General features: G+C 40.9%; 1 protein-coding gene and 2 long non-coding RNA genes across 5 annotated transcripts; 2 read left to right on the plus strand and 1 right to left on the minus strand.

Annotated features, from left to right (window-relative positions):
- Positions 1 to 36,376: 36,376 nt before the first annotated feature.
- On the plus strand, positions 36,377 to 94,930 carry LOC137153893 (uncharacterized). Its single transcript, XR_010919930.1, has 3 exons — positions 36,377 to 36,620; positions 93,356 to 93,471; positions 94,684 to 94,930. It is a non-coding gene; the product is annotated as an uncharacterized lncRNA (long non-coding RNA).
- Positions 94,931 to 117,146: 22,216 nt separating this feature from the next.
- Positions 117,147 to 125,557, minus strand: LOC137153065 (uncharacterized). The gene is made up of 4 exons (XR_010919684.1): positions 125,262 to 125,557; positions 124,287 to 124,502; positions 121,689 to 121,916; positions 117,147 to 118,154 (listed from the first exon to the last, which is right to left on the minus strand). It is a non-coding gene; the product is annotated as an uncharacterized lncRNA (long non-coding RNA).
- A 3-nt stretch (positions 125,558 to 125,560) lies between these two features.
- On the plus strand, positions 125,561 to 130,023 carry SLITRK2 (SLIT and NTRK like family member 2). 3 transcript variants are annotated; one of them, XM_067548093.1, is made up of 2 exons: positions 125,561 to 125,606; positions 126,552 to 130,023. In XM_067548093.1, exon 2 carries the CDS (start codon positions 126,605 to 126,607, stop codon positions 129,179 to 129,181), a length of 2,577 nt encoding a protein of 858 aa, XP_067404194.1. In that variant the 5' UTR covers positions 125,561 to 125,606; positions 126,552 to 126,604; the 3' UTR covers positions 129,182 to 130,023. The 3 variants fall into 3 exon arrangements, with proteins under 3 accessions (XP_067404194.1, XP_067404193.1, XP_067404192.1); XM_067548092.1 differs by lacking the exon at positions 125,561 to 125,606 and adding an exon at positions 126,120 to 126,148 and having other exon boundaries at positions 126,555 to 130,023; XM_067548091.1 differs by lacking the exon at positions 125,561 to 125,606 and adding an exon at positions 126,141 to 126,148.
- The last annotated feature ends 14,156 nt before the right edge of the window (positions 130,024 to 144,179 follow it).

A 144,179-nucleotide genomic window follows, 5' to 3' on the forward strand; every position in this document is an offset into this window, starting at 1 on the left:
AGCTGATGTCAAATAATCGATGGTAGGTTGCATGCTGGAGAAGCATTGATGGTGAAACCACAAGGGAGCGGTGAATGACCACAGATTATTTCAGTTCATCTTAGAATAAGAGAAATAATAGGTGGGAAAGAGCTATTAGTGTACTCTATCTAAGCAGTGCAGGGTTACTCCTCTACAGAACATTCCCAGTTGTTTTTGTTCAGCCTAGGTATAAAATGACTCAACTGATGAGGCTGCCCTTATTTCTCCTAGCAGATGACTGACAACAAGTTTAATATACTATGCTATTAGGAAATGTTTCCTGATATTCCGACCAAGTTTTTCCTTTTCTTAATCTCTTCTCACCACTCCTAGTCATGACCTTTCAGTATCTCAGATGATGGCTGGCCTGCTATCTGTGGCTACAGTCTAGTCACATCAAGAAATCTTGCTTGTAGCCAAAGAGATACAGGCACCGAGACACAAGAATCACGGTGTTCTTGGCTTCTCTCCATTTCAGGATGACACTGGATGTTACCCCTGAAAAGTTTTCATTAGCTACCAGTTCTCTCACTGTGTTGTCTACAGGCTTGTCTACACTACAGATCTCACATAGCTATGCCAGCGGAGTCCCCTTAATAAAGAAGCAGCAACAGCAGGCAGAAGGAGTTCTTCTGCTGACATAACTACACTATCTCCCTGAACGACATTAGCTATACCGATAGAGGTACTCTTCTATCAACAGTTATGTCTACACTGGGGGTTTTGCCAGCATAGTTCTGTTGGCTAGGAGATGTAATTTTTTTCTAAACTTCACGCTGACATAGGTATGTTGATTAGGCTTTGGTAGCATAACCTGAGATACAATCTTTATCTCCCTGTCCTTCTAATAGGAAATAACTAATGTCCTGGTTACTTCTGTGTAGTAGAGACTGAGGATATGTCTATCCTGAGATGTAAAAACCCACGGCACTGAATCTTAGCGCCTGGGTCAGCCGACTCACGTTCGCAAGGCTTGGGCTGTGGGGCTATAAAATTGCAGTAAAGACAATCAGGCTTGTGCTGGAGCCCAGGCTCTGAAACCTTTCCCACTCATGGGGTCTCAAATCCCAGGCTCCAGACTGAGCCCAAATGTTGACATTGCAATTTTATAACCCCGCTGTCCAAGTTCCAAAGCAGCTGGCTGGGACCAGCCATGTTTATTCCAGAGATCTTTTATTGCAGTATAGTTGTACCCTGAGTTTTTAATGATGACCACTGTACGGGTGACCTCTTCTTCCTGAGTTCTGATTATTTTATTCCGATGACTTTCTATGCAGGCACACGAAATTGCTCCTCCTTAATGGTGGCATCCATTATAGTCTTATTTGTAGTTAGAGGACTCTTTTCTTTTTTTCTTTTAATCAAAAGAAAAAGGTAAACAGAAGGAAAGATAAGCATTAGAAAGTGTCCGGGAAACATTTACTTAATTAAAATTTTGAATATTTAAGTTACTCTGCTGCTTTATAAAGCTGGGTAAAACCCATCTGTCTTTATCCAGTATTTGCATTTTAAAACCTATTTCAACTACATTTCAAGGGAAAACTCATTCGTTTTGTTCTTTATGAGAATGCCTTTTCTGAAAATGTAGAAATGTATTGATTGGTGGATAGATGGAATTTTTTTTTCAATATAATTTGTTTTTGAGGAAAAGGGGAGAAAAATATTGCATTCATGCAGAATGTGCATAGAAGATTTCATAAAATATTTGTCAACCTTGCTTTTAAGCAATTAATAAAAGGAAAAGTCACAAAATTAAGAAGCCAGTACTTATGTATGTGCATAGTCACGCTGGACTCACAATGATTTATATAAGTGTCTCAAGGATTAGAGTTCAGATTTCAAATTAGCTGGTGAGAATCTTGCTCATTTAAAATATTACACTTTTTCTTATAATAATGTTTTTGTATATGGTTTTGTCTGCATAACACACTCCTCAAATCCAACTTCTTCCACATGCTTATACCTTTCAAATATATTACTTATAATTTGTTTGCATTTTATCAATGAAAAATAGATAACTTTTTGCCTCCTGAATGGTGTCAGCTGAGTATAAAGTCTCTCCTCTCGTTTTTCTCAATACTTATAATAAAAACATTTTCAAAACAATTTAAAAATCAGATCTGTTCATTAGTCATTTGATTTCTAAGAAATGGAGGGAAAACATCAGTTAGCACTTTTGAACAAAGCATTACTGCCTGTGCATTCAAATGCATCAAGTCAGTTTAATTCAGATATACAATCAGATTAGTAATGACATGCTGAAAATTGCAACTGTCAGCTCAAATCAGTGACTGCTGCCTCTGATTATTTCTGCAATCTCATTTCGATACAATATGCAGTTGTTTCTTTATTGTAAAGTGATCCCTGTAGAAAAAAGAATATGCACACAATGGAAATGCCCCTATACATGCAAAGAGGGGCTGATACTCTTCTACTGAAGTTACTGGGAGAATTGCCATTGAATTTAATGGGAGCAGGATCACATAGTTGGTGTTACTATATTGTGCATAACCACATCATTTTGAAAAAATTTCCGTATTCATTCTACATTTTGGGCTATCAAAATATATATGAAGTTTTATTTGTTTTTCCACGATTTATGATCAAACTTCTAGATTTTATATCTCAGTATTCCTTTGTGAAAGGAGCATTAAACATGGCAAGGGATTAGAGAACTTTCTTTAGGTACAGGTTATTCCAAAAGTGCCGTCTCCAGCATTTCTGGTACTGGCCCAAATAATGTCACAAACAGGGTAACATTTTCAAAAGAACCTAGTGCAAAGTTGACATTGGTGTAATGAAAAAGTTGTCAGCTGCAGAGAACTTTTTTTACTGTTGGGAAACAAGAGCTTCTCATGAGCATCAGTTTGCTACAAATGCTTAGATTTGCTTCTATGTTGTTTGAAACACTTTGCAAAATCTCTTGGCCTTTCTCTGGCTTACATTAAATACGGTATTTTGTGCATAGCAGAGATATGAGGAAACTCTTTTTTTTTTAAATATTTGAAATTAAGCAGCTACATGGGGATAACTGAATGTTAATATGTCATGTATACTGGCTGCTTCAGAATGCGCATTCAGATAACATGCCACTTGCTGCTGAACAATGTGCTATACAAAATAGGGGTGGTTAAATATGAAACTGTAAGCACTGAGTGTGCCTGTCAGGGGCAGCCGAGAGGTTACCAGAATTTCTGGCCTGCTTTTGATGCTGGGCCTAAATGCTGCTCCAGTTTCAGATTTCATTTGCTCTATAGGGTACAGTGCACTGTGACATAAACAACAAAAGCATTTTGAATTAATCAGTTCAGCATATAGCATCCTAAATCATGAACCCCAGCTGTTACCGGCAACACAGCCACAATTTGTTGATGTTCAGCAACTTGGTTTTAGTCTTCAAAAACTGCTCTATCATATCACCAGCGATGAGGTTCAGCCTGGAGGATTTGCTTAGTTCAAGCTTATCTATTGCATCTTCTATCTCATGTATGAGAAAGATCTTTCTAAAGCCAAGGTACTCAGTTAACTCTGCGTGCATGTTTTTAAATTCTCATTGTCTTTCCTCCTGAATATTCCATCTTGCATGTTTTTTCAACGTCTCTATCCTCATGGTTAGATATGAGCCTAATATCCTTGGCATAGTTTGTTTGACCAGTATATTCACAAACTTCTATGTCTACATTCAGTTATTTTCACTGCAATCATTTCAAAATTTTGTTCTATTTTCATCTGGCTTCTTTGTCTCTGGGTTCCATTCAACCTCAAATCAAAATTGATTCCTTTCTTTAATAAGATTTTTTTATGCCAGTACCATTCCAACAATGTGGAACCCATTTCTTCCTCTTCAGATGCTCTTTTTTGCTGATTTCTGCACAGCAGATTAAAAAAACCTTAAAATCTTTCTCAAGGCTATGTTCCACAGATGTTTGAGAAACAATATTCTCAAGTGTGTCTGTGAAATAGGACCAGTGATATTTACAAAAGTTCCACCTCCTATTTATCAACTGAGAGATCATTATCTTCTTATTGCAGCAAGCGAGTGCAGGATGATGATCACTTCCAACATCCTCCAAAACATTCCATGTGCATCTCATGGACATTTTGCTGCTCACCAGAGTTACAGCTAATGCTGACTGTGTGCTATATGATCTTGGCGTATAAGTCATAGTGCCATCAGTCAAGACAACTAAATCATTTTCAGCGATTAAGTCTCCATTCAAATCAATCATTCTGTTCCCCCAAACTTCATTTTTGGCATTAAAATCTCCACAAATAATTGTTTGTCTGCAGTTTTCCCTATCCTATTGCAAGATTCTTTTTTTTATTATTTGGGCTGACATCAGAATGATAGGCATTGACAACTCCTCACACCTAAACTCAATAGTGATACGGTCCAACTCAGTATGTATGTTCATTTCATATACTTTCATATCTTTTTCATACTGTATTTGAGTGTCCCCCTAATAATAAACATCAGAGTTCCACCAACTTCCTCCCCAGATCCCTTTCTCAAGCAGTCAAAACCTGCAATAAATATGCTTTGTCAGAAAGCTTTATTTCTTGTATAGCATGAAGAAGTACACTGAGAACAAACATACTGCTCAATAGTTTGTCCAGTACTGGAATATGCCTTATCAGTCTGATCACATCCTGCTCCCAGTAATCTTGCTAAGACTGATGTTGTTCAGTCAACTGCAGTTCACAAAATAATTACAGCTGTAAAGTCCTCTCCAACAGCAATTTGTGAACAAGAGTCTGACGTTCAAAATCTTGAGAATCGTAGAAAAGAACAGCTAATTCGGTATGGAAATTGCCTTAGTTCTCTACCTTGAATGTCACCACTGTTCATGTCTGTTCAGAAACTGGAAAAGCAAATCAAGGCTGAAATGATCATCTTGTTTTAAAAAGAGTGTAAAAGTTGCTGAAAAAACATAAGCATTTGATGATGATAGGAAGGGAGAGAGTGTGAAGACGTATGTGGGACCAGTAATTCCTCAGCATGAACTTATTTTCTTTAATAAATGTCTCTCCCTTAGAACCTTGCTTGAAGGAACACACTGACTTGGCCACACCAAGACAAATTTTAGCAAAGATGACGGAACAGTATCAGTCACAAGGCAAACTGATTCATTTGTACATTATGGTTTATCAGACAAATTCTTCAGGAATGGTGGTTGTGGTGTCTTCATCCAGTGGCCTGATGGAGAGAGGACAAGGAAGAGCACTATATAGAATATATCAGCTCAAACTATATGACTGAACTGAAAGCTATTCTCATTGCACTCCAAGAAATTAACAGAGCAGAAATAGAAGCTTGTGATGTTTGTTGACTCAGAGGCACCAATCCTCAATTTCTTTCAAATAATCCAGAACTAGATCAACAATTCAATTCATTCAGAGGATCAGAAAGTGATACAATAAATTGATTTTTAAATGGATTCCATCGCATGTTCTTGTACGCAGAAGTGCAGTAGCTGATGACCAAAACTGGAATATCAGAAACTCAGGTTGGAATGATGAAGACTGAAAACACTGACCCCATATCAAGAGAAATATTCACTGAAATAATTGGACAAAACCAGTACCTGATTGATATCAAAGCATCTTGGAAAATAACATACATTATCATGAGATTGTAGACAAGGAACACTGCAGAAATGAAAATAAATAGAGATGGGACCAAGACTTATCCACTCCTCAAAATGTGTTGGGAGAAGACTTTAACACCTGCCCATGCTTTTGAATGTAATATGGTAAGGAAAGTGAAGTTTGGGGCATTGGACATCTTGGATCAAGTTGTATGAGTTGCCGAATTCATTCTCAAACTTCATGGCCTGATATGATTATTGCAGGACAAAATGACAAGAACAACAACAGTTCACCATTAATAATTGAGTGCAAATTACAACAAGCTTATCTGCTTCTGAAATCAACGACAAAGCTCTCCTTTACATCAATGGTCCAGGACTTTATCTGCATCTCTTATGAATGGAAGGGGGGGGAGGGGGGACCTCACAATTCTCTGAGTCAAACTCCAAAGTGACCTTTCCATGTCAATAAATTAGATCAGCAGGATTCAGTGGGGAGAATTGAGAGGCAGCAGAACAGGATAGTAGGTCATGGCCAGAAAATGAAACCTAGAGGGAATGGAATAGTGTGCTTGTCAGGTCACTCCATGAAGATAATTAGATTTCAATGGGGACACTGGTTCTCACTGGTCTACTCAACATAAATCTCCAGCTTTGGAAGATGATGGGGTAAGATGCATAGTTTGCTTCCTCCTCATGAGACTCTGGCAATCAGTGAGGTTAAATTTCAAATATTTTCTCATAAAATAGAGTTTTAGCCAAAATACATCTTTTCTGTATGAAATATCCATTTCAGCAGAGTTTTCTGTTGGGGAAAACTAAACAAAGTGTTTCTGTTTCAAATCTATGTTGATCTCTCTGTCCGCCCGAGTTACCATGGTACCTCAGGAAATTGGAATTTGGCCATCATAGGGAGAATAGGGTTAGGAGGGACACAGAGCAACAACTTCCAGTAAGGACCATGATGGCTCATACAGATAGAAAGATTTGTGTTGACCTAAAACAAAACATTTCATTTTGGGTCTACACAATGAAATAAAACATTTCAGCTTTCATGAAGCTTTCTCTGTGTGTGGGCGGGTGAGGGGAGAGATCATTAGTTCTGTGAAAAGTTGAGATATTTTGAGTATTATCTATTTAGCACAAAACCAGAGGTCAGAAATACCAGAAGTTTCCATGGGATGGGAATTCCATTTTTGTTTTTGTATTAGCTTTAGAGTAAATGTAAATCACTAATTGAATTGATGTTCATCCTGAATTTTTCCATAAAATATGAATCAACTTGCATCACTCACTGTTTATTTAAAAGTATAAAAGCACCCTGAAAAACATTGTGAACCTAAAAGAACATATGATATTGTCTTCCTGCTAAGGAAAAATGTTCTACTTTTAATTTTTTGTAGGTTATTAGGTATAAATTAGAAATATATTTAATAGATATGTATATATAGTTATTTTCATACTCAAAGTGTCACTAAGTGATTTACAATAATCCATTATATACTGATAGAGGGATGACTATGCAGACAACTGGAGTTAGTTTGGCAATAGCACACTCTGAGTGTCATTGAAGCCTGTTTGAGAGAGATTTTTGGCCGGAACCTTCAACTCTTTTTGAAAAGTTTTGTAGAATATCTCATTTCCACATGGCCAGTTGCCAGAGGACAGAACAGAGCTCCGTTTAATCTCCTGCCTAACAGACAATAGCATCAACATTGGAGAGGAATCAAAATCATGTTATCCATAACCTTCTGGCTCACTGAGGATTGTGCTTCTGGAATGCCCCCAAGAAGATTTACCACCACATAAAACAAGCCTTTGTGAAATTATGGGAAGAATATTGGGCAAAGAGGTGTTTCCACAGCCAAAGTTAGGAAACATCAAGGGAGTTTGCTTGAGTTAAATTCCAATAATAGGCAAAATCTTGGGCTTCTTGTTTGAACCAAACAGGTTTGACAATCCCTAATACTGACTTTAACAGTACAACCTTTAGTGTATGAGAGTATAATCTTGCACTGTAGCAGTAGGATGTATATGCTAGAATCTCTGGGTATTAAGAATTGTTGCTAAATACGTTAACCAGCAATTTTCAACCCTCAGTTCTTTTGGAGCTGGTTGGGGTCATGGGTGATAATATAACAGAAAAGTTAATTTAATTAGATGGAAGGATATGAAGCATGGTTAAATGTATAGAAATTTAATTGTTGTTACCAGTGACAAGTGTGAATCATTGGCTTATTTTGGAAGGAATTATTCTGTTCATTTTTTTTCTTGTAGATGCTTTTCTACTTGAGACTTTAGTCCAAAACTATCCATGAAAATAAGGGATACTTTCATTAATTTGATGTAGCAAAAATTAACAGGGCTAATGAAAGCCTAATCATATATCTAGATTATCATCTAATACTCAGATTATAAATTCTTTGGGGCAGGGAATGTCTCTTGTTTTATGTATATTCAGTGTTGGAACAATTGTAGTCAGAGATTTAGACCTTTCTTGTTGCGATACAAACAAATGATGATGATGACAAAAATGTATCAGTAGGCTGCCCAAAAAGTCTCTCAGTCAACGTGACCAAAGTAAATTCTTGCTTCAAATCCCTAATAAAACGTGCAGACATACAGATGATAAAGATTCATTACTCTTATGACTTCAACAATAAACTTCATGTATTATGATTTTAAATCATCCACAAGCACAAAATAGCAATGAGTAGTGACCTAAACAGAAAAACTAAGTGGTTGTTCCACCTAATCACGTCATTCTATTGTAAGAGTTGAAAGATCCATCACATTGTATTTGGCTTGTGTGGGCAGTAATATGTCAAGATTAATAGGTAATCGTTCTCCTACAACATGCCTACATGCATAATTGCACTGAGGAGTCTGACAAACACATAATTCCACTGCAAACTGAACATTTCAACAAACTAAACAAATATTTTTTCACACTCCTTATATAAATGACATTTAATGTTTTCCCCATAATTACGGATCTGATGCAGATCCAGAGCTAAATCACAGTAAATCAATGTGTTTCCATCAACTTCAAGGGAGCTACATCTATTTACCTCAGCTGAGACTCTAGCTTTGAACCTATACATTCCCTTCTATGCAGTGATTATCACGAGATGGAGTATCTGCCTTTTTGCACAGCTCGGTTATTTATATAATCATTAGGAAATATTACCCACACATGAGGGCACCCCACCTTTACCCTAATCTGTAGGGTTCAAGGCATAACGCGGTTAAGGCACTCCCATCCTTTCCCGATCCATAGAGCTTCAGAGGAAAGACACCTACCCTTACCCAATTCACACTCTAGGGCTCAGGGTCACCCATTCCCAGGCTGTAGGGCTCAGGGTGTAGCCTGATTAATTTAATTACCCAATGATTCCCAATTCATAGGGCTCCTAGCACAATCTTCTGCAGGCTTGCAGGGTCTTTTACCAGTGAAGGAGTCTTACACAGTAATATCCTTATTCTCTATTTATTAATAATTACCAAAACAGCTAAGCATACAACGCTCACCACTCCCAATAAGGCAGACAAACTTCTCCTGGTGGCCAATCAGGATTAGGTCACGTGGGGATTTTAGCTGCACAAGATGGTTGGCAGGGTGTTGAGGTCTGGAAGCTCTGATCTTGGGCTGTGTTCTGGAGTTAGGTTCTGAAGAATTTCCTTTGGGGCCTCAGTTAAAACTTAGGTCCTGCTTGGTTATACCTTAACCAATCATTTCAAGATAAAATACTACAAAACACTAATCCTAGCCCATTACAAAACGGTTCTTTAACCAATCATACCCGACCACCTTAACTGATTTAAATATTGCATGCTTAGTTATGCAATAGACAGAAACAATCAAAGAACCAGACAGAAATCATTCAGATAAACAATAGAGAAGTGGATACCATAAAGACAAAACAATAAGAAGTGTAGATTTCACAAACACAAACAATTGATAAGTGATTCTTTGCCAGACAGAATGCTATCAAACAAAGTTCTCTTTAAACATCTTAAGATCTGTTTCCCTATCTGGCGGTGGTAGGTACTATTAGGACAGTAGCACCTTCTTAACAGCCCGATATTACATTGTCTTGATGTAATTTCAGGAAAGTGAAGATGTGACTACATGCTTCTTAACTTCTTATCTGCTACTGCTTAGCCAAAAAACCCCAAGTCCTCAGACCTACCAGAAAGGGTTAGATAATAAAATAGAAAATATCATATCTCCTCTTTATAAACCCATGGTATGTCCACATCTTGAATACTGTGTGCAGCTCAGTTTCCCCATCTCAAAAAAAGATATATTGGAATTGGAATAGATAATAGGAAAAAGTACAGAAAAGGGCAACAAAAATTATTAGGGGTATGGAACAACTTCCATATGAGGATTGATTAATAAGACTGGGACTTTTCAGTTTGGAAAAGAGACAACTAAGGGGGAATATAATAAAGGTCTATAAAATCATGACTGGTGTGGAGAAAGTTAATAAGGAAGTGTTATTTACTCTGTCACATAACACAAGAACTAGAGTGTCACCAAATGAAATTAATAGGTAGCAGGTTTAAAATGGATAAAAGGAAATATTTCTTCACACAACGCACAGTCAACCCGTGGAACTCTTTACTAGAGGATGCTGTGAAGGCCAAGACTATAACAGTTAAAAAAAATAACTAGATAAGTTCATGGAGGATAGGTTCAGCAATGGCTATTAGCCAGGATGGGCAGGGATGAAAAACTATGCTCTGAAGCATCCCTAGCCTCTGTTTGCCCCCTGTTTCTCCAACAGGATGGATCACTTGATGATTACCTGTTTTATTCATTCCCTATAAAACACATGGCATTGGCCACTGTCAAAAGACTGGATGCTGGGCTAGGTGGATCATTGGTCTGATGCAATATGGCCGTTCTTGTGTTCCTATGTTCTTACATGATCACTGTTCATGTAGCCTCTGAGAACCTTATAAAATTTGATCCTCAGCCCTGTGTGGTAGAGACTATAATTATCTCTTCTTTATGTATGGGAAACAGAGGAATTAAGTGACTCCTAAAGTCACCTAAGAACCCTGTGTCAAAGTTAGGAACTGAACTCGTATATCTTGATTCCAAGTACCACATCCTAATCACAAGACCTTCCTTGTAGTAGCTTGATGTGGATGTCCAGTGTGGCTTTATCAGACATACATCCCTAGTTTGTCTTTCTTTACCTTTGTTTAGTATTTGCAGAAACACTGCATCCCTTCACTGCCACCCATTTCTCTATCACATCCAACATAAACTACTTGTCTTTATTTTCAAGGTCCTTCACGGCCTATCCCCACTTTACCTATCATCTCCCATTCACTATCAAAAATTGACTCCTGGATCCGATCAGCCCAGGATGTCAGCTTCCATCACCCACTTGTTAGATTTTCAAACAAGTACTGTTGCGTTTTCTCCCATGCTGCCTTCATGTTTGGGATGAGCTCCCCATAAATATCCACAAAGCTAGGTCATTATCTTCCTTCAGATCTCTCTTAAAACTCTCCTTTGCTGTAAGGCCTACAAAAAACTGACAACAGTTAGGCTGCTGGAATGCTGAGAGCACTGCCTCTCATGCTGACCAGTACCATCTTATTATTTCCTTCACTACCCATCTCTTTGTATCTATCAACAGTCTCTTGTCTTATCCTTCGATTGTATACTCTTTGGGAGTAGGGACTGTGTTTTTTTCTGTGTTTGTACAGCACATAGTACAGTGGGGTCCTGATTCATGATAGGTGCTCCTAGGTGCTATGATAATACAAATAAATATTAATAATAATTTAATACAAAGGGGAAAGGCAGGTAAAGGAGTTGCCTAGAGAACTGGCAAAGCAGTAACTTAATAATTGCTTCTGCAAACCAGCCTTTCAGTCGGTTTCCCTGACAGCACGTCCAATGCTGATCAAGGTTGCTTCTTTGTTGCTAAAAGAATTAAAATGTTCAGCTAGTGTAAAGACCCCAAACATTAATGCGCTTTCTAAAAGCCATCTTGATTATTTATTATACAGTTTAACATTTAAATTGAATGCTTTTTTAAGCATTAACTTGCAACAGCATAGTGTAAATTATATGTTATCAGATGTAATTTTTCACCCATCTTTATGTGCTTCATATTTGCTCGGAATCAGAGACAAGGTTATAGATTGAAGTAATGCTTTCAATTCACTGTTCAGTTTTGACCCTATGACATATTTTCTGCCAAGTAGCTATGTTTACAGTTTTCTTTCCTGATATTCATCTAACTCTGAAGTGCAATTATATTGTGTGTTTCCTTGCTGTTGGCAAGTGAAGACTTTACTGTGATCGAAACCCATCTTTGGGTTAGTAACCAATATATCTTGGAGTTGACATATGTGTGATGTAATCTTCACTGTCATCAATTAAGCTTGGAGGTTAGAACTAATAAGATAAAACTCTGATGAGTGTTTGCAGAAGTTTCTGAGCTGCCTTTGCTGAAGTATTTAGCATTAGGGTGCATCAGTGGAAGATAAAAGTTATATCCAAGCTCTAAAGTTCAGCACAATCTTAAAAAGGTGGCTAAAATACATGCTAACGTAATGCAATATTTCTGCTTCTTGGTGGAAGTTAGTTATTTATAAGTCACAAGGGTATCATTGATTTTTCAATTCACGTGGCAATTGCTATGTGCTAATTATTTAGCCTCCACAAAACTTGTTTTGTTTTTAAACAATGACTTTTAATAGGAATAATTACTTATGAATTAATCAGACACTGCTGATCAGTAGGGTGATTAGATTTCTAAACAACTGCCAAGTAGAAATAAGATCTTTAATAAGCTTTATCGACATTACTTCCATGTGACTCATGCCTTTTTGTTTTCCCCTTGTTCCTTTTCTGGAAGCCAGTTATATTGGTTACATCCTGAGCATTCATGACAGGAGCCAACCTCTGCCCCTACTCAATTATCTTGAAAAGCCTAGCCAAGATTTATCAGTCACAGGTGTAAATGAGGTACCCATTCACGCAGAGGCAGCTGAAAGGTGCAGGTAGGTACCTCATCCTTGAACCATCGGTGGCTGTTTTGCAGTCTGGCAAATGAAGGAGGTACGCACAGCATGGGCCAGACATGAGCTAGCATTCTTCTCAGGAATGATGACTCATGAATGCCAGGGATCCATGAAAGGTATCAAGCTTTCTCTTATACCCTGCTGGGGCAGGCTGCTTTCATGGGCAAACCTGTAGCAGTTCAGATTCCCTTAGCAGAGTCAGTTCAACAGGTGCCAGGCCAAGTCCTGAACTCTCTTCCCAGCAGATCTTTCACTCACTGGGAGTCCTCTGAGCCTGCTTTTGTGGCAGTGTCAATGCCCCCACTGTAAAGCGTCCCCTAAACAAGCTATGTCAACTGCTTCCCATCGCAAACACATCAGTCGTCCCCCTAGAAATGGCCATGACTGGTATTAGCATGGAATCTCCAAATGACATGCTCCCTCATGCTGCACTAGGATCACCTGGATCCAACCAAACGGTGCCAGTGTCACCCAACTCCCACTTCCAGCTTCCTAGAAGGAATGACTAGAACTCTTCCTTTCTTGCACATTCTTCTTTGCTCCTGTGCAGATTCTTTCAGGGTCTGAGCTGTATGTTTTGAAAGCCTAATCTTACTTTTCCTATTGAGCTCAGCAACGAGATTATGCCAAATAGAAAAGGTACTGGGCTGCCCCAAAACCTCTCTTGTCCCAAGATAGGAATATAAATGAGTTCATGGGTAGAACTTTTAAAATGTATTTAAGAGTTTTCATTACTGTATTTGTAAGTTTTACAGGTAAAGCATTAAATAGGAGAGACCTGTTGCGTCACAAAGTAAAGAGAAGACGGAAGGGTGAAAAGTTGGGGAATCAACTTCTGAGGTGGGAACTACAGCTAGTCAAGAGATCTTTTATAATTTATAACATTTGTATATAAATATAGCGCCATTGACACGGGATGATTTCATATATAGTGAGTGAAGGCATCTGGTGAAATGCTGGCACCTCTAATAGTCAATGGGAGTATTGACTTCATTAATGTGACTTACCTCACAGAGCGTCCAATTTAAGGCCCTGATTCTGGAAAGCTACTGAAAATGTCCTGTATATATCTGTGGTCCTCTGTAGAGTCTCATTGGAAAGTGGGAGTAACTTTGTACCCAGACACAACTCTTTGCTGGCACAGAACCCAAACTGAGACCAAGAAAGCCAGAACTTGGAAGGAAATAAACATCAGGCAAGAAGAAGCAGAGAGTTACATGAATAAGGGTTGCTGAGGTATACTGCAAACTTCATGTTATTTCTGAGGGGTGAACAGGTTTGTTTTCTGTTTTTTAGAACAAATGCCAGGGTCATTCTTAAATCTCTTCCCGATTTTGCCTTAAATAAATAGCCAAAGCTGTCTCAGTATTTGTAGTACTTATCCATAGTTACTATTGGGAATACTGCAAGTACTGAGACATACAGCTTTCAGCTTTGCTGATGAAATAACTAAAATGTCACATTTGGGACCAAATCACCATTGTAAGGTATTGTGCTCTATGCTTTTTTAGAAGGGAAGACAGCCAGGCCACTAGAGCTGGTTGGAAATTTTCCAACTGAAATTTTTTTCCAGCAGAAAATTCTCTTTTGTCAAAAGTTATACATTGTATGGAAAGTTGGTGATTTCAACTACATTTTGGTTTGAAATAAAATGGAACACCAAGGTTTTGACCTTTTAGGAACAGAACATTTTGATTTTCTGTTTTGAAATAGCTTGACATTTCAGTTGTTTTATTTTATATTATGTAGCATAATGTTTTTCTTTTTCTCACTCAGTTTTTCCACAAGCCGTGTCAATACAAACATATCATATTGTCAAACTTCCTCGCATGAAGCCATATTGAGTTGCATTGATATCTACTTCACTTTTTAGTCTTTTATTGATGACAAACTCTCGCACATGACTAAGCTTTATACCTCTATAATTTGTACAGTTGCCAGCATCACCTTTTTCCTTATATATAGGCACCAAGATACTTTTCCTCCACACATTTGGTATCTTTTCCTATCTCGTTATTTAATTGAACAAGGACATCAGCAGATAGAAGCCTTCTCTTCCAAGCTTTTTCCATGCTCAGCAGGGATTCCGTCTGGGCCTAGGACCTTTTTATTTATCATTTTGTACTGCATTTGTCACTTCATCTGGTGTGATAGACTCCACTACACCAAAGTTCATTATTTTGAAATCACATCAGTCTCTTGGGATATCTTCATTTAAAACCTGTTCAGAATATCTTTTCCAAGGATCCTTTATGCAACTAACATCACACAACACCATACTAATTTCATCTTCGATGAAGTTCACATCCTTATATCTTTGGTCCTTCTGTCCCATGCTTTTGCCAGTCTATAGACTTCTTTTTTCCCTTCTTTTGTTCCAAGTCTTGTGCAAAGCTCCTTGAAGACCTTTGCTTTCACTTTTGCAACTACATTTCTGGCCAATTTCTTTACATTTTTTTATTCCGCTAGGTCTCATTCACTCCCACTCCTTTGCCGGGGTTTAAACTTTTTTTCTCTGATCATTTTTTGTTCTTCTTCACTGCACTGCAACCTTGTTTAATAAAGAACTTCCCTTTTGATTCTGTCGCAACTTGTTTAGCACTCCCCAATATATTTTTCAGCTGAAAAATCTCCAAATTTTTCCTCTGCTTCCACCTCATCTTCTCCATAACCAACTCCCTAAAGCCCTTTTCAACATTACCCTCTAGTTTTTGCCACTTCACCTTTGGTGTCACCCTCTTTGATTTTCTCTGTACTTTCATTTTAAGAAACATAGCTAAGATGTGAGGTCTATGTTGTCTAGTAAGTTTTTCTCCTGCAGACGGTGCAGATTTTTATGTCTTGTATTTTCTGTTGCGAAACAACGACATAGTCAGTTTGGCTTCTAGTCCTTCCACTCTTGTAAGTAATAAGATGTTCATCTGTTTTCATATAGAATATGCTGGATACTACTAGGTCATGAGTTTCTGAAATTGCAGAGTAACTCACAAAATTAAAAATTCACTTTTGTCCAGCTGTATGTGCCAGGTGAGTTTTTATTCAATCATTCAAGTAACAACACATTGGAATTGAACTTATTCATCATAATATTTCTCTAAAATCTGCTTCTTTCCTTTGTGAAGTCTTGTTTTACATAAGAAAAGAGAATAATTTATCAGAAATCTCTAAGTGCCTGAGTCTATGTATTGATTTCAGTGGGCTTTGGATCAGGTGATAGTAAGCATCACAAATTGGTGATCATTTCTGGTATTCAGAAATGGGTGTGTATACTGTGCTTCAATAATTACTGGTGTTTAGGTCTGTCTCATTTCAGTACATGATTACCAAAGGCATAGAAGTAGCTGATTATTTTGCTGAAGAGACGTGTTTCCATTTACAGCTCTTTAGACATGTTTATTTCTGAGATTTTAAAACATGACCAATTTCAGATCCTCTCTAGTATCTACACCTTATGAATTATACAGCGAACATTTCAGTATACATTATTATTAATCATATGTAAGAAAAATAACAACCGATACTATGATCAAATTCCTCTGAGCTCTGATAAATTGCCCAAAGGTCTATTGCTTACCAAAACTCTGATTGTATCATCATTTGTTGTATGCAGTGTTGTTGTAGCTGTTGGGTGAAGTAATATCTTTAACTGGACCAATTTCTGTCAGTGAGAGAGACAAGCTTTTGAACTACACAGAACTCTTCTTCAGGTCTGGGAAAGGTACTCCAAGCATTGCAGCTCAATACACGGTGGAACAAATTGTTTAACATAAGTAGTGAGCACGTGTTCTAAGGGACCATTGAAGGTGGAGTGACCTGTTAATATTTCTGCAGTCATAAGACAAAAAAGAGGGAGCAGGGTTAGTGGGTTACAGATTGTTGTAATAAGCCATAAATCCAGTGTCTCTGTTCATTCCATGATTTTTATTGTGTAGCAGAGTTATGAATTCCAACTCACAGGCTGGTCTTTTGAAAGCGTTTTCAGGTTTCCTTTTGAGAATAAGAACTGACAAGTCAGATATTGAGTGATCGCTTTGAGAAAAGTGTTCTCCCACTGGTGATATGGGGTTTTTGTCTTCTAACGTTTTCCTGTGTGAGTTCATTTGCGAGCATAATGATTGTCAGGTTTCAACCACATAGTTGTTGTTGCAGCATTTATTGCACCAGGTAAGATATTATACATGCTATATTAGGCATGTGTAGGCTCCAGGGGTCTTGTTGTGGGGTGATGATCATTATAGCGGTAGAGATATGTCTGCAGGTTTTGCATCTGTTGTTCTGGCAGGGTCTGGTGCCATTATGAGTAGGTGTTTCCTGGTCTGTGGGGAGTTTACTTCTGATGATGAGCTTGGAGAAGTTGGGAGGTTATTTGAAGGCCAGAAGTGGAGGGTCAGAAGAAATTTCTTTCAGGACGGGGTCCCTATCAAATATGGGTTGTAGCTGTTTGATGATACCCAGTATGGGTTCCAATGGGGTGGTAGGCGATAACTAGGGGCGTGCAGTCGGAGGAGGTTTTATTTAGTTATTGAAGCAGGTTCTCTTGGAATATTTGGGTGGCTCATGTCATAATGTGATCTACTTCTCTGGTGAAGTGTCCTTGTTCAGTGAAGGCAGTTTTGAGTGTGTTATGATGTTTATCTCACAGTTTTCCCCCAGATCATATTCTGTGGTATCTGAGTGCCTGGCTGTAGATAACAGATTTCTTGGTGTGTTTGGGGTAGTTACTGGATCTATGAAGATAGGTGTGGTGATCTGTGGGTTTCTTGTATATGGTGTCTATAGGGTATTCTTCTTGAAGCTGATTGTGGTGTCCAGGAAGTTGATGTTAGTGTGGGAGGATTTCAGAGAGAGAGTTTAATGGACAGGTGATGTTTGTTGAAGTTGTGGTGGAAATCTATAAGGAAGGAAAATTACTTTGCTCACCCATTACTTTGCTCACCCATTCTCACCTCCTACTCAATGGTCATCATTAGGTCGTAAGTACTGGACTCCACCTCCCCCATTGTTCTCAATGCACCTGGATATCTATAAGATGCCTCTGTGTTACCTATTTTCTGTATTACTGCATCTGAAGAAGAGAGCTGAAGTCTCTCGAAAGCTTATGTCTGCAAATATTAAATTTGTTAGTCTTTAAAGTGCCACAGATCTTTTGTTGTTTTTGCTGTATACAGACTAACACGGCTACCCCTCTGGAATCTCTTTTGAAAGCTTGAAATATAGTTTCCAGTCCCACTATTGGTTGGGGCATTAGGTGACTTGTGTATCAATGACACATCACTAACTGATACAATTCAAAATGTAATTGTAGACAGGGAATCATTATCAAGCTTCTAGATAGGTCTAATACGGCTCCATAGCATTCTTATACCTTAGTTATTTAACTTTCTGTCAATAACTTGGAAGAAAACATAGTCACCACTGATAAAGTTTGCAGATGACACAAAGATGTGCAAGAAGATGGTTCAATGATACAGAGCCATCTGGATAGATTATTAAGCAGGGCTCAAGCAAACAATATGCATTTATAACCAAATGTAAAATCATACATCTAGGAAAAAGGAATGTAGGATGTACTTACAGCCTGGGGGACTCTATGTGGTAAGCAGTGACTCTGAAAAGGATTTGGGGGTCATGGCAGATAATCAGTAGAATGTGAGCTGGCACTGTGGCCAAAAGGACTAGTACAATATTTGGATGTACAAGCAGGGGAGTGTTTAATAGCAGGGATGTTATATTAGCTCTGAATTAAGCACCAGTGTGACTGCTACTGGAATCTTGTGTTCACTTCAGGTGTTCACAATTCAAGAATGATGTTGATAAATTGGAGAAGGTTCAGAGAAGAGTCAGAGAGTGATTAAAGGATTGGTAAACATATCTTTATAGTGAAGACTTAGGGAGCTCAATCTGTTTAACAAAGGGAAGGTAATGGGGTGATTTAATCAATCTATAAGCACCAACACAGGGAAAAGAAATTTGATTAATAGAGAGCTGTTCAATCTAGCAAAGGTCTAACATGATCTAATGGCTGGAAGTTGAAGACAAACAAATTTAGACTAGAAATAGAGTGCAAATTAGAAATTGTGAGGGTAATTAACCATAGGAACAACTTACTAAGAGTTGTTGTGAATTGTCCATCACTGGAAATTTTAAAATCACAGTTGGATATTTTTCTAAGCATTATTTAGAATGCTGTAGGTTCAAACAGGAATTAATTCAGGGAAGTGCTATGGCCTGTATTATACAGAAGATCAGACTAGATTATCACAATTTCTGGCTTTACAGTTCAAGAATCACATAGAAAGCAACAGTATAAAACCTAAAATAACAACAGTGATGGATTCTCAGGTTACCTAATTATCTCAAGATCAGACATGGGAGGGGGAATAGGAGAGAAGGTGCTCAGTCCAGCTATTATTTATTATTCTTACTTGCCTTTCTGGGAAAGGCAGACCAGGTTTCCGAGCAAAGCAAGCAGTTTGAAATCAATGAAACTTGGAAAACATGAATACTTAATTTATCAGGACTCTATTTCTACTGAAGAGTTATATTTTAAACATGACTATAGTTGATATGGGACTAGTAAAAGATATACGGTAAAATAAATTGTAGATTCAGGCTAACCTGTATGCCAATAGGAGATTTAATGTTTAAAGATCTCTTGCCTCATTTAGATTATAATAAGCACAATATATTTTTTTAAGTTCCTTGTGGTCAACTAGCCTTAAAAATCCCCAGATCACCTGGAAAAAAAATGTACTTTTATGTTTAAAAAAAAGGATTTATTTTATTTACATTTTTAGTGAATACTTAAAAATTAATTGACTAATTTAAAAAGAAAGTGACAATTTTCTTCTCCAAGCATTTTCATAAACTGATCCAGAAGCTGAGGGTTTGTGGAGCCTGGAAAGCCCCGTGTTCCCAAAAGATTCTCATTCTGAATCAGTAATCCTATGGTTAGCACAAGCAGTTTTCAAATTTTCTCTCAGCATTATTCTCAGCTATAAAAGAAAAGGCCCTAAGAAGAGCCCTACAACATAAAGAAGCCATTTGGGTGAAATAATAAAGATTGGAAACCTGATCATGTGATTCAGAACTGCTCTAGATGGTAGACACTCAACTATTCAATAAAATAAGGTTTAATTAAAAAAACCCTATGAAAGTTGATATAGCAAGTGATATCCTAAGGGTTCTTGCTTCTCTACTAAAGGAGGATCTATACTCCAGTAACTCCCATGGATATGAATGCAAGTTGCCTGTAGTGAAAGGAGACTAGAGACCTAAATGTGAACACAATTCATTCTTCTTTTCTTTGGTTCACCTGGTGCATTCCTGCTAAATATTTGGGGTCTGATTATTCCTACTCACTGTCCATCCATACCCCCGCCCCTGCCATCTTTTAGTCCCTCTCCAAGGCTATGTCTACACTGACAGCACAAAGTCGCCGCCGTCAGATCGACTTATCTGGATCGACTGAGTGGTCAGTGAAGACCCGCTCAGTCGATCCAGAAGTCAACGTTATTAATCCACCCCGGCAAGTGGTGTAGCGCTGTGTCGACGGGAACACGGTTCCCGTCAGCGCGGTGCAGTGAAGATGGCGCGCAGAAGAGAAGCACAGAAGTCGACAAGAGTTACACAAGTTCTTTGTGTACTTTGCGTAACTCCCGTCGACTGCCGCCCAATCACGGAGGTATGCGTAGACCAAGCCTAAGGATATGTCTGTGCTGTAGTCATGGGGTGTGATTGCAGCTCATAGTCATAGCCGAGCCAGATTTAATATAGATTTAACTAGCTCAGGTACCGGAGTGGTGAAGCCATGGTCATCCAGGCTCCACCACGGGCTAGCCACATAAGAAATTACCCAGGGTTCTGGGCAGCTTGTTCAGCCCACACTGCTATGGCTTCACTGCTCTGGTACCAGAGCTTAGCTAGAATTATGGTAACTCAGGTATGTATACATGTGCACCTCACAGTTGCAGTGTAAGCATACCTCGAGTTCTATCGCAGCCCCTTTTCTGCTAGTACTACAATGGCATCTATTCTTACACTGTGCTCATCACCATATTATCCAAGTGCCTTCCAATAGTGCATTAAGTAACATGACTACATATCTGACATACGTGCGTTCTCTCATTCTCTCCCCAGAGGGAGAGGAACATGCACTGGAGGGTCTTGTTCTGGTAAGCTTTTTAAGGATGTGTTTCTGTTTTTTAATAGACATGTTGCTCTGTGTTTGTTAGAGAAGACAGGCCAGAGGAATATTGCACTCGGAGGGGAAGGCAGTGAGGTTTCCTTAATTACGGTGGGAATTCATTCCGCAGCCTCGGGCAGGCCTCGAAGAAAGTTCTGTCTCCTGCACAGACAAACTTCACTCTGATTACTGGAAGTTACTTTGTGCCAGAGGAGCGCACCTCATTCTCATCCCACATTTTTAACATTGCCTGGACCCAGGCCATGAAGTGCTTTGGAAATAAGGACGTGAACTTGTTTAGAAATTCTACGGGAAGCCAGTGTAGATCACAGAAGGCAGATTTGACATGTTTCTGGTAGCCTGTGTTGCTGAGGGATTGTGCAGGGACAGACTGGTGGTCTGTATGGCATTTAAGATAGACAGTGATATAGAAAATTGTATCAAAAGCTTTAAAAAAAGGACCATTCATATACCTTGGTTTTTTGAGCAACTGATTGCAGATGCTGGTTTTTGACAGTGTGTTTACAAGTCAATGACTCTGCCTTTTCATTTTTGTTTTGAGGGCATTTTGATTTGGGAAAACCCCTTTAACCACTATATTGCACAGGCAGGTAAAATGTATGGAGGAGGCATGCACAAAATTAGCTTCCTTTCATACCACAGAGATACATCAAATGCTATAAATCATGTCTCAGAGATATGGGACCCTAAATGTGACGTGTGGAAGAGCCATAGGTGCTTGGGCTGTGTCATTGCTGGACGGGAAGATGGGTGGCGGCTTGGCAAAGAGGCAGGAGAAGGCATGGTGGTCACTCGACTTCTGCAAGGCCCATAAAGGCCTTAACAGTTGGAGAAAACTTAAAGTAGCCTGTACTAGGGGTTGAACTGACTACTGGGAGTCTTGGGATTAGTGAGGTGCCAGCCCTGAGTCAGCTTCAGGGCCGGTGCCTGGCTGGATTTGGCTAATATTTAAAATATGTGTGATTTCATACATCATGGTTTTGCAATATTACATTTGCTCATTTTTATTTTTTCTTATTTTTTTTTATATGGAAACTTCTTTTCATCTAGATGGCAATTTGTGAGGAAAGTTTTATTTGTGTGTAGTTGGGAGGCATGGGAGAAAAACAACCACAACAACTAGAAAAGGACCTAAGCCACGAGCCTCAGATCCAGATTTCAAAACAAACGCTGTCTCTATTTGAGTTCAGGGGGGTTCAAACTTGGGGCCTGTGTTTTGTCCATTACAAAAAGGAAGTTAATATTTGCAAAATATGGCTCTGGATCTGAATTTGGAGGTGTCTGTATCTGGTGCCTGGTCCCTCTCTAGAACCAGTTTTAATTTGGGGATCTCTCAATCTCTTGGTTCTTGTTGGTAAGTGGTGAGTAAATTAAACCATATTTGACAGTAGAGTTATTTAATGAAGCTATAGAGGACTGAGATATATTCCCGTGTAATATATTCCTCAGGGTTGTGGAATTGAGGCCTTAGCTCGTTCTGTGTGAAGGACTCATTTGAGGGAAGAGTGAAGAATATCCATTTTGCCTTTCCTTCCTCAAATAGCTCCAATTGCAGTGAAGTGAATCCAAAGTACCAGTCTGAGACTTGAGTGAGAGCAGACACTTTAAGATTTGATCCAGCTCTCAACATAAGAGCGATTTTCCCCCCACCCCCGCCCTTCTCATTTGTCAGATCTAAGGATCAACTTTTCTCTTGCTAAGCATGGCTATAACACTTTAGTTTCCTAACCAAATATGTCAACCATCTGTCAAACTCAGTGACCGGTTGTAAGGGGGAGAATCCTATTGCCCTTGGAGCTTTGTGTACTCCTATCACAACCTTTGTTGCATCTGCAGGGCTGGCACTATCTCTCCTTAAATGATTTATGCAAAACTGATGCTCCAGTATGTCGGGAGGCTTCAGTTATCTAAGAGGAAATGAATAAAGAGAAGGCATGTGTGCTATCAAACACATTCACACAAAGATTAAAAACAACCCAAAAAAACAGGTAAAACCAGAGAAAACAAACAAAAGGAGCTGAAACCAAACCTGTCATGCTCAGGTTTCTTCCCTGCCTATCCCCCTCTCATCCCATTCTTTCTTCTTAAATACTCCTAATTGATAAAACACTTTCATTTATGAAGTAAGAAAGTTAGAGCCAAGCAACAATGGATACGTCATATTTTAAGTCACTGAAGGATGATGCAGAGAGAGATGCTTCTGTTGTCTGTGAAAATTAACAGGAAAAAAAATCAAATAAAACACTTTGTAATTGTATGAAGTGCTTTGCTCAGGAGAAAAGCAGAGATAAAATGCATACAGATGGCAAGGCTGGAACAAGCCCATGGGCCATCTCATTTGGTATCCTGCCTCTAAAAATGACTAATGCTAAAAAGTTTGGAGGAATACATAAATCCCTCAGACACAGGGTGTGTGGAGAACCATTCAGGAACTGGAAAGGAGGTGGTGAACTCTCTCTAAGCACAGGAAAGGTCGCAGCTGCATGTCTTAAATTCAGGGATTGTCACAGTAGCAGGACTGACCTTGTTGTCATGCTTTGAGTCTCTTGAGCAATCACTCCCTCCTCAGTAAAAAAGGCAGGTGCTCAGAGGTGTTAGGTTCCTGGCACAAAGCATCCAACCCACCTTAGGGGGAAAGCAGAAATTATTAGCAGAGAAAAAGTCGTCTTTATTCTGTTTGTGTAAACCAGACTCAAACTTTGAATGCTCAAAGCTTTTTTGAAGTCTGAGTTTGAGCCCTGAGTATGTGAACCTCTGCTGGCTTGTTCTGACAGCAGGCTGCAAATTTAACACTTGATTGTAAGATTTTTTTTTTTTTTTCATCCTCTTCTAGCTGAATTCTGAAAAGGCCAGTTCCACTGTCAGTTGGCCTTTGCACACCCTTTGTGCATAGGTCCTCAGCTGAACCACAGCTTGTCTCACTTGTCAACTCCCGTAGTGCAACTGTTGGTACATAATACACCACAGGTGGAGTAGGCACAAATAGTGCTATTTTCTAAACACAGCTGACATTTCAAAGCTTGATATTCACTATTTTCTTTTATTCTACATAAAGACAATCTGAATAAATTCCTGGATGAATATATCAACTATGTGGTACTCTGTGTGCACACTCAGTGAATGTTGCACTACTCATCTGATTGCCCAAATGACAAATGGACACATTTCCTAATGTATTTTTATGTGATGTCATTGTAGTATATACCCATGGTACCCCAGTAACACCAAATAAATTAATGAGGGGTCTGACGACTGTCTCTCCCATGCATGACATTCTGCAACTTCTGATCTTGAATTTAAAACTATTAAGATTCTAACTCCTCCTGCTGACAAGATAGAACAATCACAAAATATACGCAGATGGGCTGCTGTTCTCTTGAAGTTTTGCGAACTCTCACAATTTTATCATAAGTGCTGCAATATTTGGCGGGTTTGTTTTCTCAATGACTTCTTTTCTTTTCATATTACTGTGTTTTACTTACCTTGTTTTTTCTCCCTGAAAGTACATATTTTTAGCGCTCTAACTTGAGGGTAAAAGCATGAAAATGTGAACTTTAAAAGCTCCAGCCCTAGAAGACACACACACACACTTTATTATTTTTAAAATCTTTTAAAAACAATTTCATGATTTTTGTGGGCCTGACTTATGATTTTTAAATGCTCAGGGTTGGCAGAGTGTGGGCTTTGCAGGAGATCATCTCATTCTGAATAGTAGGAGCAATGGAGATGCAAACTCTGCCCCCATTTACCTCAGATCAAGATCTAAGTTGCACCGTTTAAGGATTGAGAGATGCACAAATTAAAGTTCCTACAGCAACATTCACTTGTTTGTTAGTCCTGTGGGTGTTTTGTGGTGTGTATTTAAAATAAAGTTAGACATGAAACTGCATAATTTAAAAATATGAAAAACACTTATGTGCAACACGAAGCATGGCCTTGTCTACACCTGCAGTGTGGTGTGGAGTACAGGTATCTACACAACACAGTGAAAAGCAGGCTGCGTCCCACACTGTGGTGTGTAGCTACATGGAGCAGTGAAAGACTGGTTGGGGGAGGCAGTGTCACTTCTCCCCTCCCACAGTCTTTCCTCACTGCCAGAGTCTTTCATTGTGGTGGAGAAAGGCTTCAACAGCTCCCTGCGGGGAAAGGCGCCAAGAAATCACTGCAGTGTGGAAAGGCTCCGGAAGCAGAGAGTCAGTGCGACACTAAAAAATAGAAGTGTAGACATGGAGTCACTCCTGGGCATGTAGGGAGCTGTGTAGGGTGCCCAAGGTTCTGGCCTGTCTTTACTCGCCTAAGCAATGCCTCACCGTCTACTCTGCTATTCATACTTGTGCAACGTCCATACTCTACACACTGCCAGAAGTGTAGACATAGGCTGTGTGTAGGCATGTTTCCACCAGTGTACGGCTGATATGGAAAGTAAAAGCCTGCAACTCAAAAGGACAGAGCTTGTGCTTTTAGTAGTGATGGTCTTATGGCAGAGTTCTTTACACAGTGTGGCTGTGTTGATATTGCAATAAGAACCATAGCTTTTATTTTTAAACTTCACTGCATAGCCTTAACACTGCACCATTTTTTTGCATTTAATTAACAGTGACATTCTTCTCACAGCCCATGTGCTTATTTATTAATTCCTTTATTAATGCCTTATTCCCACATCTGGTCTTTGCCACATGAGTAATATTGCATGCTAGCCCTGACCCATAGAAATGAATAGACATTTTGCCATACACTTCAATGGAAACAGGAGCTACTCTTTCAAAGGGCTTGTCTACATGAACACTTAGTTCAGGGCAAGCTGGGATGTAAATCTAACCTGCAGTAGCCTACTGTATACTAAGGGTATGTCTATATCGAAGGCGGCACTGTCAGTGCTGCCAGATCGATTTTGCAGGCTCGATTGAGCGGCACTGGAGACCCGCTCAGTCGATCCTGAAGTCGATGTCATTAATCCACCCCTGCAAAAAGAGTAACACTGCATCAACGGGAGGGCATTTCCCATTGGTGCAGCGTAGTGGGGACGCCGCGGTAAGTAGAAGTTAGGAAGTTGACGGGAGATACACAAGCTACTCTGTTGCTTCCGTGTCTCCTGTTGACTGCTGCCGAATTTCACCAGCAATATAGACCAGGCCTAAGGGTATGTCTATTTTGTAGCAGGGGGCGTGACTCTGCCTGAGCTAGTGCACTACAAATAGTAGTGTGGACATTGCAGAATGGGCTAGCCCCTAAATATGGACCCCGGGGACAGGGAAGGCTTTTACATGGGTGGCTAGCCTGTGCTGCAATGTCCACATTGCTATTTTAGTGTGGCAGTTCGAGCAGGGTTAATCCAAGTCTGTCTATCTGGGCTGGGAGGCACTTTCCCAGCTGCAGTGTAGACACACTCTCAGAGTCCATGTAGACCATGCTTCTGTATACTAAAAGTTCCATAGTGTGCTTTGATCTACCTCACTGTGAAACATGAGTAGATCAAAGTAGATTGAAAAAGATGGTCTTGGGCATTGTATTTATTAAGCCAATGTTTGAAAAATTAGGCCAAAAATATGATTAAAGAAACAAATGGTTACATTATTGATTGGCACCCAACACAGATCTTCCGTCCTTTACAATGTGCCTAAATGTATAACTTATTTCATTGATTTTTCACCATAATGGGTGCCATTTAGACTTTACATAACAGTAATATAAAAGACAGTCATGTCAATCAAACCCTTTAAAATCCAGTTCTGATTTTAATGCCACTTGCTTAAATCTTACGTCTATACAGTCCCACACATCTATACACTCATTGAAATGAATAGTTGTCAAAAGAACAAAACATGTATTATGTGTGCTCTACACTGACTTACGCAACTCAGAATAAAATTACAAAGGAACCCTCTTAAATATATGACAGATTTTAAAAAATAACATCTGAAGCATTGGATGGGAGTTAAGGGGAGGGGGGAGAGGGTGAATAGACTAAACATCAAGCAAAATTAAAGTTGCTTCTTTCAAATAAAATGTTATTAGTATTTCAGAGCACATACGTCGAGGGAGGTTGCTATGATGAGGAGAGAAAAAAATATCATGGAAATTTCAAATTGTCAAAAACTTAGACACCTTCATAAACTGGTAAACAAAAAGCGAAAGAATTTTCTGAAAATCTGAGATATTTTTAATTGAAAAATAAGTATTTTTAACTAGCTCTATCATATAATGATGGATCTCAATGAGTCCCATTTCACTCAGTGCTTCTTCAGATTGTCTTTGTCATTCCTCTTGGTTTTTAAAGGTGTGATCCAATGTCTGTTGAAGTCAATGGAAATCTTCCATTGTCTTTAGTGGCTTTCTAACAAACCTATGGCCCTTAATGAAGTACATCATTACTGTATATTAAATATTCTAATCCTGATTTCATCCTAACACTGGGTGAATTTTTTCAGACAAATAGTTTGTTTGCTGAAAAATACAGCATAGGTCAACTGAAACTATTTGCAAATTTGGGTCTACATTTTCAAAGTGGAACATTTTCAGTTTTTGTTCAAAACAATGTTTCATTTTGAGAAACAAATCTAGATACATTTCTAAAGGGTAAAACAAATTAAAAAGAAAAAAAAAATTTGATTCGGGTTGACCGAAACATTTTGTCAGAGCCAAAAAAAATTGTTTTGTTTGAGAGAAACCAAACAATATCAATTTCAGGTCAATTCAAAATAAAATATGTTTTGGATTTGTTCAGTTTGTTCACAGAACCAAAAAAATCAATTAGTGGCTCTGCTTTAGTCACTTAGGTATTCTGTAGATATATATGAGGACATGATACTAAGACATCTTCTCAATGCATCAGAGGCTCAACTTCCACAAGTTTTATTGCTTTTAAATCATCTTTTTTTCAAAGCTGTGTCTACCTTGACAGCAGTGATCTTACTGTGATATTTCTCTTGTGTGTGGCTTTCCTGTGTAGTAATATTTTGTATTTAAAACTTTTAGAGGATGTTATTTTTCCTTACCCACTATAATGATTCTATGATATCATTGCATATCCCCTCAGCACCTCAATATCAGGTCACTCACCAATCTAAATATATAACTATTAATGAGACAGAGTTACGTTCTTTAAAAAGGGATGGGATAAAAAAATCTGGTGTGACGGTGACAAGTTCTTCTAGCTGCATCTCTCTCTCTCTCCCTGTGTTTCTTTGTTTTTTTCATCTCACCAACATTACCTACTGCACAGAACGCAGTCACTGCCTGCATTGCCTGGGCTGAAATGTCATTTCTCCAGATCACAAACTACCAATGTGACCTTATCATTACATTCAATTGCACTTCTGTATGTGTCGTCTTTGGTACATTCTCCCCTTCCCACCCACTTCCATAGGCTGCCAGTGACGAATGCAGTGTAGTCTGAAGGCTAATGAGAAAAGGAGAAAAAAAATCACAGAAGAATGGCTGTAGCCATTATATAATATCTTGCTCATAAGTATCTGTGAAGGGTTTTACCAACTGAAGCTCTCAGTAAGGAGTGAGTAATACAGCTGATGTTATGTTCCAGGGTCACTATGGTAAGACAAAGCTTAATGAAGAACACTATCATTTCAGTGCAAGAAAAAAAAATGCCGTTAAGAAGTCAGAATAAAGGAAAAAGTTTCTCTTACCCTTGCTTATCCGTCTGTGAGCAGACAAAAGCCTTTTGCAGATATAGCCTGAAAAATGTAAGCAAGCATTTAGTCCATCTAAATTATTGGCAAATCAATCTCCCTCTTGTTCATAGGGCAAGGTAAAGATTCTGATAAGTGACTCAGCCAGGGGAGTGGAAAGACAGTAGCTGCTCGAGCCCTCTGCTTCTAGAGGAAAATTAGTTTTTAGTTCATGTGCACAAGGCACCAGTTTGAAATGTGATAAATGCCTGACCTAATTGTCATCTAACCTCCCCCACCAGCACCCTGTTTACCAGGCCCTTGATCATAGATGGTTGGTAGTTTTAAATTCAAATTTCCCCTCCTTCCCCACCTATCTTCCTTCTCCCATCTGCCCCCGTATATACAAAGTCATAATTTCTCCCACCCACTTTATAGTGCATAGGTGGTGATTTGCATGCAGGATGTTTGTTTCAGATTTGGGGACATGTGTTTTCAGATCTAAATACCAATCAGTATCATTAGCATCAGCTCCCTAGCTCCCTGCTTCCATTCTTTTCCTACCTGTCAAGAAACCAAAACTAAGCAGACCTCATAACTTGGGAGGATTTACAAGCCTTGCAAAAGTAAATGCACTGGCTAAGTGTGTCTTTGTCCACCTCGCTTGGCTGGGTTACATAGAGGTATGGGAGTCTGTTATTTCTTCTGAACCAATAGATTTAATTCTTTGGTTCAGGCAGACAAAGCTCATGCTTTTAGATCTAGAGGTCTCAGGTTCTGTCCCTGCAGACAAACCCATCCACGGTGTTGTTACATAAGTCTGGTCTTCTTGCCTATTAGGGTAACCACCCACTGCCCTCTGACTTCGGGTTTCTCTTTAGTGTCTTAGATTTCAAAGCCAAAAGTTACGTTTAAACGTGTTTAACATAAGAACAGCCATACCGGTTCAGACCAATGGTCCATCTCGCCCAGTATCCTGTCTTCCGACAGTAGCTGGTGTCAGATGTTTTAGAGGGAATGAACAGAACAGGGCAATTCATTGAGTGATCATTCCCAGCTTCTAGCAGCCAGAGTTAGGGACATCCAGAGCGTGGGATTGCATCCCTGACCATCTTGAAATAGCCATTAATGGACCTATCCTCCATGAACCTATCTAACTCTTTTTTGAAAGCATCCCCTGGCAACAATTTCTACAGGTTGATTGTGAGTTGTGTGAAGAAGTACTTCCTTATGTTAATTTTAAACCTGCCACCTATTAATTGGGTGACTCCTGGTTTGTGTGTTATGTGAAGGGGTAAGTAACACTTCCCTAAGCACTTTCTCCATAACAGTCATGATTTTATAGACCTCTATCACGTCCCTCCGCAGTCATCTCTTTTCGAAGCTGAACAGTCCCAGGCTTTGTAACCTCTCCTCATATGAAAGCTATTCCATACACATTTGCATTTTTGTTGCCCTTGTCAGTACCTTTTCCAATTCTAATACATCTTTTTTGAGATGGGGCGACCAGATCTGCATGCAGTATTCAAGGTGGGAATGTACCAGGATTTAAATAGTGGCATTATGATCTTTTCTGTCTTTTTATCTGTCCCTTTCCTAATGATTCCTAACATTGTTAGCTTTTTAGACTGCTGCTGCACATTGAGTGGATGTTTCCAGAGAACTGTCCACAATGATTCCAAGATCTCTTTCTTGAGTGGTAACAGTTAATTTAGACCCCATCATTTTATATGTATAGTTGAGATTATGTTTTCCAATGTGCATTACTTTGCATTTATCAGCATTGAATTTCATCTGCCATTTTCTTGTCCACTTACCCAGTGGGATCCCTTTGTAACTTTTCGAAGTCTGCTTTGGTCTTAACTATCTTGAGTAGTTTTGTATCATCTGCAAATTTTGCCACCGCACTGTTTACTCCTTTTTCCAGATAATTTATGAATATGTTGAACAGTCCTGATCCCAGTACAGATTTTGGGGGACACCACTTTTTATCTCTCTACATTGTGAAAACTGACCATTTATTCCTGCCCTTTCTTTCCTAACTTTTAACCAGTTACTGCTCGATGAGAGGACCTTCCCTCTCTTCTGTCTTCTCTATGATGCCTTATCCTACACTCCTTACTAGATTACACCTTACATTTGCCCTTGCCTAAGCTATCAAATGTTTGTCTGAATACATTAGCTATTTGGAAAAGAATCTGACTACATCAGTCTCAAGAACAAGCAACTTTTGTTCAACAAGCAAGGCCTCCCATGGAAATACACTATATTTCTTCACTTAGGCTTTTCGTGATAATTTGCTTTACTGATAGACTATGGAGAAAATGTAAAAATAGCACAGGGAAAAATAAATAAGAGGTATCCGCTCTAGGATTTTAAATTATAAATGTAAATGTTTCAAACCGTGCAAGATGTGTTAGATTTTGAAGTTGATTTTCTGCCAAAATGGTCATGGAAATCTATGGGAATTTTGCCTGGTTGCAGACTGATCAAATGCCAAAGCTAACCTTTTTTAGGAGTTAAAGAGAAGTTATTTTATTTATTAAGAGTGGCAGAAGAGTTAGTAAAGCAGTTTCAAAGTAGTATAGCAAAAGATCATTCGGTATATTGGAAATAAAGGTAATAAACCCAAACATCTGACGGCTAATTACAGAGTTTACTATTTTTTTTGTGGGTAATTATATATCTCATCATCATTCTGCAATTTCATGGCTGCTGGATAGTAAGGAAGCCATTTTCCTAGGGACTGCAGCAACACATGCTTTTATTGACGTTTGTTTTTCCTAGAGAGTGTTGAGTCCCTTTGTATCCCACATGTTAAACTTTTAATCCAAAGACACAGGTGAGGATTCTTGTATTGCCTACTGATGGGGTTTTCTATGTTATTTAAGAAATGGGCTGCTGACAGGCAAAAACTTTTCTCACCTGCAAAAGTATTGCTAGAAATGCCACTATATATGTATATATATTTTTATGCTCTAGAGTGATTGGTGAAAAGCAACACACTTTCTTTCCCTATTGCATGCACATTTCTAATATCCATGTGCATGAAATGAAATAGCTGCCTAGACTGGTAGTTGGCATGCTAGTTGGATTCACAAGACAACTAAACTCAACAGTGCAAGTTCGTTCACTTGTTATTACCATGGAAGCCATGAATTAATATGCAAATTAACGGTGTTAAAAGTTTTGTTGTGCTATTTATTATTTTTTAATACTTGTAAAATTTATGTCCCCTTCCTATGATTTGCTAAGAGTAGGGAACATAGGGTCTTTCAGATGGTTTGTAGTGGAAATATGGGTCACATTTATTGCAAAGTGACCTTAGCATGCAAGGAAAGACTTCCTCTGTGCTATAGTTTCTGCCCGGTTATGAAACCGACTATGCTTGCTCCTGGCCCACCCATGCCATGATCCTAACTGAGCCTGCTATAATGCTTTCCAAGGACCCTCCTGGGTAGCAGGACTCCATGCATGGAGGGTTTGGTATTCCTCCCAAAGCCTGCTTTCTCTTGTGTTACAGAAATGCCCCACTTCCAACAGCAGAGGAGTTGCTGTAGCCATGGAGACAGTCATGATTTTGTCCTGATGTGTAAAATCTTTGTGCAGAAATCTACCTGCATATCACCCTTATTTTCTTTGCAACTTTCTTCCTCAGCTTTTGTAACATTGACATTTCTCCTGTAGGTTACTTGCTGCAAATGTCTCCAGTAGCATTTCTGCTGATTTATCCATCCCTCATGGCTTTTAGTTGTTTGAGTTTTCCAGTTGCCTTTGCTTTCCCTGGATTTATAAATAGGCACCCTCTAGTCTGAATGCAGAAGAGCAGACTTATAGTTGTGGGATATTTTAGATCTGGCGGCATCTCAGTTGTACAACTTTACTCCACACAAAATTTCTGTTGCTCCCCTCTCTCGTTGATATTAGCGCTAATATAATAAAATAACTGTAATAATAAATACATACTTCATGCCAAAGTGTGGTTTTTATCTTCTTTCCCAAGCACAAGACATCTTTCAGTCTCTTGACAAGTCTTGTACACTGTGTGCTGTAATAAACCAGAATTTGTCAAGAAAACCCCAAGTTATTGCAAAAATGCTGCTTTGAGGCTAATTCCGTTCTCACCAGCCAGGAGAGGATTAGGTCAAGGTCTTGAATCTGAAAAGGAATCCAGTCCATCAACTTCAAAGCCTCTTGCCATTTGCAAATAAATAAATATTTCTTACAAAGAGTCAGTTCAGTAAACCAAGGTGAGGATCCCAAACCTTCCTCTGGGTTAGAGAGGTTGGTACATATAAGGCCTAATTCGACACTCCTTTTACAACCAAAACTCCAAGTGACTTGCCTCCTACCTTTGAGGTAGATGATAAACTCAACCATAGGGTAGGAGAACCCGCACAGCTGCAGGAGGAACATGGGAAGAGAGCTCTGAAAGTCATGGTTCAAAGATGTCATAGAGTTTAAGGCCGAAAGGGACCCTTAGATCATCTAGTCTGACCTCCTGCATATCACAGGTTATTAAATTTCACCCTGCTGGGCCCAATGACTTCATTTGGAGTAAAGCATTTCTTCATCAGGAAACTAAATTGTTGTGTGCCACAGGCAGAGAACAGGAGAGAGAAAAGTGCCACTAAAGTGGTAGGGAATTGATTAAGTGAGACGTCCAGATGATCCTCATAGGTGATCCATGCCCCATGCTGCAGAGGAAGGTGAAAAAAGCCCTTCGAAGTCCCAGCCAAAGTGAGCTGGGAATGCTTCCTGCGAGAAAGACCCACCAACCAGCCATCTAGGAAAGGGGATTCTCTGTACTGCCTCAGAGCACTGCTCTACTCTGCCCTATGTCCTGCGTCCACATGTGGGTCTGTTGCTTCAGAAGAAGGCAAAAAATAAAAATAAAAATCTGGCCAATTGTCCCCGGAAAAAAAATTCCTCCCTGATCCCTGCAGGGAACTAGTCTAATCCCTGAAGAGAAGAACTGATTATAGTTAATATTGATGTGTTTTAATGCAGAGCTGCAAGTGTTATGAGCACATTGGGGGCAATGCAGGCAATCCTGTTCTCCCCATGGCCCATGAAAGAAGGGGATGAATGTGGGGATTCATAGATTCATCGACTCCAAGGCAATGAAGGGACCATCCAGCCTGACTCCTCAAACACACAGGCCATAGACTTTCTCCCAGAAAAGTTATTAAAGCATATTCTTTAAAAAGATATCTAATCTTGTTTTAGACTCCAAGCAATTGTGAATCCACTACTTCCAGTAAGTGGTTCCAGTGTTTAATCATCCACTCAGCTCAGAAATTGCATCTCACTTAAAGGTTGAACTTGTTTAATTTCAACTTTCAATCACTGGATTTTGTTATAACTTTGTCAGCCAGATTCAGAAGCCCCCCTTCGCACCCTAACTAACTGATATCTTTTCCATGTGTCAGTACCAATACGTAGTGACCAAGTCACCTTTTAATCTTCTCTTCGAGAAACAGCGTAAGATAAAGCTCTTTAAGCCTCACATCACAAGGCTTGTTTTTCAGCCCCCGGATCATTTTTGTGGCCTTCCTCGGAGCTCTTTGCACAACTTCCACATTGTTTATTGCCAATGTGAAGCATCCCAAAAAATCTCAGGCTTCTGAGCGCTTTTCCCCTTGCTGACAAACGCACAGGGTAAAAATGGGGTGGACTATGTGCATGTCAGAAACTTCCGCGTGATCCTCATCAAGGGAGAAAACAATTCTTTGATGAAGGATAACTTTCCCTCCTGCAGGAACAAGCTTATACTAAAGTCCCTGCACTCGCTGCCCTTAGGCACAGACTAACCTAGAGCTCATGGAGGGAGAGGCCAAGCTGTCTCCTGAGGTAGGTGAGCTGCAGGAACTATTATGCCTCCGGGTGGTCCTTCTGGGGCACTAAGGCTCTGCACGGTCCCCACTGTAGGCCTGGGCTTCACTGTTAGGGTTAGCCTGTGTGACAGTCCTCAGGGGACCCAGAACTGTGAGCCACCTTGTTGCTCTGTCTCCTGTGTGAGGGAGACCTGCCTGTGGTAGCTGGGTGTTTGTTAGGGAGTAACACCACCAGCCTGTCACTCGCTTAACCACTCTCCTCTGGGTGACGCCAGCCCTGTCTTTGCCTTGCAGATTAACAGTCGGTGCATCCAAGTCCCCTGTGAAGTGTTCCCCTGTGAGATGTATCCCAACCTGGCCGCTCACAAAAATCCCAGATCTTCTGCTTCCAAAGGAGCCCCAACGACTTGTGATTCCCTGGTGACTAACTTTTTCTCCAGAGCCCTGGGGCATAATTTTCAATAGAGCGATATAATTCCTTAAATATTACCCCCACACATCTCACAACGATGATGTGTTTTGTTAAGTTCCAAGCATCCAGCAGAGATCTCACCTGCGACCCTATACGGATTGATACAATGAAAGTGGTGTATTAGGTGCATTGAGTTGGTCAGGTCTGGGACAGGAGTGGCTGGTAAAGACCCGTGAACTCTTGGCCAATTGACCCCAGCGGGCCTTTCTGTCACAGCCTTACGCAGGGCCGTGCACTATTCAAGATTAAGCCTTCTGTAGAGTAGGGGGAAATAACAGAGAAATGGAATGACAAGAAAAATAGAGAGCGAAGGCAGGAATGAGAAAAACCTAATTCTGAAGGATCCAGTTCAGCTCACATCACCCACTGCTCTGATCACTCATCTTTCGGAGTGAGAACTGAGTGTGGCAGCCATTTTAGCACCATGGACATAAATCAGGCTTTGGACGCCGGGGACACTTTTAATTACAAATAGCAGAGCTGGATGTAACATTGCCAACTCTCTTGATTTTAATCACAAGTCTTGTGATAGTTGACTTTTTTTTTTAAAGCACCAGCTGATGGAGACAAGTGATTACGTGAGAATAGCAGCTTTCATTATTTTAAAAGAAAGAATCTCTAATCCTCATGGTCACAGAGAAAAGCCTCCAGCTGTGGCCCTGGTGTGCCCCGAAGGCTCAAAAACCAGAAAGCAAATAAAAAAAATTATTCTTTTAAAAAGATCTCATGTAATTTTGAGGCCCGTCTCATGATTTCAGGATTCTTCACATTGGCAATAAACACTGTGGAAGCTGTGCAAAGAGCTCAAAGGCAGGCCACAAAAATGATCCAGGGGCTGAAAAACAAGCCTGTGATGTGAGGCTTCCAAGGCAAAGGTCCACACCTAGCGCTGAATTGCACATACACCCTTGAATGCACTGACCCTTAACAAACAATGAAGTGCAACAGTTTTGCACATGCTGCTGCAGTACTCACTGTGGGAGGACTTATGGGATCAAGGCCATAATGTAACAACTTTTTTGGTCTGTCTCCAATGGTCTAGTCTGCATCTCCTCCTGCTGTATGGAACAGGCCAGGATTACAATGTTAAAAGGAAGGCATTTGGTACCATGCCAGATGCTGGAACAGACAGTTCATTGATCACTGAGCAGACTGATTCATTTTTTTTACTACCTATAGTTAATATTTATAAGGCTTGATTTCAGCACAAGATTTCCAATCAGTTATGTACTAAATGTGGAGTGGAAAATTCACTATGTGAGTGTGGTTGTCAGGATTTGTATGCACACATGGCTGCCTAAAAGACCAGGTTGGTGAGGACAAATGTGCACCAGCACCTACACCTGCTGTTACGTGGATTGTATTTTTGTAGCAGGGCAGATAACCATCCCCACCTGTCAATCAAGAAGGGGGTTAAAGAATGCCTATCGTCACAATCACCCCAACCCCCCTCACCTGTGTGGTTTGTCAGGCGTGGGCAGGAAGGCAGGAACTCAGCTGGAGTGGTGCTCTGAGACAAGTAGAACTGGAGCTCCCAGATCGAGCCCTTTGGGGAAAGAAAATGGGTGTGTTTGTATCTTTTGTTGACATCCTCAGGGATAGCGTCTTGGCCTGTAGCCATGCAGGGGGTGGGAAGCTGAGACTTTCTGTGGGTTCTGAAAAACTGCTTTCCTTTCCTTTCCTTTGTGTGGGGGAGGGAGCCTGGTGCTTTGTGGGACTGTTTTATCCCCTCCTGGAAGGAGGTGGACTTTTTAAAAAGTGCACCTGGAGTGCCTAAACCACAGGACTGCAGTCACCTGAGGACCAACGTACAAGGTAAGTGAGGCACCTGCCTTCACGACAAAGGGGACAACCTGCATTCACAACCTTTCATAATCTGTGATGCTGTTTGGTATTTTGCTGTTGCACATTCAAGTAAATGTGATCTAACTGACACCAGCAAACAAGGCCATAGATAGGAACTCCATGTGTTGCAACTGGTGAAAAGCGCTTTGGAGGCAATTGTCAATCCCAGTCTTTCCCAGAGGTTCTGAGTCAGCACATCTCTATCACAATCAAAGACTGGTTCAGATGGGAGATCTGTGGCATTAGTTCCCAAACACAGCTCTTCAGAGGGAAATGTTGTTCTGTCTTTTTGCAGAAGTCGGAAAGCTTTTAACTTGGAAGGCTAGATTCCTCCCTGTTTCTCTGCTCTGTTCCCAGATTCAAGCCTCTGAACAAAAAAGAAGTAGCTGTAACCATTGATGGTGAAAGTAGTAAACACAGAGACTAAGTTCTCAAAAGATTTCTTAAAGCGTAACATTGGGCTATTGAGATGTATCTCTCACTTCTATGCCAAGAGGTAGGCGGGGGCTTTTCTGGCCAGCACACAGAAAAATGCTTTCCTTTTAAAAGGAATGCATTTCCCTAGTGAAGTCTTTGCAAGAATGTGCCAAAGGGAAATCTGGATCTTCATTTTGTTTGCTTGCAATGTGCACCTATAGGAACTACGCTTTTGCAGAGGTAGATGTTAGTAAAATGTGCAACAAGACCCACAGATGGCAATAGCTCATAAAAATGAAACACTTATTATGGTATTGATAAAAGCCTTGTTATGTGGCCTTTTCCACACAGACTACACCGTGAAGCCACTGTTCTCACTTCGTCTCCACCTACTAATGACTGTTTCCTTTTAGCCATGCACTAGAATACTTTATTGGCGGAATCAGTTCTGGTGCCAGTGTCAAAAAATGGTTCCCTTTTATCATGCCCTTAGAATGATGTCGGTAGGAAATCTCAGAAAGCCGTAACACAAACTTGAGGAGAAAAGAAACAGTATGTTTTATTGTTGGGATATATCCAGTTATCTTCTGCCTTGTATTATAGGAATGGTCTACTTGGAACAAATGGTAAATAGCTTCTGTAGTTGTCAAGCACTCTCTGTTTACTCTATCTTGGTGCATAAAAGGTACGCCTTAATAGCTCTCCAGCATTTTATCTGCTAACAGTAATGGATGAGATTTTCAAAGGCTCCTCTGATGTTCATGGCATGAACACAGAGGTTTGATTAAAAACAGAACCCACTCTTGCAGTCATTTTGCTGCATGCTGTGACACTATTTTATTTCTTAGAATTCAGAACAAGAATCCAAAACAGAAGGCGACAAAGAAGGCTGCTCCCTTAAAACAGAGAGGCACAACTCACCCCCACCTTACTCTGGGATGGCTCTCTGTAGACTGACTCTGATTATATGCTTCCCTCATATGCCCCCTGCCGGCAAGCTGGGCAAGGAAACCCCTTGCACATTAAAATAATAGCTTCTTGTCATTTTAAATTAGTTTTCAACACGTCACTGAAATTCAATGGGATTTGGGCACCTAACTGACTCCCTTCGGGCCCCTTTGAAAATCCCAGCCTGTGTCTTTAGGGCGGAGCACACAAGTAAGGCATAGGGCGGAGCACACAAGTAAGGCATAGGGCAGGGGTTTCAGGAGAACGCTGAGAAGAGTTGAGTCTCAAAGAGGCACAATTGTGCTCCGGGCTTCCCCCTGTGCTTTGGAGAGAGGTACATGGCTGGGCATATTGAACTCAGGGCCAGATTTACACCTTATGCCCCTCCTAGGCACAGCATCTTCAGTCCTCCTCCCCCCACCCCCCCATCTATAGCTGACCTTTGTGTTTTCTGTGATGGGGGGGAGAGAGGGGCTGGCCGGGCCAGCTCTGCGCAGGGGGCAGGGGTGACCAGCTCGGCCATCTCTGGGTACGGGAAATATGCTAACCTCTGGGCTCTGGCTTCTGGCCCGGCCAGGGGACGGGACCTCAGGGACGAGAAGGAGCAAGGTGGCGAGACCCTGGGAGAGAGCAGGAGGAACAGTGGGCAGGGTCAGATTTTTGCCACTCCTGGGGGAGGGCCCCCAAATTGGCCGGGGCCCCTGGGCGTGGGCCCCATTGGCCTCTGCGGTAATCCACCACTGTTTAGGTGCACCTAAAATGCCAGCGCCCTATGGCACGTGCCTACAGTGCCTAATGGGAAATCTGGCCCTGATTGCACTATTCTTTAGGATGGGTCATCCTGCTTCCCTGGTCAGTCTGGCCTGTTTCTTGGGGCGATATAGAAGTTGGTTGGCCTTGCCTGGTTTAAGAGGAGGTGCGGAGTTGATCTGAAACAAATGATGAAGAGTGAAAGGAGGATGAACTGAAATGTTTGAATGGAAATGCAGAGAGCGTGGGAACCAAGAAAAACTGGGCCTTCTATTAAAGGGGAGAAGATAATGATCAACAGAAACAGGGATGGGCTGATAATTCATAACTGGAATGTCAATATTAAGGGATGCGAACCAAATAGCTGCATTCCCCCCCTTCTCTCCGTCCTCTAACAGCTAGGATTTGAAGTGAAGAGTATGATGGAGAAATTCAGGTTAGGTTGCAAGGAAAGAAAACGGAGTAGAAGGAACTGAGGGTGGCTGCTATAAAGCCCCTTTGAAGTCATTGGAAAGATTCACCAGCAGAGGAGGATGGTGTCTAGTGGTTAGAGCTGTGAGTCCAGAGACCAGACTGCTTGTCTTGCCTCTCCCTTTGGCTCTTGATGTGACTGAGGCAAGTCACTCACCACATCAGTGCCTCTGTGCCTCAGTTTCTCTTCACGTGTAAAATGGGAAGAATTATGCTTCCCTTACATTTTGTAAAGCACCTTGTGCTCAAGGTGCAAATGATTACTATGTAGTTAGGATGTTGCTAAGGGGAAGAGACTTTGCTGCAATTCAGTGTTCAAATGCGTTTGCTTTTGGCTTCCTTCACCAGTGTTTATTGCTTTGGCAAACTTTGAGTAACCTCTATTTCATTATCATGTGCAGTGTAAAATGACTTCTTCTGTTGGATTCACAGGGCCTTTTGGTTGAGGGTAGTACATTCTTTTTTTCCCTCCGGCATCTCTATATATTTATTTTTCAATTACCATTACTCTTTCATGGTGCAATTGTTCCATCTTTCTAAAATAGCCCAGCTTGAGGCAGATAGGAGTTTTGTCCGTCATTCATTTATGGAAATTAATCACTCCGTTAATATTTCTGTCTTAATGGCAGATTTAGCCATGATGTTAGTGTCCCTTGTAACTTTTTTTTATGGTCAGGGAAAGTTTGCAGTAATAAAGTGTTTCCTGCGGACACACTTGAAAAAACACTTTAAATAGTACAATAAATTAAACGCATAAAAACTTCCAAACATACTGAGGAACATAATATGCCTGTTAAGTATTGTGACCTTTTAGTTCCGCTTTTTTAAGATCTTTTTCTTTTAGGCTTAATACCCTTTAAGCCACATGGAAAGAAATTGCTCACTGTTGAAAATATCCTTGCAGCCACCATTTGTCTAAGCCCATATTTAGAATTCTCTCATGTTTCAGTCAAGTTGGTGAGCAGACTACAAATCACCTGGACAAGAGGTTGCATGCTAAGCAAAATACAGAAGAAACTCAGAAAGGATGTATCAGCCTTGCACTGAAAATTCTGCCCTGATTTATTCACAGCTAGAAGAATGTTTTGTACATGTCTTGAAGTTCTTCTTGGCTCTGTAATCCATCAGCAGAACAATTATGAAGATCATCATGTGCTTGGGTCCTTTCTTTATGTGCAAGTAGTCACGTAAAAAATGACAGATATAACTTCATCATACGGGCTCATTTGCCTCATGTGATGAATCAAGTTCACTTTTAGTTCCATTTCAGTTTTTTCCCCCCCTCTTATCTTTTGGTAAACAAAAATATAGACAGTTGCTTCTCATGGCATATTGCTCTGATTTGTGTTTAAACTCTTTTCTTTTACTTTTTCTTTATTTGAGAGAGAGACTAATACAAATGAATGTTGAGAATTGTTGTCTTTTGCTCCTTATGCTAATATTGGCTAAGATTTTTTTCAAAAGTGATGTCTAATGAGTGTAGGAGGGAGAGAATGGCCTTATGGCTAAGATACTGAGCTGGGAGTCTGGAGATCAGGCTTCATTCTTGGATTCTGCCAGAGGCTCTCTTTGTGACCTTCAGCAATCACTTAATCCCTTTGTGATTCAGATCCCCTTATGTAAACCAGGGATAATATTTCACTTGTCTGTCTTTCCTATTTGGATTGCAAACTCTTTGGGGAAGAGTGTGTCGTGATGTGTGTGTACTGGAGCTGATCGAAACTTAGAATTTCCCACACAGTGGAAATGCCAACATCCTGAATCTTTCTCTTTAATCCCTAATTGGAATGAAAAGTGGAAAATTCAAGGTTTCCCTGCGAAACAAAATTTCAGAAATGTTGTTTTGGAATTATTAAAATGACTTGATCAAAGGTTTTGAGCCTCTCTAACCCTTTCCTGTCTCAGGGTGGTATCTCATGATTCTTCCGCTCTTGGAACAGGGTGTGGCTATGCTAATCCATGTATACCTCATGTACAGCTGCAGGTCCAACTGGGCTCTGTGTTTCTTCCCTTCAAAAACCAAAGGCAGTGAGGCAGCGACTGACTGTCGTCTTAAAGCAAAGTTTTTTTTTTTGGTTTTTTTTTTTAACCCTTAGGGGAAAAGGGTGACTTTAAAACAGCAAACAGCCTAGACACATTTAGACTCATCTAATGTCATGCTCCACTACAAGCTAAATAAGGTAGGTTTTCCTGTTCAGTTATAGTTGTGGAACATTCTGTTAGGAAGCCAAGGAGCTCTTCAGACCCAGTTTAGTCAGTTTGTTTGTCAGACTGCGCCCCAGTCTGGTCCCTACTTCTTCACATAATCTGGGTTTTCTGGAAGCCCCCTATCCTCCCTCCAGTATATCTAGGCCCAGAATATTGCTCAGTGGTCTTTGTTACCAGATCAACATGTGACCTCTTCCTTCTGCTTCAGATGGTTTGTCCAGCCAGGCCATCTAAGAGACTGACCCAGGATGGTTGCTCTGTGATTCAGCATTTCGACCCATTCAGCATCAATGGCTTGCAATCATTGGTCTTTCTGAACTCTGCCTATCTGCGGGTAATGTGTTTTAAAACGGTCTTCTCCCTTCTGACAGTCTAACACAGCATTTCAGACACACAACACACAAACTACATTTTAAGATTCAACTTAATATCACTATCAAGCACTTCCCTATCCCACCAATGCCTCATTATGGATTTAGGCACTTATCTTTGGGCAATAACTTCTGAAAATTTTGGACATTGCACTTTTTCTATTCATGTATATGTGTACCATTTCTAGTCTTTCTACATAAGGTTAAAGTTTTTCACTTTAGAAATGGAACCAAATGTAATTTAGATTACATATTGTGGCAAGCAACCACATGATAATATAGGATGTGATTTCCCACACTGAAGTCAGTGGGAGTCTTTGCAGGAGCGTCGCTGAGCTATGAATTGGCCTGCTGTTGGTTATTAAGTTCTTGCTAAGACAATAGTATGATCAGCCCAAGATGAGGTTTGGGTTTTTTACACCGTATTATGAAATCATAACCCCTCATAATCATAGTACCCATAGATAGGACCCAATCCAGTGAGTTGCTGTATGTACTCTATTTCCCACCAGACTGTTCTAGAGATGCACCTCATGGATTGGTTCCCTATCTCAAAATTGTTGCACAGACACATTTTGGGGAACACAGTTTTTTCCTTAGTACAGTTTGTGATGTTCTTTCCAAAATCTCAGCATGGACAGCTTGGATTTCTTTTGAAAGATGGAAATAATGAATCATCGAATTCATGTTACGTTATATGTTCTTAATACAGACAATCTGTGTCCTAAATCTATTTTTAGAGATCTGACTCTAATCCTACCTGATGATGTTCTCCCCACCCCCCTTCCCGCCTGCTATTCTAACCACGGTTACTTCACTGTGTCTAACAGCAGTTAGCACAATGTACGTCCTCTCCAACAATGTAACCTGTACAAGAGGCACTTCCTTCTTTCCTAAGCCAAATGTTCCTCTACTTTTACAAAACAAACACCCAATTCTGTCATTTGGTATGTAACTCTAGCACCATCGTGGCCAAGATGGGGTCTACTTTGCAAGCCACTTTGGCCAAGAAAAGGTGCATCCAGGAATGCAGCAGGGAAGCCCCCTTTCACCTAAGGGTACCTGTTCCACACCCTATGTCATAAACACACACACTGGAATAGTGCACTGAATATAGGAAAGGGAAATATTTATCTAGAGGGATGAAGGGAAGATAAGGGGAGTGATAAAACAGGTTACATCCCGCCTGAGGCCCCACAGGCCTAGTGGTAGCACAATACAAGAGGGCAGACGTCGAGCAATGTGTCTGCACTCAGAGTTTATGAATCCTGGACAGCGTTCCAGTCTGGCAGTGAGTCTTGGGTGCTTGGTCATCTTCGGTGCTAGTAAACTTGCTGCAGAACCCACCCCCTGGTGCCCTCTTCTGCCACTCTCTCCCACTATAGCCTCCCTCCTTATTCCCAATACAAGGTTGTAAGCTCCTGTACTCACTGCCCCAGACAGATCTGGGCAGCAGTGATTGAGTCCAGCTCCGGTTTGCCCTTCTGGGGTGATTCCTCCTTGGCACGGAGCTCCTCCTGGCTCTTGTCCTGGGGCATCCCTGGTCGGCTGCTCTGTCCCTCCTGGGCTCTGGTCTGGTTTTCAGCTGCTTCATTATGTGAGGGCCTGCTCGCTGTAGCCCTTCTCCAGACACACGCACCCTGGTGCTCTCCCTTTCTTCACGCCCCTGGAACAGCCAGCACTTCCTCTGCCGCAGGACTAGGGTTTAAAGGGGCCTTGCTCTCTAAACCCCGAGAGTTTGACAGATGTTACTGCCGGTACCTGGATGCCCTAAATGAAAGCAGGGCCTCAGTGTGCTTCCCTGTCATGAAGAGCTTACAGCCTAAATACACAAGTTAAAAGGGAGAGTAAACACAGGTCGAGAAGGGTGAAATGAATTACCTCTATCTGTGACAGGAAAAGAACCCAAGATTCCCAACAGCTGGACTGGTAGTTGGGTTCTTTTCCCACCACAGATAGAGGTAATTCATTTCACCCTTCTCTCCCTGTATACCACATCCATTAGAGCACACTGCCTCTTGTCCGGATGTCTTGTGTCACTTGTAAAACCCCAAACAATCTACTAAACTGTAGGTCACATCGTACTTTCTCCTCCTTTCCCAACTGAGTCCATCAGTCTTTACCACTTCGTCAAACACTTTAAGTTTGTGTACATGTTTCCCCAAAATAACTTCAGTCAATTTGTCACTGAAACCACGCCGATACTTAAGATGAGATTATGACTTAGACAGCACGCTCACCCAGGGATTTAATGGAGAGTAAGAAGTCCGCAGCAAATTCTTACCATCCCCCACCAAAGCAAGGGACAGCAGGCAATTGTGCCTCTCGGGTGCAGGTTCTTTCCGATTTACACTCTTGGGATGACCCAGCTACAGCCTATGCCGAACACAAGGCTGTGGAAAAAGCTGCACCCAAACCTTGAAAAACTGAGGTGAATATCTACTAGAAAAACAGTGTTTCTGTTGCTAGTAAGATAACTCTCCCTTCAAACAAGAGACAGGCTCAGCTACCCAGTTGCATTGATACTATTTTAATTCATGCAGCATAAAAAATTGTTTTGTTTTGTTTTTTAAACAGGACTTTTTAGTTTTAGGCAGACTTCCACACATTTATTCCCTCCCCCTGAAACCGCTTTGGCTCAAAACCAAGAAAAGATGCTCTCTTCTGTCGTGTATCTTCTACCCTTTGTAAAATATAACTGCCGTGCTAGTAAAAGCTACTTTCAGGGATCTTTTTTTTTTTTCTGTAGTTTAAAATGTTATATCGTGGGGGCAGCGGAATATTCAGACACTAACAAAAATATATAGAAACATTGACTTTGAGTCTTTGCTTAGAAGTGACCCATGTCAGTCATATTTCTCATTTCAGTTTGGTGTTAAAAATGATGTATTTTATGGAGGGGTGTTTTTTCAGAGAAACTCCAAGATAAACGTGGCCATCACTCAGTAAACAGGAGGGGGGAAACTTGCCTAAGAGTAGAAGGTTGTGCAGCTTGAACTTCATCTAGTTTGTTTGATACGTCTTATCTTACTTTTCAGTATCTTATGTAAGGAGAGAAGAACTTTTGAATGTAGGTTTTTAGAGCCTCTTAAACTCCTTGAGTTCACAAAAGGGTATATATTTCCCCTCAATGCCTCAGCATAAAACACCTATTAATGCCAATGTGCGTGATATATTAGCCTTTTTTATTTTTTATTTTTAAGGCTTCCTGTGCCTCACCTGTTTCCAATCTTAGTGAACAGGAGATAGTAAATGATTACTTTCCCGGGGAGTTCAGAGGATGATAGAGAGGCATCACTTTAAACATTATATACATTCAGGCTCTTATACTATGCGCATCTGAAATCAGAAGAATCATCGCAAACACAGAATGACTACTGAATGATCTCAGGCAATCCACCAAGGTGGGCATGGTCTTATTTATGACCAGAGGCTAGGAGAGTAGGATATGTTTAAAATGCAAGCTGGTTTCTATTCTATAAGAGTGGATGGAAAAATCTGAGTAGCAGCTCTGTAGACAAATAAGAAAAACCAGTTTGAAGTGGCAGAGAAATAAGGGAAGCCAGTTTAGTTAGAGAGGGCAATATATGTGGCAAGGACTAAGGAGAACCTGAAAAATGCAGGACTGAGCTAGTTGGTAACTTCTGAATTTTCAAAATTTCAACCAATTATTTGGGGGGAAATGTTGCAAATATTTTATTTTTTTACCAGACTGGTTGGAATGTTTTGGGGTTGGGTGTTTGTTTGTTTTTGGGTTGGGTGGTTTTTTTGTGTTTTGTGTTTTTGTTTTGTTTTTAAATTTGTAACTTCAGTGAAAATGTTTTCATGGAAAACTTTGATTTTTTTTCCCCCCCCCAAAGCTTTTCTGTATTTTTGATCAGTTCAAATGAGGCATAAATCCACTTACTTTAGGGTATGTAGGAATGGATAACAAAAGGGAGTGAGATTCAGTATGTTCAAGGATAACTTTGACAACCTGTGAGGTAAACGAAAGAAAATAACTAGAGCAGATGATAACAATGGAAGGATCCCTGAGATCATCAAGGATCAGTGCAGAAGGTTGACCCTGATGGACAACTGATTGCCTAACCCAGTGTGACCCGAAGAGCCTCTCAGTGCCAACAGGAACAACAACTCCTATCAGGCCTGACAAACTCACTACACCACACAGTGCTGTCAGAGTACTTACCTTTATAGAACTTTTTAAATAGATATCAAATAAAAGCTTATACTAGTCCTCAGAAACATTGTGAGTTATATGTATGGGTGTTGTGCAAGAAGTTTCATGTAAATTTAAATGTAGTTTTGGTACAATGTAATGAGGCAGCATTGATAAACAAGTTTGTTTTTTTTCCCCCAGACAAAGAATATTGATTTACTTCTCAACCTAGATTTCAAACACAAAGTAAGTAGGATAAGCCAAACACAGTGGGAGTTGTATTGGAAGTCGCCAGGAAAAGCAAATTAACAAAAGGATGAGAAAAACAACATGGCGCCAGCACTCTGGAGAACAAACAGGAATACGTTTCCTAGGGTTAGTGGACTACAAGAAGGAGGCAAAGAGATTTTTGTTGTTGTTGTTGGTTGGTGTTGCCCATCACGGAGGGAGCAAAAAGTAGAGTGCTTTTTGCGTTAATGAAATCTAGATCCTGGCCTTGGGAGTTGGTGACACTGAGAAGTTGCTTTTATATGAGAAGCTTTTCTTAGACAAGGATTTCAGCCTGCTACATTTATGTTTAGTCTCATAGAAGCATGTTATACTTTTACTTGTAATCCTATCGGTTTCCATTATCCTTGCCTTATGTCACGTAAATCTTTCTTTGTTAATAAACTTCTCCTTGTTTTATCATAAGTACAGCTCAATGCTGTAATATTAAGCAAAGTGTGAATTCTTCATTGAATCAAAAAGTTGGTGTGCACCCTGTGTCTTTGGAGATAAAGAATTTGCTAATTTCTGTGAGTCCCACGATGGGCTGGATATTCCAAGGAACTCTCTTCTAAGGGGCTGGGGAACTGGGGGTGTGACATTCCCCTCTCTAGTCTGGACTGGTGTATAACTGTCACCCAATCCCTCACTCCTGGAGTCTGTCTTGCGCTTGTTATACTGTATGAACCCCCACTCCTGGGTCAGCCCCGCACAGCCACTTGCAAGCAAACAGATCTTACCTTAGTGAGTGAGTGCTTCTGGCCAGCCACTCGTGGGATTATGCAATAGAATAACCCAGTAACTTCCCCTGCAGCCCTAGGAACTGCCGTTTTGTATTGTTCAGTGCTGCCCACGGCCCCTTGCAAGCTTGTATTAGTTCCTCAGTTGATCAAAGAAATGGATATGCACCAACTCTGTCACTTTAAATGAGGTCTCTACACACTCAAACCACATGCACTGCTTTAGATCAAACAAACAAACAAGTTTAAGTACAGAAAGGTTTTAAGTGATTATAAGACATAGGAATAAATCAGATGTGATCAGGATGAAATAAAAGCAAATCAAGCTTAGTTTAGAACGCATTACTTTCAGTAATTTCCCAGTCTCAGATAATGCTCACCACAGGCTGGCTGATTCCTTCAGCCAGGCCCTTCCCCTGTGGACAGCCTTTCAGTTGCTTGATGTTGCTGTAAATAGATGGCACGAGAGCCAAAATGTCTCCCCTTTTAACATGTTCCTTGCCACCGGGCCGCCCCCTCCCTCTGATCCCCCCGGCCTTTTAGGGTCAGGTGCCAAAAGTATCTGTGCATGGTTTTCTCCATATCCTGAGTGAATGAGCATCCCTTTATCAGATGCTCAGGCTAGTCCATTGTCCCTGGAAGAGCTGGGCTGCTGTATGCATGCCTTAGTGAGGCATGAATTACCTCTCGGCTTTTAGTGTTTGCCTGGATCTGCTTCAAGCCACGTGAGACACACGTTTGGGAATATTACATAGCAGAGCTTCATAACCATAGACATGACATTGCAAGAAACATACTACCATAACAATAATGTGCAGCACATCATGAGCCTTCCAAAAAGACTTTACATAACCTACTTTCCATTAAACCGTACACAGTTACAGTATAAGGGTGAACCTGAATGATATGCAATCACACCATAAGGGTGTACATGGGATGCAGTGTGTCACGGGGGCACCAAGTGTTACTTGCGAGGCAAAGTAAAGGCTGGCAGAGCTTTGGAGGAGATTGTCTGGGTGGCTAACTGTGCATGGAGGGGAAATGACACACAGTTGACCACCTGCAAATCTCTTTTGCCGAGGCAGGGGAGTGACACAGTGACCTCAGGTTCTGGACACCCCAGGAAAATGTTGCGCCCAGTTTTGTACATAAGAGATTTTTGGTACTCACTGCACAATAGGATGTCTTAGTCAGATGGTCTTTACTCCACAAGGGTGAGTATGATCCTTCTGGATTCAGCATCAAGACTCATTAGGCAGGCTTTAATTTTGGTAGTAAGGGGTAAAAGGGAGCGTGTTCACTAAATTAAACAAGCTGATGTACTTAGAACATGATCATTTTTTAACAACCAGTACTCCAGGGTAAAATTTCAGTAGGATGAATAGGAAATGAAATAATTGTGACACTTAGCTGTTAGACAGCACGTTTCACTCACAGATCTCAACACACTTCACAAAAGAGGCTAAGTATCAACATCCCCATTTACAGTTGGAACAACTGACAGACGGAGGTGGAATGACGTGCCCTAGTTCACATAGAAATCTGTCTGATACCTAGTGATGATAGTGTAGTTGGGGCCCAAGAATGAAGAATTGGGGTGACAGCTACACCCCAGTCCAGACTGCAGGGGGGGCAACATCACAGTATGTAACTAAGAACAGAGAAATGGTTGACCTACTTTTTCTTGGCTAAGTCTCAATTTCAGATCAGTCTATCTTTATTTCTGTCTATTGATCTATTTATCTGTCCTTCCAGTCTCCTGCTAATAATCTTAACCTCATTTTGTACTGATTGATCATTTAAAATCATTTCTAGTCCCCATGCTGCTAATTTAGTGAGCTGATTACCAGTTAAATAAAATCAATAAACTATTTCATGACATCACTGTAAAGAGACATTAGGGTATTGAGGGATAAGCTTTTGTGGGCAGAAACGCACTTCGTCGGGTTTCTGCCCATGAAAGTTTATGCCCAAATAAATGCATTAGTCTTTAAGGGGCCACAGAACTCACTGTTGCTAAAAACAGACTAACACGGCTACCTCTCTGGAATTCATTAAGGTATTGTCTCATTAACCCTTTTAACATTTTGAATTAATCTTTTGGAGGCTGTACAGGACAGTACCTGCTTGAAACAATCAGCCCATTTCAAATCATAATTGGTGTTTTTTCGGTTAACGTTCATCCAGTTTCAGATGATAGAAACCGTTATCTAAACGGCATCGGCAGCTCATGATTCCCCTGTGCAATCAACATCAGGCCAGAGGCAAAAGATATGCCTTACTTCTTCCAGTTCAGAATTTTGCACCGTTGTCTCTGTCTGTCTGCTAGATTTCATGCCCTACCTATCTAGTAATACAAGCTACTCTGTAAATCTGATTATCAGTCTATCCTGTACCTCAGATCAATACAACTCTCGGGGAAAGTGCCACAATTTGGGCTGAAAGAATGAAACATTTATCTGGCAGTGTGTTTTAAAATATAATGGCCTTTTGAAACTGCTCAGAGGCTTGGGGTTTTGGGAAATAGCACTAGAGAACTGGACTAGTGGGCAGAATGCAGGTACGCTGTTGCATGATAAATACAAATTCTTACCTGGTTCTTCAGTTTGTCACATGAACATCACCAGCATGTAGCACATTATGTCATGGCTACATGTAAGTATTACACTTTTGGGGTGGCTAACGATATGACGTGAGTAGTTCACATGTCAGTAGTAAACTTTTGCTTTTAAATGATGTGAAATGGCTTCTGACTTTCCTTGAGAAGCTGAATCAACACCATACACACACAGTTGTTTCAGTTTTCTGCCGGCAGTCTGTGCTCATTTTATGTATATAAGATGCTTTTACTCCTGGACTGTCTGTTCCATTAGGCAATCAGCACATGATTATATTTCAAAATAAGCCTCAGCACATAAGTTATCAGGCTTCCTGAGGGGTCTGTTAAGTCATTCAGTGTCTGGATTTTTGGTGCATAGCCTTTTTCAAAAATTCACAAGAGATGTCATGCCCTTGGCTTCAGAAAGTGTGTGAATCATTGGCTCAATATAGTCCTGTCTCCCTCTGCACTCTTAGGGTGTGTCTATACTGCAAGAAGATGTATAGTGCCAAGTCTCAGAGACTGAATCAATTGACTTGGGCTCAGGCTGTGGGGCTAAAAGTGTCAATGTAGACATAACAGCTTGGGCTGGAACCTGGACTCTGATTTACACTACCCATTTGGTGGATTTCAGAGCCCAGGCTCCAGCCCAAGCTGGTATGTCTATACTACTATTTCTAGCGCAGCAGTCCTGAGTCAGTTGACCCAGGCTGTGAGAATCAGTGCCACGAATTTTTCTCTGTAGTATAGACATACACGTACGAGTGAATATTCCTTTACATAATGCAAAGGTGAGAATGTGGAAATTAACCACATTGTCAGTTCAGCCTTGAACTCCAAGTTCAGATAGCAAGACATGCCTGGTGGAGGATGATGCCCTTGGCTTGGAATTTTTTTTTCTCCCCTTGTGAGTTACCAGGGCCTAAATTTTGCTGACTTAGCAGGCCTGGTGCACAACGTGTGTATTTCATGGCCCTTTCTAGCTGGCAGGTGTCTTACTGCCTATGGGCTGGAGATTGTGACCTGGCAGGGGTGTAGTGACATGGAGTGTGGCGTGGGAAGCTGTTGACTCTGTGGCCATGTTATCTGGCTATTGATTTTGTCTGTCAACATTTGAATTTGTGACTGGATGTTACCTGGCAGGCGTATAACAAATCACTCTGTAAATAAATAAATCATTTTGCGACTTATCTGTATTGCTCTTGCATCAAGGAGCCCCAGTCATGGACCAGGACCGCATAGCGCAAGGCACTGTACAAACATGCAACAAAAAGGATGGTCTCTGTCCCAAAGAACTTGTAATCAAAGTGTAAGATGAGATGATAGATGGAGACAGCCGGGGAGTACAAGGAAAGGATAAAACGATATTGGTCAGCATGATGGGCAGTAGACTCGGCACACGAGCTGCCTAACCACTATCAAGAATTGTTTTTGTAGGTATCATGGCAAAGTGGGATTTGAAGGAGGACGATGATGAGGCTTTGTTGATATTTACAAGGAGCTCCTTCACATTCAAGGGGCAGCATAGGAGAAAAGCATAAAGGTCTGACAAAATAAAACAAATCACATGCTCTCTTCACTTATTGCTAGTTGATGAACGTATTTATCTGGCTATTTACCACCCCATTAAGTGAGTAAATAAATGTCTAATAATGTGGAAATTACCTATTCCTGGCATACACTGACCTGAGTTCTCCTCACTTTCTTTTCATCACCTTCAATGACCTCTTATTCCTAGGCAAATCAAATGAATTCTTGATCTGGCTACTGCCCATGTCAGATCAGTCAATCTGTGACACCTTGGAAGTCTGAATACAATTTGTCAGTCCCCACGTCTTGACCGTGACAGGCACATTCCTTTAGGCCATAGAAGCCTGCAGCACTTGTTCCCAGGAAAGTAAGAACCTTGGTTGGTTGGGTTTTTTCAAGCCACATCAAATAGCCACTGGTAGTTGTTGGGAGAGGTCGGGGGGGGCGATATTGTTTTTTGACTTTCCTCCCAATCAGCCTTTAGCAAGGAAGACCATATTATGGCATTAGACATAAGCTTCATAACCACATGTTTTCTGCTTTCCTCACCGTAGTCTAAACTGGCTTTCAGCTGCCTGAACTGGGAATGGTCTGAACAAAATGAACTAGAGGGACAGCAGCGGCATAATAGTTTGAGCCAAAATAAGCTGTGGTTTTTCCATAGAATCACTGCAATTAAGGCAATCTCTCAGTGTGTGTATCAGTGATCCAAAAAATGCAAAAAGGGTATCAGTCTGTATGAAGAAAGTGAATGAGGAATAATAATGTAAATGTTATAATGCTGATATGCAAGTAGCCGGGATACTCTCCCTTCTGAGTAATGCGTTCAGTTCTGGCCATCTTTCTCTTGGAGGGGTTTGGGGCGAACGTAGCAGAGAAACAAAAGTTCCATCAAAGAGCAACAAACCGGATTGCAAGCACTGGGGAGAGTGGACAGTGAAGAAGCTATACAAAAGGAGTGTAAAATGAGTGAAGTTATTTACTTTGGAAATGGCAAAAGGTAAAAAGAAATGAACAGAGGAAAATGAATGAATTTTCTAGTTCAGTTACAAGAGGGCACGTCACTTTCAAATGGGATAGAAGGAAATACTTTCCCACTCTTGCAGTTTGTAATTAATTTGCTGCAGGACATTACCGGAATATATAATGAGGGTTTTTTTATTAACCGATTAGATATTTAGATGTCTAAGAATAGCATCAGCAACAGTACTAGCTATGATCAAAAAAGAGCTACCAGTCTCCATACTTCTGCCATAGGATGATCTTTACCAGTGGGGGTCAGGAACAAATTGTTTCTAAGAAAGAGTACTGCACAATGTAGTACATCACTGGGCTTTCACACTCTTTGCTAAACCATTTGGCTCCAGAGGTTGTCAAAGACAGACAACTGCTCTGGATTTATCTAGTCTCTTCCAGTATGGTAATTATGTTCTGAATGTTACCACGGATACTTAGGGAATCCCCATGCAGAGTCTGAATGGAATAATCTTACGTTCTGTACAGGACTGGCAAGTCATGACTGGCATAACTGCTAGACTATGTCTTGAAGGAGCAGCCCTGGTGTGCTACAGAACTATACTGCCAGGACAAGGACTGCAAAAGGATTATGCTTCATAGAGGCACAATCCTTTCCTGAGTTACCTGCTCTGGATACCTGAATCTTCTTGTGCACCTGGCCATGCTTTTTAAGCTGGTGTGCATGTGGGAGTTTGGGACCATGGCCCATCTTCCTTTCTGCCTCTTTTGGGCCCTGAGGGGAGCTGTCCCAGCAATTTCCAGTGTGCAATGACTGTGCCTGTCTCAGGGCCGGGGCAAAAAAGGGGCGAGGCTGCTTTGTGCTCTCCTTCACATCTGTGCAAGGGCCAGGTACAGCCTGGTCTCATGTTTTGAATAGGTGCCCTCCATATCCTTTCTGGCATTGCCTGATGGACAGATTCTCTGGGGAATGCCAGCCACCTGTACATCTCCCTTCCCAGCCTCTAAATAAAATACCAGTGAGTCATCCTCTAGGTTAGATGAATAGAAAGATATGCAGCAGCCAGAAATACCAACAGCAGCTTTGACAGCAGGGCCCTCGTTATCTAGTGTCTACCTCTCCTTCATATTTTATGTGCTTCCTAATAATGAAGTTCTTGGAGCCTACCCCTGAAACCAGCCGACATACGCAGCGTAGTCTCATCCTGTTGTCCTTGTCAAACGTTGGTGTTAATTTAGGAATACACACGTTCCTCGTGAGGGCGCCCAGTCACAGCCAGCTAAATGTATTGAAACAAATAAGAGCTAATCCCCAAAGAAATGGAAAATCCTACAAATAGAAAGTCAGTAGGGGTCTACATGGGCTATGGGGTCTGTTTCCACTTACAGCAGTGGGGCCTGAATGTTTCTACTTTTCACCCAGCTGTAAAAGTGTCTGATCTGAAGTCCACTGAAATTACTGAAAAGAATAAACAAGTAATTTCTGTTCATCCACCTCCCTCTCTTTGAAAGCAGATAGTGCAGTCACTCAGTAATTCCCAGTGCGAGGTCACTCTTCTCATTTCCTTTTCATGTAGGAACTTTTTTTTATTCTTTCTGTCATTTTAAGATTGATAGACTTTCCCGCAGGCTTGGGAAAAGTGAGGGAAAATATCGATTGGAGTCTATCCATTGACTTCAGTGGGTATTGGACAGGACCTTTGTAATACGAGTCCAGACTAATATTTTATGGTGTCCCTTCTAGGATCCAAATTTAGCAGACTACCTTTTTAGCATATTTTTACACACATACACGCCTCTTTGTGCTTTTGGTCCAGCTCATGACTGAGCCAGTGTAAACATTTTTATATCCCTAGTTTTTGTTTTTCTGTTTTTTACCTCTGGCATCCTTCAGTGTGAATTTTAGTTTTCTCTAAACTAACATTAAACTCTCTCACTTATTTAAGTACCAGCTCTTCAGAGCCTGAATTGCCTTGGAAACCAGTGGTTTATAGAAGCATAATGGATTTTTGTTATTTGACAACTAAGCAATCTAATTATATAGTGACGGACGTGCTTCTGATTAGTTCTAAATTTATGATTGGATAAGAATTTGTACTACATGAATAGATTCTTGATTAAATACAAAATTATCAGCAGAGTCTTTGTACTCTGTCTTGTTCATTAGATTCATCCATTAAAATGGAGGAGGTTGCAAAAACTTGAGTTTAAAAACTCACATCAAATTGTACTTTGAAAAGGAAATCTTGAATTTTGGATAGAGGGGTATTAAGAAATTTCAAATGGAGTTCTGGTACATCACACTTCACTTTTCAGACAAAAGGCACAAGTATTTTATCTCACCTGTGCAAAGTCAGCGTTCTTAGATGGGACCCTGAAAATCAGGATAGAAAAGTGTGTATATAATATTTGAATCGACCCAAGGGTAATTGTAATGAGGCTTAGAACCCACATATTGAGCACAGGCAGAAGGAAGAGGAATGTCATCCTTGCTTACCGGCAATCAGGCTGACCACAGCCAGTCATGGAAGCATGCACCCAAAGCTGTGACCAGTAAGGAAAACAAGCCTAGCTATAAGGAAAGGAGAACAGAAAGAGAGAGAGGAAGAGGTAGAAAGGCCTGGGGTTGCATAGGAGCTACAAGCCCACTCCAGCTGCCGCTAAGAAACTGACAGGGAGACAAAGGAAGACATCAAGCCCTGGAGTTCATGGGTTGATTGACTTAATTTAGGTCAAGTTGATGGAGTTGGCTAATTGAAGATGAACAAAGGGGGACCAACTAGGGAAATTTGACACCCCTAGGGAGAGTGCCCCAAGAGCAGTTGACAGTAATATAAGTCCATTGCTCAACATGGACAAAGTTCTCTAGTATCAGATGATGGTAGACAGCCAATTTAATTGGAATTCACCAGTTCTCAATTCCAATGCAATAGGGAGCAGCTTCAGGGCTGCTTTAAACTAAGCCGAGCAAGCTATGGCCCCAAGAGGCTGTCGGACTGCTGGAGTGCAGCAGTGTCCCAAACCGTTTTTCCTCCCTCACAAAGGGAAAATGTCCAATATGCTGGGGTGTGTGGTGGGGAGGTCGGAGCTGTCTAGGGTGGCTTTATGAGGGGGAAATCCAGTCCCTTTGTACCAGAGGCTCCCTTGTTGCAACAGAAGGAGGAAGGAATAATTCTGGATCTCCCTTCATAGTGATTAGCACACTGTCCCCATGCATCCAACCAACTGCACCGAGGCATATAGCCATGGTTCTGTCTAAACCTGACCCTTTGCTCTGCCCACAAGTTACTGTGAGGAGCACCTCTGAGCCAATGGCTGTGCTCCCTTGAGAAATGAGCTGCAATCCTAGAGGCCTACTAGGCACTGCACAAAAGGTGCCATTCCTTACCCCTCTCCCCATTACGCCCCAGCAGACCTGATTAGAGCCAGGGCCCAATCTGGCCCAGGATGACTACCCGTGGAATATGGTTCTGCGCAATGTGTAATGGTGGCAGCGATGGGATCTTAGACTATAGGTACTGTCTAGCAGATGTAGTATAGAATCTTATAAGCCAAAAATGTTTGTAAAGATATCAAGGGAACGAATTCGTGGTAATACAGAGGGGAAGTTCTTGAGTACATTTGCCCGTCTGCATTATTCAGTACCCAGTATAATTTTGTCTAATTTGACCAAGCCATCACATCGCTTCAATCCAGTCCCTATGATCACAAGTGCAGTGCATAGTCAGGTTTGCTGGTAGCTATGCCCTTTTTTATCTCTCCAGCAAAGCATGTCAAATCTATCACTTATTGACCCAGACAGGGAACCCCCTCTTGCGCGATGTGGTGATTATCAAAATATATTTTCACTGAGATAATCCTCCTAGATTTATGTTTATGACATACAGCTCATCACCTGGTGATCAGACAGACATAGGGACCGGCCATCACTTCCAAATTAATCTATAATGACATTTAAAGTATGCGGTTTCAGTTTCATAAACCTTTTCCTTGCCAGTGTCTCTTCAAATTTCATGGGCGTTGCCACTTAAAAAATATTATTTTTACCAAATTATGTCTTGGATCGTATATGTTATCTTGACATTTTTATTGATAATTCCCTCTATTTTGGTACTGTGATACCAGCTTTATAAGATTTGATTAAGATGTGACCTGATGGTACCTTGGCAAATATCATTTTTAATTCATACATCTCTGCACTACTGCAGTTCTTTCCACTACCACTTCCATCTAATTCTTTCTCATAAATATTCACCACGCCAGCTCGTTAGCTCTCAGAACTGACCACAGTATCCTTCATCCTGACCCGACAGTGACATTGCTGTCTTTTTATGTGCGTAATCCTGAGGAACAATGTAATGTTATGATGTTCACCAATAAAAAGCAGTTGTTTTAATGAACACCAGAACATATTGTGTTACATCTTCTCATAACTCAAAAAGGGAGCCAAAGGAATTTTGTTCAAACTTTCCTAGAATTTCATCTTTAGCTAGAGACCAACCACCAAGAAATTCATCAAAAAAGGTAACTGTTTGAGAATGTTCCGAGTATTTGAAAATAGGGATAAAAGTCTTATCTAGAATGATTGTTACCAGATTGACCTCTCTAATATTTGATCTCTTCCCAAGCAGTAATTGAGTAATATTAAGTACAAACCTCCTGTTGTAAATGTATTCATATTTATTATTCGTTTTATACACAAATACAACACCTGGATTAAGTTCCAGCCGCAATTAAGTCAATGGATGTTTTTGCCATTGATTTCAGTGGGACCAGGATTTAATCCCGTCTGCTGAAAAACTAACTTTAAAATATCCACAGTTAATCAGTTACCTTGGCTTGAGTTTTTTTGTATATGGAAAAACTGTCCCTATGCTGTTTGAGGCAAAGATTCTGTTCTCCTCACTTTCTGTTGGGCACCTAGCAGAATCGGCCTCAGTCTCGGTTGGGGCCTCTAAAAAACAGACATTGGAATAAATAAAGCTGCAACAAGTAGTATAATACCCATAGTAGCTGGTGCTGCCTTTTCACTTTCTCTTCCTACAAGCCAGACCTATCAAGGACAGCAGACAATTTTCTCACTTTCTAAAACAAAACAATTTTTTTCTCATTGTGGTAATCCACCACCAGCCTGATGAGTTCTTGGCCTCCTCCTTATACTCTACAATATATCCTGCTTTCAAGAAGCATACAATTAAGGCTATGTGAAAATTTTTCCATACCCATTTTTTTTTTTTTTTTTTTTTTTTTGAGGAAAGGTTGAAATATCCTACAGCCAACCTTTCTCCCCATTTTCCCATCAGCTCTCCAAACAGTGTTATCGGCAGTTATTCCTGACACTGCCATAAACAGGAGATTCATGGTCATGCTCAGTGATTCTCAAGGCAAAGACACAGAAAATAAACTTTTAAAACTGATGCCTATATCCTGGGGTACTATTGGTCTGCTGTATCTTCTCCATAGGAGGAGGAAGCAGCAGTGCCTGAAAGGGGTCGTGAGTTTCAGATCATGCAGAGGCTGAAAATACACAGGAGGAAGACTTTCAGATCCCAGATTCCTCATGCTTCTGATCCTCTGCTCCCCAAGTTCGTGCCATGCTGTTGGTGACTGAACTGCCTTCACTTGCTTCATTGTAACCGAAGGGTCTGACCAAAAGCCCATTGAAGTCTGTGGATGTCTTTCCATTTTCTTCAATAGGCCCAAAGCTATTGTAGTAGTGTAGACAAGAATGAAGATGAACCCTTGACAAATCCACTTGCTTTTTGTCAGATAAAATGTATGGTGGCAAATGATATGAAAGAGCAGAGAGAACTAACAAACACGCCACCCTTAAAACGGATTTACCTGCAACAGAGCTCTGAACGTGGCCAGTACTCTCTTACCCCTGGTTCTCCGACCAACCACTGTGATCACTTTAAACAGTGATGGCAAGTATGATTTGTGAAAGGCTGCCAAAGGTAAAATAATTTTGGACCAACTCTCACCCATGCTGTGCTGCACTTATTAAACTGAGTATGTCTATCTGGGCTAACAATGGGATTGCCTAAGTGCATATGTGCTATTCAGCGTAAGTGCTGTCAATACAGGATCTTTGACCTCCACGAAGCAAAAATTGTAACTGTTAAAAACAAAATGGAATAGCATTATCACAGCATAGGTAGGGTTTCTCCATTAACTTTCACTCTAATCTCATTGTAGTATCTCTAGTGCACAAACTGTTACCAGAAAAAGGGAAACACAATTAAATGACTGTTACATTAAGGTAAAATTAAGGGTCCAAGGAAATGCACAAAAGCATGGAAATGCAAAGCTAAAACTCACTTTCTGTCCTTAATGCAGTCGGTTTGCTTTAGGCATCACAATCACCATTGCAGATTTCTATGCAGTTTTCAGTGCTACAGTAGAAAAATGTATGCAGGTGAATGCATTAATGGAAAACTTTCAGCCTTGATTTTAAATGTCTTTGCTCTTGTGGGTTTTAGTCGGCTATTAGTATTACCTCTTTTTATTTTAGCTGATCAGCATCCATATTCCTGATAGTGGGAATCAGTGAGGACTATGCTGAAACTTCTCGGGGGCAATCTATAAAACAAGGAACCTAATAATTTGCAGTATAGTCTAGAATAGGAATGACTGTCATGTGGATGGAATAGATGCTTCTCTCACATGAGAAGATCTTAATATGCCCAATTGCTGAAAATAATGTAATTATAAACAGTGATATTTAGGAGCCCTATCTATGCTGTGGCATGAATGGGAGCTAATGCTATAATGGATAAGCTAATGTGATGGGTACAGGACTTACTATGCCTCAGTTGCAATATGCAAAAAACTCAGCAAACTCAAGAACATCTGAAGGATATGACCATACTTGGGACCAGGACCTTGAATCAGGACCAGAGAGATCAAAGATCCTAGACAATGGAGCCTTTACTCACACTGATGATCATTTACTCACAGAGGTAGCTCCATTAATGTATATAGAGCTGTTTTTTTGAGTAAGTTCTTACCGGCATGAGAGAGGGCTCCCCGACCTGGCCGTTAATGCCAATTACTATGGGGGGTTTTATGGAGGAGCTGGGAGAGGAAGGAAGGTCCAGTAGTTGGGTCACCAGCTTGGGTCTCAGGATACCTGACTTTAGAACTCGGCTCTGCCACAGACTTCCTGTGAGACCTTCAGCAAGTTGCTTATTTTCGCTGTGCCTCAGTCCCTCACCTGTAAAATGGGGCTAATACTTCCTTACCTCAGAGGGGTATTGTCTGGATAAATACCCAGAAGACTGGTGTGACAGAAATGGGATGAAATTCAATAGCACAAAGGGCAAGGCCATGCACTTAAGGTCTAATAAGAATTGCTGCTACAAGAGGGTTCATCAATTGGAAGCCACAGAGGAGGAGAAAGACGTGGGTGAGACATTCTGGGGTGTTATGCAGATTAGTGAGGGGCTTTATCATCATCTGCCCTTCTTTTCTCTCTCGCTGTCTGAGGACTCTGACAACGTATATGTAAACTGTAAATATGTAAAACTACACATCCTTTTAAGACCTGCTTGACCAGTTGTGCCATAACTTGTGCTATGGGAGTTTCAACATGTCCCTTTAACATTATACAGGGCAATTTCATAACTGTACACACAATGTTGCTACTTACATTTCACCATAATATTGACTAGTGAGTTATTAGTTTTCAAATGATGCCTCCTAAGGCATATTTTGTACAAAGATGATTTCAACAGTGTGTAGGGTGTGAATAGAGGGGTGCATTCAGTCACAGTGAGTGGGTCCATTACAGGATGACTATGACCTGCTGATGTGATGGGGCTGTGAAACAGGCAAATACATCCGAACCTCACAGCAGGCAAGACATTTCCAGAAGTGAGAGAGATGTATTAATGCTTGTACAAGCCACTGGTAAGATGACCTTTGGAATACTGTGTACACAATGCTAGTCACGCATGTTCAAGAAAAATGAATTTAAACGGGAATAGATTTAAAGAAGTGCTACTAAGATGATCAAGGGAACGGTGGGCCTATCTTATGAGAGGAGACTGGAACTGCTTGGCTTGTATAGTCTAGCGAAAAAGAAGGCTGAGAGGGAATCTGATTGCTTTCTATAAATACATCCGGCAGGTAAATACATCAGAGAGGGTGAAGAGCCATTTAAGCTAAAAATCAATGTTGGCACAAGAACAAGTGGAGATAAACTGGTCATGAACAATTTCAGGCTGGAAATTATAAGGTTTCCAATCATCAGAGGGGTTAGGTTCCGTAACAGTCTCCCAGTAGGAACTGGGCAGGCAAATAACGTAATTAGTGTTAAGACACATTGATTCGTCTGCTTGTATGATGGGGTGGCTTGTGATGGAAGGGGACAGGGCTCAGCAGCCCTGAGGCTCACTTCTGGTTTATGTCTTATTCTCCTAAAAACTGAGGGTTTCAGCCAAGCCACCTGCAGGGGATCAAGAAGGGATCCCCTGCCCCCAGTGCATTCTGGGCGGAAAGTAGGACTGATCCCATTCCTCTGAAGCATCAAAGTTAGCCACTACTGGCGGTCAGTCATTGGACGGTGAGGGTCAGGGCTCGGAGGGGGCACTGAGCAGTCTCTTTCTGAGGTGTGTGGCTGGCCCGTCCTTGCTCACATGCTCAGGGTCTAACTGATCGCCCTATGTGGGATTGAGAAGGAATTTCCTCCCAGGCCAGATTGGCAGTGACCATGGATTTGTTGTTTTGGGTTTTTTTTAACCTTTCTCTGCACTCTGCAGGTCACTTGCCAAGGTTATCTGGGTGTATCTCACTTAATCATTTCCCTGCCTTTGCAAAGGTCCTCAAGCACTGGTGCATCTTGATCCCTCCTTCTTACTCTTTCTGCCTGTGGCACATAATAATCTAGTCTCCTGTGAGCTGCAATACTTTGGCCTAATTTCAGTTGTTGGGTTTAGTGTTTGGGTGCTGGGTGGAGTTGGTGGCCTGTGCTGTAGAGGAGGTCAGACTAGATGATCTGGGGATCCCTTCTGCCCTGAAAATCTATGACTCTAATACACCAAAGACTGAGGCATATATTGCTGATCAAGCAAATCACAAGGATGAACCATCAAACACCAAAGAATATTAAGAGAAACATTAGGAAGATAAGAAATACACTCCGTCGCATCATTGATAAAACAGCATAGGATTATGGCATTCATAAACCCTGAAATTATTTTAGGATGATTACTGGGAAATTCTGCTCTAGAGCTGCTTCTGTGTAAACAGTGAAAACTGCCTGAAGTTCTTGTAACTTAAAATTATAGCTGTATTTTCTCATATCTGATGAATGGGCAGCGCAGCACCGTTTGGAATGTCCACAGGTTTTATAGGGACAATAATTCACCTTCAGAGTCATTGGTGGTTGTGTGATGATAGAAAATAATTCTGAGATTGTAAGGAACAAAGGAGAAGTAAATACTATTGGAAACCATCTATCTTAAAAATGTTCAAGGTGTTTTTCTTCTCAGCCCATGAAGTTTTGAAAGTTGAGGTGGAGGCTTTGGATTTGCATATTCAGAGCTGCACACTAAAAGCTTTTTTAGTGCATAACAAGAACTTTATCAAACCTACTAATTTACAAACAATGTCACCTATAATTATGTGCCAGTAGATTCATAGATTCCAAGGCCGGAAGGGACCATTGTGATCATCTACTCATATAACTCCGGGCATAGAACTTCCCCAAAATAATTCTTCTTGAACTAGAGCATATATTTAAAAAAAGGGGGGGGGGGGGGAAATCCAGTCTTGATTTGGAAATTACCCATCATGGAGAATCTGCCATGACCCTTGGTAAATTGTTCCAATGGTTAACTACCTTCACAGTTACCTTCACTTCTTTCCAGTCTCAATTTGTTTAGCTTCAAATTTCGCTCATTGGATCTTGTTATACTTTTGTCTACAAGATAAAAGAGCCCATTATTAACTGTGTGTTCCTCATGCAGGTACTCATAAAGTGACCCCTTAACCTTCTCTTTGTTAAGCTCAATCAACATAAGGCATCTTTTCCAATCATTTAATCATTCTTATGGCTCTTCTCTGAACCTTTTCCAGATTATCAACTTCCTTCTTAAATTGTGGATACCGGAACTGGACATAGTATTCCAGCAGTGCAGCAGTCACCCCAGTGCCAAATAGAGAAGTGAAATCCTCTCTACTCCTACTTGAGATTTCCCAGTTTATACATCCAAGGATCACATTAGCCCTTTTGGTCATAGCTTTGCACTGGGAACCCATGCTCAGCTGCTTATCTACCATGACTCCCAAGTTTTTTTCATAGCCACTACTCCCCAGGATAAGAGTCCCATCTTGAAAGAATGACCTACGTTCTTTGTTCCTATATCTATGCACTTGTAGCCAAATTAAAATTCATATTGTTTGCTTGTACCTAGCTGACCCAAGTTATCCAGTTCACTCTGTATCTGTGATCTGTCCTCTTCATTATTTACCACGCCCCCAATCTTTGTGTCATGATTTTATGTTCTCTTCCGGGTCATTGATAAAAATGTTAAATAGCATAGGGCCAAGAACTGATCCCCATGGAACCTCACAAGAAATACACTCATTTGATGATGCATCCACACTTAAAATTACTTTGACACCTATCAGTTAGCCAATTTTTAATCCATTGAATGAGTGCCATGTTAATCTTGTATTCTAGTTTAAACAAAATATTGTACTGTACCAAGTCAAATGCCTTACAGGTGACTAAGTAAGTTACCTCAACACTATTACCTTTTTCAATCAAATTTGTATCTTATAAAAAAAATTAAGTTTAGTTTGACAGGATTTATTTTCCATAAACCCATGTTGGTACAAATTAATTATATTACCTTCCTTTAATTCACTATATGGAGTTTTTTATTACTCTCTGTGTATATATACAGACATATCTATTTTATAGAGAACTAGAGCTTGTCAAAAGTCAAAATGTCCCTTCTGTGGGCAATTCCAAATATTTTTTTTTTAAATTTTTGTTTCACAATGAAAAATTGAAATTTGGAAATTTCCTGGAGAAAGGAAATTCTGAAAATTTCATTTTGAAATTTCTAAATGTTTCATGTAGATTAGAAAACTTTTTAAACAAAATTCTGCCTGGGAACCCAAGCTCCAAGGCCTCTAGCTCAGCCATGGCTCCCAAAACTTCCTGGCTCCTGGCCCTGCAGCAGGGTTCCTGGCAGCTCCGAGATCTTTATAGTTTCCAGGCTTTCTGTAGAGTCGAAAGTCAAGGGTCCCAGATCCATGGCAGGGAGCCTAGAAGTCCTGGAGCAGTCTACATGGTAGCTGCCCTGGTGCCATGGACTCTGTGGACATCTTGGCATGGGCATCTTGACTCCAAGGCAGCCTACCAGATGGGCTGTTAAGGAGCTGGACAAGTGAGCTAACAGGAGACCAGGCAGGTCTATGGAAACCTGCCTAGCAGGGAATTTTCAAAAACTGCCTGTGTTCTGCTGGAAGATTAGTTGAAATCACTGCATTTCTGCAAAACATTTTTCATCTCGGTGAATTAGCATTTTCTGGCACCAAAACATTCTGTTGGAAAATTTCCAGCTGCCTCTAATAACAGCCTCTTTTTTACTAGTCTGAAACAAAACCATGGTTGCCTGATCTCCAGAAACGTTTTGGTCCGAAGCCATAATATTCAGCTCAGGATAATGAAAAATTGTGAAAGGGCAATAAATATCCTGTAAAATGGTTCAATCTCGTATACGGAATATTTCATGTTTCACTGGTGTCAGACAGGTAAGTGCTAATTAATGTTTGGGCTAAATTTACAACTGTATTTAGGTGTCTTAAAGTGCAAATAGATGCCTTAGGGCTTATTCTGAAGACCACAAGTAAATTGGGAACCTAATTCCCATTGACTTTCTTTTGGGAGCCTAAATCTGACCTTTGTGCACATTAGATTATTCAGTTAACTGTGCTGTTGTAGCTGTGTAATGAGACACAATGTAACACAAACATTTGTACACATTTTGTATAGTATAATCCTAAGTAATACTCATTTATTTAATATGCAAGGTACAGAACATCCCTTCCCATACTGAAACAGTTATATCCCGAATGCCGACTCTAGCCAATCATTATCAGAACTCTTTTGAAGGCATAACTTGACACCATCTGAACTGAACAGGCTGAACTTTTCACAGATTTCTCCATTGTATCAGTGACTTTTTTTAAAGGACAATATTTTCCTCTTTATCTAATTTTGTATCCAAGTCATGGAAAGAAACAATTGAAAATCTTGTTCTTATCTTTAGATTTTCAGTCGAGTGAGAAATAAACATAGATGGAGCATTGAGAAACGTTCAAGATACTGTTCATAAGAACATAAGAATGGCCATACTGGGTCAGACCAATCGTCCATCTAGCCCAGTATCCTGTCTTCTGACAGTGGCCAGTGCAAAGTGCTTTAGAGAGAATTAATAGAACAGGTAATCATCAAGTTATCCATCCCATTGGCCATTCCCAGCCTCTGGCAAACAGCAATCCCTGCCTATCCTGGCTAATAACTATTGATAGACCTATTCTCCATGAACTTACCTAGTTCTTTTTTGAACCCTGTTGTAGTCTTGGCCTTTACAACACTCTCTGGCAAGGAGTTCCAGAGGTTGACTGTGTGTTGTGTGAAGAAATATTTCCTTTGTTTGTTTTAAACCTGCCACCTATTAATTTCATTTGGTGACCACTAGCTTTTGTGTTATGAGGAGTAAATAACACCTCCTTATTTACTTTCTCCACATCAGTCATGATTTTATAGACCTCTCTCATATCTCCCCTTAGTCGTCTCTTTTTCAAGCTGAAAAGTCCCAGTCTTATTAATCTCTCCTCATATGGAAGCTTTTCCATACCCTTAATCATTTTGTTGCCCTTTACTGTACCTTTTCCAATTCCAATACATCTTTTTTGAGATGGGTGACTAGATCTGTGCGTAGTATTCACCATGTGGGCATACCATGGATTTATAGAGGCAATATTATTTTTTCTGTCTTACTATCTATCCCTTTCCTAATGATTTCCAACATTGTTAGCTTTTTTCATGCTGCATGTTGAGTGGATGCTTCCAGTGAACTATCAACAATGACTCCAAGATCTTTCTTGAGTGGTAACAGCTAATTTGGATCCTGTTATTTTATATGTATAGTTGGTATTATGTTTTCCAATGTGCATTTCTTTTCATTTATCAACATTGAATTTCATCTGCCATTTTGTTGCCCAGTCACCCAGTTTTGTGGGATCCCTTTGTAATTCCTCACAATCAGCTTTGAGCTTACCTATCTTGAGTATTTTTGTATCATCTGCAAATTTTGCCACCCCTTTTTCAAAATCATTTTTTTATTTGTTGAACAGTACTGGTCCCAGTACAGATTTTTGGGGGACACCACTATCTACCTCTCTGACCTTTTATTCCTACCCTTTGTTTCCTATCTTTTAACCAATTACTGATCAAGAAGAGGACCTTCCTTCTTATCCCATGACCACTTACTTTGCTTAAGAACCTTTGCTGAGGGACCTTGCCAAAGGCTTTCTGTAAATCTAAGTACACTATATACACTAGATCACCCTTGTCCACATACTTTTTGACCTCTAGAATTCTAGTAGATTGATGAGGCATGATTTCCCTCTACAAAAACCCTGTTGACTCTTCCCCCAAAAATCGTATTCATCTATGTGTCTTATAATTCTGTTCTTTACTATTGTTTCAACCAATTTGTCTGGTACTGAAGTTAGGCTTACCAGCCTTCAATTGCCAAGATCACCTCTAGGGACTTTTAAAATTTGGCATTATGTTAGCTATCCTGGTACAGAAGCTGATTTAAGTGAAAGGTCACATACCACAGATAGTAGTTCTGCAATTTCACATTTGAATTCCTTCAGAACTCTTGGGTGGATACCATGTGGTCCTGATGACTTATTACTGTTTAATTTATCAATTTGTTCCAGAACTTCTTCTAATGACACCTCAATCTGGGACAGTTCCTCAGATTTGTCACCTAAAAAGAATGGCTGAGGTTTGGGAATCTCCCTCACATCCTCAGCTGTGAAGACCAGTGCAAAGAATTAATTTAATTTTTCAGCAATAGCTTTATCTTCCTTGAATGCTCCTTCAGCATCTTGATTGTCCAGGTTGTTTATCAGGCTTCCTGCTTCTAATGAACTTAAAAATGTTTTGCTGTTACTTTTTGAGTCTTTGGCTAGCTGTTCTTCAAATTCTTTTTTGGCCTTCCTAATTATATTTTTATACTTCACTTGCCAGAATTTATGCTCCTTTCTATTTTCCTTAATAGGATTTAACTTACATTTTTTAGCGAATATGTCACTCTGGGGACAACTTAGATACAGAAGCTATCTTTTTCTCCAGTATAGATTCCAAAGTAATTGCTTCAGGCAGTTTTATACAGTACACATCACTTCTTAACATGTGTGTTCCTATTTCCCAAGAATAGGGAATCCCAATAACTCGTTATTGCTGTAGGAGCTCTTCCTTATTAATTTATTCAAGTTGCTGTCTGACTCTTTGATTAATTTCCTACTTCTTTCCTGCAACCTCTGACTTAATAAAGTTACAGAGTACTGGCAAGCTAGAGTTCCCATTCTATAGCAGAACAGTGATGTGCCTTCTGCAGTATGCAAGCTATTGAAAAAGCTTCTGGATCTGGAGAAGTTATTCCACATGAAAACAAGCTGTAATAGAGAAACATGCTGGACAAATCTTCAGGGAACCTCCCATGGGGATTGTTATGGTGGACAGGTAGCAAGTTAATGATCATTTCTATTCCTCTGCACAGCTGATTGGACAGGGAAATATTTTTTAAAAGGCATACCAAGCCACTGGTTTAAAAATGAAGGTGAAAATGAAGTTCCCTTCTGACACCACATCCAAAGTACTATATGACTGGCCAGAATACTTTTTATTCTGAATCCATATATTTTCAATATATAGCTATCTCTGGCTATGAAATAGGCAACAGCCTATCTGTGGTATTAGAGGGCGAGATATCAATACAAACTAGTGCAAGCTTCTGAGAGGTTACAAAGGGTATCATTTTTATTTTAATGGCAGTTCATGCATATGATAAAAAAGAGGAAACAAAATTAATCAAAATAATAAAGTTGAAACAAAATGTTTTTATCATCAAAAATTTCATCAAAATGTTACACCTGCCAATGAAATGTTTGGATTTTGATGAAACTGCATTTTCCGATGAGAAAATTGTTACATCTAACATTTTTGGACTAGGTTTTCCTATGCCATTCTCAGATTGCAGTGATATAAAAATTCTCTATTAATTCTTCATATGTATTTAATGCAAAATACTCTATATGGATGTGGAAATAGATAGGTACTGTGATTGGGGAGTCTGATGGTATCTGCCAATGTGCATCATACCTACTAGCACATTTAACATTACTCAGAAATACACCTGTCAATTATTCCAGTCATTTCAGTAACATTTTCACAGCTGAGTCACACAGATGCAAATCCATTGACACTGAGATCAGAATTGGGCCTTGGGTTAAGAGTTTTCATTTACCACATTTCTAAGCTGAAATGATAGAAAATGTCCTTGAAATGTGAGACTGAAATGCCACCTCCCTTGCATTCCCATCACCATTTTTGTGTCAAGTTGTCCTAACTTTTAATATATTTGCTACATTATGGCTGTCATTCTAGTTTGTCTCTAAATGTGAGAGAGACAAAAACATGCCCAGAGTGTCAGGAGAAAGGGGTAAAAAACCTTCTGAGAGACTAGTATTTGTTGAATGGAATTGTACTTTCTAAAACCAGGAGTAAGCAGAGCAATGACTGGTATTAATGGGGAGATCTAAGACTTTGCTAATTATCCTGCATGATTTCTAAATATTTTCCCTTTCATTGGTCTTCTCTCATTTCTCCTTTCCATGTTGTAGTCTGTTTTTATTTAATCCTTTTGTAGTTGTGCCAAAACCTGATGAGACAAACCAACCTCAGATACAGTTATTTTCAGGTATTCTGAATCTGAACATCAGAACAATTTTTTGTAACAGTAATTTGTAGTGGATAATTTTGGGAGATAGCTGGGAACACATGTGGGTTGCCTTTAATTGCAGACCTCTCTTCAATAGACATTTGGTTTATTCTGACATACCATGATGAGGTGAATTGTTTAATACTGACTACGTGTAGCTCAGTTTCTAAAGGTGAACGTATTTTATAAGTTGAGAGAGCAAGTTAATTCTCAGATCATACCAAGACAATTAATGTTCTACATATCAGAGCAATCTCCTTGCAGACCCCAAAGCTGAGAGAAACAAGGAAATGTTGTTCTTATTTCTGTATTTTTTAAACTGAAAATTTAAAAATATATTCATGTTATCCCTTACTTTTATTATAAACCAAACTGAGACGCACACAGGCGGCAATCTTCTCTCCCCTACCCCCTGTATTTCCAGGTGGTCCAATGCTCTGTAGAGCTTCCTCTCAGCTTCTCTTGGAAAGGAAACAAGAAATGTTTCAAGTGTAGAAACTCCTTTAGCAGCTTCCATCTGAAGATAAAGGCTGGCAATGTTGTTGTTCACTCTGATAAGATAGCCGATGTCAGTATATTCTCAGGCCCATCAGTCACCAGAATATGGTGTCAGAAGAGCTTCTGTGTTTAGAATTGTGTAAGTGCCAAACTAAGGCAATAGAGGTATGTGAAAATGCCTTACCCAATAATTGACTCACCCCAGCCCCTCTATGGCCATCTCCAGCCAGCCCAGGGAAGAGAAGCTGGCCAATTCCCAAAACAGGTGAAGGTGAGGGGAATGTCTGGACATAATGTCTTCTCACCATCAGAAGACAGCTAAAGATCAATGGAGGGTACTGGCCTACTGAAGAGAGAAGCAAAAAGAAGGTACAGAAAATAAATGTAATAATTTGGGCTCTTCAGACAAGTTCTCCTTCAAGCCATAAAGGTGCAGCGGAAGTATAAGGTAAAGTTGTTAATGGCTTGTGTAATTTGCAAGGATAACGGAATTACCCACCACTTATGGGAATCCTTTGCATTTCAGAAATAAGGTGTATTCATAAGAAATTTAATGAGCTGTTCACGTTTGATTTTTTTTTTAAAGTGTATATTCTGAAAGAGGCTTAAATACCCATATGGACACAATTTCATTAAATATATTAATTAAATCTTTTCCTTCAATAGTTTAGCTTAATTAGTTGCACTTTTTTTTTAAATTGAGCAATCCACAGCGCACAATGAGAGTTAGGGTCTGCGGTTCTACCTCTATAAACAGGAGTGATAGATGGTATATTCAAATGATCAAAATCACCATATGCAACCATTGTGTTACTGCTCACGTAGCAGCTGAGTCACTTTGAATCCCATGACGTATTGCCAGAGTCTGATAACATTATTGCTATGAAGGCAAAGAGGAGAAAATATCCTTCCTCCAGTCTTAATCCAGTTGGTTGTCTCAGAATTTGAATCAGTCACCCTGAATCCAGGGTGCCTGGCACCATGTAGCATAGCAACTATGGCAGCATAGTTTGGAAACCAGGCTTAAAAGGAAGCAATATAGATTCAATATGGTACCATAGTAAGGAAGATGGAACAGCGTTCCTCAGGATAGCAGCAAAAGACCTAAACCCTCATGCTGGTTGATTTAGTTCTTATAACTGTGAGCTGCTTAGCTGAACTATGGTTTGAGTTTAAAAGGCATGTCTGATAAAAGTCAGCAGAGATGGGGGGGGGAGAAATACTGGCAGATAAACTGTTGGCTGGAAAATATCTCATTGTTATAGGTGGGGTAAATGTACAGCCATGAAGGGAGGCATAATGCATAGGTTTACTACCCCAGTGTTAATTCTCAAGAGTCAATGCCACTAATGATGAATGAGATAACATGAGTGATCTAAATGTGTCAAAATTAGAAGCATGGTTCAAGTGAAGTACTTTTATTCACAGAAAATCAATGTGAGTGAAATTCACCTGATGCAGCCAGCCTGCTCAAGGACTATGCACCATCTACCAAGGACCTAAAACTGGGGTTTGAGTGTAACTTAAGCATCATATAGGCCTTCTGATGGGCCTCTGAACAGAGGTGAATTTGACTCTAGAGTTTGCTGCAGCTGGAACTGCAATTTGTACATTGCGCTATCTTGCAGTCAGGTGGTACTTTAAATCTTCTTTACACTTACAGGGTTGACTAATGAAAAAATGCACTCCCAGATACAGAATGAATTAGATTAATTTTAAATAGCTGAGAAATTTGTTCATATTATTTGCCTCATATTATTTAGTTGGAGTATTAATATCGTGAGATTGATACCCACTCGTCAAATTTTCCAACCTTTGCACTTTCTATCATGTTATCCCTTATGCATGCAAGGAACTCCCTGTAAAATCCACAAGGCCACTACGTTATTCTCCAACACTGAGTATTTTTGAAAATCCAATCCTATAGGGATTATATCTTTCCTCGTGCCTGGTGGGTGAAGAATTCCATTGAATTTCTGAGCTACTGTCCTAGGGAAGGGGGCTTAGTCTGGAAGCTTCAGCCCTGCCTTAGGAGGATTTCCCTGTTCCAGATGCACCATAATAAAGACAAGGAGGGGCAAGAGCAATGAGAAAACTTCTACCCTATTGGAACAGTCACATGGCAATGCTTGAAGACCAGAGATGGGCGGACATGACCACCCAGACCCCTGATCCTTACAAGTGTGGACATCTGGTCATCAGCCTTTCCTCAGACCCAAAGATAATGGGCAAGGTACCTGTAAGGGAGTAGGTAGGAGACTTTGCGACCAACTTCAGCCTAAATTTGTGAACTCTGAACCTGGTCTGATGTTCACACCTGCACTCTCACTCAGACCCATCCTAATCCGGTGTGGGTTCTGGAGTCTATACAAGCAGTTTGTTCATACAGCTCTCAAGATACAGATTGCCGCCATGTTCCAGGTTGTTCATTTGTGAACACGGAGATTGTTCGGGCATTTTAAGAAATTTCATTGCAGTAAGCATATGACCAATATGTGTGGGCCACTTCTATACATCATCGACGGTAGCAAAAAACTGGGGGATAAGAAGCCTGCATTTTAATACAATTGATGAATGAACTGGATTGTGCAGGACTTCTGATTCAATGGGAGGCAAATGGGAAAAAAAATCTCTTTAAAACCGCAAATCTTTGCCTGTACATTTTGGCTAATACACAGGTATCATATGTAAATGCACATAGCTCCTGTGACACAATACTCTTTATGTAGTCTCACCAGACTTGTAATTGCAGATATAGAAACATCCCTTTTCTATGCTAAGGTACCTCTATCAACAAATTGACATTTTTATTATATATCTGAATTTTATGAATGTGATAAAAATCTGTCACCTAGGGTGAAATTCAGCCCTTTTCGGAGTGCCACAAGGTCTCTTTCTCTGCTTACATCTCATTTTAAGTTCTATTCTGAGTGAGTCTTAACAGGTCCATAGGTCATGTGAGGTGTCTGCACAGGGTGAATTGCATTGTTAAAGATTAAAATTCAGCGGTACTATGGGATTTCCATGTATAATTTGCTGGTGCAATGCAAGTATTATAATAATAACCCAGAAGATATTATCTATCATGTTAGCATAATTTAATACTGCCAGTGCAATAAGAATGTTTTATCAATTGCATTCTACTGCATTCTTATCATTCTCCTCATTTTAACAAAAATCCATTTGCTAATGGATTGTGAAATTCACCAGTCTAGTTCAGAAGTTGTGAATGAAATGTAAAATTAACTACTGTACTTACATAAAAAATCAACTTTGAAAACATTATTGTCACTGGTGTACAGAATTAGCTAATACAAGTCAGAAAATGGTTGGATAAACGTAGCTGAAAGCTTGAGGTTAGAACACATGCTAATTATTTCAAGTTTGAAATGTACAACACACTTGACTCCAACTTCAGGTTACCCTAGGGGACAGTGCAGAGAAGCTCATTAGCATGATCTCTCCATCTCTGATAGGTTGTCTGTTGAAGGCACCCATGGTTTTGAATATCAATAATGTCCAGATGTGCTTTTGGTTGAATTGCCCAGCTAGGTGCAGGAGTTAGCTCTGCAGTCGTATCAGGACTTACCTGAAATCGAATGTCAGGAATCATTTGTGTCCGGAAAGAGCATTAAAAATAGGAGAATCTGTTTGTGCAGAAGAGGGTGCATGAATGGAAGAGCAGCAGTCTAGACATATTTGTTTGTTGCTCTACTGCTTTTATAAGTGTACTGGAGTCCATGGGGGCATGTTGTTTATATTTGTCTGACTTAGACTTTCCTTGCACTGGGAAAAGTATTGTATTTGGAGATTTTTAAAATGACAAAGCACCTAGGAGAGTAGAATCAGCACAATTTCAACTCCCCTAGGTCATCTATGCTTGACTGACATCTACAGGATTTAAATGCTGCAAATCTTGATCTTTGATAAAAGACAACAATGAAGGAATTTGTGGTCTGGCACATGGCAAGTGTGAATCCAGTTTGATCCATTGTCCTCTGCTGAGAGAAGAATGGACATGTATTCTGATGAGTTCAGTGTGGCTAAGTAATTATACAGCTTCACTAGGCAGGATGAAATGTTTATAGTCCTAAATAATGACACAGAACCTTACAAGAGAGCAAGTTATCTTGATAACAAAGTTAGATTAAAACCCTGAAACTATATAAATATGGGGAGATGATTCTTCTTTTTTTTTTTTTAGGACAAAGGCTGGCTGTTTTGGGCCTATATTATTTTTTAGAGGTGATCTCTAGAGTCCTATTTTGTGAGATGCTGCATTAGAGTTTCATCCTCATTAGGAATTTTACACAACTACACAAATCTCCAGTTGCTTAACACTTCTAAAGAAATTTATGAGAACATCAAATAACTTAAGGTTTGCAGGTGTCAGGACAAGCCTTCTCAAAGATTACACTTGAGTGCCTCTAAAATGGGAGCAGAGCTTTGCTGAATCAAGCAGAAACTTAAAGACCTAACCTAGTTGTAAATTATTTATCCACTGAAAATATCATTTAGACTGCGATGGCAAGTCCAGCCAAGTGTCTGGACTCCCTTCATGACAGGAAAGAAGCTGCCTTCAAAGATCCTTTTTGTTTCTATAATTTTTGTTTTGCCGTAAAGGGATTCATTTGAACAGATTCCTTTTCAAATCACTCGGGGGCTGGTACGCAATCTATTTTTACTCTGAGAAATCTGCTATTAGAGTTTAGTCTTGGGTCCAAGTGCAGTATATCATACTGTGCTATCAAGAATGGCTCAGTGAGAGCCTCCTTAGTCTATTGTAACACATTTGGTTTACACATGGAATGTGTTTTGTCTGGAAACAAAGAGTACAGGCTTTGTCTGGCTATGTATGGCAGTTCATCTTGGGGATGAGTTTCTTGGTGTGATCAGATACGTCAATGGCAGTATGCCCGTTATTCTATCTACAGTTCTCAGGATTCCTCTTCTCATTAATTTAGTATGGATCTCTGGATTGAATAGGATGGATTATTTTTCTTTTTGCTGAACCATTTTAAAAGTATACACTTAGTGAATACATTTTGTGTAGAGATGGTGTTGTTGACTCCTTGTTCTACTCTGGGGTTACTGTAAAGAGGCTGGATCTTCCAAGATATATTGGGGCATTTGGCTTTTTTTTTGCGGGGGGAGGGGTGGGGGGGCGGGCGGGGGATGTGTCTTCTCTTCTCCCAACCCCCCATCCCTCATGTATTTTGTATAATCCTGTGAGGTGGATTAAGTTTTATGTCTGACCCAAATACTTTATTTACAGCTGCCAGGTATGGTGACGAGTATAATTCTTTACTGATCTATCTGAAGTGTCTTTCATATTACTGTTACTATAAACAAATTGCTAATAAAAATGTTAGTCTTAACTATATAAAGCTTGAAATATTAAGCCATTCCTTGATCAAGGTCCTGATTCAAAACACAGTGAAGATAATAGAAAGATTCATTTTATTCAATGAGCTTTGGTTCAGGCCGCAGATCTTCAACTGAAAAGGTAACTTTCTTCTCGTTATCTTTTTTAAATTGTTATGTATTTTCAATTTGAAGTTAAAGAGTAATGAAGCATTGATCCTTTGGGCCAGCATTTCCCAAAATAGCCACCTAAAGTGTTGGGTCCTAAATTCATATTTAGGCAAGACCCTGATCCAGGAAAACATCACTGTTCAGATCAGTACTTGAGCGTGGGCTGCACTTTAATTTGATGCTTGGATCACTTTGGACATCAGTAGGACTTAAAAAAAGGCTTAAATGTGTTCCTGAACTGGGGACTGAATTGCCTGATTGTGAGCAGGCAGCAGTCCCCACTGACGTCAATGGGAATTACTGAGGACTTGGCACTTTTGAAGATCAGGTGACTTATGTAGGTGCCTAAAATATGGAATTTGGGGCTCAACTGTAGGCTCCTAAATTTGAAAATCTTGGCTTTGATCTTTTAGCATCTGAGGATGCCTGATTTACTAGCCACCAGAACTCAACAGCTGTCTTTGAAATATTAGTATTTTGCACATTAGCTATTCTACTACTTTAAAATATTGGTAGTTCTTTCGTAATCTAGGGCAACGATATATTGTTAATTTTAGTCTAAATAAGCTTGTTAAGCAAAAAGTAAAATGGCATTTGATAGTGGCTGTACATGCAGTGGATTGTGGAAAGCCATTTAATTCAATCTACTGTACAGCTGAATTATAATAAAATGTAGGAAAAAATTGAATTTCCCAATTTTGATTACCTACAATTTAATTATAATTGAGTTAGTGCTAATGCATTTATATCTCATGCAGAAGTCTAACAATGAAAGTGTTTCTTAAAATACATTGAGGTTTCTCTCTTTAGTTTTTGTGTATAATAAGGTCTTCAGAGAGTAAATTGCTTATAGTATACTTTTGTTGCTGATACTTTGATTATTTTACTTATATCCGTGTTTTGAATACATGTACCACATGGAACATCTGATCACTTTAGATCTTTTCTTCTGTCATACTTGACAGCAGAAGCTGGTCAGGTAATTGGGACAATATAGGTGCCCCTGAGATATAATTACCCTTTTAAATTTCTCTATGGCTTAAAGAAAAAAGATGATTGGCTCAGAAAATCTGCTTCCCTAGAAAACCAGACTAACGGATACTGGAAATGTACAAATCAGTTTTAATTTCTTGTGCTTAACCAAACCGGTTTATTAACAACAGTAGGGCCCAGATTCTCCTCTGTGCTGCAGTAATTTTTCATCACAAAGCAACTCTTGAAGCCTCTGTCAGCACACAAGTCAGGATTGCCTCACTCTGGTACCTTAGGGCCCATGTAGTGATTCCTATGACACCCTCTCTTCCTGCTGCCAATGTAGGGAAAGGAGACGAGATGTCTGCTATGCTTCCCTGAGCTACACTTACCCCTGTCCATCTACTGAGATACATGTATAGTCCGTATGACCGTAGCATCATTGCACCTGACAGGCATTAATGAATATGCCCTCCCAGCTCCCGTAGTGAGAAGTATTCTTAATGCTGTCTTGCAGATAAGGAACTGATTCATGAGGAGATCAAGTGGTTTGCCCCCGATCACACAAGCAGTCAGTGGTAAGGCTGGGAACAGAACCTAGCTCATCTGAGATCCACACCAACGCCTTAATCACAAGGCCATCTCTCCCCGGCTGTCATAGCAACCAGCGCTAGCCTCCAGGCTGCTCTAATGTACAGTAGAGGGCTGGTCCAATGCACAGGTGACTTGAAAGGAGGGGAATACAAGAGGGAGTAAGAAGTCACCTTTGTTCCCATCCCCTCTTGAAATGTGTTGTGTGCTCCATGGCCATGGGTGCAGGTCTGAGCTTTTCCCTAAAACAAAACGTTGGGAGCATAAGAAAAACTACAATTGCAAAGTCAAGGAGAGCGTCATGAGACGTGCAAATCCCCTCACAAACTCTCCCTCAGTTCTCTGCTCATTTTATTGCATTATCATAAGTTCCCATTACACCTCTTTCCACTGCATTTCTGATGCAAAGTGTCGTGTTTTATGGAAGGAATAACTCCTTCCCTCCCAGCTGCAAATTCACATCATTAGGCTGCTTAATATTTGCAGAGTGATTTCAGAGTAAACCTTTATTGGTTTCTTACACTGTCATGGTTTGCTGATTTTTAAAGCTGAACTACTTAAATGATAGTAGAGGAGGAACTTATTATATGTCCTTTAGCCTGGAGGTTGTTAAAGGCTAGTTGCAATGCTTTGCAATGAATATTCAACCCTTGGTGTTCAGGTCATGCACAAATGCCTTGATCCAACATGCAAGGATGGAAGCACTTGGTGTTTGTCTCTCTTAGATGATGGATGTGGTCATACTGTGACTCCAGGGCTGCCCTCCTGATAGTAGGCACTGGTGGCTATGTGGCCTAATGCATAGAACTTTTGCCTAGAACTCCTGAGCCTGGGGTTCTAGACCCAGCTCTGTTACTAACTTCTTGTATGATCTTGTATGAATCACTTGATCTCTCTGTGCCTTGGATAATGTGTGATAATGATACTGACTTCCTTTGTAAAGTGCTTTGAGAGCTACTGCTGAAAAGAACAGGGCTATGTTTTCACACAAAGGGGAGAATCTATTTGCAGAATAGGTTAAACCTCCAGCTATTTAAGGACAATGCTAACTTTCCTTCTAAACCCCCCACTTCAAAATCCAAATACAGGACTAAGGGGCTAAAACATCCCTCAGACATATGAGGGTGTATTGTTTGTTTGGGTTTGCAAATATATATTTGTAAAAGAATAAATAGGAGCAAATGGTACAACGTGCATAGGAATGCTCCTAGGAGAGAAAATGATAGTTAACCTCTCACTCACCTAGGCAACAGCATGGACCTTCCTCATCCCCACCCCCAGACTATAAGTTTCTACAGATACGCACTAGGTCACATTTCTGAGGGAAGGAGGAAGCAGTTGCTATTAACTCATTCAGTGCTAGTTCAGGCACGGTCTCTGGCACTCTGTGTGTGAAATGGCTAGCAAATCTGAGAGTTACCTACCTCTCATCAGGTAATCTCTTGTTTGGAGATTAGAGGTCTGATTCTCCACTGTTTTGCCCCTTTGTGTGATCACTTAAGGTGCACTGTACTACACTTAAGGTGCAATGTACTGCACTGCAAGTGGGAGGGCCAAGCAGGCATGAGTCTGTCAACCTGAGCCGAGAGGCACACACTCATCTGCCGTGTAGCCACACCCTTACACTTTTGCAAAGCTGATCAAAATACTACCTCCCTGATCTGGTAGACTTTTACACCCCCAAATGGCTACATAATGTGTAAGACCAGGGAAAATCAGGCCCATGGAATGCCACTTTCTTGAAACTGACAGGCTGGGCGAATAGTGGCCATTTCTTCCCCTCCTCATGCAGCCAGAATATTTGCATAGTGGGGCTCGCTGGATGGCGCAGGACCTTGGATGGCTGGGATAGCATAAGAGAGAAAAACAGGCATCTAGGGCTGAGGAGGTGGGCATGAGCGTTTACCGATTCATTCCCCCTCACATGTCACCACTCATCAGTGGAGAAGGACATTAGAAAGTGAGTTTAGAGTCAGTTCGTACTGCTTGCTGAGGATTCCAGTGACCAGGGAGGAAATACTACCCTGCCTTCACTGCTTCTCAGACACCTGAGCTCCCTGAAGTTCACTCCCATCTTCCATGGAAACGTTGGGCCTCAGAAGTCTATCCAACAACCTGCACAAACCACGTCTCTTGAATGTTCCTCAGCAATGGCTTCTCTTCAGGTGCTTCCTCCGTTCTTCCCCTTTCAACTCTTCCCCCTTGCTGTCTCCTAATCCTCTGACTATCTCCTCTCATTTACTGACTATAACTGCAAGGGGAAACTGAAATGTGGCTGGCTAGACTGATAGGAGGGGTATGGATGTGAAAATGGATGTGATTTTTCTTGTAAAAATCTAGTTAGGTTAGAAAAAGAAACTTGGCCTAACTTTCTATCTCCCAATGCATTAAATGAGCCATGTGATTTATAGCTGGGCTCTTTCTATGGTTGACATGTCTGTAGAATATTGAAATTAAGAGGTTGTTAGATGTGTTTACTACCATTTTGAGAAACCATTCCCTTGCTCCCCATTTGTTCAGCATATTCCCCTCCCGCTGAGCCCCTTTCAAACCTGGTGTAACTACATAGCTTTCAAATGAAGTTACACCCGGTGTGAATTTGACCCTTTGTGTCCATTGCACAAGCTGTGTTTAAACATTAAAAAGTACATTAAAAAAGCATCACAGAACTGCTTTCATCACAGCATAAAATATTTAGTTCTTAGGTTTGTCTGTGGGTGGGGAAATACCTCCGAGCAATTTCTTGAGTCTCCTGGCAAATATCAGAACAAGCAGAATGAAGGATCAGCCCAATGAAACACCCAATCCTGAAAAACAAGTAATGCACACTCGTCAGCTCCATGCTACTGTTCTAGTCACACACGGAATACCACGGTGGCACAAGTGCTCTGCTCAGCATATCATCTGACCTTTCTTAGAGTTTATTTTACTTTGTTTTATTAAAAGTGTATGGAGAGATTATTCAGAATTTTGTTTGCAAAACTGCTTTTTCAGTTGCCATTGCTGCTGCTTTTGTACTCCAGTGAATCAAGCTCAGATGCAGCATCTGACAGTACTAGAGTGACAATATATTGTAGGGAAGGTGGAGATACCAGGGAATTTGAGACGTTTGGTAGGAATTAGTTTTTCATTGCCATGTAGTAGAAGACTCACTTTTTTGTTTGCTCCTGGTCTCTCATTCACTGGGGCAGCAGGCGCTGAGAGTGCACTTAGGGTATACAGATTTTACCAGGACCATTCCAAATATTAGGGACTTTTGTCTTATATGGGACCCATGTAATGGAAGCATAATATGTATATATCAGGTTAATCTGAATTTAAATTTTAAGTGGGGTATGAATGAAGTAAAGCAAACTAAACATTTCCTGGGTATAATTCCAGTGGAATTGCAGTTTTATTGTTTGGTTTTTTGTCTTTCAAGAAGTATTTTAATATTTAGATACTAATTTACTGGGTCACTATAGTAACTCAAAGCTAAATTAGTAATTGAGTACTGCTATTACTCTACAGGTTCTGCCTTTGTGGGAAATCTGGACTGTTATCCTATAGTTTAATGTGGATATTGATATTACTAGTAACCATAGCTATTTTAGAATTCCGCAAGGACTTGAATACTATTTTATTTGATGATTTACCTAGGTCCAAAATCTAATCTCATTTATTAAGCATTATCTTACTCCATGAGTAGCTCCATTGAAATTAATGAGTAAAGGTATCAGACTCTTGACCGTTACCCCGCAGTATGTACAGAAATACATCAGTTGCATAATTCTGCTTTGGAGTCAATGCCACAGTCACTGAAAAATTCTAGTGCAAGATTCTGCAATACTGTAGCTCATCAAACAGCCTTTCCTATCCATGTCAAGGTAGGGCTCTGATCCTGCAAAGATTTAGGCATAGTCTTAATTTTTTGGACTGTGACTTTAGTGGGGCCTACCTGCACCGCATAAATCCAAGCATAGGAGTGACTTTACGAGATCAGGGTGTGTGTCCAACATTCTATTGATGCAGAAGAGGAAAAAAAAGAAGTAGCTCATAGCAAACAACTTAAAATCACCTTCACAGTCACTCAAAAATGGTATCAGTATTATGAGAACTGCCATGTCCTTTTAAGTGTGCTACATAAAGGAGGAGGATTTTCTTGGAAAATTAATTGAATCACTAACAAAGTCTGTTGTCTGTTTTCCCTTACTTACGCAATGAAGTTGTGCAAACCAATGAAAAGCCTGTAGGTGATAAGTCTATCTTGAAATTAGCTTATGCAGAATATAGCTACAAGGTAAAAGTCTTTCAGGAGCAGCAGTTAGTCATGCACGAATACCTTCTGACACAAAATAGCCTACTCACATTTTATATTGTCATTAAATAAATAGGAACTAACAAGAAGCCTTTTTTTTCTTCTCCCTATTAATGTAGAACCTCTTTTGATGATGGTTTCTGAAATGCTGGGACCAACTCATCCTTGCTCTAAACCTTGTGTAGCTAATTACACCAGTGCTATATCATGGATGTAAAATGCTACCATATCAGACTGGTAGCATTTTACACCCTCATTGCACTGGTGTAAAGTGAACACATGATGCATGACAATGTTGGATCAGACCACTTATACTTGAGACAAATTCTAGGCCTGCTCTTGCTCCTATTGAAGTCCTTTGCATAATTTTTGGGAACCAAGTTGGACCTTCAGTTTTGTTTTAGGCCTTAATACCACTAATCAAACTGAGTTGTACCTTACTCTGTGAATCGTTTCACTGAAGCCAGTGAGAATACTTGTAAAGTATATGTAATATAATATAAGTCAATGAGAATACTTGTAAAGTAGAATACTTGTAAAGTAAAGCTGGTGTGAGTGAAGTTATCTGAATATGCCTGTTGCTATATGTGCTCTCAGAGTATGTTACCACCACCTATTGGCTGACAAACAGCATGGTATGTCTCCAGTCTTTGAAAACAGTGGTAGCTATATGCTAGTTTACATTACCACTGCTATGTTAAATCCTGATAACATAGTCAATTACTCCTCTCCCTACTGTATGTGTGACATATGAACCAAAAAAATGCATGTTACAAAAATTAAACATCATGAGGGCATGATCTGATACTTGTACTCTGGTTGATTTCAATGGTAGTTAGGTGCCTAAATACCTTTTGAGGATCTGTGCCAATAACCCTACACTTGAGGTAAGATGTTACGTTATTCAATGAAGGTAAAGGTATCAGAATTTTGTTCAGAGAACTCAACTGTTTTATTAAGAGGGCCGATGGAGTAGAGGCCTGATCCCAGGCAGGACCAAGAAAACCTAGGCCATCCCTGACAGGTGTTTGTCTAATCAGTTCTTAAAAACTTAAAAAAGGATGGGAATTCCACAACATCCCTTGGAAACCTATTCCAGTGCTTAACCACCCTTATAGTCGGGAAGCTTTTCTTAATATCTATTCTAAATCTCCCTTGCTGAATATTAAGCCCATTATTACTTCTCATACCTTTAGTGGCCAGGAGGACAATTGATCACTTCTCTTTATAACAGCCCTTAACGTATTTGAAGACTGTTATCAGGCCCTCCTGAGTTGTCTTTTCTCAAAACCTGCCCATTTTTGAACCTTTTCCCCTAGGTCAGATTTTCTAATCCTTTTATTGGTTTTGTTGCTCTCCTCTGGACTTTCTGCAATTTGTCCACATTTTTCTTAAAATGTGATGCCCAGAAATGGACACAGCACTCCAGTTGATGTGTCACCACTGCAGAGTAGAACAGGACAATGACCTCATTTGTCTTACCTGTGACACTCCTGTTAATACAGTTCAGAAAGATACTAACTAGCCTTTTTAGCAACTGCATCACATTGTTGACTCATTCAATTTGTGATCCACTGTAACCCCCAGATCTTTTTCAGCAGTACTACCATCTAGCCAACTAGTCCCCATTTTGTAGTTGCACATTTGATTTTTTTTTTCCTTCCTAAGTGTAGTACTTTGCACTTCTTTATTGAATTTCATCTTGTTGATTTCACACACATTTTCCAATTTCTCAGTCATTTTAAATTCTAATCCTGTCCTCCAAATACTAGCAACCCCTATCAGCTTGGTGTCATCTGCAAATTTTATAAACATATGCTTCACTCCATTATCCAAGTCATGAATGGAAAATATTGAGTAGTAGCAGGATAGATGTGTGGGACCGCACTAGATGCATCTTCCCATTTTTGACAGCAAACCATCTTTGATTACTATCTTTCAACCAGTTGTGCATCCACCTTATAGTAATTTCATCTAGACTGCATTTCCCTAGTTTTATAAGAATGTCGTGGCATTGTGTCAAAAGCCTCACTAAAAACAAGATATATCAAGTCTGTCTCCTTCCCCCATTCACTAGACAAATAAGCTTGTCAAATAAGTAAATGAGGTTGGTGTGGCATGATTTGTTGATAACAGTTCCATGCTGGCTATTATTTATAACTCTATTATGCTCCCGTTGCTTACAAATTGATTGCTTAATAATTTGTTCCAGTATTTTTCCAGGTATCAAAGTTATACTGACTAATCTATAGTTCCTCAGCTCCTCTTTCCTCCCTGCTCCCTTTTAAAGATAGGTGCTAGATTTACCCTTTTCTAGCCCTCATCCATCCTCCATGAATTCTTGAAGATAATTGCTCACGGTTCCGAGATAGCTTCAGCTAGTTCTTTAAGTACCCTCATGTTCATCTAACCAAACCCCTGCTGAGCTTATTACATCTAACATATCAAAATATTCTTTAACCTGTTCTTTCCCTATTTTGGCTTGTGTCCTTCCCGCTTGTTAGTAATACTAATTGTGTTATGTATCTGTTCAGAATTTCCCTTTTTAATGAACACTGAAGTGAAATAGGCATTAAAAACCTCAGCCTTCTTGATGTCCTCAGTTATTAGCTCTTCTTCTACACTAAGTAAGGACCTACACTTTCCTTCATCTTTCTCCTTATCCCAGTGTGCATATAGAACCTCTTCTTATTGCCTTTAATGTCCTTTGCTAAGTGTAACTCATTTTGTGCCTACATGTGTGTGCTAGTCTTTTGTCCTCATTAGCAATTTGTCCATGTTTTCACTTTTTGTAGTGTTCCTTGCAGATTTTTCAGAACATTAAAGTGCTCCTGATGTAGCTATATTGGCCTTTTACTATTCTTCCTATTTTTTTTCTTTCACATTTGGGATAGTTTGCTGTTGCACCTTTAAGATTGTCTCTTTGAGAAACTGCCCAACTCTCCTGAAATCTTTTTTTCCCTTAGATTTTCTTTCCATGGGATCTTACCTACCACTTCTGAGTTTGTTAAAGTCTGCTTTTTTTGAAGTCCTTATGTGTCCTTACTCTGCTACTCTCATTCTTCCCTTTCCTTAGAATCATGAAATCTGTAATTTCATGTTCATTTTCATCCAAATTGCCTTCAGTCTTCAGATTTGCAACCTTCCGATTCCCACTATCTACTTTTCCTTCAGTACTAGGAAAGAGAGTAATGAGAATAAAATATACAGCTGTATTTAACAAGATGTACTTTTCAACCAACTACTTCAGGCTATGGACCCAATTAATTTCTTCCTGAATGACTGAAGTCTGGTCAGCTGTGGAAAACAACTTGCTTTCATATTATGTGGTCTGAGAACTCTACATTGCTCCATGGTGACACTCAATGTTACTCTCAAAATTTCAATAGCTAAGGAATGAGGGTCTTCAAATAATTGCAAATGCCATCACAGCTGCAGAGAATTGGAACGTCTCAGAGCAGGGGAAAATATTCATAATAAAGCTAAAAACACTCTATTTTTTCCCTTTTTTGAATCTATTTTGCTACTATGGAAAAAAATATGAAACGAAAGTTCCATGATGGAAAATTCCACATAAAGGTTTTTCTTCCACTGGCTGGATGTCATTAGAAATCTCATTGTAGATATAGATATATACACATGCAAACACATTATGAAGGTGTCAGTAATGACACTATAGGTAAGGTTGGTTGTGTTGAAATGTACAGTTAAAGCAGTACTAAAATCCCTTTTTTTTCACATTTTGGTGACTGACTTCGGCGTCCAAGTTTGGCATACTAACTCTTTAGAGGAAAATTTAATTTCATTTGTTTTCATGAAAAATTGACTGATTTTGGCAGAGAAAACACTTAAAATACCCCTTTTTAAAAAATGTTGCCCTGTTTTTCCCCCTCACAACTTTTGGCAGGTTATCTAGCTAAACAATCATTTCTCCCCACAAACTCTCGAGCTGACCCAATACCCACCTTCTTGCACATAGACCACTTTTGAAACTTTTAAAGACCAAGATTTATTTCCCCTTGTTCAGAATAACTGCTTTGAATTATGCCAAGATTAGCTAGTGAAATGGTTCAGATCTGCCAGCTACTTCTGTTTTTATAGCATTGCATGGAGCTCACCTAGTGAGCCAGAGAGAGAGGTTACATGAAGTTGAATGAAGGAGAGCCAATGGGAGAGTGAGCCGGGATGTCGAGGAAGAGGCAGACTGAACATAGCTTTGATGGGTATGAAGTATTGCCTGAGGTTATGGGAAGGAAGAAAAGGATGGAATTAGCAGCAATATGCAGGTGCCTAGAGAGACTTTTGCATTGGTGCTATGTGGTGGACAAAACCTTGGGTAGGGGCTGAGATTGGGGGGGCACCCAGTGTTTATGCCAAAGCATTTGTTCTTCAAGGCCTTAATTCCTCAATATACTGAGGCAGCAGCTCCTTGGGAGCCTGGAGGCCCCAGTGTCCCAACTGAAAGAGATTCTGCTCTCTGGTATCAATGGATGTTTTGTCTGGGGCAAGAGTGCAGCATAGACCCCGGAATGGTGGGTTAGATGGCTCTTGTGACTGGTAATGAGGAATAGAACCTTTTATCTTTATAGCCAGCCAGTTTCAGTATTCATGATCGTAAGTCAGATCCCTCTGAGCTATTTGGTGGCCTGTGTGAAATGAATTCGTGGCCTCATTTTGCTTGCTAACAATTGTCCTCTCATTCACACTGATGTAAATAAGCAGTAGTGCCAATGAGGTCAGTGGAGCTACACCTGGTGTAAGTGAAAGAATAGGCAAGTTTACTGTCTAACCTCCCCCAAAATTGTGAATTTGTGCACTTTCCTGGGCCGTGTCCACAGCAGATATACCAAGTATTGAGCTTGCATAGTGGCTCATCTACTGTGATCTACTTTCCCCGTGAACTGATCCCACCAGTTCAGCAATGAGACACATTGACAAAAAATTCTTTGTACCGAATGGTCCCTTGTCTTTGGTACAATAGAGTTTCTTTCACTTCTGATTCTAGCCCTGCACTTTTCAAGAGAAAATATATATCGGTAAAAATGTAAAACTGCATGTGAGGTATCGGAGGCATTTTACTAGTGAGGTATTGGAGGCATTTTATGATCTACAATATTTTATTCACCTGGTCAATAATTCAGTTACAGGGTGTATTTATAGTCTTTCTAGTAAAATATTGTGAGTTTTGTAAAATGTAAAATATAAAAAAATTGACAGGCAGAAATCTTTTCAAGTGAATTCAATACTTGTCTGTTGGTCCATGCTGTTTATAAGTAATTACAAATGTCAAATCCAACCTTACCCTCAAGAATTTTTAGGGAAATTGGGAACGTGACTTTAAAACTGATACCTATGTGCTTGGTAATCTTCATTTACATAAAAGGAGTAAAATGTTATGAAATCACAAATACACATCATTTCTTTAGAAATATTTGAAACCTTTTGAACCTGATTAACTATGCCATAAACCATTAAGGCCCTGATTCAGAAAAGTACTTAAGCATCTGCCTAACTTTTCTCACCTGAGCAATCCCACTGAAGTTAATAGGTGGTTCATGTGGTTCAAGCTTGATACGGGCTTGAATGGCGTGCTAAATCAAGGCCAATGTGCCAATGTGCCTAATATAAAGCGCACACAAATCAATGGAAAGATTGCCTTTGTCTTCAAGGTGTGCTTGTGGGTGGTTTCTTTAATTATTTTATCATCTGAGCGTTATAGATTGCAGATTCGTGATCCTTAACACACACAAATTGTAGGAATGTTCATATTTGCAGATGTGCAACTGCATAAAGAGAAGTATGGCACAGAAGAAATAGAACTAGTAAGATCATGGAAATTCCATTTGTTATAGAACAAGATTTGGTCATTGAAAATCTTCAGCTTAAAGACCAAACTGCAAATCTTCAACTCAAATGTGATTTCCATCTTAATATACGGTTGTGAAAGCTGCAAATCTACTGAAGGTACAGGTATCTAAAGGTCTTTGAAAGCAAATGCCTGAGAAAAATACCAGGTATGAGATGTAATGAAATTATAACAAATGCTGAGACTTGACAGAGAGTTCAACAACCCTTTATCTCTAGAGTTATCCAGAAAGGATGGACTGGGCTATGTGTTGAGAGAAAGAAGGGGAGAGTGAAATAGTGAAGGCACATTTGCTTATTGGGCATTCACACCAGCAGTTGGGAAACCAAATTAACAGACTACTGCCAAAGTTGCCAGTGTGGGGAATGTTTTACTTATCATTCATGTAGATGTATTGTTGATGCTGTGCTCACTTTTCCCTAATAGTTTTCCTTCTTTCGTACACTGACTCAGTACTCATGAGTGGGAAAGTATTTCCTATTAATGGCACCCAGAAAAGGTCTTTTGTTATCCCAGAAATTCTGGATTTGAGCCAGTGATATTTGTTAGTTTGAGGAGAGACCCCCCCCCCCCCAAGAATTTGAACCCAGCCATTGCTGTTGCTGACAACACCTGGCAGGAAGGGTACATGCACATTTGGAGGAATGGTTCCACCACCTGGACTTGGGATTGATTGTGTCCTGCAGTGCCTCTTAATATTAATTGGAGCTGAACAGCTACTATTCTGGGGCCCCCACTAAAAACTGGCCTCTTACTCTTCAGAGTAACTTTCTGCCTGCAATTATGAATTGTGGAGGAGTTTGATTAATCTGATTCCCTGTCTAGACATTGTCCTTTTGGAGCATAATGCTCCGCAGTGGTACAAGGCCTAATGCAGGATCCTTCTTATTGCTGAGTAGAGCGTTATTCTGCAATTCTCACACTGTGCTCAATTCTCAGGTGCTTATGAAGTGTCTCCTGGTGCAACCTGGAGCATCCTCAAACTGCTTTAGAGCAGCCTCAACATGCAGCATTCCTATCCCTGGCACAACCCGGGTTCTGATGGAGGGTGGTTGGGAAGGTGTAATGTAGTGTAGAGTCAGCTTCTCTAGTTCTATGCCAGTGGGGATTTCCTGATCCCAAGGGAAGTCTTAGCTGTCTCTTTCCTGTTAAATCCCCTTTCCACTCTGAGTATGCAAAAAGCACTCAGGGTGGTCTAAAGTCAGGGCCACTGAGTTTCAATGCAGTAAAGGTGAGACTCTGCATATTGGTGGCTGAATCAGATGCTCATTGGTTAAAAAACCAGAGTACAGAACCTGCATTTCTTCCCCCAAACATGGAACTATCCCTGCCAGTGGGAGTTGGAGGAATGGGGTGCCGGGTGATTCTGGGTCATCCTTTCAGGGAAGGGGTTTGAAGTTCCATTTACATAGTAGGAGACGGAATTAGAGCCATCATTTTATGTGAACCTGGTTCTATCGGTGCCTGAGGAGAAAAGGCAGGAGAGATGAGCTGCAGGAGATGAGTCGTTCCTTTCCCTCTTGGTGTGGGTCTCAGAGGAGAAATTTTAGTTAGGTGGCTTTTAGGGTAATAAGATCTGCTACAGGGAAACAAATTGTATATACCCATTCTTCCCCTCCTCCCCTCAATGAAAACAACCTTTCCACTACAACACAGAGACAACGTTCTGAGGAATTTGGACGAAGGCAATGTCTGAAAGGATTTGCTGTAAAACAGTTATTTGCTTCATAAATCTTGAATGAGGTTTGCAGCAGTTCAGCATCTAATAAAACCGTGCAATGCCTGCATTCCTCCCTGTGCTGCCTGTGCACAGCGACACCCTGGGTAGTGGCTCAAATACAAAGAAAAACAGTTTGAGGGGAGGGAAACACATTACTACACAGGGTGAAATTATGGCCCATCTTCTTAGATACGTGAGACCAAAGACACTATATTAATAACATTATATAAACCACACACATTATCTTAATAAAAAGACTATTGCCTTTACAATTATTTAGATGATCCAAAGGAGCCTGAAATAGTAACTTCCTTTCATTAATGTAACAAAGTCAGACCAAAATGTCTGGTAGCTTTATTACATTTTCATTTAAAAAAAAAAAAAAACTTGCCTCTGCTTATCAGAAAAGATAAGGGTTGCTCACTGTCTGGGAATATGAATCAGCTCGGTTTTTTTACCCATAGATTCTTTTCCAATTTTGTAATAATGAAACACTCCTGAATGATCAGACATTTGGAAAGAAAAGCTACTCTTGGGGACAAATGAAATATCCTCCAGGGAGGTGAGTTTAATTTACGTAAAGGCAAAATGTGGGTGCAGATGGAGATCTGGAGTTTGAAAGTGCCCCTCCTCCAAAATTTAGCACCATGTGGGGCCATATCCTCAGCTTTCATAAATCAGCATAGCCCTAGCGGAGTTATACCGGTTTTCAGTAGCTGAGGATAGCTTGGCCGACGATGGCAAAAGGGACCAGCCACAAAATTCAGACCTCGACCCAGGTTTTCATTATGACGTCCCAGTTCAGGGACATTCAGGCCCAGATCCAGAAAGGTATTTAGGCATTGAACTTCCATGAATTTTTTTTCAATGGAAATTAGGAGCCTAAATACCTTTTGAGGATGTGGGCCTCAGACCCTTTTTTATTTTATTATTGTAGTGTTACAAATTAGCCCGTCACGTAACTTATGTTACAGAATGAGAGCTTCAAAATTTGGAGAATCATGTAGGATGCTGATAGCAGGGGTGACCCGGTGGGACCTTTTGGAATGAGCATGTGTGTAAGATATCAAAATGGAAAGTCCACTCTCAAATATCCTCAGGATCCATTTTTCTGATACTAAAAAGTCCCTCCTGACCTGTGTGTTTAAAAGGACCCACTAGCTGCTGAGGGCAAGGTTACGTGCTCTTTGCTTACATATTAGCATTGTTAATAATGCCCTTTCGTTCCAGTGTGAAAGGAGGTGCTGACATTGGAACATTTCCATCAAGTGAAATGAAATGCTAAACATTTGGTTTGTGAGGGAAAATGGCTGATTAGAAACTCCCCCATCTCTGAACCTTTCCCTTTCCGTCTGGCACATTCGTCATCTCAGATGTCACACTAAAAAATCCTCTAAATCCTGCCTTGGCTGAGTTGGCATTTCAAAGTGATGATCTATAGAGCAGCGTATGAAATATTATGCTCTGACGTGGCCCTTACAACTGCCCTGATGTTTGTATATGGAATTGCTTTGCCAGAACTGAACGGTCTTGAAATAATATACCATATGCTAGAGCTAAGAAAGGAAAGCGGGGAGTGGGGAGAGGGGGAGAGATGATGCAGGGAAGGACTCTTTTAAAAGTTACTACTAGTGATGGCGCATGAGAGTCCTGGTACAGAATCCTAGTCCCCAGCCCCTATTCACGCGGTGGCCGTATGCTAAGCCCAAAAGAGGAGGAAGTGCCTGTATCCATAACAAAAGGAGAGGCAGTTCTTGAATGTTGCTGAGGAGCTGCATGCGAGAACCCTGTGCCCTTTTGCAGTTGTGACTGTGCCGTAAGGCCTTCAAGGCAGTGGGCAGAGAAAATTAAGGTTCTGTGGGGAACATGGCTAAATTGTGAGGACCGAAATCATAATGAATTATAATTAAACAACGATCTTTATCTGGGGATGGATTGTTGCTCTACACTCCAGCCTGAGTAAGGGTCAATCTATAGTTTGCTGCCCCAGGAACTGGGCAGGAACTAGATTGTGACTCTTACTGTACATCTACACTGGAGCTGGGGTTGTAATTTCCTGCGTGGGTAGACCTAAACTAGTGCACTAAAAACAGCAGGTTAACCACAGCAGCACTGGCAGTGCGATGGCCTAGCTTCCCTCATGCTGCCCACGGTCTCAGATAGCTGGCCCATCCCACTGCCTGCACCACTGCAGCTATGCTGCTAATTGTAGAGCGCTAGCGCAATGAAAGCTCGAAGTGCATGTGTGTCCGCCCAAGCTGGAAATTACACCTCCAGCTGCAGTGTGGACGTCACAATTCAAGGCTTTCCTTTTGCTCCAGGTGGCGAGGAAGTTGAAGCAACCGTTTTGGTCGTGCAGATTACTTCCCTGCTCTGTGAGGGCTTCATGCCTTGGACTGGTGCACTGGGGCTGCAGAACCAAGGTACCGCCCACTTGCTACCACTTCTGCCAGAGAGGATATAGCTAGCCAGCAGTGGCTTCCTTTCCCTCGACCCATGTGTGCAGGAGCAGAAGGAGGCTTCTTATTACCCTGTGTGCGTACGTAACTGAGCCCTGCGCTTGCACTTGAAACGCCCTATTTAAATCTATTGGTTAAGAAACCGTGATGCATCACCTCATATAAAATAATTATTAATTATTGGCACTAACATAGAGCCTAGGAGCTCCTATTATGGACCAGGACCCCATTGTCTTAGGCACTGTAAAAACAAAATGAAAAGACAGTCACTGCTCCAAAAAGAGCTGCCCCTCTCTGCATCAGTGACTTGAAAACATCTTTCTGAGCTGAAACATCTTTTGGGGGTTGTTTTTTTGCAAAGCTTAGAAGGGTGGCCAGAAATAACAGCTCAGACTTTCTGGCTACTAGGATCAGTTTTGTCAAAACTGAAGTCAACTAAAAGCTAATTACTTGTTACTTCAAACACAACAGAGTTTTCATTGGAATACTCCCTATAATCCTATCAGAAGTGCTGTGGGAGCTGAGACACAAATGAGCTTCCAATTAATTAAATGCAACTCCCCGTATAGCAAGATACTTCTAAAAAAAAAAATTCACTTTTGTTTTTTTCCCCCCTCTTAGGATCAGTTGTTAAAAATCAGTGTTTAAAAAAAAAAAAAGGGCTAATCGTTGGCGTTTAATACAAAACATAATGATTGCTATATATTTCACCCAGGGTGAAATTCACCCTTAATGAATTAATAGTGAAGACTAACTAGTGATGTGATAAATTATAGTTTAACACGGGAGCTCATTTGAACACTACAATTTTTGCACATTAATTTTTCATGTTTTTATTTAGACATTGTAAAATTCATACTGTAAAAATAAAACTTGTGACATTTTTATGAGATTTTTAGTAGCGTTGTTCTCCGGCAGTATTGCTTGGCCTGAAATGAAATGCAACAACATTCATTTTGGGGTTTTTTGTTTATTTCTTTGTTACTGTTAGGACTTATACCCTGTTTTTTCTATTTTCAAAAGTGACTTAGGTTCTTCAAGACAGATTTTTCAAAGTATTTAGATTCCTAAAGATAAAATAAAATTAGAGAACTGGCTGACCATGTGTAGACAGAAGTCATGCTACACCACTAAAAGGCTGTCATAGATTGCTCTGCGCAGGCTTGTGCCACTGAGGCACACGACAGCCCCCGTGTGAAGTGGTGGCTAAATGCCGCCATCTGTCCCAAACTGACTGACCGGTAGCTGCTTTTTCTTTATCTGTATTTGTCTTTTAGTTTTAAGCTGAAGTTGCAATTTGGAAGCTCATTATGAAAATGTTTTCCAGTGCGTGCTTTGTCTTGGAATGCTAGAAAAGAAAACAGGGTTGCTTTAAAAATTTTAGTTCATCACCCTTTATCCCCACTCAGGCAATTCTGCCCTTAACCTCGAGTCATAGCAGCAGTTAGATTTTGTTCTGTTAGAAAAGTGGCAGCTTTCCCACCTCAAACAGTTTCCTTAGATATTTCTTTGAAACCTTCTCCAAATAAGAAATGACTCAGTTTCAAGTTTCCAACTGGGACATCAAGTTGCCTCATCAGCTGCTGCTCATGATTGCTCTTTATAATTTTCCTTCCTCTAGACTTTAGAACATAAGTCTGCCCTAAAGTTAAAATCAGCAGCACCAGAACATATTGCTGAACTGATTCCGATTTTTGAGTCAAACAGCATGGGACTCTACCAATCAGACCCCAGCAGCAGAGTCTCACGGGACTGGGTTTTGTGACTCGCAGGTAAGCTAGCCAGCTGCCAAGTGGAGGGTTGGAGCATGGCTGCTTCCATGAACTTGTGAGCCTGGATTTGCTTGTGTTCCAATAAGGAATGAATGCTGAAATGTACCTTCATATGTACAAGCATCTGTGCTGGGAACTCTAGTATGCTTGTGTAATAAAAGAGTCACTGGAGTAATTTTGTGTCAGTTAAAGGTAGGTAGAGAACAATATTGCTTTGCGCAACAGTTCTCAAGATGTCAGCTAGTTCCTTCACTGAACAGGGCTGTCCCTGTGGATAAAAGTTTGATTATATTATTGCCACAGCAGGTATTAGGCAGACAAGTAGATCAAAGAGGCCATAAATAAAATCCACCACTATCTGGCTCCTGAAATTGTCTGTCTGTTTGTTTGTTTTAAATGTGACTGTTATATGGTAGATGGACTGCTCAGTTCTGTTTGAGTTCATTTCACTTGGAACATAATAAAGAATAACATCTAGGCCAGTGATAAGGAACTGGTGCTACGTGAATTGTTCATTCCTATGGAATTCCATTGAGTAGGTTCCATTTTTCATAAATTTCCCACATCATTTTGATTTTCAATGCTATGACTAGAAGATTGCACGTGGTATTGATATTTAACATAGAAATGTAAAGACCAAAGACAAACCATGTTAAAAAGAGATGACAGGCTAAAAGTCAGAGGCAGAGCAACACTCATTATTTCAAGGCTAGGAAACCAGAGCTATTCTAGAGTGGACAAAGGCGCGTATTGTTAGTGGAAAGTTACTTTAGTAACTTGTAAAATGCCCTTTTAAAAAAAACCTAGCACCTCACAGTGATCCTATCTGTTTGTCAGTAAGTGGTGGGCTGTACATACACAGGGTGTGCACATGTGACAATTTGGCCCATCATATTTTGATTGGTCTGTTTGTAACCCTTACCGTTCTTTTCACATAGTGTCTTGTGTTTCATGTGTAGTATAAATCGACAAATGATATGAGGGTTCTGATTATGAAATGGAATCACCACTGAACCTTGGGAAGCTTCTTAGCAGAATCCCTTTCTACCTGAGGAAATTGGTGGCCGTAATGTTTTCATTTTTATGATGGTTTCCTCCCCTGTTACACAGGCCTCATCAAACAGATTTATATCTCCAGACAGCAATTGTTGTTTCAAAGAGACATCTTGAAACAGAAAGATGTAGTTCAGATGTTTGGTTTTTTTTCCCCTTCTAATATGGGGCAATTATGATGCATCAGAGTTTATTCTGTGCTCCTATTTGTCACCATAGTAACGTACACTCACTGTATTTAATAGGAAGCATAAAAAGTTATTTAATTGGCAGAGAGGGAGTTTGAGGAAGCATTGATTTATGAACACTGGGAAAATATTTTAATAGGAATATTTGCTTCTCAGGTTATAATTTGTGTGCCATTAATTTGATCTGCATCTGTCAAGCTGACTTCAGTGAATGAACAGGGAAAGCAGATCAATTAGGAGTACAGCTATTTTCTTCTGTTATCTGTTGTCTTTTTAAAATAGGGATGAGGCTCTTTTCAACCCAAATTGCCTGCATGGACGTAAAACACAAAGATGCTCCATCAGCTTCCTGGCTTGTTAGCTGTTGTTGCTACTCTGTATTTTCAGTTAACCCAAAGGTATGTTTAAATACAAATATCAGATGGCATTGATTTTTTTCCTAAACAAATGAAAGAATTGCAATTGATATTGGTTTCCAAAATCTGCTTTAATAACCCAAACTGTGAGCCTAAATATCCCAATTGTATTGCTTGAAATGGTGCTGCATAATATGATTTTTTATTAATATTATTTTTGTGTTGCAGTAACAACTATGAGCCCCAGTCATGGACTGGGACCACATTGTGCTAGGTGCTGTACAAACACAGAACAAAAGATGGTCCCAGTCCCAAAGAGTTTACAGTCTAACCAGCCATATGTTATTTCAGCTGAGCTATTATATGAGCAAAACATTATGATGGGCCAGGAATTTACACCCACCCACAGCTGGGGTACAACATGCAGTGCCAGTGAAAACTCAGATTCAGTTTCTCTGATGCAAAGCTGTTATTTAAAGACAGGCATCACAGACAGACAGCAAAAGGCTATACAGTGACCAATGGTCTTCCACATGATCACAGCGACACACACAGGGCCTGGATAAACATTCATGGCTCATGTCACTCCCAAGTGCAAGTTCGGTATTCTCAGTGATTTTCCAAAAAACTGCCTAGTGCTAAGAAGCCCTCTTCCAGAATCTTCTAGCACTCACTTACCAAACTTGTCAGTTCCATATAGTAATTCAGCCCCAGCCCAACACATTATATCCCTTTTTCATAAAAATTACGGAGTGTTACCATTTGAGAAGTTATTCTGTGCTAGGATATTCTGCCTCTTTGGAAGTTGGAATGCACAATAAAGTAACTTACTGGAAAACAATCCATGGAAAATGGCACCTGAAGTTTTTTTACTCTTAGGAAATAAGATAATGGATTCTCAGCTCATTAGTACATGTGAGGCAGAGAGCTGGTTGGAAAATACCAATTATTTTTTGTGTGGAAAACTAAAGCAAAAAGGTGTTTATGTGGGGTTTTTTAATTATTGCCAGAATTTCCAATGAAAACTGTTTTTGATTGATTTTTGAATACCTGAAATTTAATTTAAGTAAAACCTTTTGTGTTTTTTAAGCCAAAATGTATATAAAAATAGAATATAAAAATGTTTTACTTCCTGTTTTTCAACTACAAAGTTGAAAATTTAATTACAAGTGATTTTTTGGGGTGATAACTGTAATTTTTAATGGAAAGCCCTTTATTTGGGTGAAATTATTTTTCAATGTTTTTTTCCACCAGCTGTAATATGGATTGATCCTCTTCTGATTGGCAGCAACCCTATTATTTGTCGGGAAACATTATCAAGAAGTGTTTAGTGAAGTTTATTACAGAATCATTATTCTAAGTGGGATGCCTGGATCTAGCCTTGTATACAGACCTTCCATGAAGAAGCAGATGTGGTCTGCATGGAACATCAAACAGTAAACCAATATCATAAATATTATTTAAAAAAACTAACCCACATCAAATTACTATTATCTGATTCATTTTCTAACCTATTCTTACGAATGTCATTACACACTAACTTTGTGAAACTAACATGTATGCCAAATCTATCTTTATCTAAGTATACCATGTGTGTCTCTGTGTGTGGCCCCCACTTCCTAACAATTTTCTTAAAGTAATAATTTGGTCATGTCAGGGGAGGGAAAACAGGATCTCCAAAGTCATAGTGAAAAGGAGTTGCTGATTAAACTCATTGTGTCGCTTGTCTCCTACTCAGCTATTAAGCATTGTACTGCCTATCTCTTACTCTGATATTACATCATCATCCACCACTCACTGTTTGCTACAGATAGACAACTGTGACTGTAACGCCCACTAAAATCACACACATTTAAATTAAGGAATGCTAGATGAGATAGAGGCACTTCTCTTGCATAGTCATCTTTTTGGATCCAAGTACTTACGTTAACTGACGTTTTATTTGTTACTGTTTTTCATCTGAAATGTAAACTTTTATATCTGAGGCTATTATTTTATTTATTTATTTATTTTTAAAGATTCCAGAAATCGGAGTCTGTAAAGTGAAATCATGCCCTGGAGAGAAGTAGCTAGAGGAAATCAAGTATCCACTATCAAACTACCCTCAGGTCATTTCCATCTAGGGGTGAATGAACCAAAAGGTACAATTTAAAAAGCACTTAGGGTTTAGATTCTCAAAGGAACTTAAGTGTTGTGATGATCAGGCTCCCTCGACAATGAATGCCGGGAGACTGGTACCTAAGAATGGGATTCACAGAAGCCAGCATGCTAAGTGGCTCCCGGCTTAAGCTAGCCAATGGCAGATGCCAAGGAGAGGGGTTTCTCCTAGGGCGACCAGATAGCAGGTGTGAAAAATCAGGATGGGGTGGGTGGTAATAGATACCTATAGAAGAGGGAGCTCCAAATATCAGGACAGTCCCTATAAAAGCGGGACATCTGGTCACCCTCTCCTAAGCCCCCGACCCAGGGAGGTCAGTACCTATTCCTGCTTGAGATTCGCACCTGCCAACCCTCTCTTGGCATTAAGCACCTACGCCGTTTGTGTAAGATGCTGGGGAAGGACGAGGGCCTCCCGAGTAACTTTTAGCCCAGTGGTTAGGGTACTCACCTGAGAGCTGGGAGACCGTTCAAACCCCCTCTGCCTGAGTGGGGGAAGGGATTTGAACAGGGATCTGCCACGGCTCATGTGTGTGCCCTAGCCACCGGACTCTGGGATATTCTGATGGCGCCGTAGGGGGGAATCCCTCCTGTTGAAGCTGTTCCATTTTGGATTGAATAACTAAAGAGTCACTGGAGCAGGGGGACTGGGTCCTGGGTCACCCACATGCTGGGTGAGTGCTCCAACGACCGGGCTATGGAGTCATGTCATTATCATCCTTGCAGGGCTCTCTTGCTCTCGTCACCCCTTCCCTCCACCCCCATGACTCTCTGCTTATTTACCCAAAGTGCAAGAGCTTCAACAAGCATGAAGTCATTATCCTCCTCTTCCTCCCCTCCCACCCCAGTTTTCCGTGAGCTTGCCTGTGAGTCCGAGCCGGTAAATTCAGGCTCCGCGGCGCATGCTCTGAGGCAGACACATAGGCGCCTAGGGAACTTTTACCACAAAAACTGAGGCGCTGAGTGAGTTTAGGCACCTGCAGCCTTTGGCAGCTGCTGAGTGGAGGTTTTGTGAATCCCAGTGGGGCCTGATTCTGGGATGTATGCACCTAAAGTGGCAGTTAGGTGCCTAAGTCCCTTTGTGAATCTAGTCCTAGGTGACTTAGAAGCTTAAGTCCCATTTTCAAAAGTCATTTAGGTATTGATCTTCCCAAGTGAATGCTAATATTGCAGGCAGCGGGTTGTTGGAGGGGAGGAAGCTTGCTATGAATATGGGGCAAATGGAAAAGAGGGGGAGTGAGGGAAGCCATTGAGATGTGGTGGGGAGGGGGAGGAGGAAGGCATCCGCCTTCAGGCTGGGAAGGGGCACCCTGTAGTTTCTACTGCCATTCCTATGGCGGTTCCTTGGCAGCTGGTATCCACTACCATCTGCTGCCCTCTTCCCTTGGCAGCTGGTGCTCTCTGGCTCAACCCAGGTGCTGGTGCTCTGTCCCCTACCCCAGCATCTGGGGCATGTGCTCCTGTCCTTCCCCCAGGCCAGGTGTCTCCACCGGGACCCAGGATGTCTGGAAGGCAGGAGGAGTGGAACTGTGCTTTCTTGCTCCCTAGTGGCTGGCCTGATCTTGTGTGTCATGACAGCTGCTCCAACTCCTCCTCCAAGTTTCACTTTCGCATCCATAAGATATTGTGTGGGACAGAAACATAGATCATCCCCCAACATTTCCATTGCAGAAGCACTAGCTTCCCTCCCCGAGTTCTGCTGTCTCTGTCTAATTCACTAGAAATGGATGTTGGTTGCATGGTTAAAACATGGGAGGTATGGAGAGATTCTAACCCTAGTTCTGTCACAGGCTTCTTCACTTAACCTCTCTTCATCTCAATTTCCTCAGCTGTAAAATGGGTGTAACAATATTTTTCTCTCAGAGAGGTGTTGTGTGTTAAATCTCTGAATAGAATATTGAGCTCTTTGAATTGGAGGCTCTGCAGAAGTGCAAAGTGTTATGATTATTAACACATAGCATATGCGGCTTCAGATGATTCCACAACTTAAGTCATATTCTTCAGATGGACATATACAGTATGTGAATATTTATAGTGCAGAACAGTTTGTACACATTCCGCTGCTTTCATTAGCATATCACTAGCAATAGTTATTGTGAAAAGAACGTGTCATCCACCAGGTGTTAATTTACATAGAGATAAAAGTACAAAAACCACACTAGACAGACGACTAAGTGCTTTGGTTCAAGAAAAGAAAGGTGTAGGAGATATTTGTACACCCGATTTGCTCATACAAACACTTCATGGGCAAATTCATAATAAAGAGAGAGAGCATAATAATGTTATATCAACTTCTGTATAGATTTCAATAAAAAGACTTGAGACAGGAATTACAGGGTCGATAGCCAAAGAGATTTGGTTGATTTAGCACCCATAGTCAATCAAAAGGGCTGTAAATTCGGTCACTCTCATAATGATTTGCCTGATGCTCTTTTTTCTTTTTTAGAAATACCTTTGATCTAAAATTTTAGCCTGCTCCACAGAATGAATGCCTAACATAGGAACAAAAAGCAATTATGTTCTTTACAAATAAGCTGTTGACTGTAATAATAATAAAAAACAAAGTAAAATCCTGGCAGCTTGGCTCTGTGGCAGGACTTTCCAAGAGCGCTTCATTCAAAACCACTTATGTAATCAACAATTAATGAGCTGCAAAATACTGCAGACCCCTTATTAACGTACCTACTAGAAAATAACCTTCTACAACCATGCTATTTTAAGAAATAAAAGACTTAATAACTATTACCAAGACAGCATTTCTTTGCTATTTTACTATATGTTTTTCTGTGCCTGACAATTTAAATGCATGTAATTTTAGTCACTAGGACCTCATACCAGTATAAAGTGTTACAAGTAGAGAGCTGAAAGACCTTATTATCTTTGTCATTTATAGACAGCAGCTTCACCTGGTATCTGGATCTTCAGCACAATTTTTTTAAGGCAGATGTAGGAGCAGAAAGAGATGGCAGAGTCTCTTTAATAAGCTCCAACAATTTAGCTTTGAGTAAATTTGTAGAATACAATTGAACTCCTTTGGGTAGGAATAGAAAGCCCTGTTAAGAGGAAATCAGGTGAGGGAAATAATCCATGGTTATAAGATATTAAACAAGTAATAAATTTTTCAAATAAAAGTAGCATTTAGGTAACAGGAAATGACATAGTTCACTGTATGGAGGTGCAGGTGTGTGCCTAGAGAAAAAGGGGATGGGGTGAGGGGGCAAATTCATCTTAGGTGTAATTGCAGTGAGATCAGTATTGCACAATATGGCATTGATCCCACAAAGCCCATAAGTGTGTGTTAAATTTTTAAGGAGGTGAGTAGTTAGCACTGCTCATATGCTTAAAATTAAACACCCGCTTAAGTGTTTTGCTTGATTGGGCCCTGAATTGGGTTACATAAGCCTGATCCAAAGCCCACTGAAGTCAATAGAAAGACTCAGACTGTCTTCTGTGTGTGTTGGATCAGGCCCTACGTGAAGAGCTCTTGTTCACAGGAATATGTCTTTCAATATCAAGAGTGTGTGGACACAGGAGTGTAATTTATAAAATAAATAAATAAATAGACCAGGAATTACAAACGTAATTATAGGGGCTATCTGAAGTAATGATTACTCAAGCCTTTTACTGCTGGGGACCTCGGCTAAAATTTTCTGAGGTCAGAAGTGAAAATTAATTTTCACTTGACATTTCCCTGCATTACAAAACCACTGCCTGGTTAGCGGTTTCTATTCCTGAGAATTCCGGGTAGCTGATAACCAGATGCACTGGAGTTTAGGGCAGAGAGTGGCATGAGGGTTCCAGTCATGTCTTAGGCTTTTCACTTAGCTGCGTGCACCTGAGGTAGTTGAAACGGCATAGTAAGTACTGTCAATCACATGGCAATCATTACAGCATGTGGGGGGTGGTGAGGAAAGGTGTGTATATGGCACTATGCCATTTTCTCTCCCTTTACCCAATGTAGAGGGTGTTCTTGGGTGTGACAGTGGGAAGAAGCTCCGGTGGGAGGCAGCTGGCCCAGACCTGAGGGATCTCATTGTTTTTAAGATGAACAGTTATAATCTGAAATTACAGCACGTATTATCTGTGCAGTGCATTGGGACCTTCTCAGCCCAGAGTGACAACACCTATCTTAGTTAAGGACTTTTCCTATGAGCATGTTACCGCATCATTATCCGCTGCAGAGTTCCCTTTGCTTTCCTCTGAAGCATCAGGTCGTGGCCCTTTCAGAGACAGGATATTGAGCTCAATGGACCCATAATCTCAGCCAGCATGGCAGCTCCTATGCCACTATGTTCATGGCTCCTGAATGGTCTAGAAGTGTCTCCAAATCCTTAGTGAAATTTACTCGGGGCATACTGGCTACTACCCCATCCTAAGTCTACCTCGTCTCCACCTTCACTTCAAGGAATTTGTCTACCTTGGCACAGAGAGCAGTTGGTTATCCCCTGGCAAGGTTGTATTATTGCCAAAACCCTGTTCTCCATCTATTTAGCAGTCATTCCAGTCCTTGTTAAAGACCGTCTCCCCATTGGAGTTGACATTCATTATAGAATGGATGGGTGGCTTTTTAATCTTTGACATCTCCCCTTGAAGCCTAAAATCCACAGGGCATCCATTATTGATCTTCAGTATGCTGATGATTGTGCTATCCTTGCGCATACTAAGAATGACCTTTAGTCCATAATGGATTTTTGTATACAAGCCTACTGGAGACTAGGACTTAACATTGAGAAGACTAATGTGCTCTATGAGCTTATCTCAGGTCTTGCACTTCAGTCACCACAAATTACTGTTGAGGGACAGACTTTGGAGACAGTCAAGCATTTCTGCTACCTCGGTAGCCAACTCTCTCAAAATGCAAAGACTGACAGTGAGATTTAGCACGGGATCCAGTGCGCAAGTGCTTCCTTTGGGAAATTGCTCTGACACATTTTCACGAATCGTGACCTATGGAAGGAAATCAAGAACCAGGTCTATAAGACACTTGTCATCCCTACACTCCTTTATGGATGTGAAACTGGGGTGACCTACAGTCAACACCTTACGAGTTTGGAGAGGTATCATCAATGATGCCTCTGGAAGATCCTTCACATCAAGTGGGAGGATCATGGCACTAACACCAGCATCCGCACTGAATGTCACCAGCATTGAAGCAATGATCCTTATGCACCAAGTACGCTGGGATTGACATTCTGTGTGGATGCCAGCTTTTTGCCTCCCAAAACAATTTCTCAACTCTCAGCTCACATATGATCAGAGATCTCATGGTGGTCAGAGGAAATACTACAGAAATATACTGAAAGCATATCTTCAGAAAAGTGATGTGGACATCATAAGCTGGGAGAAGCAAGCCACCAATCAACCACAGTGGCACCATATCCTGCATCAGGCAGTGGCCCACTTCGAAAAGAAGTGATTTGCCATCAAAGCTGAAAAGAGAGAGAGAAGGAAGGAAAAAGAAATAACTTTCTACCAGCAGGCAGCTGACCCACTAGGAAATGTCTGTACCTATTGTGGGTGGATCTGTGGTTCCAGGATTGGACTCCTGAGTCATCTCAGGACACATGTAAAACTGTGGTAGATACCATCCTCAAACTGAGGGATTGCGGATGAGATGATGGTATCCCCTGGCACTGAGTCTTTGCAAGTTGTACCCTCCTGAAAGGAGCAGTGGGTCTAGAATCTGAGTCTGCAGACTCCCCAGCAGAAACCACCACCATGCTGCCACTTAACAGATCTGATAGCAGAAACACTCGGCAGATCATGAACCTCAGGGACCTTAGACACACCATGGGGCGTTCCGTCCAGGAGGACCAGACTGAGATGACATTCCCAATTCCTGAATACTACTTAAACCTGGGGAGGACACAGGAAGTTTGTCTGTGCAACTAAGTGGAACCCCAGTTAGCTGTTGCTTCAGGCCCTGCTTCTGATCCCTGGTTCTTGACTTTGGCTTTACCTCTTGGCTCCAATAGCCGGTTTCTGACTCGGCTTTGTCTCCTGTTTCTGACTTCCAGTTCTTGACCTCAGTCTTACCCCCTGGTCCTAGCTCTTGACTTGGCTTCGACTCCTGATTGTGACCCCTGGTTCCTGACCCCGGATTGACCCATGCCACTGATTCCAGATGTCTGACTCGGGTTCTAGTCTCACTACACCGGCCACCTGTGACCTGGCTCTGATACCCTGAAGTATGAATATATGATGATCTCATCTTCCACTGTAAAAAGGTAAGTTTTTAGCCTTCATAGTTATGGATAAAAGTGAGAAAACATGAACCTCTGAAGTTCAAAAAACCAGAAGGCATCACTCCAGCAGACTTATACACCTGTAAGTTTCCTATTGACTTTAGTGAGAGTTTTGAGAGCACAATGATCCCCCAATGCAAATCTGATTACACAGGAGTAGAACCTATTTATATACCATTCAATGGTTCCTTGTTGCAGTGAGAGAGACTGTTGAACCGTGCTGTGGAGCAAAAATTTTGATGGGATGCGTAAAATACTCCAGAATTGTTGCATTTTATGTAAAAGTTACTAGTGAAAAAGTTTGTTTTTCTCATACTGAATAACTTTCAAGTTCAGACCCAGAACTGTTTCCCTCCACCCTTCACCCCCATGTCTTTTGTGCTTCATTTATTCCCCAAGAGTCTCAGTCAGCAAGGTGAGATTGCTGATAATGATAATTATTCAAAGTTGCCAATTAACCTACTTAAAAGGTCAGATAAGTAACTGACACAAATCATGTCAAATCTCATTAGTGGGATAATCATTTAATCAGCTAATGAATTGACTGAAGACAAGAAAATCTAAAGAACAAATTAAACTAGAAAATAAAACCAATACCTTAGGAGACAATATGCTTGAAAAAAACATAAAAAGCTAGGGTGTAGCACACTCTTTACAAGTAGAAAGCTGATAAAGTCCACAGATTTTTGTTTTATTTTATTTACAGTTAAGTGCCAGTCTCCATCAGGAGTGTTTTGAATCATTATAAAATGTGTTCACTTGCAGTTAAATAAATATAAACAAGGGCAATGGCTCTAGGAAGTCATGGGTATGGCCATTGTTTTTCAAGTTTAGATAACCTTTACTTATTTTTCTTAATGTAGAGGCATGGATCTGGAAAGACCAGGCAAAATTATGCTCTGCAATTTACAATGCAGGTTTTCTGTCCACAGTCCTTCGTTCTCATATAGTCTGCCATTGACCCATGTTCAGAATTCCTATTAACATCAATGGGACTGTTGTAATTTGATTGCAACATTATCCCACATACCTAGGCACTGTTCAGGCATGTAGGAAGACCTGGTTCCTGCTGCATAAAAATGTGTCAAGGTTGGGAAGAAAGGCTATAACACAGATTTATGGACTGTAAGGCCAGAAAGGACCATTTTGATCATCTAGCATAGGCGCCAACTTCATGGGTGCTGAGGGGCTGCTCAGCACCCACCGGGTGACCATCTTCCCCAGGTCAGGATGATAGCTGTCGGTGGGCAGCCAGCAGCTCTTTCACACAGACAGCTGCAGATACTGCTTGGCACGCCCCACCAGCCCATGAACTGTTGATTGCACCCATTAGCTGTTAAGTGGTTTTAATGTGGTTTTTATGGGAGCCTCTCTGCTCTGGCAGGGGATGAGTCACTGAATCACAGCACAGCCCCCTGGGGCTGATGCTCCAGCCAGGGACACTGAGGGAGGCCAACTCCCAAGTCACGCCCTGCCCATGCCCTTGGCACTGTGTAACAGGGGGGAAAAACGACTTAGGGACATCTAGCCTGATGTTCCACATAATGCAGGCCAGAAAACTTCACCCACGGATTCCTGTATCAGACCCACAACTTCTGTTTGAGCTATAGCATATATTTTAGAAAAATATCCCGTCTCAGTAAAGTCTGTAAAGTCTTCAAATGATCAAGGATCCATTACACTCTTAGGGAAGTTGTTCCAATGGTTAGTTACCCTCATTGTTTTAGGAATAAAATTTTTTAAAAATTGCACCTTATTTCTAGTCTGAATTTATCTAGCTTCAGCTTCCAACTGGAACTCACTGGATCTTGTAGTGTCTTTTTCTGCTAGACTAAAGAGCCACCTACTTTCAGAAATATCTTCTCCACAAAGGTATTTGTAGCCCATGATCGAGTCACCTCTTACCTTCTCTTGAATAAACTAAATGGGCTTCTTGAATCTCTCACTATTAGCCATGTTTTGTAGACCTCGAATCAGCTTGTCGCGCTTTCCTGAGGCCTTTCCAGTTTATCCATGTCCTTTCTGAAGTGTGGACACCAGAATGGACTCCACTCTCCAGGAAGGGCCTCACTAATGAGGTATACAGTAAGAAAACAGTAGGTGGCTCGTGGCAAAGATTGTCAGCTATTGTGCCAGTTCTGGATATTATTTTTAACAATAAAAATGGTATTTCAGGGGCTAGCTCTGGGAGTTCTTTGTGGGGAGGCAGATAAGTCCACGGGTAAAAACAGAATGAGGACAGTCAGTGGGGAGAGACTGAGAGGGATGGAGGGGGGGAGAGTAGGCGAGCAGGCAGGTGCTGAAGGGATGGCGGTGGAAGGGTCAGGCGTATGACTGGACTTGAAGTTTGTACTTCAAAATTTGAAATGGAAAAGCATAAATATCCGTTGCGATGTCAGTAGGTGGGTGGTCTGAAGGCTGCTCCTGAGAAGGTAGTTCTTTCACAGACTGACTTTGAATCATTGTCTGCATCAGAGATGACACATGATGATAGTGGGAGAGGGGGCGGGGGCAGAATGAGGGCAGCAGCTTCAACAGATGTTCCTGAGCATACTCCATCCATGTGAGCATGCTCAGTACAAGCCAAGCAGCAAATCGGGGGGAAGGGGGAAGGGGCAGGGCACATGACCCCTCATGCCCACCTGTCGTCTCTGCTCTGGACTGGTCCTGGCCACGTGTGTGGAGGATACCAAGTCCCAGAGTGGATGTGCTTTTTCTAGTGAGGGAGAATTAGGCAGCGGCTGATGGACCTCATGCTCACCTTCACTCCTGCTGCTGTAGCTGCTGGTTCTGTTGTGAAATGTTCTTTTGGTGGCTGGGACATTTGTTGGCTTCCCTAGGAATCCACCCCCCCGTCCCGATGAAAACTTCCTCCTGTGTTCCTGGACACGCTACTGTGCAGAGAATAAGTGCGGTTCTATGCAACACAGATCCGTATTGCACATAAAAGGTCGGGGGAAAGCAACTTGAACCATAGTGTGATTAGAATAAACAGTGGTTCTGCCTTTTCATAATTTGGCCATGATTTCCATCTCTATAAGAACAGGGAAGAGTTAGATCCCATATTCCCCATAGCCAAGCACCACTGCTTATCCAACACTAGCCCCGAATCCCCAATTTATTTGCTTAGTTAAAAAAGACAGCGGTAAGTACTGTGTCTAACCTTTCTGGGGCTATAAGTATAAAGACAGCCAGCAGGTCAGGAATGAATGCTGATCGCAGAAATGAAAGCAGTTAGGTGTAGCAATAAGCAAGAACACCTCATTTATATTACTGCAGGTGACACAGCCCCCTAGCTTACATTGTGAAATGTAATAATTGTGACCGTAAGTTGCCTTGCAACCAGGACAAAATATAATGCTCAACCATTATGCTGTAGCACTTTGCACATCTGGAACTATAAACACAGGCATCAGCTCTTAAGTGCCCATTTAAATTACTTGTATAGACTCTAAATGCTATATGTGCTAGTGAAGCAGATAAGAAGGTAACACCTTGCATGGACACTACACAGTAGTTGAGTAGTACAAGATAAAGAAAACCCATTACAAAAGAAAAACACTTCCCCTAATTAGTAGAAAAATAGATATATATCTGCTAAATTTTCTCATTAAAACTTTCTCGGGTAAAAAGCACAGCTAAAAGATAATAGCAACTTTAAAAACAAAATGTTGTGAGAGCCAAGAGACACTGGGCCAAATTCAGTGTTGGATTAAGTCACTACAACAAACATTAGGAAAGGTCTGCTCATGAGAATAACTTTACTCACTTGCATAAGTGTTTGAAGTATGGGGCCCTTAACACTTCTATAAATTATTGATTCTTTGGGGGGATACAGTCCCAACTAATTGTAGATCTCTTGATCCATTTTCCTCCTCCTTGTGATGAATTTCAGTGTTTTCAGATCAGCGATATTTTTAATATGGTAAGTACTATAGTTGCACGCTGATAATAAAGTATCAAAGGCTAAAATCATATTTTAAAAGTGGCAGTAGTTTAAAAAATATAAGTTAATTGAACACATTAAACTGAATATTTCAATATCAGTTAAATCTGATTGTATTCACTGATATCCATCTTAGAGAGGAGTGTAAGTCTTGATGGTAATAGGACTTGAAGATGTTACTTTTTATTCAAATTGTTTGCAAGAACTGAATTTATGATGATCACCTCTTCATCAAAGATGGGTTCACAAGGAACAGTCTTTGGAAACTATAGAAGATAAACTTATTAGTTCCTTTCTCATTGTGTAAGCGCATCTTGATTCTTTAGTTGGTATCACTTTGTGTAACAAGTAAAAATTTCACTAATGAAATGTGTGTTAAAAGTTCCTCAAGACATTCAAATATGATAGTGACTTGGACGCATTTGGAACAGCAAAATTTGTAATAATCAATTCTAATTATGCATTGGACTGAAAATCCTATTCAGTGCTAATCTTCTTCATTTCTTTTCTTAAACAGTAGACCAACATTGGCCGAGCCTGCATTGGGCTATATGGGTGATGATAAGCTCTATCATTCTTATGGCATACTGAGCCAACCAATTCATAGAAATGCTTTATAGAAAGTTGTTTGCAGTGGTGTAGCTGCTTTGGTCCCATGATGTGAGAGACACCGGGTGGGTGAGGTCATATCTTGTATTGGACCAACTTCTCTTGATGAAAGACACAAACTTGCACAGAGCTTTTCTTCAGGTCTGGAAAAGGTAATCAAAGTGTCACAGGTGGAACAGATTGTTAAGCATAAGATGTTAGTACATGTTGCAAGAAGCCATTCAAAATTAAGTGGACAATTAACATCTCTGTAGTCATAGGACAAAGGTGTAGTACTATATCCACGTCTACACTACCGCTTTTGCCAACAAAACTTGTGTTGCTTAGGGGTGTGAGAAAACACAGCCCGGAGAGAGAGAAATTTTGCCAGCATAAATGGAAGTGTGCATAGCGTTATGTTGGGAGGAGAACTTTTGCTGACATAGTCACCACCGTTCATCGAGGTGTTTTTATTATATCGATGGGAGAACTCTCTCCCATCGGCGTAAAGCGGCTACACAAATGATCTTACAGAGGTGCAGTTGCATCAGTACAGCTGGGCTGCTGTAAGCCCGCTAATGTAGACATGGCCTTAATGGGTTACAGATTGTTGTACTGAAACATAAAACCAGTGTCTCTCCCAAGTCCCTGATTTTTGGTATCTAGCATAGTTATGAATTTAAGCTTCCAGGCTCATCTTTTCAAGGTGCTGTTGTGCAAGTTTTATTTGAATATTAGGACTGAGAGGTCAGATAGTGAGTGATCGTTTTGTGAAAAGTGTCCACCCACGGATGACAGGGTATTTTTGTGTTTTATCATCTTTCTGTATGAGTTCATTTGAGAAAGTAAGTAATTGTTGAGTTTCAGTCACCAAGTTTCTATTGGGGCATTTGATGCACTGGATAAGGTTACACCATATGTTGTGATAGGCATGTGTAGTACCTAGGGATCTTGAAAGGTGTGTTGTGGGAGGGAGGGAGGGTTTGATCACTGTAGCAGTGGAGATATGTCTGCAGGCTTTGCATCTGCTGTTTTCTCTCCTGTGAAAGGTTAACCTGCTAATTTCCATAAGAGAATGAGAAAGTTTGGACTCAGTGGAGGCAAAAGATGTAAGAAAGAGAAGGGCAGGAAAGTTTCAAGTCTCTATTCTCCCATAGTCTACAGCAGGCATCCTCAGGTGATGCATACTAGGCCCAACTAGATTTAATTCACTGGTAAACAAAATGGAGCAGAGTAGTCCATCCATCAAAGATACTGGAGCTGGATGGCGGGCCATTGACCCTGTACTTCAAGAACGCAGCACTGAGTGGAGAAGCATTGCATGGCCTAGTGGGGTCTGACAGAGGTTCAGATAACCATAGGAACTCTGAACTTTTTGAGTTCCTATGACCCTTGATTTGTATATATTTGGGCTCCACTGGAGTTGGCTTGCAGCAAGCTTGCTTGGCGATGGTGAGGCTGGTTTATAACCAGCTGTTAGGCTTGGCCATGAGTTCAGTCCATCCACATAGAAATTTACGTGCTGGTGGGGGCGGAATTTTTTTCCCCCTCAGTTGCACAAACGTTTCAAAATATGCACGGGTAGCCAATTGTCACATCCTCCACTTTGTACACAGGGATGGAGGGTGGTGATAGGGACTCAATGTAGGCCACAAGATGGATTTTTGGGATTGTCACATCCAAAAAGATTCATCATTTCCCTCCATCAGCTGGATCCTGCCCTAGACCGTCTTTTGGTTTAAGGGAGGCAGCATACAGTCACTTCTGTTGACTGTGTAGCTTTTCCACTGCACACCAGCGGACATTATTACCCTTCAAATGAGCACTTGACTGGACCCTATAAAAATCTCTGTGGCTGTTTCTGAAAGGACAGTTTATAGTATTAGAGCATAAATGTCAAAAACTCACAAGCTGAAAAGTCTGAGATAAAATAAGGAAGTTCATCTGTAGTGGTTTAGGATGAATAACCATGGACTTTCCATAATAACCATAATTTAGAGATTGTACAAACAGAATAAAAGCAACAGTGAAGCAAACAAATGACCTCTGGCAAATAAAATCACAGGCATTTCATACAGCTTTTCTTAAACCTCTCTAAACAGACGGTTTATTGGTTAAAATGTGCTCTGATAACGTAGTCTGTAGACTAAAAGAATGTGCAACTCTGAAAAAGATTGAATTATACGATCTATTTGTAGAAGGAGTTGTTGCATGCAATAGCATAATGAACTGGAAGTATATTAGTTGTAAAAGAGAGAACTAATGGAATGTGTTGTTTATTAAGACATGATTTTACTCAAGGATTGGTGGTCAGGCTGTGTCCATTATGTGTTTGTTATTTTATTAATACACATATACTGCAAAGCTCATAGTAGAATCTTAGATCTGCAAAACTACATTTCAACTTCTAATTTAATGCATATTTATTAGTCACTTTTGCAGTCTTCATGCTAAACCTATGCCATTTAGACTTTCTAGACAGATCTTCAGCTGGCGTAAATTGGCATAACTCATTTGATTTCAATAGAGCCATGCCATCTGAGTATCCGGCCATTTACTTTGGTTACACAGTAATCACCCTAGAGGGGAAATGAAATAAATGCACACAGACATCCTGACTCAGGCTCATTTCAATGTCCATTTATTGCACTAACAATACATTTCAAACACAAAAAGACACAAATATAAAAATGTTCAACTAGAAATGAAATCTTCTAGGGACGGGTCCTCAGCTAGTAGCACTACTGACTGATTTGAAGCTATGATGATTTCCACCTGAAAAGGATCGTGACCTATGTATTTATTTATTTGCATTGACTGAGCAGCTATCACCATAGTAGATCAGTCAAACAAGTGAATATCCAGACTAAAAATAATAAGGTTGTTCTAAATGTATTGGAGTGCTACTCCCAATTTTAGAAAGAATTATTTCTCATAAAACACCCTGCTGTCAGGCAAGGTTGCAATTTAGCCTTAAATAAATTCATGACATATGTTCAGGTAACCAATATTAACAAACAAATGGCAGGAAATTCAAAGCTCAAACTGATCCATATGACACCAGACAAAATGGTCTGAGTTAGAATTGTACAAATTCCCTCTACCATGTATTTCTTCATGTAACTTAGATTTTGAGATGAGGGTGGGTAGGTTTGTTTGCTTTAATTTTGTTTCAAAGAGGAAAATAAAAAACAATTAAAAAAACAAAAATGTGTGGGCTTACTTGCATCTGTTTTGCATTTGGACAGTTTGTCATGAAGCATGCCATCTACTTGGCAGACTAGAACACAGCCAAAAGCCATTCTACTTGATCAGGTAAATACACATTGGTAGGTGTGACCTAGTGGAATCTTTAGGTATGTTTGATCTGTTCCATCTGTCTGCATTTCATTTCACAGGGCCTGATTCAAAGCCTACGGACTTCAGCCAAGATTTGATCCAGCCTGGCCACACTGAGTACAGCCAGAGTGCCAATAACCGGCCTGTTTTAAAGATGGAAAACTGAGACTCGGAGTGACTTGACCGAGTTCACTTAGGAAGTGTGTGATGGAACAGGGACTTGAACCCAGGTCTCCCACATCGTAGGCTACTGTCATTCTCTGGATTAGCCTCCCTATAGATTATAAACTCTGTAATTCCTCTCATATCAATTGTAAACTATGGGGACGTAGTTTCTGAAGAAGTCTCCATTTTGCGTACCTTAACAGTGTTTGTGGTTTTTTTGGTGTCTACATCTTTGCACATGTAAAATCATTCTAGGTGCACAAACTGAACTAGCTCATTTGTACATACAAATATGGTTCTTGACATTGCTTACCTTACTCATGCAAGTAGTATTTCAAAGAGTGAGCAAGATTTGGCCCATTTTTCACATCCCCAGTGACGTCTATGTGTCGGCAAAAACATAGCTAACAAAAGTGTGCAAATACGTAGGTGTAAACTTTTAGATCTCTAAAGCTGGAGACTGAATTGAGCATCTTTTGAGCATTTAGTCATATGCATAGAGGGAATATTTCACTCACCACTGGAACACAGCCATTTCTGGAGTAAAATGAAGTAGGCTTTTTAAAGAGTTCACAGCAACATCATAAAATATTCTAGAACAGAAAGTGAAGGGCAAATTTTCAGTAGGCAGAAATGTAATTACCTACTTGGAATATTGCCATGTTACCGGAATTAACCCACCCCTGAAATACAGCACTTGTAGTAACACATTTCACCCGAACACTGCGCTGGGATATCATTAAGCGCTGAGTCAAAAGGAAGTGTATCACCTTCTGAATTGCTGGCACCTCTTCCTATGACATGTAATTTTTCCTAAGTCTCTCATCCATTACTTCTAGAGAATATGAAATAATCGATTTGTCTACAAGCATGTGCTAGAAAGAGGCAGGTCCCTGACACTACCAATCTAGAAAGCATAGTGTTTGTCTACATTAAGAAAAGAGTACAAGGTTGGATCATGGTTCACTAATGCATGTTATTGGATCCTGACTTAACCACAATCATTTCCCTAGTGTAGACTCAGATTAACCCCCTTTTGTTTTGATTTAGCGGATCAAGATTGTCCCTTGACCTCAATCAGCTAAATTGAGCTAATGGGATAACCTGCATTTATATTAGGATTAAGAACCATAGGCAAAAGGCAGGCAGAGGAAGGGAGAAGGGATGTGAGATGTAATGTGAGAGCTATTTATTTTTTATGGGGGATATTTTCTGTTCTTGCCCATTTGCTTGTATGTGTGTGGCCTAGCTGCAGGTCCATGGTATCCAGTTAGTGAAAGGGAAGTGAAACACACACACATATGCCTCAAGGCAGCAGACAGAAACAAATATTTCTACTCAAAGAAAAAATCTGATTTGTGTGTGTGCCTGTCTCTGTCTGCCACTTCTGCTCAATGTGCAAAATCATTTGAATTTCATAGCGACCATCCTTTGGAATCAGAAGTTAAATGTTTCGGTAAGTGCATTTGATATAACCCAAGTCAACATATGCAAATCCCGAGTATGCCATTTAGGAGAGAATGTGCTGAGTGGGGCCATTCAATGCAGACTGTAGGATCCCAAATGCTGAACTAGGAACATCCGCATAAGTGGAGTACGTTGAGGCAATTCCCATGCCCTAGAACTATGGAAACAACTCGTTAGTATGCACCACACAACAACGTAGGCTGATCCCTTTGCTAATGAATGCTGTGTGTGGAGATTCCACTGTGTAGTTTAGCTGAAATCTGTGCAGCCTGTCCACCTGTAAGAAAATATAGATACGTTTATGCACAGTCAAATATCAATGAGCTATGCTCTAGCAGCCAGAGCGATATTAAAGAGCTATTGGCCTGTTGCTACAAAGTGATGTACAGTTTGCTATTTACTGAAAACATCCTGAGGCTTGCAATGTCTGGCACCACTTTATCAAAGTGAGAAGGCACCATTTGTGCCTGCAGAAGTGTGCAAGGATATGTTTGTATAGCACTTAGCACAATGGTGCTCTGGTTCTTGATGGGGGTCCCTGTGCCCACATTTGCCACAATACAAATAACTAGCAAGGTAGAAATCCTAAGGAAAATTACCCCTACCACCACCCCTTACTTCCCTGTGCAGGGGTTCAAAATGGTCCCAGCACTTGCTATTCTTGAGTACACTTTTAAACTAGTGACACGGGCAGCACTAGTGCCCTAAAAGACTACATCTTCCCTCCACCCTTCTTCACTTACAAGGGTTGCTTTAGCTGCCCGTATAGCATGTGTCTTTTCATAGTTTCCATGAGGAATTGTGGCTTTGCCATCAAGGATACCTCCAGTGTGTCCTGTTGCAGCAAGATCTGTCTTCATCGGGGTCATAATTTAAAGCCCTGAATGTGAAACATAAGGGAGACTATTGTGATGCTTGCATACACATTCTAATGAAGCTTTTTATCCTCCTCTCATATGGACAAAAAGAGGCAGTGCGCCCCTCTTCTCCAAATGGAATTCCACTATCTTTCCAAATCTGATTGTGCTGTTTCCAGTGACCTGACTGGGAATATATCCTGTTTTTGGTTTTTTTGAGCGACAGTAGATGGGATTTGCAATACAATCACTGATTATTGCAATGGGGAAAAATACTGCAATGTAGGAGTTTTAACGATTGATGCAATATACATTTTCTTAGCTTTGTTGGTTTAAAAGTCCCTGCAAAAAATGGAGATAATTGCACTTAGCTGTAATAGGGCAGATTCTCATGCCTGCAAACAACCTGAAAAGGGTTGATGTTTACAGGGGAGAAATCCTCCCCCAAGGCAATGTGCCCTCAATCCTGTCCACAGGGTAGAAATGCATTTAGTTCTGCTGGATGCAGGGTCCTCCATACAGAGATGGTAGCAGCGGGGGCATGATTTGCCTCCGTATATTAAGTGACTGTACATTTCTATGGTGACTTGTTAATTCCATAGGGTTCTCATCAGTAAAGATCTCGGCAATTCTAGCTAGCTATTCAGAAATGATTCAGCACACAGAATCTTTTAAAAAAGAGCATTTTGGTGCGGGCAGTATATTTCTGAAGACGTCAAATTACGTGGAAGGAAGAATTTTAATCCATGTGGGCATCACTACTGAAAGTGGAGTTTATATGGAAAAGTCTCAGGACTCCCTTACCTCTACTGCCCCTGTCACTACCATCCCTAATTTCAAACAACCTATTTCCCTTGTGTTACCATGATGGTTCCCTTAAATTATAGGAGAAAGTGTTCAGATTCTGTGCATCAAGATTCTCATCTTCTCCCACCCTACCCCACCACACACACACACACACACACACCAGCACTAGGCCTTTGCTTTGATTATTCTCTTGTTCAGTTACAGTTAACTAGACAGTGAATTCCCTTGTATTAAGACAAACCACCTTATAAAGCTGTGTGAACTAATTTTTTATTTTTGACATGAGTTCAGAGCAGAGCTGAGGGAGTCATGGTGAATCCAGTTAACATATGGTAGGCACAGAAGCTCAGGATAGACCCCCCTTGCCATTTGGGTTTCCAGTAGTCTTGACCTTAACAAACACACTCAATGATCCTACATGATATTTTGGCTGCCTCCTTGGGCTCATCTGTTGGGGTGGAATTCTGCCTATTCACAGGGAAATATGCTAGTTCCAGGCATAGATGCCAAGAAAGGATGGCTTTACATTAGCAGTCTGCATATGAGTGTAGCTTTTCTGTTGCATTGGTTAGCCAGATAGAGTGTTTGCTTTCTCTTTATGAAGGCTATTCCTTATGAAGCTATCCCTGATAGACAACTTCTATATCTTGTCTTTCAACATCATCAAAATCTATTATACATTTCAGGGCAGATGTTCTCTTTGACTTGATTGGGATCTTTGGGAGTTACCATGATGATGATGATAAATACACATCTCACTAAATACAAAATAAATCACTAGGGCTGGGATTTACAAAGACACCTAAAGGAAACAGGTGTCCAACCCCATTAAAATTCCCCTATGCCAACAGTAAAGGATTGACAGAAACTTGCTTTCATTTGACATTGAACTAGGAACTTTATTAGAATGAGGAAAATTGAATGAGTTACTCTGCCTTTGCCTCGCCTCTTTCCCCAGCTTCCTCTGGCCTGGATTCCTGGATTTATAGAACTAGCACATATGCCCCCTTGCCCCCATTTCTTCCCCATGCACACATCCATAGGGATGTGGGAGGAAATTAGGAGGTGCTGGAGTGGGGTGGGGAGAACTAGGAATTTAATTCCCATCTATTCCCCTCCACACATACACACACACAAAATCAGCTTTAAGCTGGAGTAAAGGAAAATGATGATTTTCCCCATCTACAGGCTAGTCTCTTTTATACATGTGCTGCACATAAGCAAGGGTAGGCACAGAAAACTGATAACACCATCCTCATCCCTCTGCTGATGGAAGAAATTTGGAAAGTGTGTAATGGCAAATCATAAGGCAGACTCCAGAAAGGGCAGTCATCTAAATCTATTATCACAAGCTCCGCATGTTCCCTTCAAGTGGGCTGGCTGTGTTGGCAGGGCCAGGCAGGTTCTGAGAGCTCTCTCCAGTGTGTGGATGGAAATGATTTTTCTGTTGGCGCTGTCAGGTCATTTGTCTTCCTTCCATATATGGATAAAGGACTCATGTTTTCATGTAGCCAACGGCAAATATCCAAGCTCAGTGGAAAAGGAAGCAGGTTATTTATATTCCTGAATCAAGAGTAGAGTTTCCCAGCAGGTGAGCAATGGGAGCCTGAAAAACCTGGCTGGCTGGAACTTCAACTCCCCTGAATACTTGTTGAATAGCAGTGCCTTAGGCTATTATTTTCTTTCTTTTCCAAACAAGAGGAAAGCAGCTGAAAATCAAATTCTCATTTAACACCAGAGTACTGAATAATGTTAGCACGTCCTAAACATAAATAAAGATTAATAGTCAAACTCATATGTATGTGTATGAAAATCTGGTGCATAAATCATCATGCAATGAGACTATGATATGTACACTGCAGATAAATCAAAATTTGTTCATCATTTGTTAAAACTATTTTGGTGGGGTTTTTTTTAAATTAAAATGTGAAAAATATCCTGTGTTTTGGTTGTCCTGTAGGGAAATAAAGTAAAGATTAAAGTAACTTTAAAGGCTCCTTTTAAAAAAGCGAGAAAACAGCTCAGTTAATTCTTCTTTGTAGGATCCAATTAACCTTTAAATCTTAGGTTCCAGCCTTTCCAATGCATTTTAATGCAGCAGAGAACGTCTGTTGTACAAACTATGGGTTTGATTAATGGAGTTTTGATTAAGGTGCAAGACCTGGGGGTCAAACTGTGATATCCCTGCTCACATTGAGTAGTACCTTATTCCACTAGGTGGCCCTATTGGTACTAATCAATGTCAGGTACAATTCAACATGAATAAAGGTATCACAAAGAATTGGTGATTTGCTCATTTTTAGAAAGGGAACATATATAGTTTCTTTTAACTAAACTGAATTTTTCCTTTGCTATCCTGAATGGATTATTTTGGTTCTTATGTCTGTCCTCCAGCTGTATGAAAACCTAAAGCAATGTTTTGGAAGTACAGCAAGTGGGAATTCACGCAATATATGCTTGATGAAAGTTAAAGCAACTACAGTAACTAAAGCTTCATAGTCTTATTCACTTTACATACATTACTCTTATTAGCATTAAAGAGAGTTGAGCACACGCCGAGGGGAGAACCTGGTTTCGTACTGATTTTATATTGATGTAATTCTATTGCCTTCTTGAAGCTACTTTGGTAACTGAGCCAGCCAGACCCTATGCCTTCAGGCCATATCCCACAATGATGTTAAGCACAGCACTTTCATTGACATCAGGGGGAGTTTTGCATGAATGTTGATGCAGTTCATTAAATTCAGGTCAAGTTACCTGAAATGCCTCTGTCTTCTTGTCTTCCAGACACCTATCGGTTCCTATGTTTTGTCTGTGAGAGTTCCTTGCCAAAGGTTATCTCTAAGCTGATACCATGTGCCCTTACAGAGCCAGACTTAATAAATCATCATCCGTCTTCTACACTGAGCAGGTTCCTAGAGATCTATTTTGTGGAGCCAACCCAGCCTTTGTGCAGATTTTTGTGACGTAGAGGACAAACCTAGCCTTTTTTTTTTTTTTTTTTTTTTTTTTTAGTTATCTAGCACTTTCTTATTAGCATTGTGGGAAATGTGAAGCCTCTTGGGTGCTAGTGACCCGCTAAAGATTAACTCTCTCAAGGTTCAGCTCTTGGAATTGGTATAGTTTTGAAAAAATATTTAAAAAGGTGTTTCCAGGAAACGTGATGCCCACCCACAATGCAGGGAGTCCACAAAGCCCTCTGCGGTGGGCTGTGTGGTGCATGGGATGGCTGCTCAGGTGATTCTCTGCACCTCCTGGGTACAACTGAGAGGGCTCCCATGCAGGCCTCAAAAAGGATGGGGGCATAGGGACAATCTGAGGGCAGAGGCAAGGAATCTGTGATTAGGTGGATCCAATGGCCCTACTGTGAAACCCCAGGTGGAAGGAGCCTTGCAAAAGTCACTCTTTCAGCCTATAAGGCAACCTCAAGACTACTGATGGGCTGCATTGCTGCACTATGCCCTTACAATAGGGTTTAGAGTAAGTGGGAATTAAGTGACGCCTGAGCATATGCACTGGCTTTTTGCACGGCTGTGGATTTCACCAATATTCCAATTTGCAAATGCCAGAATATGGTGGGCTATCTGCAGCATGGGTGAACAATTACCACCCTAACTGCATGGCCATTTTGTGGCTTGCCTTCTGCTTATTGTGTGTGACACTGAAATTCATGACAATCACCCAAGCGGACTGATTAAAACCCAAACATAGACATACAACCGGGGGAAAGTTGCTTAGCTGTCATCCTAAGGAAATGTTATTCTCCAAGTACGTAGCAATATCAGAGAGCTTATTATTGATTACACTTTGAAACTAAAATCGCAGCCCTTATCATAGGCTGTTTGTAGAAATGCCAGTCATTCTAATACCCACATAAGGATCCTGTGTGTTCATGCATTTGTTAAATTGTATTACCGAGGCTGTGTCTAGGGCTGTCTACACGTGGGAAAAGAAAATCCTTCAGAGAACCAATTAACATTCATAACAAGTTTTTAAAGCAGTGCCTGGTGCCATCTCCAAGGATCGGGGTCTTCTCAGCATTTCCATTACAAACCTCGTTCGGGGAGGGGTGGCTGATACACCGTCTCAGCTCTCTCAAACTATACCAAGCAAAACCATGACATGCAAGTTGTCAATCTAGTTGCACTTTTTTGTTTAATATAAAAACAAATCACCATTTTCTCCATTTAGCATCCACCTCCTCCCCTCTCCCCCCCAAAAAAGTCAAATTCTCAGCGTATCATTATAAATTGTTTGGGGCAGACGCCATCTCTGTGCTCTGTTTGTAGAATGCTTGGCCCGATGAGGCCTAGTCTGTGACGGAGGCTCCTCAGTGCTACTGCTGTACAAGAATAAATAATGCTAATATAAAAAACCAACAACAAAATGAGCAAAATAATTAACAAAAATGTCTGTTGTTAACAATCAGATTGTTCCTGAAGTTAACTTTGGGCCAAATTCTCCCACCTCTACTCCTGTTGAGTAGCCCATTCAAACGGATCACAGACTGAGGTACTGGTCAACATGTGTATTTAGGGTTGCCAACTTTGGTTGGCTGTATTCCTGGAGGTTTAATCAAATGACAATCTTTAATTAAAGATTCATCTTTAATTCCTGGAGACTCCAGGACAATCCTGGAGGCTTGGCAACCCTAGTACGGGTGGCAAAATTAGGCCCCTTGGCGTGTTGATGGTGGAAATGTATTTTTAAAAGTTTTCTAAAGAAGCTCATTGGCATGCGCACACAGCAAGGTTTCATAATGTAGGAGGGGAGGAAGAAGCCTATAAAGTGCTGTGATTCTTGCATTTGGGATTTCTAAATATCTTCCTCCAAGAGGCATAAAGGATCTAGGTCATCCCTGGTGTAACTCTACTGATGTCACCAGTGATAAATATGATCCCAAATGGCTTCTACTTGTAATTGCTAGAAAGAGTAGGTGTCAATCAGCATAGAAGCTTGGAAGGAAAGAGATTTTGGGAGAAATAGACAAAAAATTGAATTTTATAAAATGTCCTGGATTCCCCTTTCAGTCATCGCTGGTTACCAAAGGTGAATGTGTTCTTCATTCCTCCGCTCATCCAGGCTTCTCTCACTGCTTGATTCTGAAGTCAAGCCGTAATGTTGCCTCCTTCAGTGTAAAGGATTTTGATCCATCTGCAGGGGAAAATATGTTGAAAGATAGAAAAGGAAGATGAAATGTGAGGGAATGGGGAGGCATTTAAACACAAATACTCTTGATAGATGGTACGAAATGCCAAGAGCAGAATGAGATACATATATATTAGAGATCAGGCCAGAAAAGCCTATAGGAGTTTAGCCATTGACTTCAATGGTGTCAGGCTTTCATCCCACATCTTTATATGTGTTTGTCCCAGGATGGGGCCTCTGGGGTGCTACTTCTGTAAAAATGTATATATTTGAAATTTTTTTACCATTTGGAAGTCCATTTTCGATTGAGTTCTTCACAAATCATCAATACAATTGCCATTCTGATCAATTTTAAACGTCTCATCCATTTCCCTTTTGCCACTCTGAATTATACATCCTAAAATGTCAAACTCAGTATTTGCAGCAGTCTGACCTCCATAAAGAGAAATATTGTAGGCTATTCTTTAGCTAGGTTATTATTGTTCAGAGACAGCAGGGTTTGTACTAAAGGATGGAGCAGCTTAAACTAAAAGAAAACAGAAAACATTCTTCTCCAATGGAGGGAGGGGGAAAATCCTTGTGTCCTTAGACATGGCTTTTCTGTCCAGTGAAAACCAGAACAAAATTGAGCTCTTATTGAGCTGTTACTGTGCCCCCTTTTTCAGAAATAGATTGCTTGCCTTTTCAGCATAGCTTCACCAAAAAGCCCCACATAAAACAGTAACACCATGACCTGGATCTTGCACCTCTTATGTGTGTAAATAACTTTATGCAGATGAGGAGTCCCACTGACTTCATGGATGTGTTTGCAGAAACAGGGCCTTAGAAATAGCCCAGGAAATAATGAGAGTCTGATTTGAAATCACAACATTCAAAAATTGCGGAGATAAAGTTTGATGCTCCCTATTTAACCCACCCCATTGTGACTTGATGTCGCAGGGGGTTGCTAACAGAGTTTTTACAGAGGGGCAAATATTTAAAAATAAATAAATAAAGCCGCAACCCTGCAAATATTTGCTCAAGTTAACAATATTGAATTTGCTTTGGCAGTTTGCACTCCTTTTCTGTGTGCTTTCTACAAAGATTGTGGTGAGTGAGTTTAACTGAAGACATTTTCATGTGTTGGAAATATCGTCGGCATGGGTCATTTATACTGATCAGGTAAGACTTACACTAGGCTAACTGACTTTGGCCTAGTCTTTGCTTGACATGAGTGTTGCTTCATGAGGACTTGCTTAAATGATGCTTATAGCTATGTAGGATAAATGTGGTGTTTTCTACTGTGTTGGAGGACACAGGTAAGAGGGAGTTAATCATACCTTCTTAATAAACAAAATGTAATGCCAAAAAGTCCCTATAATTAGGAAAAGCAGGAAAGTCCCTATATGGCATAAGGTGACATGATGAAATGAAAATACAAAAGTTATGTAAACTGAAACCTGCACAGGCGTATTAAACAAATTATGACGGTCAGATAATGTGAAAAGGTATAAATATGCTAGAGTGGAAGGGCATAGTCGGAAACTCATCGGAGAAATTCATCATGACCTATCAACACCCAAGCTGAAGGTAACTGATCAATATTTTTTCTATATCTCTCTTATTCATTGCTTTTTATAGTAATTGCAAACACAAGGCCATGCCTTTCCTTCAAATAAAGGTTTGTATTAATGAACTTGAGTGTGGCGGTAATGCTCACCCGACCCATGGATACATTGAACGGTACATGAATAGCCAATAATATTTGCAGAAAGCACATTCTGAACTTTAGCACGTTCAAGTACTCTTGCTGGAAACCTTAATCTGGGTAATTTTTCTTACTAACTGTGGTGCAAAAGCAGTAACACATGACCTTTGTGCGGACTAAGTGACAGAACTCACATTTGGATTATTGAATACAGATGCTCAAAGTGAAGTGCTCAAGAATAATCCACAGGCCATGATTATTCATGGAAGTTATCTGGTGCATAATTTCAATTAAACGAATTCAAGAAAACAAGACAAATAGGCTCACTCAACAGAATCAATTATTTACTATGAATTAGTTATGCCGAGTGAAATTCACCTCTGTGCAGAAAGCCAGCACAAAGTCTAAGGTCCACTGAAGTTCTACCTAATATGTGTTTTGAGGACGTAATTGGGACGTCAGTGGTGTATAATTCTTGAGCTGGCTCTCTGTACACGGTGAATTTCACCCTTTGCTTTTGTTGTTTCACATACTATTCTATATATGTCATTAGGACTTGAATGCTGATTGTGGCTTTTCTGCATTACTGCCATACAAGTAATAAGGAAACATACTTAATTATGGTGTTTACTGTATAATAAAGCAAAAGAAAGGCATCTCTCACAGCCAGACTTGCACTAATGAATATTAAGAGAACCTCTATAGCCTAATGCATGTTTGACCTTAAATGTTAAGGTCAAGCATGCAAATATGGATGTCAAAGTACCAAAGTACATACCATGCAAGAAAATCAATTATGTTCAGTGGGACTCTTTGCATGACTAAAGATACTCACATCATAAATGTTTGCAGAACTGGATACTTGCATTTAAAAAAATGTTTAAAATATATTCTACATGGATTAAACCTATAGGGAACCCTATGGAAAGTAATTAATGAGTAGCTGCATTAGATGTTTTAATAGTTAAATATTTTACAGTGGGTTTTTGTACCCTCTTCCAATGAAAGAAACAATAAATCAATTGATGGTATATCATGGGAATATCTGCCACTGGAAAAACCAATCTTGCTGTCCCTATCAGGGTAAAACTCCCATTTAAGGGATTCAGCAAAACACTTAATCTGTTTAACTCATTGAGACTTCAAGTTAAGCATTTGTTTAAAGGAATAATCCCAAACTCATTGAGGTCTGTGGGATTCTTTTTATTGACTTCAATGGTCTTTGGATCAGGTCTGCTTGCTTTGCTGAATATGGATGGACATATGCACAAGCGTACATTTAAGCATGTGTTATGCTGAATTGAGCCCCATGTCAATGGGTGAGAAGGAATTTTTTTGAAGGACTGGGCTCAAGCTAAGGGAAAATGTGCTGGTACTAACGTGGCATACAATTTGTCAATATACTCAGTGCATGAGCAGGCTGGCGAGTTGCTATCCGCCTCCACACACACGCTGCTTTCTGACAGAAAGCTTGCATATCCAGTTTCACACTGAAGCAGATCTCGTTGCTGTTATAACTCAGAAAAATATGCTTTTTATTTAAAAAAGAAAAATGAGTATTTCACAGAATGACACAGAACAATAGTGATTATGAGACTGTAACCTTTTCAGGTCTAAAGAGGAGAGCATGACTCTTATGACAATGTAAATTCTTGGCTAGGATTTCACTTCCAGCAGGAGGTTGAAGAGGGGAGGTAAGAGTTGATGGCAGGTTTGTTTTAAGTTTTATCATTGAGTTATTTTATTTATATAGTAAATGGTCATGAAATTTGAATAAACACAACCCTACTATAGCTCAGAGATCTTAGGGTGTGGAGGAAGGTGATGGAAGAGAATGAAATAAATGTACTCACAGGGCTTAGGAAATTTATTCTTCTCAATGGCCTTTTTAGTTAAACAGTTCAGCCTATGGGGCAAACCCCGACCCAGCAGCCGTCATCAGAGGCAGACACTTTGGGCTGTGTGGTAAGTTGTCCAGCACCTCAGCTGCTGGATACTGTGGTTGCTCTTTGGTGGCGGTATCATCTCTGCCTCTCTCAGGAGCATGCACTGGGTTTGCTGCTGCTGAACATCAGCTGCGACTAAGAAAAGAAATCAACATCCAGCAGGTCCCCTCTGTGCCCTTCACATTGACTCTTGCACTCCCACCCTTTTCCCTACGCTGGTGCAGCAGGATCCTCCTCTTTCTCCGTCTCCTTTATAACATGCATTTCATTGCTTCTGCCTGAGCTAAAGCCTTGTACTCTCACAATTATTTTGCCTGCTTGCTGCTAAATGCAGTAACTGTTTATTTTCTTAATAATCACTTTTAGTAAAGAATAAAAATATCTCACAGTATAACAATGACTCAAGACACACACACACACACTCACTAACTCAGAGAGTGACAATGACTCAGGCCACCCACCCACACTCACATATCTAGGAAAACATACACACAATTACAATGACTCTGGGAACACACGTACACACGCGTGCGCACACACGGGTAACAATGACTCTGGGCGCACACATAGAGTGGAAATTAAGTCTATGTGTTTATCTCAAGACCCTAAGCCCTAGCACAATTTGAGGACAGAATTAGTGTGAAAATTTGCTACTTTCCCTCATTTAGACTTAATGAACTGGTTTGTATCCATGAGATGATTAGTCCTCAGATTATGTTGCTCAAGGACAGGGGGTGGAATACCAAGCGCTACTGAAATAGATGTTAAAACTTCAGCTCCAAATGGAATGCCAGGATGCAAATGCTTTGCAGTTATTTCACTACTCAAGTCTTAACCGCTTGTTTAAGTAACAGAACGGTGAAGCAATTCATGTACCCAGTCGTGTCAAATGCATATAGAAACAGCCATCCCAACACACATTCGCCTTTAGGCAATGGTTTCCAACTGATAGGCAAGCAATAGCTAATTTTACCCAACAGAAATTCAACTGCGTTTCTCCCTTTCTAGGAAATTTCCCATTCTCGTCTTGCACGTCATATCACGGGACCTTAGAGAGAAAATCTCTCCTTTTTCATTCTTGTTCTGCTGGATTTTTGCCAGATATTTTTACTGCCCCTCTGCTTGTATATAGACAAGTGTTTAACCCTCATCAACTTTTCCTCCTTCAGAAAATCTTATAAGACTGGAGAAAGTATTCCTCAGTTCATGTTTCCACAGAGTTAGAAAGCCTGCTCCTCATTATCCACACAGATGAAGGGGCAGACAGGAGGGGTAGCTGAGTTTTGTAAGGATATTGATCTGTGTAGCACTTTGTCCCTATGTTTTATTCAGTTCAAAAGCGAACCGATACCATGCAGGCTCTAGGACCATGCAGGAGTCTACAGCTACTGTAGCATATTTAACCTGCATAAGGCGCTCTCACCCTATTTCATGCTGCCGAGGCGTGGATCAAGCAAATCCTTCAGTTTGTCTGTCCTTCTACACTCTAAAAGCACCTACATGGAGAACAGAAGCTTAAGAACAGAGGGTTCTTCAGTGTAGCAAACAAAGGTATAAAATGATCCAATAAGTGGAAATTGATGCTAGACAAGTTCAAACTTGAAATAAGGTGCACATTTTTAACAGTGAGGGTAATTAATCATTGGAACAATTTACCAAAGTTGTGATAAATTCTCTATCATGAAAAATTGTTAAATCAAGACTGGATTTTTTTTTTCAGGGAAGTCCTATGGCCTGTGTTACATAGGTCAGACTAGATGACCACAAATGGCCTTATCTATGAGTCCTCATAATTCTGCTCCAAGTGGGGAATGGGGGGGACAGCAAAAATTGTCTGGAAAACTAGCATTCCTTATGATACTGGGCAGAAACTAGCATCTCCTAAAGCGCTACAGATTCACTGCCTTGAGTCCTTTGACAAGCCAGTATATGGCTTGAAATTCCCTGAAGATCACCATCAAACGGAGGCTCTCCCTCAGTCCTAATGCCTGGAATTGATCTGGATTTAATTAAATGAAGTCAATAGGGGCAAAACAGGCAGAAAAGCAAATGCTTTTACTTATTAAGTAAAGTGATTATAAAACATTTATGGTATAGTGAAAAATCCTAACTTTGTTCCTAAATAAAAACAGTTGTGTATTTTCAAAATCCCTTTTATTTCTCCTACTACTGTGATCACTGCACATATGTACTTGTAATGTAATGGGATCAGCATCTTCTCTGTGTTTATTACTCATGCAATCCCCCGACATGCTATTCCTTCCATCCCCTATTCAGCTGGCAATTACTGCTGAGGTGTGCAGGGGTGAATATCCCCTTCACAGGCATCATTAGCAACTGGCAGAAATTCGCCTGGGTTCTACTGAACACATATGCAAGCACAGAGTATACAGTCCCACACACCAAGTCTAGGACAGGACATTTTTATACCAACACTACATATCAAAATAACTCATGCACAAGAACACACATGCCTACATAAAGCCACCAGAGAGAAATGCTTACTGTTGCCTTCAGCTTTTGCAGTCTGTTGCAGAGAGTTGTGCATTTGTCAAGAGAGTGTTAAGGATGCTTCAGTGATGTGTGTAGGTGGGGTGCATGGAAGGAGACCAGAAGAGGGTTGATGGATGCCCATGTGTTGCAGGCACCCCAACTTGTTCCCAAAGGGGAAAACTGGGTCCTGAATATCTTTGGCCCCAAGTCCCCAAATTGTAGGACAATCTAAAAATAGAGAACAATCTAAATAAGCCTACTGCCAAAAAAAAATTCTTCCAGGGCAGGAGCACTACAAAAACCTGGACACACCCTATGGATTCTTCTGAATCCAGACAAAATTTTGCCCCCAAATGCTAATGTCTAAAGGGAAAAGAAGCAAAACACTACCACTGCCAAAAAATTTCTGGACCCTGATACATCCCACTGCAGAACTCCAGATCAGTACATGAGTCCTGGCAAAATCTGGCCCCACACTCTACTGTATAAGTAGAGGGGGGGAAATCCAGACCCTGCTGTGGGTGGGAGTAACAGCACTGCAGAAACGTGACTCCAGCAGTGGGATCTTTTTTTTCACCCCTTCACCATTTTTTTTCAAATAACTAACTCGATGATAAGTGCAGCTGCTCGGATTACAATGCAAACTGCAGGGCATCCCCGCTGAGCACCGCCTCAAAGACATCTGTCCTGCCCCAGAAGCCGGCTGGATCCTATCTTTTTTTTTGGCCCCAGAACCCCAAGACATGGGGCTGCTCCCCAAACCCGACCTCCCACCCAGCCTGGTTGAGTGGGAACCCCAGCTCCTGCAGCTGGCACGGAGGTCTGGCCGGCTCCAGCGAATGTTTGGCTGAAGATGTCTACGTCTAACTTCGTAAGCAGAGAGATGCGCTGTCAAACTCTGGCGATGCTCTTGCCCCCAGGAGTCCTGGGAAACAATCCTCCTGATCTCGTCTGGTTTTCCTCCCTGCTGGCTCCCCAAAGTTTTACCTTCGCGGCGGACGGCAAGTTCGGCCCTCCTCGGAGACGGGTTTGTCTGCTGCACAATGCGCGGGGCTGGGAGTCAAGCCCCAGCCACCCGGATCTGACATCTCCCGCTTCCTCCGGGCAGCCCAATTTCACGCCGCGGCGTTGGCACTTCGGCCGCGCCGAGCCCAGCCGGCGTGCACGGTCCGGGTCTAGGCTGGCTGAGCCGGGGCTGGCCGGCGTGCCGGAGCTTTTCCACGCGGCCTAGGGGATTTAGGAACCCCCCCCCCCGCTCGCCTTGGCTGGAGAAGGCGGGGCGGTGTGTGGGTGTCGCAACCCCCTGGCACGCTCCCCGCCTTGGATGCAGAGGTAGGCGCTCGGATTTGCAAGGGAGGGGGGGGGACGAATGCCTGATCCGGGTTTTTGCAGACCCCCCCCCCCCCCCCCCCCCCCCAGAGCCGCTCGGTTTCAGCCGGAGCAGCTCCGGGCGCCGCTTCCCTTTGCACGGTGCCGCCCGAGGGGGGTGGGGGGGCTCGGGCCGGGGCCAAACCCCGCCGGGATCCAGGTGCAGAAGCCGCCCTTTGCCTCGCCCCGCGCGAGAGGAGAGGCTGGAAGGGGAGTCGGGGGGGGGGGGCGCGTATCCGTCCCCCCCCCCCGCACCCCCCAAGTGCCCCATCCATCCCCGCCCGTGACGTCAGCCCCGCCCCGGTTCGGTCCAGAAGGGGGGAGGAGGGGGGGGGCCAGGCTGCCAAAAGCGCCCGGCCGGCGAGCGGCGCGGCTCACTCGCACCAGGCGGCGGCGGCGGCGGCTCCTGTCCCTCCCCCGGGCCAACTCCCAGCCGCGGGGCTCTGCCGCCGCCGCCGGGACCCGAGCGCCGCGCCGCGCCGGGCGAGTGCGGGCATGCGGAGCCGGTGGGTCCGGCCGCGGGGCGGGGAGGGGGGTAGCGCTGCGGGACCCGCCGGAGCCGGCAGAAGGAGCCCGGCGGCCGGCCGGGGAGCCCCGCGGGGGTGGCGGGGGCTGGGTACCGGTGGGGGTGGGGGGGACCCTGCAGCTGGGGAGGGGGGGCGAGCGGTGTCGAGGAGCGGGGGGCCCTGCGGGGCAGAGCCGGGCTGGGGGGGGGGGGGACGAGTCCAGCTCCCTCTGGCCGCAATAGGGGCGAGGGACGGGCTGGTGTTTAGCAGGAGAGCTGCCCCCCCCCTCACCCCCCATGGCTAGTGGGAAGGGGAGACCGGGGGGGGCTTTGGCCTGGATCTGCCCGGTGCCCCCCCCCCCTTTCCTGGTCTCTTTAATCGAGGTTCTCCTTCCCCTCCCCAGCAGCCTCCAGGTCTGACCGTGGGTTCGGCAGCTGGGACCCAGGGCGCCTAAAGATGCTGCAGGGGGTCTGGCTGCTGGGCCTCTTGACCGCGGCTGGCATCTCGCCCACCACCCAGGGCCGGAAGCCGGCCAAAGACATCTGCGGCCGGAGTCGCTGCCCCTGCGAGGAGAAGGAGAACGTGCTGAACATCAACTGCGAGAACAAAGGCTTCACCACCCTCAGCCTCCTGCAGCCGCCCCCCTCCAAGATCTACCAGCTGTTCCTCAGCGGCAACGCCTTCACCCGCCTGCACCCCAATGAGTTTGTCAACTACTCCAACGCCGTCACCCTGCACCTGGGCAACAACGAGATGCAGGAGATCCGCACCGGGGCCTTCAGCGGCCTGCGGACCCTCAAGAGGCTCCACCTCAACAACAACAGGCTGGAGGTGCTGCGGGGGGACACCTTCCTGGGCCTGGAGAGCTTGGAGTACCTGCAGGCCGATTACAACTACATCAGCGCCATCGAGGCCGGGGCCTTCAGCCAGCTCAACAAGCTGAAGGTGCTGATTCTCAATGACAACCTCCTGCTGTCGCTGCCCAGCAACGTCTTCCGCTTCGTCCTGCTCACCCACCTGGATCTGAGGGGGAACAGGCTGAAGATGCTGCCCTTCGCCGGCGTCCTGGAGCACATTGGGGGGATCATGGAGATCCAGCTGGAGGAGAACCCTTGGAACTGCACCTGCGACCTGCTGCCCCTCAAGGCCTGGCTAGACACCATCACCGTCTTTGTCGGGGAGATCGTCTGCGAGACGCCCTTCAGGCTGCATGGGAAGGATGTGACCCAGCTTACCCGGCAAGACCTCTGCCCTAGGAAGAGTTCCAGTGACTCTCACCAGAGGGAAAAGCACCCTTCCCACTCAGACACGCACATCCAGAGGCTCTCGCCCACGGCCAACCCCGCCATCAGCCCCACCAGAGCCCCCAAAGCCAGCCGGCCCCCCAAAATGAGGAACCGTCCAACTCCTCGGGTCACGGTCTCAAAAGACAGGCAGATTTTTGGGCCCATCATGGTTTACCAGACCAAGTCCCCCTTGCCCATCACCTGCCCAAGTGGCTGTGTCTGCACGTCGCAAAGCTCCGACAATGGTCTAAACGTGAACTGTCAAGAGAAAAAGATCAGTAACATCTCAGATCTCCACCCCAAGCCTACCAGTCCAAAGAAACTTTATCTTACAAGTAACCATCTGCAGGTTGTTTATAAAACCGATCTCCTAGAATACAACTCTCTGGATTTGTTACATTTAGGGAACAACAGGATCGCGGTGATACAGGAAGGTGCCTTTACAAACCTCACCAGTTTACGCAGACTTTATCTCAATGGCAATTACCTTGAAATTCTGTACCCTTCTATGTTCAATGGACTGCAGAGCTTGCAGTATCTCTACTTAGAGTATAATGTCATTAAGGAAATCCTGCCACGCACCTTTGATGCGCTGAGTAATCTTCACCTGTTATTTCTGAACAACAACTTGCTGAGGTCTTTGCCTGTGAATGTGTTTGGTGGTACTTCCCTCACCAGGCTCAACCTGAGGAACAACCACTTCTCTCACTTGCCTGTGAGAGGGGTCCTCGACCAGCTCTCGGCTTTAATTCAGATAGACCTCCAAGAAAATCCTTGGGATTGCACGTGTGACATAATGGGACTGCGGAACTGGATAGAGCATGTCACTGAGCAGAGCAGTCAGCAGGCAAGTCCCCCGGTAGTTATCAATGAGGTCATATGCGAGTCTCCAGCTAAGCACTCGGGAGAACATCTGAAATTCCTGAGCAAAGAGGCCATCTGTCCAGAGAACCCTAACTTGTCAGATTCTACTCTCTTCTCTCTGAGTCATAACACAGACGCACCACAGCCCCTTAGTGTCTCACCCAGCTCCTATCCAGAAATACACACTGAAGTTCCACTCTCTGTCCTCATTTTAGGCCTGCTGGTTGTGTTTATCTTGTCTGTCTGTTTTGGGGCAGGCTTGTTTGTCTTTGTTCTAAAACGCCGAAAGGGAATGCCAAGCGTGCCCAACAGCGCAAACAACTTAGACATAAGTTCATTTCAGCTGCAGTATGGGTCTTACAACATGGAGACCCATGATAAAACTGAAGGGCATGTTTATAACTACATCCCCCCTCCTGTCGGGCAGATGTGCCAAAACCCAATCTACATGCAGAAAGAAGGGGATCCAGTTGCATACTACAGGAATCTCCATGAGTTTAGCTATAGCAATCTCGACCACAAAAAGGAAGACTCAGCCAGTCTTGCATTTACAATCAGTGCTGCTGAACTGCTGGAAAAGCAGTCCTCGCCAAGGGAACCAGAGCTGCTGTATCAAAACATTGCAGAGAGGGTCAAGGAACTCCCCAGCGGAGGGGTAGTTCATTATAACTTTTGCACCTTACCCAAAAGGCAGTTCGCCCCTTCCTATGAATCCAGACGCCAAAACCAGGACAGGATAAATAAAACTGTTTTGTATGGAACTCCCAGGAAATATTTTGCAGAACAGTCTAAGCCCGAGCATCCTTTATTGCAAGCAAAGCTACAAACCGAACCAGACTACCTCGAAGTTCTGGAAAAACAAACTGCAATTAGTCAGCTGTGAGGGTGGGCTGTGGGGGTTGAGGGGTGGGAGGGAGGAGGCATTTTAAAAAGGTCTTAAAGTCAAACTTGATTGATCAGAACTCAATACCAGTGTGATTTGTCACATTCTCAACATTTCCACTTTTTAAATTCTGAAAACAAACAAACAAATCCCCCTTATACTATGCCTGGGGTGTGGTGGTGTTTTTGCAAAGTTCCCTTTAAGTTATTTCTACGTCTTTCTCTTCCCCTCCCCTTAGGAACTGTCTCTACAAATGAATGTTTCTGCAATAGATTTTTGCATAATTCTCTCTTTTTGAGTTGGGAGGAAGTGAGGAAGGGGGACGTTGTTTTTTCAATTTAAAGTGGAAACCTAATGTATTATGTAGAAGATCTCCAAAGATCTTTTTCCTGGACTATAACTTTTTTTTGTAAATAATAATATACAATACCGCTGTTTCAATTACTGAGTATAGCCACCGGGCATCACTTTTTTGTGTTAAAGTGCCTTTGCACTTTAAGTACATTATTACTTAATTGTTGCTCTTAGCTTTGATAAATTGAACCTATTTTAATGTGCTGTATTTTTGAAATTAAAAAAAAATGTAAACTAGATCTATATGTCAGCTGCATTAAATCAAAGGGAGATCTTGCTTGATTTATATGAAATCATCCCTTCTTTAAGGGAATCTAGTTCTAGGACTTTATAGTTTGAACTGTAAATTATTTTGGGGGTTAGTTCCCCTTTGGGTTTGGTTTAAGTGATTCATTGAAATCAACTAAGAGGATTTAGCAATGGACTAGAGGTAATCAGTTGCCTCAGATGAGAGTAACAGTTCATTAATAAAAGACATTTTAACATGACCTCATACTGAATTGAACAATTCATGTCCCTTCTTAATTCATTACATTGCAGCCCTAAACACAGCCAATAATGTTCAGTGGTTTAAGATTATTTTCATACTTAATAAAACACTACTTTACTTGTAATATATATTTTCTGCATTAAATTAGATATTTTTATACATTTAGCAACAGAGTTTATATTTCTAACTTCTGAATTGAAATGACCAGTTTGTTTTCTTGCCTGGAGTAGTACTTTTTTAATAAGCGTGCACACCAGCAGGGGCCGCTACACACCTCGTTAAATACACAGGCATACATGTCAATAAATAACAAATTTGCCTGCGATTAGAACCTGGATCCTCTCAATCTGCTAGAGATTGATAGATAAATCATACTAATTTTCAGCAGGGTGAACTACTTCATGTTTTCCCTATCTAAATAGAAAGTAACAGCACGACAATCCTAACCTAGTTGATAAATAACTCCTATTATGTACAGTAGCTTAAATTTTTAGATGACTTTCTCAGTCGATTTACCTTTTATCTCAGTATGGGTTTTAATAAGTACATTAGTAAATACAGTCAATATATTTTCTGTTCTGTCTTTGACTTGGGCTTGAGTTACTTGAATCTTTGGCTTGTGTTACTTGAATCTTTACCTTAACACCTGAAATGTACGTTTATTTCCTTCCTGGAGAATATTGAAACCATTTTAATTAACAAGTGGGCTACACAAACTTTATAGAGCCTTAGTAGCCTGTAAATAATTTTTAAATTCAAACATTGTGTGATTTCAACAAACAGCCCTTATTGACAACAAAAAGTTTTGTTTTGCCTATTGTAAATCCTTATGCAACTGGGATGGTGATCTGCATATAAAGTAGGCCAGGCTTTTCAATTCCTTATTAAAGCAATTGATGGCGTCTGAAAGAAGCACACTGTTTCCTTTTCATAAATAGGTTACTGCACATAATAATCCTTTATTATCATGCAGAGATTGAAGTGGACTCTGCTGACTGATTTTTAAAGCTTTACTATAACTGATGATATATTATCTGCAATTATGAGGAATTTTAAGCAATAGAATTTTGGTTATAAATTACTATATTCTGTGTTATTTTAATCAGGACTTTTGCCAACAGGAAGTAGCTTTATATGTCAGAACAAAACAAGGTTTGTGTGTATAGGGTCAAATATATGGGTCATTCTGCAAACTCTTTTCTAGTGAGTTATGTGACATGAGTACATTAATATGCTAACATGTCAATTCTTTATGTTTAGAGACCATTGCTTCTATTGCTGCTCATTAGATCATGTTTAAAACGAAGTGCTACAATGAACTACTGAAGAATTAGTCTTCAAAATGGTCTCATTTCAAGAAGGAGGAAATGTATTCCATTAATTGAAGTAGGAATAGATGCATGGGATAGCATCCATCTTTGGGTGAGGTACTTATTTGAGAGCTTCCAATAGCGCCTTATTATGTCTGTGACCCAGGATACAGCTAAACGTATTTACTGCTGAGAAAACTAGGCAAATGAGGTGTAGGGATTATTTAAAGTGACACCTCGGTGATGGTTTGCTGCATTAACTCTTTCTAAATTCCATTTTAGTACTGTTTGCAAAGACTGGCACTGTTTTGTATCTGTCGTACGTTAGTAAATAGTCTTCTTCCCTCGCCCAAACAAAGCAGAACCAATTTAAAATGTCATTGTTCAGAAAAAATACTAAATTTCCTTGTCTTCTGCAAATTGGGTTTTCAGTTCTACAAGGTTTAAGAATAACATGGTAGCACTCAGGTTCTGAATTCTTTTAGGAGCTATTTGCGGTTAAATTTTTATGTTCGTTTCGCTTTCCGAAGTTCTGCTCATGGTTGACATTGATGGCAAAGAGAGATTTTTCAAATATTGTTTTTCTTGACTTTTTTTTAGATCTATTAATGTGTTTTATTTAGTAATGCATTTTGATTTGCCTTATCAGTGCAAACTTTAAAAACAATTATTCTAGGATCTTATTTATACCATCATTAACCTTTAATTTTATTTGCAATTTGCATAGGTATGAGAGATCCCCCCCACACACACACACACACACTTTAATAGTTAAAGGGCTGTTGTGCTTCTCAGCTGCCGTTCTGTGGAAGAGCTGTAGGAACTCGGTAGCTATGCAGCCCAGTGGAGGCGGCTTCTTGCTCCTAGGAGATTATGCCTGCTTTAGTAGCAGTGTAATAGTGAGCAGCAATCTGAAAAGATCTCCCTGGCTGATCGCTTCTTTCCAGAGCTCACCTGTGGAAAAGAGTGAGCAAATCAGTGGAATACTTTCTCTGTAAAAGAGTTTATTTTTGCCTTGTAAACTCATGCATTTATGAAGGCTGGCAGAATGGCCCACCCAGATTAAAAACAATGGGTGATACAGGACGGCTCCGTTTTATGCATAGTTTTATGCAGCTACTTGCAATGCAAAATAATAGGACTTCATGTTTTCAAAATTCATGGCTGCACCTTTGTTTTTCTGGATATAGAGCATTAAATCGGTAGGGCTACTGATCAAATAAGATCTGAGTCAGGTTATCGGAGGTTGGCCCAGAAGGAGCAACTGATGAGATGAAGTCAAATGCTACTCATAGAAATTCTGTTGTGCGCGTGTGACACACCTTTCTTTTCTTGTTTGCTCATTGTTTTAAATGCTCATTTTTGTTTTATAGTGAGTTTGAGAGAGAAAAATATAGTCGTTTTTGTCCCTGGCACTTTTCAGTAGACCAGGGACGCTAGTGCCCCTGTTCTGGCTGGGTTCTAGTTTGGGTAATTGCTAGAGGTTGACACTGTAACACCCCCTTCACCCTCCCCTCAATAAAAGAGTTTGCAGAAAGGCCGTGGTTTGCCATTTCTCACTGTGCAACTCTCGACTGCATGTGCCTTTCTGAAGCTTCCAGGTTTTCTGCCTCCTTCCCCCTGAAGGTTCTATTCTCCTCCCAGTTTCCTTCACCTCCTCAGCTCTCTTTGCCTTCCAAGCTGCCTAACCATCTTCTGCAAACTCTTTCCCTGTGCTGATTCAAGTGCCTCACCCAGATTTAACCTTCTGTGCTCTCCGCCTTTCCTTGCAAACAAGCTCTTCCTGTGCCCATTAGCGCTGAAGGGAGTGATTTCTGCCTCCTTTGACAGCAGCAGAGTCTTTCTTGGATGTTGCTGCCTTAATCTCCATGGTAAACATGGGTGGCAGCACTAGAGGGAGCTGTATGTAGCAGTTCCCTTCCCCTGCCACTGTGTGGTTTTTGTCAGCTGGAAGTAGAGGCTAGCTGGCTAGCTTCTAAAACAAAGCAGTGCTCTTGCATCCACAGTGGATTTAACATGTGCTACCCAATCCAAGAACTGCTCTGCCTGGACTGGCAGAGTAGTAATCACATTCAGCCTCCTTAATGTCCTCCTGTAATTTCAATTGGATGTTGTATTCTTTGTTTCCTTCCCTAAAATGTTGCCCGTTGTTGCTGTGCGCTGCTAAACATCTGCCTTGTTCCACCCCTGAGGTGGATGCATTTTGTTGGTGGCTGAAGTGATCCCTGTAGAATTTGGGTGCTTTGAGTCGAAGGCACTTATAAATATTTATTCTTTTTGTATCTATAGAGAATTGCACACCAGTCTTTTGTTTGTTTTTTCCAAATAGTATTTTAGTTTACAAAAAAAAAAAACCCCAAAAAACAAGAAACCCATTTTTTCTTAGTTTTAAATTGTAACTATTTGTGCCAAGATAATGGTGTAAACAACCTGAATTGGCAAATTAAAACACTTTAAAAAAGAATATTGACCTTGCATCAGAATACAAATGCCATAATTTTAAACTGCTCATGAGTGAAATGAGATACTAGAAATGTTAATAAAACTTTTTTGGCTCTTCCATCCTAATCACTGATACAGTTTGTGATTTCAGATATAACTACTGCAGCAGATGGCAAATGTCAATTAATATAGGGGAAGAGTTCCTATTTACCAAAAAATACAGCGAAATAAAGTTTCCTGGGAGATGTGATATTCTCAGTATTTTGTTTGTTTGTTAAATTCTTGTTTTCCAAACATTCTGTAGGAGAAGTAGAAAAATGATTCTTTATCTAGGGGATCGTTAAGTCTATTTGGATTATTGATCTCATCATTTTTCTGGGCACAGGGCCACTCATTTTGACCGTTCTTTTTAAATCCTGGCTAATGAGAGAGGTGGATTAATGAGGGTTTGGTTTTTTTTTTTTCTTTTTGGAAGTGGATGATTGACATGTTTGTGAATACACTGAGTAGATCATTTTGAATAGAAGAAATTATGGAGAAGCGGTTGGCTTTTAATCATATTACAGACCAGAGAAGTTCAAGAATATTACTAATGTTTGAAATATGAGACACATAAAGTTTATTTTGTTATTGAGATTATGAACAAAGTCTCCCATTTGACTACAATAATGGCTTTCATTACATAGTGTTTGGTATCTGGATAGATGAAATTAGAGGTCCAATAAACTTCATTTATCCTAAAATACAGTCACATAATTGAAGTGTTTAGGATTTGTAAGGTTTTTATTGCTTTATTGTTTATTACACTATGTCTGTACATGTCTACAAATATAGCACTGTTGTTACAGCTTGGCTGTAGATGTCTAATAGCCATTATACAGTTACCAAGAACAAACTTAGTTAGAATATTTCCCAAGTCACTCATTAATATACTTTTTTTTTAATGCCATGAATTAGCTTTTCATGTCATAGATCCTGTCATCCATTCACTTCTAAGGGCCTTCACTGAAACTAGCTTTTCCAAAGGACACATGAAGTACATGCGTCTCCCCTGCTGTGATCAAATTAATATGTGCTACTTGTTAGGAAACAAGACCAATCTGTAATATACTTGCTGACCTTGAAAGTAAAGATCACCAGCATCAGATGGTGTTACCATTTTGAAATTGAGATGATTGGCTTGTGTCTTCATGAGCAGTAGTGATAACAATTGTACAAAAATTATTCTGAAATGTCTGCAATGCCAAATGCATAGATGTGTATTTTAGCAGATTCCCTGTGTTGTCTCATCTCACCATACTCCTTGTTCTTGAGTGCAGAAGTGTGGGATGCTAATTATCCTCTGCGTAGGAGACAGTGGGACCATTTGGGGAATGCCGTTTTTGTTCGAGCTGGTACAGTGAATGTCTACAGACCTGGGGTAGCGATCTCCTTTTGAGATATTTGTTGTTTTCATAAGAAGGCTGGGAAATATTTGCTCTCAAGATCATTGCTATTATGTCAGACACTTGTTTTTAAGTTGTCCTGATTACGATTTTGAGTGTCACTGCAGACGGAGATGGAGTTGAGGTGGGCTTGCACGAATTTAGACTGTTTTTCCTGCTTCCTCCATTTCATTAATAAGTCTGCTTATGTCAGTTCATTAATTTCACATCTTAAGTTAATAGAAAAGAGTCTGTAAGAACTGTGAAGATTCATGATGGCCATGTAAATACTCTACTACCCACACATGAAAAAAACACCAGTGTTCTTCATAGACAAGATTATACCATGCTTTTTGGTATTGGGCTCCGTTCTGATCTCAGATACACAGGTGTAAATCCAGAGTTACTGCATTATCTTTGAGTCTGCAGGATGAGTAGAGTTACCTTGAAATCATTCCTGATGGAAATGTGATCAGAATCTGACCGATTACAGGCAGTCATAGAACCATATCAGACCACCATGGGAGGGGGTTGGAGAAACAGGGAAAAACAATGTTAATGGTTGTTTTTGCTCCAAATATTTTAAATTTGAGAGGCTCTGAAGGTTACCCACGTCCATTCGACACATGTAACCTAAAAGAATGCACTGTGGCTGACATGCACCCTTGTGTAAACAGCCAGCACCGAAGTGTAATTTGACTCTCTGTAGAGGGGTGAATCCCATCAGTGTGCATAGTAATTGAAGTAAGGACAGCAAGCTCCTTTCCTACCTTATCCAGGAAGGAATGTTTATTCAGAAGTGCTGAAAACCTCATTGTTATGCCATGGAGAAAGCATCTTACAATGGCTTAAGCATTGGTCTATTGGAATATTACACAGTCATTTGATCCATTCTTTTTTTTCATTTCATTGCTGGGTTCTGTGTGAGAGGAATGGAGAATTTGCTTACTGGTTGACCTCAGCAATCTACCCTCAGTGTAGAGAGAAATTTTTGTCTACCTTTGTTAGCTTTTTTCTTTCATCTCACCTGGTCGTACGCTGCTGTGTAGGTCCTTCAGTCTGTTGAATTAATACTTATCAGCTGAGATTGTCATATGTTTGATGGGGATGTTTGGGTCATACATTAAGCCAGCTTTGTATTTCTCCTTGTCAGAGTGCAGTGATTGCAATGGCTCAAATTCATGCAAAAAAAAAAAAAATCTGGACAGTTTCCGCTCCTGCTCCACTTGAAATTGATGTTAAAAATCTAACTAACTTCAAGGGAAACTGGATTGGGTCCCAAACTGAAATATTTTTGTATTACTGCTATAAATTACATCACTTAAAATCCAACATGTATGTTTCAAGCTAACAATCAACTGAACTCGGTTTCAATTTAGGTAAATCTAGACTCAATAGAGTCACTCCAAATTTAGCCAGGAATCACTGAGATCAGATTTTCACTATGTTTTTGTTACCAGATGCTGTAGCCCATTTACTTGCCTAGTTATTTCTATCCCTTTCTCTGCTCCTTAAAGCTCCCAGCATCTTCATATAAGGGGCAGATTTTGCTTGTGAGGTCAGGATCATCATCTCTTTTAGTAAAAGTTAAGCAAACTTGACCAATAAGGTTCTTGGTTAAATTATTGCAATTCAGGACAAAACAGAATGTATCTAGCTAAGTGTCTCTCTCTCTCTCTCTCTCTCTCTTTCTCTCTCAAGTGGCTAAGCTCCCCATCACCAGGGAAACTGACCCTTGGACAACTTAGATGAGTTTCAGAAAGTCATTGATCCAGTCCAGTGAACAAATCTCTTGACTGACAAGCTCCGCTAAGCTTTACCATTCTCATCAGATCTAACGGTTGTGTTCTGTTGATCTTTTGCATCCACTCAAACGTGTTTTGACTTGAAGCATAAACGCACTGATAAATACCTAGAAGAGCCTTATAATATTCAGTTGACATAATAGCGAGCAAGGGTGAGAGGGCGGAGAGGGGATGAAGTATTTCAAATTTTCTCCGCTTTTCCAAAGGTTTCTTAGGGGCTGATTAAGATCATTAGTGACTCAAAAGAAAATCCAACAACACTTTCATGTGTTTTTATGAAAGACTGTAAAAAAAAAAAAAAAGGTTAGATTTGCCTGAACTATGAAGGTGCTAGAAAAGAGGCTAGCAGGAAGCTAAGGACTTTTGCATTGATCGTTAAAACAGCCAGATTGAATGTCTCTTTGTTTGAGAACATTTTTAAAAGGAAAAGAATAAATGTAGGCTGATATTTTGAAAGGGATTTGGATGCTCAATTCTCTTAAGTGACTTAGAAATCTAAGCCTTATAGTTATGATACTCGATTTACACCAATCTGCACATAACCACAGTATATGTGAATAGACGATTAGGAAAACGCCTAATGCTACAATTTACACTTTAATTAGTGGTGTAGTTTTTCTTGTTTATGTATTCCTAGACCATATTTACTATGCAATCTAACTTGTAAGCTACTTACCAGAGCTGAGTGGTTAATTCTTATTTAGTAAGGTAGCCCCTTTTATCTGTAATGTAATAATTTGCAATTTGTTCGTGAGCAGCTTATGACTTTCTTAGCTCTCTGTTGTTCACCGGATAATGTTTATGAATAATTCTTGGTCTGTAGAGTCATCATCACTATTTGAAATGCTAGCTGTCTTGATCTGCTACTGAAAAGTGTATTGTTATTGATGAACACCTCAGGTGACTTCAGTCCTATGCCTTTATCCACTATGCACCCTTAGCCTATTAATTCATACCCTGGTGTGTCTTATATTGGCAGTAGAATGTGGTTTATTAATTTCACATTTAATTCTTTTTTAAAGATTAAAAGGAGTTTGTGTAGGTATCTCCCCACAGAGACAAATAGCTCCTGCTGAAAGGAGAGAAAAAATAGACCTTTTTAGCAACTATTTTAAATATTTTTTGTATGCTAATTTTTTATGCTTTCTCTCTCTGTTTCAGGTGCCCTAGACTAGACCTTGATCCTCCCCACTCCTGCCTTATAGTGGTGTTTCCCAAGTGGTGGGTCCTGATCCAGCAGAGTGTCATAGGAATATTGTACCTTGGTTGCAGGCCCGGTGTGAAAGAGAGACCTCAGGGGGAGGGTTGGAGAGTGAGCCCACCCTACCTATCTCACAGTGGTGCCTTCTGTCCCCTGGGGCTAGATCTGGCTTCCCACTTCATGTATTGCCCCTTGACACATGGGGTCACAGTGTCCCTCAGGTTTGGACCGGCCACCCCTCCATCATGACAAGGAGAGGAGCTGCCACTGTTAAATGAGGTAGGGTGGGCTCACTATCCCCCATTTCTCCCCTAACGTCCCCTGGGCCTTTCCTACACACCAGGCCAGGATTAGGGTTGGTGGGGTGGGGGGTGCTGCTGTGGGTGGTCAGCACCCCCTTGGAGGGGCGAGGCGCCGGAGAAGGGTGCTGGCCTATGACATTTAGGGTCCCCCCATGAATTTGGACCTAACAGCTGTTCTCAACTCATTGTCTTCTGCATACAGTGACATTGTCTGCTGAACACAGCTTTCACACTAGAAAGTGGGTTAAAAGTAGCTCAGAATGAGAGAGACTGTTGTCGAAATGGCAACTCGACTCTCTGAGGGCAGAGGGAAATTTGGCCCCTTATTTCCACCTCATCACCATCCACACTAATTTCTCCTCTCTTCCTCTCCCCAAAAGGTGCTTTATTTTTGAATCCTAACCCCTTTACCCATCTTCCCTCGTCCACTGAATATAATGAATATAAAGGTAGGGGAGCGGTGTGTGTGTTTAAGTGATGAGGTCCTAGCTGCACTCTGTTGGAGGTTTGTACGTTGCTGTCAAATAATCAAAAAGGCCCAACCAACCAACCAACCAACCAAAATCCATCTTTGGACAATCAGGATCAACTGCCAGACGTCAGTCATATTTGAAGAAGACACATGAATCATGAAATACCTCTAGATTGATCAGCAGTGCCATGCTACCAATAGATTGCATGTGTAAAAGCTGTGGTGCAAACTCTATGTCAGTAGCCAAGCTAAGGTAGTGTTGGAGTGAAAGACGATCCCAAGTCACAAAATTCAGATTTAGATTTTTGCCTTCGCCAAAGCGAAAGGCTGACTGGATCTACAATTTTGGTGTGGTCTCTTTATATAAGGTCGGCTTCAGGGCTCAATTCAGTTCAATGTGGCCAGGATTTCACCCACAACGTCCGTGAACTTTGGATCAAGTCCATGAAGATACTGCCCAGACATGCAATTTTGATCCAGGTTCAGATTCTAAGCCCCTCCAAAGTTTCAGGGTGCGTGACACAGGGTTTTGGTTTGAGTCCATCTCTAGCTGAAACAGGAGATTTTAGGCCCTTATGTGTTGTGAGAGAGACTTTTAGGTAGTGTAAATGACATGATTTTTGTGCTGATTGCAACAAGCTATACTATTATAGTCGCTTTTGCTTCCAGCTATGATGAAGCTATTTAGAGGACGTTTGTATAAAATACATATGATACATTTTGCACCACAGGATATTTCTAACTGCAAGATACCCTGGTAAGTAGCTGTTCTGTACCAGCAGAAATGTGTAAAATTCAAAGGCTCATAGAACAACTCAAATTGTTCATTCAAATAGTCACTCCATCTAAGCTCTTAGAAAAAGCTTGATCAAGTATTGAAAATATTTAGTGATTGTTTTGATGTGTCTATTTTACATTTTTTCATAAAGAGTTAATGTGGGATATTATTGTTATCTATGGGTTTGTTTGCGTCCCCCTCCCACCCAGCCCCAATATTCACTTACTTTCTAGGGCAGTGATAAAACAAATAGGGAATGTGAACTTACAAAGTAAACAGCTATTTGTGATTAAACTGTTATGATGTGTTTGTATAATATTTTTGTAGTGTGCATTGCATGGGTCTTTGACATTTGTTCCCAATCCTGCTGTGATCATAGTTACTGGTAAAAGAACCCTTCACTTTAATGTGAACAGGATTGAACCCTTAAAATAACAAGTGTGGATGATTTGTTTAGGAAAATCAGAGGGCCATCTCTATATTTGCAGTGCAGGTAAAAAACTATTTCAAGGAAAGTTTCCCCAGTGTCCTTCTGTCAGATGCTACAAGAGGGAAATACAAGGGTATGTGTGTGTGTGTTTAAAATATATATAAATAGATCCTCAGCTGGTGTAAAATGGCATAGCTCAGTTGAACGTCAGTCACGTTGACTTAATTCACCCCCTACCACTTTAGATCACAAGATCTTGCCCACTTTATACTTACAATTTACAGTTTGACTCCCCGTCTCTTACCTCTAAGTGAATAAACATTAATTTAAATGACTAATTAACATTCTTAGCAATTCTGTAAAATATCATTCATTTGTCCTTTGTAAGGCTGAAGTTTACAAGAGTTTTTGGATCTTTGAGCGTCTGATATCGAACATAGAAATTCTGGGATCCGCAGCAGCTTGTCCTCTTTAAGGTGCAAATGAGTAGTTTATAGCAGTAAAATTGCCTCTTGTCAATATATTTTGTCATGCAGTTATTCACAAAAATCATTAATTCTCAAAGGGCCTTGCAGTCATTAAGGTGAATTAGCCAGATAGCAGGTTGTATCTTTTTGTTGTCTATTTGGGACTTCTGAATCACATTTAGAGATTTGAGGTATTTAACCCATACCCCTCTACTTCTGGGTCTGATTCTTTAGTCAATTGTTCGCACCACCTGTAACACTAAAGATGCATTTAAAGCAAATGCACTGTGGCATCTAAGTGCGGCTTTTGGCATGGGTGAATTTGTGTTCAGAGTGTCATGTTTTCCCAAGCTGGGTTACAACTGTCGTCTTGTTTTGTGATCAGTGGAAGGGTTGTCTTTAGCACCTAATGTATAACCGTGTTATCATGCAGATATTTGTGCCATGTTATGAATCAGACTTGCTCTCTTCACAATAGATAATGTTCCTGTATCATTACAGATAACAAAAGTCCAATTTCTCCCCTTTTATTAGTAAAGAGCTTGCCAACTTTTTTTGGCACTATTCAGTACTTTCTAGAGGGAAAATTGAAGTCCTACTTCCCCACACGTTGGGATGCTGATCATTGAAATCAGCTTCTTTCATTTTATTTCCTCTAAATAAAGGAAGGTGCTACGGGAAAAAAGACCCTGGCTCATTCTGGCATGATACGAGTGCAAGTCAGGAATAATTGAAAATAGTTTTGATCATCCCTTGAAATCCTAGATTAAGCAGTTTTGCTAACATTCAAAGACTTTCACTGGAACCTTTTGATTTATTCCACAATGCTTAGAAAGCTTCTTTTCTTTTTTTGGTTCTTACCCTGCCAATAGATGTTTGTTCTCTAAGTAGCATTGAAATGAAAATTTGACGTTGTCCACTTTTCTCCCTTTAACCAACATTCACTTGGTAAACACAGAGTATCATGACTGGAGCTGTGTAAATCCTCTGAATTTAGCTTTGAGAAAAAGCCACAGAAAAAGCTGAGACAGTTTTAAACATTGCAAAATTAGCAAAACTTTGCACAGAGAACACTAAATATCTTTAATTTGCTATCATTGCAAGATATCAGAATAACATTACTGGCAGTTTGCTAGTGTTTGAGATTTCAATTCAATAATGTCCTTAGCAAATTGTATCAAAATTCATAAACTATGAACATGTAAATGTTGAAAAAACACAGGGCCAGATTCTCAACTACAGTAAGTCAGTATAATACGATGTCTTCAATGGAACTAGGCTCATTTATGCCTTGAGATGATCTGTCTCATGTTCTTTTAGATTTTGCTAATCTAATAGGAGATCTGATGGCTTGGTAGAAAACATGGGGCTAGGGACCTCAGGTCTGAGTGGAAAGTATTGCAGCAAAGAAAAAAAAAGTGCAAACAGCAGTCTTAAGAGTGTGAGATATCACATCCAGAGGGAGTACTAAGAGGCTGTCCATATCCTCTTGATTTCCTTTATTACACGGAGTAGACAGTCAAAACTACTGAAGGAAAGATAAGAGAGGCCCCTCTGCAGGGGCAAACACTAAGATATCTATTGAAATTATCAAGGGAAAGAAGGTAGATGCTGTTAGAAACAAGTAGGAGTCCGATGGTAGGGCCTCTGGGATAAGGCATAGACTCCTGATTACAATACCTTGAATGGCTTGTGTTTCTGTTTTGCCTTTGACAAGGCCCCTCACTAAAGACTCTTAAGCGAAGTAAGTGATCACGGGATAAGAGGGAAGTCCTCCCCTGTATCAATAACTGGGTAAAAGATAGGAAACAAAGCGAAGGAATAAATGGTCAGTTTTCAGAATGGAGAGAGGTAAAGGGTGGTGTCCCCCAGAGTCTGTCCTGGGACCAGTACTATTCAACATATTCATAAATGATCTGGAAAAAACGAGGTGGCAAAATTTGCAGATGATACAAAAACGCTCAAGATAGTTAAGTCCAAAGCAGACTGTGAGGAGTTACAAAGGGATCTCACGAAATGGGGTGAATGGGCACTAAAATGGCAGATGACATTCAATGTTGATAAATGCAAAGAAATGCACATCGGAAAATATAATCCCAACTATACATATAAAATGATTGGGTCTAAATTAGCTGTTACCACTCAAGAAAGAGATCTTGGAGTCATTGTGGATAGTCCTCTGAAAACATCCACTCAATGTGCAGCGGCAGTCAAAAAAGCTAAGAATGTTGGGAATCATTAGGAATGGGATAGACAGTAAGACAGAAAATCTCGAATTGTCCTGGTATGCCCATATCTTGAATACTGCATGCAGATCTGATCTCCCCATCTCAAAAAAAAAATATTGGAAAAGGAACAGAAAAGGGCAACTAAAATTATTAGGGGTATGGAAAAGCTTCCATACGAGGAGAGATTAATAAGACTAGGACGTTCCAGCTTGGAAAAGAGACGACTAATGGGGGTCATGATTGAGGTTTATAAAATCATGACTGGTGTAGAGAAAGTAAATAAGGAAGTGTTATTCACTCCTTCTCATAACATTAAAACTAGGGGTCATCAAATGAAATTATTAGGCAGCAAATTTAAGGCAAACAAAAGGAAGTATTTCTTCACACAACACACAGTCAACCTGTGGAATTCCTTGCCATAGGATGTTGTGACGGCCAAGACTATCATGGGGTTCAAAAGAGGGCTAGAAAAGTTCATGGAGGATAGGTCCATCAATGGCTATTAGCCAGGATAGGCAGGGATTGCTGTTTGCTAGAGGCTGCGAAGGGCTGATGGGATGGATCACTTGATGATTACCTGTTCTATTCATTCCCTTGGAAGCATCTTGCACTGGCAACTGTCAGAAGACAGGATACTGGGCTAGATGAATCATTGATGTGACCCAGTATGGCCGTTCTTATGAGAGTGCAAAATGTTGCTGCCGTTGCCACAGTAGTGCTGATTGTAAACTTACTGCTATTTCTACAGTGTGTGCTGCCACCATTATGGAGAGTCAGATTTTGCTCTGTGAGTAGCCCCATTCAATCAGTGAGACTATTCATGGAGTCAAGTACTACTGAACAAGAGTAAGGGTGGAAAAATCTGGCCCTGTGTTTAATTTGTAAGGGCTAAATTGCGACGTGGACTGCATGGCTGAGACGGGAGTAAAAGAAGTAAGAATGTCTCTGCATTTGGGGATGGCCAGGTCCAGGCATGTAGGAGAATTCCCTTGGAGGGATGGAGATTATAGTTAAACTAGATCCTGTGTCTCTGTTAATAATTTATTCACACACATGGTATGTCGGAGACCAAAGTGATTTTATTTTCCCAAATCTGGACAATATCACCCTCAAAATCATGCCAAACATATGTTTAAAAAAAAAAACCCAAAACACCCAACTGAAAAAAATCTAGTTTGTGGAACTCAGTATGGGAATGTTCAAAGAACCGGCATTTCTAGCGTGAGATAGTCTAATCTGTCCCAAATATCTGAACAGGAAATTCTTATCGATCTGACTCTTAGATGGGACTCCCC

Source organism: Emydura macquarii, unplaced genomic scaffold (genome assembly GCF_026122565.2).
Source record: "Emydura macquarii macquarii isolate MOO-44397 ecotype Brisbane River unplaced genomic scaffold, CSIRO-AGI_Emac_v2 contig_1253, whole genome shotgun sequence".
Classification (NCBI taxonomy): Eukaryota; Metazoa; Chordata; order Testudines; family Chelidae; genus Emydura; species Emydura macquarii.

What these genes read in the sequence shown, in the direction of transcription:
- SLITRK2 (XM_067548093.1), top strand. Translation starts at nt 126,605, where the DNA reads ATGCTGCAGGGGGTCTGGCTGCTGGGCCTCTTGACCGCGGCTGGCATC.